The sequence below is a fragment of the Bos grunniens genome, chromosome 2, assembly GCF_055505025.1.
Source record: "Bos grunniens cultivar Pamir isolate PY7600 chromosome 2, Bosgru_T2T1.0, whole genome shotgun sequence".
Classification (NCBI taxonomy): domain Eukaryota; kingdom Metazoa; phylum Chordata; class Mammalia; order Artiodactyla; family Bovidae; genus Bos; species Bos grunniens.
The window spans coordinates 42,386,042-42,530,220 of record NC_141166.1 but is presented as its reverse complement, the minus strand read 5'-3'; the positions used below and the strand labels follow the sequence as shown (position 1 = coordinate 42,530,220).

The 144,179-nt window shown below is 41.4% G+C and overlaps 1 protein-coding gene across 15 annotated transcripts; it reads right to left on the bottom strand.

Moving 5' to 3' along the window:
- Positions 1–59,652: 59,652 nt before the first annotated feature.
- INO80D (INO80 complex subunit D) lies at positions 59,653–130,311 on the bottom strand. Of its 15 annotated transcripts, none has more exons than XM_086344032.1 (12): positions 129,104–129,268; positions 123,342–123,470; positions 111,337–111,429; positions 110,985–111,231; positions 105,536–106,278; positions 98,894–99,002; positions 86,702–86,926; positions 82,691–82,800; positions 81,085–81,218; positions 73,954–74,171; positions 73,080–73,237; positions 59,653–71,666 (listed from the first exon to the last, which is right to left on the bottom strand). In XM_086344032.1, exons 4-12 carry the CDS (start codon positions 111,200–111,202, stop codon positions 70,486–70,488), a joined length of 3,096 nt encoding a protein of 1,031 aa, XP_086200158.1. In that variant the 5' UTR covers positions 111,203–111,231; positions 111,337–111,429; positions 123,342–123,470; positions 129,104–129,268; the 3' UTR covers positions 59,653–70,485. The 15 variants fall into 15 exon arrangements, with proteins under 15 accessions (XP_086200158.1, XP_086200168.1, XP_086200242.1 ...); XM_086344042.1 differs by lacking the exon at positions 129,104–129,268 and adding an exon at positions 124,433–124,467; XM_086344116.1 differs by lacking the exon at positions 129,104–129,268 and adding an exon at positions 124,433–124,467 and having other exon boundaries at positions 59,653–71,651.
- Between the last annotated feature and the right edge of the window lie 13,868 nt (positions 130,312–144,179).

Below are 144,179 nucleotides of genomic sequence, written 5' to 3'. Positions count from 1 at the left end.
CAGGTGAAAAAGTGAAATGTTAGTCGCTCAGTCATGTCCAACTCAGTGTGACCCCATGGGCTGTAACCCGCCAGGCTCCTCTGTCCATGGGATTCTCCAGGCAAGAATACTGGAGTGTGTTGCCATTCCATTCTCTAGGGGATCTCCCAACCCAGGGATTGAACCTGGATCTCAACTCTGCCTGCACTGCAGGCAGATTCTTTATGGACTGAGCCACCAGGGAAGCCCCATCAAGCCAGTTAGGGACCTGCATAACACCCTGGGCTGGTCTGTGTGGAAACTGTGGGCACTGAGCTCCACTCTGGAGCCCTGGACAAGGACTGGCTGTGGATCCTGGGGTCAGGAAACCTCGGGGGTAGGGGGTGGGCAACGAATCCTGTTAGGCCATGTTGCCCCAAGAAAGCATGCAGGATAATTTAAACAACAAGCACAGCAAAAGATTCAAGGGTGTGGAACTGAACCTAGGAGACTTCAATATAGAAACTATAGAAAAGGGGAGATCCACAAACAAGGCTTTTTAAAAGCCTGGGGGTGGGGCTGGGGGAAAATCAGGAGAATGGTGCCATGAAAACAGTGAAGGAAGGGAAAGGGCCTCAAGTTCTTTGAGTCCTGATTTGTTCTCACTGCAGCATCATTGTTCCCATTTCACAGAGAAGAAAACTGAGGATCAGAGAGTCAAGGAAGTAAGCAATCTACCCAAGGCTCTTCATTTAGAGACAAGCCTCCAACCCTAGTCTTCAATGTCAGTCCAGCTTAGGTCTCATTCCTCAGGGCTGCCTCCCACAGAGCAGATCTCAGGTTCATTAGTTCACTTATTTAGTCTTGAAAACTGCAACTACATCTTATGGTCAGAATAAGTCACTGCGGAAGGAGGAAGCAATCCACACGAATGGGCCGGTGAACGAGCTGAGCTCCAGGCGTTCTGCAAGTGTGGCGGCCGGACCCACGTTTATTAAAACGCTTCCCACCTGCTCCGGCCCGTGGTCCTCCACTATCCCGGATGGTCCCTGCCAGGTCCATATGGGTTGAGTCTAAGCCCCAGGAGTGGCGACCCCTGAGTCTCGCAGACACGGAGAGCGAGGCTGGCTGCACAGTTGGCGGGGTTGGGACTGGGAGCCTGGCATGGACCCGGGTGCCGCGGCCGCCTCCCGGAGCCGCGGGGCGCCCTCCCTTTCGTGCGCGAGCCGACAGCGCCCCCTGGTGCTCGGCGCCGGCACCAACACATCCCGGTGAGCGCCGCTGGCGCCGAGAGGCCATGGGTTCCTGCCAGCCAGACACTGGAGCAATCTCAGACTCTTGTTTATCTCAAATCTTCAGCCCCTCGTGGCCAGTTCAAATGATCTGAAAGGTTTTCCAAAGGGGACTTCGTTGGCCTGAACACGTTCACCGGGAGTGAGGACGACAGGAGCAAAATGACTGCAAGAGTTATCAAAACCCTTAAGAGGCAGAGACAGATGGACAGCCCTCGGAGAGAAACACGATGTTTCAGAAGAGCCAAGCAAAGGAGATACAGAGAGAAAAACATGGAACTCAGCTGCCCCGAACACGTCATTAAGACCAGCCACTGCTGAGTGATAGATCAAATGAACAAAATCATTTTCCCATGGAAATAAAAAAAGAAGGAAGAGGAAAGAAAAAAAGATACATATGTGCCCAGGGAGAGATTTTTTCTAATGGTGGTAACAATACCAAGGGGCTTCCTCCGTGGCTCAGCGGTAAAAAATCTTCCTGCAGTGCAGGAGCCACAGGAGACAGGGGTTCGACCCCTGGGTCAGGAAAATCCCCTGGAGGCATCCCTCTTCAGCATTCTTGTTTGGAGAATCCCATGGACAGAGGAGCCTGGTGGGCTATAGTCCATAGGGTCTCAAAGAGTCGGACACGACTGAAATGCCCTGTCTCCTGTGGCACCTGCACTGCAGGAAGATTTTTTACCGCTGAGCCACGGAGGAAGCCCCTTGGTATTGTTATCACCATTAGAAAAAATCTCTCCCTGGGTACATATTTATCTTTTTTTCTTTCCTCTTCCTTCTTCCAGTATGCATGCAACAATACTGAAAAGAGGAAAATGCAGGGTCCTCTGAAGAAACAGGGAGGATGCCACTGATTTGGAATTCACTTGAGGTGGGGATGACAGACTTTCCCTCTGCACCCAGTTTAAGAGTCAATCAGTCTTGAAATGTACTAGAGAAACCAACAAACAAAATATTCCCTTCTCCCGCATCTCTCATGCAAAGTGTCCCAAAGAGGCTCCAGCAGAATGGAATTGAGCCCAACTCTGCAATGAGAAAGCATACACGCTATAAAGGAACATTCTATATAGAAGCAATCAATCCAAGGTGATTCGCGTGATCAGTCAGTCAGAGGTGTAAATCCCTCGGGATGCATGAGGTGTGTGGCTGGTCTGAATGCCTATTTTCTAGGGGCAATGAATGAATGGATCTCTCCCTCCTTCCCAGACTCCAATGCTTTTAGCAGTTGGCACTGTGGCAGGATTTATACAACAGTTCTTGTAAATTGTACCTTCCCTCTCTCCTCTCCAAAGGTTTCTTTCAATAAAATGCAGATGGAATTGTTCGAGAGCTGCTTTTCATGTGTTTATAGATTACTTCTGCTGGGCTGCTTATGCAGGTGCAGGTCTCTAGGCCTCTTTGTTTTTTATTTTCTCTGCTTATTAGGAAAATGGAAACATATGGATTCCTGGTCTGGGCCCAGCAGACCTTATAGAATCATATCCCTCTTGCCTTCCTCACACATCTTCCTGTAATCACATGACTCTGAATTAGCCTCTTAACTCCCTGGTGGAAAAGCCATAATATGGGAAAATTCAATAAAACATATATGCCGTCTGAATGCCAAAGCACTTACAAAAATAGATGGGAACATGGTCATTTATACAACTGTGAAAGGAGAGTCTTAGCTGACATTGGTGATAAGTCACAGTTGCATAAAGAAACAGACATTCAACACGGTAGACATGAGCCTAGTGTTCAGGCAGACTAAGATTGTAAAGTCTAAATGGGAAGAAAGTAGCACTCGAGTGTAAAGAAATCACAGGCTTGAATCTGGATCTGCACCACCAATACCAACATTTCCAGGTTACATGAGCAGTTTGATGTAGCGATTTCCTGACTGTTCTTTGCATGGAAGATGAAGGGTCTAGAGACATATGCGGAGTGTTCCCAGAAATGAACAGGAAAGCCCTGCTATAGGTTATATTCCCATGTCATAATTTTCTTTGAAAATAAATAACTCACCTACTGAAGGCTGCATATGTTTTACGAAAATAGCCCACTACATTCCTTTAGGAAGAGGAAATCAGTTAATGTTCACCCAGGAGGCTGTCCACCATTCCCAGCAGAGTGCTCAATAAGACTAATAGGAACATGTAGTGTCTACGTTGCTCTAATTTTCAGAAAAAGAACATCCCTCAGGTGAAGATTATCATTTTGCTGTCCTCCTTCCATGCCAGTCTACAGACAGCTTAGGAAGGAGGTGAAACACGCAGACATCCATCCCCAGTTGCCTCTGGATGAAAAGACAAATGCATCCTGCGAGGCTGCATTTGGGGGCCTCAAAGTGATTTGCACAAATTCAGACTAAAATATCATGGCGGGATTCCATGTGCTTCCCTGAGCCTTTCAGGAACACTGCCAAAGTTGCAGTCTAGAGGGAGTCACACTGTTGAACCTTGCCAATCAGAGTCTCTGACCATCTTCCTGACACAATGGGTGGGAAACCAGCTCTTCTGTCTGGATAGATTTCCCTTGGGTGGGGCACAGACTTTCAAACCTTCAGAAGCTCTTCCCTGGACCCACTCTGGGATATGGAGCTAAAGTACCCCAGAAAGGCAATGGCACCAGGTGCCCCCTGGTGGAGGATCAAAGAAGAAAGAAAGAAAGTGAAGTCGCTCAGTCGTGTCCGACTCTTTGTGACCCTGTGGACCATAGCCCACCAGGCTTCTCCGTCCATGGGATTCTCCAGGCAAGAATACAGGAGTGGGTTACCATTTCCCTCTCCAGGGGATCTTCCCAACCCAGGGATCGAACCCAGGTCTTCCACATTAGAGGCAGATGCTTTAACCTCTGAGCCACCAGGGAAGCCCTAGAGGATCAATGTATGCAATAAATATATTGTTGATGGAGATTTGCTTGGTGAACACAGTGAAAGCAAAAACAAAACAAAACAAAACAAATCACTGATAAGGATCTAGTGTAAAAAATCCCTAGTGTTATTCAACTCCAATTCTAGTTCAGTCACTCAATCCTGTCTGACTCTTTGCAACCCCATGAACCGCAGCACACCAGGCCTCCCTATCCATCACCAACTCCCGGAGTTCACCCAAACCCATGTCCATTGAGTCGGTGATACCATCCAACCATCTCATCCTCTGTCATCTCCTTCTCCTCCTGCCCTCAATCTTTCCCAGCATCAAGGTCTTTTCAAATGAGTCAGCTCTTCGCATCAGGTGGACAAAGTATTGGAGTTTCAGCTTCAACAGTTCTTCCAATGAACACCCAGGACTGATCTCCTTTAGGATGGACTGGTTGGATCTCCTAGCAGTCCAAGGGACTCTCCAGAGTCTTCTCCAACACCACAGTTCAAAAGCATCAATTCTTCAGTGCTCAGCTTTCTTTATAGTCCAACTCTCACATCCATACATGACTCACTCGGTCTTGTCCAATTCTTTGCAACCCCGTAGGCTGTAGCCTGCCAGGCTTCTCTGTCCATGGGATTCTCCAGGCAAGAATACTGGAGTGGGTTGCCATTCCCTTCTCCAGGGGATTTTCCTGACCTAGGGATTGAACCTGGGTCTCCTGCATTGCAGGCGGATTCTTTACCATCTGAACCAGCAGGAAAGACCCAACGAAGTTCTGCTTGGGAAACTCTTACAATGAGCCTCATGACTTGAACTTGGCTTTTCTCTTCCCAGATTCATGAGTCCGATTCCATACTAGGTGCTTCTCCAAAGAAAGCGAAACAAGGGAAGGGCAAGCAGTGGGATCCCTGACTTGGGACTGACCAGCCTCCACTGTGGTTCCAGTTTTGCTTTAAACATATAACCTCAGGCATATTGCATGACATCTAGCATCCCAATTTTCAAATCTGCAAAATAAGAAGTTTTGACAAGATAATTTCTTAAATGGCTTTCATCCTTAAATCTAAAACTCTACCTATTAAATGTTAAAAATAAACTATTAAGATGAGCTGCCCGTACCATGCAAATACAATGCTTGTGGCTCAGGTGAGCCCAGAAGAGGTTTCCCAAGGCGGCAAAATCGGTCCCTTCACCTTTGTGTGGATTCACCTTCTGACCATCAGCCCTCATCCAAGAGAAGTCTGGTCAGAAAAAAAAAGAATTGCCTGTGTTTTTTTACAGAAGCGTTTTCTCCTTTGGTTTCTTATCACAGGTAGGAAGATGTAATAAATACTAATTAAAATAACCTGATGCAGCATCTTTCATCTTGACAAATAGCCTCGTCCCCCATCTTTACATAAACAAATTAGAAAAACCAAATGAGAATATATGGATCTAGGGAGAGCAAAAGAACAGGAGTCACACCCTGAACGGAGGCAATGCTACCAGTTCTACTGTGAGCCCGTGATCGCAGCTATTTCAAATGTAATTACCTCAGTCACCCCCCACTGGGCAGGGACTCTTAAGGTCTGCTAAGCTTCTAGTGCATGGCTTGTGCTCAATAAATGACAAATGCAATTATAATAATTAATAATTCATATATTAATAATGCAATCCCTTTCCCCACGCTCAGTAATTGCCCGCGACATGCCGTGCATACACAGGAACGGGTACTGCCAGGCACCCAGGAATTTCTCTACGTTTCCATAAAGCTGCATCTGAAAGTCACCTTGAAGAGATCACAGCCGCCCGCTAGTCTCACAAAGATGGCTGGCTGGCATGCTGCATTTTCTAGCCATCTCCTTCCCATGTCAGATATTTAGAACTATCTTTGAGAACCAGCCCCGAGAAATAAATGCCATGAAGACACAGTTGACATCTGTCTAGAAGCCTCACAGTGCCTCCCAGAGGCTCAGCCATCATGATAGGTCTCACGTCCCTGGCACCTCCTTTCTTATCCAAAACTTGCAAAGAGCTCAAGCAACCACAGTGTCCATCTGGACCCTCCCCCGGCAAAGCCCACCCTGGCAGCAGAGAGCCTTTAAAGCTCGTGGAGCCACTTATCTGGGGGTGAATTGGGGAACTCGATTTGGCAAATCCTCATCCCACAGTGAACAGATTGTTCATTTCGGAGGCAGTCACGAAAATCAAAAGCTCAAGCAGGTTATTAATATCCTAGCAAGACTTCCCAGAAGAGGGTTAATGTTGATCTCTTTATCTCATCTGTGTTTTCTTTTTTTTCCCTGGCATTCTTTGATTTTTCACAATGCAGGTAATTCTACTCTGTTTGATCAGAACGCACTCAAGTTGTCTAATGAATTTCAATTGTCAGTTTATTTACTTTTCCAACTGGCCTCTCCTCCCCGGACATTCCAAGCAATTTCCAAACTGGGATTAAAGCTCAGTGTTTCAACCTCCCACTTCACCCCCTACTCCCCACCTCCTACCCACTGCGCCTGCCCTTCCCCCCTCCACCCTCTCTCCCACAAACCCGTTTGCTGTAATATTAAGGCCGTGGTCAGCAGGAAGCACGGAGGCTGATGTCATCATACAGCTCACTAATCCTTCTGGAGCCCAGAAATGACTGACCTTTTGTTACGCATAAAATCCACTCCTACACCCTAACTCTGAGGGACCGGAAGGCAAGAGTTCTTTAAACTGATCATCTCGCTTCTTACAAATTGCTTTCTCACATTGGTTTTTTTTTAGCATTACTTTTTTCCAGGCTCCAAGTAAAAGCCAACTAAAATAAAGCTTCTGGTTTCACCTTCAGAGAATGAAGTGTATACAGAACTAACTTTCAGAATTAATTTTCTATGTGTTCATTAGATCATATTCATCAAGACAATGCTTAATTCGAGAGCTCTGTCAAGCATACTATTTCCCAAATAGCGACTGGTGATAAGACCAGGATCCCAGTTTCCACACGTGCAGGAATCTGCTCCTTTCTGTCTTCCGTTCTCCTGGTGGAAGCTCTCTGTGTATATGTTTGGTGCACTTTATGCCTCATGTGTGTTACTCACTCAGTTGTGTCTGACTCTCTGTGACCCCATGGGCTGTAGCCCACCAGCCTCCTCTGTCCATGGGATTCTCCAGGCAAGAATACTGGAGTGAGTTGCCAGTTCCTTCTTCCTGACCCAGGGATCGAACCTGGGTCTCCTGCATTGCAGGCAGATTCTTTACCGTCTGAGCCACCAGGGAAGCCCCTTATGCCTCGTAGGGGACTGAGTATGAAAGCCTTGAAAGATCAGGTTTTCTCTCCCCCCATGCTTCTGGTTCAGAATCAGTGTCAAAAGCATCTGTAATCCATGTTAACAGTCTCCTTTGAGGCCATTAAAAAATTATCTGTACCTTCAGTTCAGTTCTTTATTTTACTGAATTCCAGATTTCTCATTAAATAAAAAATTGCTCATCTGTAGATATACCCATAAAAGAAGCCCAGTATCACAAACCCGTTGTCTTTCCTTATAAATCTCATCTTCCTCTCACAGTCTTTATACTAATTCAAAGACACTGCCATTACCTAGTCCAGGGGTTAGCAAACTCTATTATAAAGGGCCAGTTAATAAATTGTTTAGGCTTTGGGACCATATGGTCTCTGTCACAATTACTCAATTCTGTGGCTGCAGTGTAAAAGCTTAATGATATATCAGTGAATGGTGTGGCCGTGTTCCAATTAAACTTTATTTACAAAAACAAAGGATTGTCCAGTTGGGGCCCTAGGGTTGTAATTTGTCAATCCTTTAGACCAGAAATCTGAGAATCACCATCTTTTCTTCTCTAACTCCATACATCCAATCAACATATGAGCCTGCCAGTTATTACCTCTTAAACATTTCTGATATCTGCTCTTCTTCACCATTTTTAAGTTCTTAGTCTAAAGGGGCTTCCCTTGTGGCTCAGCTGGTAAAGAATCTGCCTGCAATTCGGGAGACCTGGGTTTGATCCCTAGGCTGGGAAGATCCCCTGAAGAAGGGAAAAGCTACCTACTCCAGTATTCTGGCCTGGAGAATTCCATTAACTGTATAGTCCATGGGGTTGCAAAGAGTTGGACACAACTGAACGACTTTCACTACTTTAAAGATACTGCAACTGAAAAATTATAGAAGGTGCAAGAAAATCAATATTCAAAGAAAACTTATCAGGCATCCAGATTGGACGATTAATTTATGTTTACTGTGTTTCATCAAATCTAAGATCCTATTGACTGTATTAATAAGATATATATTATTTTATGCATGCCACTAAGAAAGACAAAATACAGCCAAAGCCATAATCAAAACTTTCTTATCAGTTAGAACTTTATCTTACACTTCTTGAAAACATTATTTTAGACAAAGAAGACATAGTTTTTCATCAGTTTCGTGCATACACGAAATATACATATATATGTAAAATAAATCGGTTAATGCATTCCTAAAACTTGTCATCAAGAGTCTGATTTACACATCATTTTCCTTCTAGAGTCATGGAAGCCTGTATCTTTCAGCTCAATAGACCATCAGGGTGATGGTAAGGCGGTATTTCTTAGAATAGTGCTCTATGATTGTTTCCAGGAATTCTCCCCAGCCCCTGACACATATTCAACAAGTTTTCATGCTGGCCCTTTCTTGATCTTACTAGAATGTGTCAAAGCAATGCTTGCCAACAACAGCTAGGACTCATATTCACTCCTCAAGGAGTCCCTTAGATTGTGATTCAAAACATTGAGGATCTTGGGTGTCTAGTTGTGCCATCAAGAAGAGCAAACTAATATTCTCCTGCCAGCAACGACAGCTAAATCTTGAATTTTGCCTCACAGACAGTGATTGCAAAACAATCCCAATTTTGGACAAGTTAATGTAAAAATAATGTGCATCCTTGAAGTATGGCATACATTTTAAGTTAGAACAAATGATTATGGCATGTATGTAACATTTTTTATCACTCCCCCACTTCAACCAGTTTTTTATTAACTAGTTAACTACCCATCATAGTTATCTATAAAATAGTAAGTGCATTCCTGCTGTACACACCAAACAGGAATTTGACAAGCTCAGTTTTTGCTGAAGGTGAGATTTGGGCCTTAAATGACTCTCTTTCCATGAGTATATGTCACAAGCAGCTACACTGTCTCACTGCCATTACCTTTGACAATTAGAAAAAAAGGAGAAACTAGTTTTCCCTCAAAGCTTCTCCCAAAGGACTTGAATGGTTCTTGTTCCCCTACTGACTTGGCTTGAAAAGACTCAATCATAGTGGCAGAATGAGCACTAAGATTTTTTGCACGGGGTGGTTTAAATTCTTTTTTTTTTTTTTAATCGGAGTATAACTGCTTTACAATGTTATGTTAATTTCTGCTGTACAACAACATGAATCAGCTATATGTATACATACATCCCCCCCCTTGTGAGCCTCCCTCCCACCCCACCTCCATCCCACCCCTCTAGGTCACCACAGAGCACCGAGCTGAGCTCCCTATGCTACACAGCAGGTTCCCACTAGCTATCTATTTTACACATGGTAGTATATATATGTCAATACCACTCACAATTCAAAAAGACACATGTACCCCAATGTTCATTGTAGTACTATTTACAATAGCCAGAACACAGAAGCAGTATGACATGTCCATCAACAGATGAATGGATAAAGAAAATGTGGTACATATTTACAATGGAATATTGAGGGCATGCTGAGTCACTCAATCACGTCCAGCTCTTTGCAACTCCATGGACTGTAGCCTTCCAGTCTCCTATGTCCATGGAATTTTCCAGGCAAGAATACTGGCTTGGGTTTCCATTTCCTACTCCAGGGGAATCTTCCTGACCCAGGGGTCGAAACTGCATCTCCTGCACTGGCAGATGGATTCTTTACCACTGCGCCACCTGGTAAGCCCTTGCAATGGAATATTACTCAGCCATAAAAAGGAATAAAATTGGATCATCTCTAGTGATAATGGATGAACCTAGAGTCTGTCATACAGAATGAAGTAAGTCAGAAAGAGAAAAACTAATATCATATATTAACACATATATAAGATTTTTAAAGCCAGTGCTTCTAGTCCAAGGATTATACCATGACCTCAAATTAGAGGTCTTATGGGATCCACAAGGTATAAAAGAGTTAATTCCACAAGGAAAGTCTTCTGAACCTGAGAGGTGAGAACATTCATTCAGATTCATCCCAGGAGGGACATGCACCCACAGAGGAAAAGCTTCTGAGACCTTTAGTCTTCTATAGGCTAGCTCCCCATCAGACACTGGGGCTGGCCCCACCTTCCTCCTAGAATCAGTTGCTAGTTCAGGTATCGATTATGGAAAGAGCATCATTTACATAATGTTAGAGCCAGAAGAGACCTCAGAAAGCCAACCCCATAACGGTCAGGCTGGGAAGATTGGAGAAGGTGATTAAGCCTACGGGACCACTCCAAACCAAGGACCGAGTGTCTAGATCCTTAAACCAGTGTTCTGTCCCCCACACCTTGAGACCTTTGCTAGCAAAACCCCTAAATTCTCCAGACAGGAGCTACCCTGCGAGACAACTTTTTAGTCAGTAAAGTAAAATGCCACTCACCTCAAATTCTAGAAATGGAAATCATCTTCCCCTCACCACCCTCATCACCCCACCCCAGCCTTGAAAAGTGGATGAGAATGGTGCTGAGGAAAGTTCCAGCTTCTTTTAAGCTTTATATGGAATTCATTAACGCGCATGGGGAAAAAGACTACTGTCTGATTTTTGTGTCTTTCTAAAAGACAGCATTGTTGGGAAAAGGAGGCCAGGGGATGGCTGGATAAAGCCACCAAGCTTCCAGCTCCAGCCCTCAAGAGTCAGACTGCTTCTGAGAAAACAGCAGAGTGAAGCCCTTTCCCTACGCACCTGTGCCACCCTGAGCTGACCCACTGCTGTGTGCCCAGGAGAGCATGGAGGTAGGAAGCAATGGGGGAGCCACAGGCTAGAGGAAGGCAGACCACTGCGCTCTGTTTTACTTCAGCTGTAAATTTTCTGGGCTATACGAGCATGATAATTGATTTATTTTTCATTTAATACAGATTTATCCTGTGACGCTTTGAACACTCACTGACTCAGAATGGAGAATTTTCAGTTTAGCAAAGTAAACGCTCAATAAATATTATTGGATATGAAATTTGTTAATCTGCACTTCCCCTGTTTGGAGATAATCAGATTTTCTGCTGCCCCATTTGACAGATCTCCAACCTCTAGCATTTCAATGTTAATCTGAAACAGTAAGTGATCAAGGCTCAGAAATTATTTTCTTTTCAGTCAAGACCGACATTAAAAAAAAAAAAATCAAATTCTTAAAATCGCCCCAAAGAACAAGTCAAGAATCCCTGGGGAATCTAATCAGATCTATTATGCTAACTAGGAAGACACTATTGCCTCAAGCCCTCAAGAAAAGATCTTAAGGATATAGAAATTAAATTGCCACATCTAATGGATTCCCTGTGTGACTAAATCATTGTATTATTTCTCATGTTTGAGGAGATACACAAATTTCACGGACATGCCCACTCTCGGCTTCCATACTCCTGCTCTAACAGCTGTCGCCTTGCCCCGGTGTCTAAGGTCAGGTTCATTGGTGATGGAGCCCAGTGGTTCTTACTCAAGTGGGCTGAATGCATGAAAGAGTTTTCTGTTGATATTATTCTGATGCTTTTAGGAGACCCCCTCCCCACTCCGTCCCAGGGAAGATTCCGCCTGGCCTCTTCGTGATGGGAGGTAGAGGCGATTAAAGCCACAGGCTAGATGAAAGCTCTTTCATCTGAGAGTCTGAATAGCATAGGATGGTTCGGGTCACCCAGCTGAACTCAAATAGGCTCTCCCCCTCCCACCCGACACCGCCCCCCACCCCTCCACCCCCCGCCATGGCTTCCAACCTTCACCTTTATTTCCATCAATTTGCTTCTTCTTGTTCCCCATTTCTCATGCAAACTCTAGAGAGAAAACGAAATCCTTTCTGGGGAAAGGGTGGCACAGATACATTCCACAAAGCATAGTAACGGAAAAACTGTGACCTTTGCCTTTTCTTTCCTGAGCTCTCCCGTTGATTGTCCTTGTCTTCCAACTGCAACCTCAGGAGCATAATCTAAAAGAGCCCCAAGGCTACAGGCATAACGTTCACTTCTTTACTCTCAATTCCACTTACTGCATTTCAATATGGTGCATCTGCGTATGTACGTATGTGTGTATATATATATATATTTCTATTTAGAAGTAATTATTTAAACTATATTGAAATATGAAACAAATGTTATCATCATACAGTTTCATAATTTGAGTATGCATAATCTGAATAGTATAGTGTGTGATTTCATTTTTTCTCAAGTGAATTATAAATAGGGTTGATATATTTTTTAGCTCCATAGGGGGCTTCTTTACCTGAACTCAGACAGGGACCATTTCCTCTCTTCTCTTGCTTTTTTGTTTTTTTCTTTCTTTTTTTTTTTTTTCTGACTGTGCCAGGCAGCATACAGGATCTTCCCTAGCCAAGGATGGAACCCACACTCCCTGCAGTGAAAGTGCCAAGTCTTACCCACTGGACCACCGGGGAAGTCCTCCTCTCATTTTATGAATTCTTCACCTAGTGAACACTGAAAGTCATGTGATGCCTAAAGTTTAAAGTTACGTCCTCAGGGAGTCCTTTGCTCTGATCATTTTTACCAGTTGCTAGGAAATTATTTCCATTTCCAACATCAGTTTCAGTTATGTTTTTTTGTTTGTTTGGGGTTTTTAAAGAACTTTTTAAGGATTCCCTTTTAAAAAAAGTTTTTACTGGAGTATAGTTGGTTTACAAAGTTTCAGGTATGCAGTAAAGTGAATCAGTTATGTGTATACATATATCCACTCTTTTAATGATTTTTTCCCACATAAGTGATTACAGTATTGACCAGAGTTCCCTGTGCTATACAGTAGGTCCTAATTAGTTATCTATTTTATATATAGTACTGTGTGTATGTCAATCACAATCTCCCAGTTTATCCCCCTTTTCTCCTCTGGTAACCATAGTTTGTTTTCTGTATCTACAACTCTATTTCTGCTTTGTAAATAAGTTCATTTGTACCATTTTTTTAGATTTCACATACAAGCAATATCATATGATATTCACCTTTCTCTGTCTGACTTACTTCACTCAGTATGACAATCTCTTGGTCCACCTGTGTGCTAAGTTGCTTCAGTCATGTCTGATTCTTTGTGACCCTTTGGACTGTAGCCAGCCAGGCTCCTCTGTCCATGGGATTCTCCAGGGAAGAATACTGGAGTGGGTTGCCATTTTCTCCTCCAGGGGACCTTCCCAACCTAGGGATCGAACCCGCATCTCTCTTGTCTCCTGCATTGGCAGGCAGGTTTTTTAACCACTAGCACCAGCTGTGCTTAAATAGGGGCTTCTCCTTAAAAGTGTATCTACCTGTTAGAGAAAAAAACCAGAAAACACTGTGACTACATCCCAAACTCTTTTTTTTTTTTTTTAAATCAAGCTACTATTTGAAATGGGCAACAGAAAAAAAAAGATGGTTCTGAGTAGAAAGTAAGGTGTACAGCAGTTCAAGAGGGGATGCTGGTTATACCTGGCCACAAGAGTGATGGTCAGAAGGCAAGAGGCACCGCCCTCGGCAGAACAGGGATACGGCCAGATGGCAGGCTGGTGTGCATGGGCCCTGACCTCAGCCCACAGCCCACAGACAAGGACGGGGCACCAAATGCAGAACTTGGAAGGAGCAGGTAAGAGAGAACGTCCAAACTCTCACCCAGGCTCACTCACTCATAAAAAGGAATCTAAAATAGGATACAAATGAACTTACTTACCAAACAGACTCACAGATGCAGGAAACAACAGGGCTACCAAAGGGGAAAGCGGGTGGGGGAGGGGTAAATCAGGAGATTGGGATCAGCAGATACAAATGACTACACAGAAAATGGGTAAACAGCAAGGGCCTGCTGTAGAGCACAGGGAATTATATTTAGTTTATTCAACTAAACCACAATGGAAAAGAATATGAAAAAGAATAGGTACAAACTGAATCACTTTGCTGTGCACCAGAAACTAATGCAATGCTGTAAATCAACTATATTTCGATTTTTTAAAAAAAAGATTAGGGAGTTCCCTGGTGGTCCAGTGGTTAAGAATCTGCCTTCCAATGTAGGGAACGGGGGTTCCGGGTTCAGTCCTGGTCGAGGAACTAGGATCCCACATGCTGCAGGGTAACTAAGCCCGCATACCGCAACTACTGAGTCCACACACCTCAACTCCTAAATCCACACACCACAACTAGAGAGAAGCCCGTGCACTACAACCAAGAGAATGCATGCCATAATAAGACCCAACACAACCATAAATGAATAACTAGATATACATAGGTAAAGAAATAAAACAATGCATGAGTGCTTGATTCCATATAAAGTGTGAAAATGCTAATCACTCAGTTGTATCCGACTCTTTGCGACCCTATAAACTGTAGCTCACCAGGCTCCTCTGGTGCATGGGGTTCCCCAGGCAAGAATACTGGAGTGGGTTGCCATTCCCTTCTTCAGGGGATCTTCCCAACTCAGGGATCAAACTCAGGATTCCTGCATTGCAGGCAGATTCTCTACCACCCGAGCCACCAGGGAAGCCCCAGTTCCCTATAGACTATTTTTTTAAGTGTGCTATATTTAGATCTTTAATATGTGTAATTAAATAAATACCATCATGTTGGGCTTGAACACATGAATTGGGATGTGGGACACAAATACGCAGTCCATTACACAACTATACACCATAAAACAATCCACTACAAGGCCTCAGTGCCATTCATCAACAGTTGATTTCTCAAAATCTATGAGTTCACTGATTTCATCCGGACTCATATATTTGGGATCCAGCCAGGGGGCAGCTGTTTCTGGACTGGATCCCTTGGGGCAGCTCGGTGGCCCATGTCTCTCTCCTCCAGTGGGCTAGCCTGGCCACGTGCTCAGGGTGGTGGCAGAGGAAGGAGAGAGAGAAGCCTTTTCCATCATCTGGTTGAGTCACATTTGTTACCATCCCATTGGCCAGAGCCCATTCCCAAGTCCGAGCCACAGAAGCTTGGAGCACACCATAAAGTTACATCCTCAGTGGGGAGGACAAGGGGGACCCCTGGGACCACCATTTAATTCCCACCACCACTCAACAGCTGCTCAGATATCTTACCTCTCTGCAGACATTCCCCTTTCCTCTCCTGAGGGGCATCAGAAAGGGTATGTAAGACCCTTTCCAGCACTATGATTCTGTGACAATTGCCTTAATGTTACATTTCATGTATAGCTTTATCCTACTGATGAAACAGTTAAGTAGTATTTTTACCCTAGTTAAATGGTATTTTAAGTGATATTTTGACATATTGTGGGGATGAGGTGATTTTAAGTTTATAGTGTTCAATTAAACCAAGACTTCTTGAAAGAGCTAGAAAGTAGGACTGCTCCAGTTTTCAGCAAATCCGCTCCTGGATATATATCCAAAAACACTAAAAGCACTGATTCGAAAAGATACACGCACCCCAATGTTCATAGCAGTACTATTTCCAATAGCCAAGGTATGGAGGGAAACTATCCATCAACAGACGAAAGGATAAAGAAGATATGGGCTATATATGTGTGTGTGTGTGTGTGTGTGTGTGTGTGTGTATCACACACACGTACACAATCGACTACTATTCAGTCATAAAAAAAGAACAAAGTTTTGCCCTTTGCAGCAATGTGGATCAACTTGGAGGGTATTATGCTAAGTGAAATAAGCCAGACAGAGAAAGACAAACACTTTCTTTTTTTCAGATTCTTTCCTTTTTTTTTAGATTTCACTTACATGTGGAATCTAAAAAACAGGACAAACCAGCGAATATTTTTTAAAAAGAAGCAGACTCACACATAGAACAAACTCGTAGTTACAAGTCGGGAGAGGGACGTGGGGAGGGCAATACAGGAGCAGAGCGGGGAAGGATTATTAAGGGATTGCAGGAAATCATGTGTGTGAAACTTTTGAAAACTGTAAGCACTATAGAATGTAAAGAAGCTTTCATTCAATTTACAAACAACAACAATAAAAAGACTGCTCAGGTTCTGTCTCTCCTCTGCCATCCCCGACTAGTCTTTTTCTCTGAAGAGAACTGGGGTTGGTTTATTTAGGTAGCGTCAAGTATCCAATGGGGCCTATTCTCAGCATATCCCAGTGTGGGTGAGAAGGATAACACCGCATCCTGAAAAGCTACAAGGTGCAGGGAAAGAAAAAGACAAAAGAGCTATTATACCGACATCCTGACAAATTAAAAAAAAAAAAAAAACCTAGATGGAGATTTAAGCAGAAAATCTAAGACTATGAGCTCGTGAGTTGTCAGGATAATTGAGAACATTATCCTAAGTGATAATGAACTAATGTAGAAGAAAGGTGTTTTTTCAGCACTGGAAACAGGTTGTACCAAAATATCAAATTTAGGGAGATCCCAGAGAGACAGTGTGACACGTGTGTTCTGGGGGTGAAAAGGGCTCCCCCATCCTACAAAGCTGAGCACATTCATGCCTTCACCAGGGCTGGGGTCCCCACTGCAGGGAGGCAAAAGCCTGCAGCAGATTCCGGTGTCTGTAACCGGCCCTCCCTTTCTGCAGGGGGCAGGGTCAGCCCACAAGGGGTTGCAATGGCACAAAGCAGGCAAACTCTTGCCTGAGAGCAGCCAAGAGTGTGGAACTTTGTCTCCGGGGAAGGTGCATTTCACTGCTCCTTCCTGAGTCCCCCCTGTGGCGACCCGGCTGTGGCGCCCCAAGCTGAACTCAGGAGCTCAAGGAGAACCCTCACCTCCACTTTTTCATCTGTGGGACCAAGCCACTCAGTTCAGGCTGGCTGAGGGCAGGCTGTTTGGACCAGAGATCACTGTCTGGACAAGTCACCCAGCATCTCCCATGTCAGGGCCCATGCTAATCCCTCCACACACACCAACTCTCAGGCTCACGTTCTGTGAGTACCAGCTCCCTAAGTGCAGACAAACCAGCCTGGGAGGACTCACAGGGCAGGAGCCATGGGGAAGAAGACGAAATGTGGTCAGCCGGCGCAGCGCTGGGTGCCTGGTGGGAGGAGCTGGTGGCCTGCTGAGTCCTGGTTCCTCCATCTGCTGCCAACCCTCCTCTGTCAGGACACGGCACACGGCCTGCCATGGATGTGTGTGGATGTGGAACTCCACGCTCAGCCCACACAGTGACTCAGAGACGCCCGTGAGCTGACACTGTCCCACTAGTCACCAATGCTCTGGGTGCTGCTGGTGATCGAGGCTGTGCCAATGGAGCACCATGCTAAAAAAGAGGCCAGTGAGAGACTTGGGAACATCTGGAGCTAGCAGATAAAGCAACTGCTGGAAACTCTCTTTCCATTGAACTAAGATGCGAAAAATGTAGGTTATTAGTTGACACAGTTTGATTCCACACCTGGATTTCTGAGTAAACTCTCAGGAAACGATTTTATCCAAAAGAAACCTAACAAAGCTGTTTTGATGCTATGTCCCTTCTGTGTCTTTTATTTTCCCCCCATTTATTTGGTTAATAGACAGAGGTGAGTCAAAATTTTTTAAAAACAAAACAAATGCAGGAGACACAAGAGATGCAGATTTAGTCCCTGGGTCAGGAAGATTCCCTAGAGGAGGGCATGGCAACCCACTCCAGGATTCTTGCCTGGAGAATCTCATGGACAGAGGAGCCTGGCAGGCTATAGTCCATAGGGTTGCAAAGAGTCAGACACAACTGAAGCAACTTGGCATGCACGCAGAAGACACCCTTAAGCTGTATCAGAAAATCACCCAAGTAATGGTAGCTCAGTCGGTAAAGAATCTGCCTGCAATGCAGGAGACCCCAGTTCGATCTCTAGGTTGGGAAGATCCCTTGAAGAAGGAAATGGGAAACCTCTCCAGTATTCTTGCCTGGAAAAATCCCATAAACAGAGGAGCCTGGTGGGCTACAGTCCTTGGGATCGCAAGAGTCAGACACGACTTAGCGACTAAACCACCACCATAGAAAAACACAAACACGGAAAGGAAACCAAATGGTAGAGTGGCCCTGACCCAGAAGGCAGTGATGTCTCTACTTCCCCAGCCTGCACTTTCCCCCTTATCTGCCTTCCGTCTCTCACTCTCACTCAGGGCATTCTGTCTGCAGACAGACACGAGACTGAATACTGCAAAATAGGCTACTTTTATACTAACGGCAGTTCAATAAAAGTGAAATACATAAAAGCTGGGGCTTATATATTTTTATTATGATACTTTTCAGCGAAGCTTTCAAAAATTCTCTATGTTGGGAGAAGTATAAGCTGTGTATCTCGCAGGAGGAGACATAAGCAAACAAAGCCGGCGTGTGTACACAAAGACAACCCCTGCCCAAAGAAAAACCCCACCTTTCCTACATGAACCTAAATTCAGGCTCCACTCTCCTCATCCCCATGTGCTTTGGGGCAGTTGGCTTTTTTATGCTGGTCCTCTTGACGGTTTTAGGTGCCAAGGAGGTGGTCCCCACAAACTGCATCTTTCTATGAATCTTTCATAAAAGCACTTTTTCCCTCTTAAGCAGTGGTAATTTGATGTTCATAGAGATTGATGAGGAGCCCTGGGTGTCAGCAGAGAATCAGACAGATGGCAATTGTGACAATAAATAATCGTAATGCCTTTCACTCTCTTGACCTCAACAATTCAAGGGTCTCAAAACACAGCAGAAACTTAGAATTATAGGGCAGGAAGAGACCTTGGGAAAGGGCACCTCATTCATCCTTCCAGCTTCTCACCCAGAGCTCAGATTAAAATGAGGCGCTCTCATCGGCACTTGGCCTCTGACTGTAGTGGGGCGGCTGTGTTGCTGGCGAGAACACCGATGTAGCCCATGAGTTATGGGACACGCTTTCTCCCTGCCCCAGGGGAAATCGAAGCTTCCAGACTCAAGGGCAGAGAATACAATGAGCCTGAGCTCCAGAGCCCTCCCAGGGAGATAAGGCTGCAGTCCCTGCGGTCGCAGAGTCAGACACGCCCGAGCAGCTAAGCACACAGTTGGTTTACAGTGTTGTGTTAGTTTCTGCTGTACAGCACAGTGAACCAGTTCTACACAGATCCCCTTTTTCAGATTCTTTCCCCATGTATGTCATCACAGAGTGTGCAGTAGAGTTCCCTGGGCTCTGAGAGGGAACTTGGCATGAGCTGGTAAATAGCCACTCACCTCACCTCTCATCCCCCAGCCTCCATGATAGGGCACCCGGTGAAGGACAGTGTCAAGTATTTCCAGATGGGAGTCAGGACAGACAGAAGAGTGCAGTTCCCAAATCTCGGCTGGGCATAAACGATGGAGGACAAGTACAGAGAAGAATTGAAGCTTTGCTTTCAGTTACTCTTGTCTTCCCATTTCCCATCTTCAAGAACCAGTTCAAGGTGACTATCTGGCAAATTGGTTGTAAATATCCTTATGTTTAATTTTTCTTCATTTCAAGGCCTCTTGAGACATCCTTCCCCCTTCATGGATTCCATAATCATAAATATTCCAGCCAGACCACCCGGAGTTCTCCTGTTTTCTGCCCTGAGATCTCTCCTTTCCCCCTTCCCTCCTGAGTCTGGGCTGTGTTTTAATTCTCATCTCTCTTGAAAAGATGCAAATACAAGAAGTAGCAGTGTTTTTCGGAGAAGGCAATGGCACCCCACTCCAGTACTCTTGCCTGGAAAATCCCATGATCAGAGGAGCCTGGTAGGCTGCAGTCCATGGGGTCGCTAAGAGTCGGACACGACTGAGCAACTTCACTTTCACTTTTCACTTTCATGCATTGGAGAAGGAAATGGCAACCCACTCCAGTATTCCTGCCTGGAGAATCCCTGGGACGGGGGAGCCTGGTGGGCTGCCGTCTATGGGGTCGCACAGAGTCAGACACGACTGAAGCGACTTAGCAGTAGCAGCAGTGTTTTTAAGCCCTTTGGGTCTTTGCAGTTTTCAAAATTAGCAATCTGAATTGAAGGAGTTTTAAATCTTGACAAATTTCTCAACTTACTTTTTCCAATTAAAATATATATATAGTTGTATTGTCAGAAAACTGACCTTGAAGCAACAAATGCCCACAAGTAAATAGTGCAGTTGACAAATCATTAAGAAAAAATGAAATTCTTTTTATGAGTCCTATTTATGGCTCAATTATCCTATCCTAAGTACTGACATAGAAATAAATTCATGGGTGCGTGAGCATGCTAAGTCACTTCCGGTCATGTCCAACTTTTTGAGGCCCTATGGACTGTAGCTCTCTAAGCTCCTCTGTCCATCCAGGTATCACTAAAACAAGATAGATTCTAACATTTGAAGTGTTCTAGAAATAAACCATTCCTCAAAGTTACACATACAGCTCCTCCTCTGCCAGCCAAAGCACAGACCTTCCAGAGAAATTTCAAGCATCATAGTATGACTGTGCTCTGCCATCTGGTGGTCAAAAGTGGAATGACACTCAATCCTAAAGGAAATGGATCCTGACTATTCACTGGAAGGACTGATGCTGAAGCTGAAGCTCCAATACTTTGGCCACCTGATGCGAAGAGGTGACTCTCTGGAAAAGATCCTGATGCTGGGAAAGATTGAGGACAAGAGGAGAAGGGAGAGACAGGGGATGAGATGGTTGGATGGCATCACCAATTCCAACTCAATGAACATGAGTTTGAACAAACTCAGAGAGATAGTGAAGGATAGGGAAGCCTGGCATGCTGCAGTTCATGAGGTCACAGGGAGTTGGACATGACTTAGCGACTGAACAACAACGCAGCCAAAAGTCTGAATATAGTCATATCGGTTCAGTTCAGTCGCTCAGTCATGTCTGACTCTTTCAACCCCATGAATCGCAGTACACCAACTCCCGGAGTTCACTCAGACTCACATCCATCGAGTCAGTGATGCCATCCAGCCATCTCATCCTCTGTCGTCCCCTTCTCCTGCCCCCAATCCCTCCCAGCATCAGAGTCTTTTCCAATGAGTCAACTCTTTGCATGAGGTGGCCAAAGTACTGGAGTTTCAGCTTTAGCATCAGTCCTTCCAAAGAAATCCCAGGGCTGATCTCCTTCAGAATGGACTGGTTGGAGCTCCTTGCAGTCCAAGGGACTCTCAAGAGTCTTCTCCAACACCACAATTCAAAAGCATCAATTCTTTGGCACTCAGCTTTCTTCACAGTCCAACTCTCACATCCATACATGACCACAGGAAAAACCATAGCCTTGACTAGACAGACCTTTGTTGGCAAAGTAATGTCTCTGCTTTTGAATATGCTGTCTAGGTTGGTCATAACTTTCCTTCCAAGAAGTAAGCGTCTTTTAATTTCATGGCTGCAATCACCATCTGCAGTGATTTTGGAGCCCAAAAGAATAAAGTCTGACACTGTTTCCACTGTTTCTCCATTTATAGTCATATAACTTCATATAAATCATGAACAGTAAGATTTTCTCAAGTTCTTTATCAATGAGCAAAGGAAGTTGGGATTATGAAAGGAACAAACCAATTGTGAACAATCTTATCTAAGGCTTACAGGCTCTTACATTGCTTGGTTGGATGAGCCTGACTGGTAACCAAACAGGTTCAGAAAAACTGCCGTTAAAAATTGAAGTCTGCAAATCCCTTAGGTCAAATGTCTGCAACCGTCCATTGTGCCATGCACATGTCTATTGGTGGTCAAGTGGAGGAAACAAGTAGCTCATTTTGACAATACAGGTGATAATTGATATCAATGGATACTTGATAATAAAAGACAGGGACCTGGAACACTCTGAGAGCCACTCGTGGGTGTATTTACCCAGCTATGGTCTGCATGAGCACTTCCCAGGGTCTGGTCTATGAAAAAGACCCTGGTTTTTCATAGACCAGACTATGAAAAACCAGTTCCAGAGACAACTTAAAAAACTGGGCAGAGATGTTTGGAAAACCACCACCCCTTCTCTAGTCTGCCTTCCATTTATCCTTCCGAGGAGATCTACAGGTTCTTTAGCATATGAAAGCCTCAGAGAATTCTGGCAGTAAAGGTGCTTAGCTTTGCTTAGCTCAGAATATCTGAAGTTTCTTTTCTTTTTTTTTTTATATCTGAAGTTTCTTGAACCTCTGAATATATTTTCTGGCTTCCTTATTATACTTTTCTTCTTGGGTACTTTTTTTTAAGCTGTGTGATTCCGTTTTATTTTTTATTTTTTTGGCCACACCATGCAGCCTGTGGAATCTCAGCTCCCCAACCAAGGACTGAACCCACATCCCCTGCATTGAAAGCAAGAAGTCTAAACCACCAAGGAAGTCCTGGGTCTTTTTTTTTTAATTGTTATGATTTTTAATATTACCCAAACAAATTGAGGAATACAAGTCTAAATGCAGTCTCAGCTCTTACGCTAGTTGAGCAACATTTTTGAAAGTTCCCTAACCTCTGTGTGCCTTCCTTTTTTCAGATGTAAACCAAGAGAGAAAAAAAGAAGACAGAAAAATTATTTTATCTCAGCCATTCTTAAACTCTGCCCTTGTCTCCCCACACACAACTTTCAGCAGTCTCTGTGATGGGTTACCTGAAGCCATTATCCTGTGATAACACTTCCAACTAGCCAACTGAGAAGACATACTTGTTCCTTCTCCTCTCCATACTCAACTAGACTGTGAAGGAATAATAAAAGCATATTAACTTATAAGGAAAAACTAGAAGGGGAAACGACCAAGACATGTAATGTTGAAAAATAAAAGGTGGATGGGGAAAGAGCAACTGGTTTAACAGAATGGAGGAAGTTATAACATGTGGTAGGTTGTATTTTCCCAAAAATGGCACAACCTTTCCTCCTATTATATGTATTCTGCAATGTCACCGTGCCATTCTCCCTTTAAGAAGTGTGGTCTTACTCCCCTCTCCTGGAATCTGGACTGGCCTTAATGACTTTTCTATAACCAACAGCAGACTTGCAGCTCTGCCTGGGTGTCTGGGAAAGCTCACTCCAACAACTCCACGCTGTGAGGAAGCTCAGGCCACATGAAGTAGTTACTTGTAGGCTGTCGGGTTCACAGTTCCAGCTAAGCCCAGACTTGAAGTCATCCCAATCCAGGCGGCAGACAGGCGAATAGAGAAACCTCGGACAGAGAAGCACCTTTCCCTGTCTATTCTATCTACAACAATACCCTCATCCTGCTCCACTTTTATTCATAGCCATGATTTAATTCATTTGTTTATTATCATTCTCCCTTGCTAGGATATAATCTTCATAAGGTCAGAGGACCTTATCTCATCAACCACTATATTCCCAACACCCAGAACAACACCTGGCACATAAAAAATAGTCAATAAATATTTGATGAATAAGTAAATGAATAAATTATTTTAAAAGGAATGGGGATGCAATCAATGTAAGGAACAAAATAAAACTTCCAAGAGGCATTAGTTGATACCCTCAGAGAAGAGCATAGTGTCCACATGACAAGAATTGGAAGCTAATGGGATGGTGGATCGACAAAAATAAACAGGGAATAAAAAAGAGCTTTACAAAGTGAAATTCAACAGAAGGTTTACTAGATTAAGGTGACAAAATCTTCCAAGAAGCTAAAACAAAAGAAATGGAGATGGAAAATTACAAGGAGGTAGGGAACAGAGGAGGCAGGGAGAAACTTGGGGGATCAGTCAAGGCGGCCTCACTTCTAATACAAGTTCCAGAAAATAAGAACAGAGAGAATGGAAGCTAGCTGAGCAGTAGCAGGAAAGCACTGGAAGCCATGTGTGCACCAAGCCAGAGAACCACAACCAGTGGGAGCAGACCGCAGAGGACAGGGACTCAAGGAAGCACAGGACTGGAGGACTGCCATTTGTTTGAGCGTTTGGAGACACCATTATAAAGTATGTTGTTGGAAATTTCTGTTGAAGTGCTTAGGAAAAAAAAATGTGTATATAGTGGTAGTCCACAGAAAATTAAGACAATGATTAAAACCAGGAAAAGCAAAACATTATGTGATGGCAAGAAATTGATCAGTCGATCTAAGAAAGAAAGGGAAAATTTGATTTGAGCCAAGTTGAGGATTATGACACTGGAAGAGCGTCTCAGAAAGCATGGGGAGCATGGGGACTGCCCCACCCGTCAGGAGTCAAGGCACGGTCATGAGTGTCTTGAGACAGAGGGTTGTACATCAAATGACGGATTATTGACAGTTTACACAATCCAGATCTCAGAGTCACCATGGCCCCTTACAAGATCAAGAAGGAATGTTATCTTTTAAGGAGTTGTCTTGTTGATGCTGGAAGAATGTTGCTCTCTATGGTTGAGCAGGTATTTCTGCCCACGGAGGTTTGGCTGATGCATAGTGCAGATACACAATACACAGTGTGGGAGAGAGGGGGTTGAAGGACAAAGAAAAAAAATTTATGTTTAAATGTTTCCTGTTTTTGCCATAAAATATGAATTTTACTTCATGAGTGTAATCGAGCAGCAAAGAGGCGGGACATTAATTTACCCCTCAACTGTGATTTGGGGAGGATGGGGAACAGAAAAGCAGACAGAAGGGAGGAGCACGTAAGGAGCTAATTCTTCAACTGCAGGGAGCCAAGAGATGGTGTCTGAATGGACAAATACTACACAGTAACATAAGCATGCTATGAATCAGTATGAAGTAAATACAGAAGAAACAACCATTGAGTTCTCAATGCAGGGCTATGGAGAGCAGATACAAACAGAACAAGAAATGAGTGCTTTTCTTTATAAGCCTTTGATATGCACTGACTTTTCAGCTAAGTGCACACACGTCTTTGAATAAATACATTCTTATGTGTGTGATAAATTATTTCAGTCATGAACGACTCTGCCACCCTATGAACTGTAGCCTGCCAGGCTCCTCTGTCCACAAGATTCTCCAGGCAGGAATACTGGAGTGGGTTGCCATGCTCTCCTCTAGGGGATCGTCCCAAACCAGGGATCAAACCCATGGCTCCTGTGTCTCCTGAATTGCAGGCAGGTTCTTTATCACTGAGCCATCTAGAAACCCTACACATACCATACATACATTGTAAAAGAAAAGGAAATTGAATGAGATGCATGGGAAAGTATAGCAGATAGAGCGGTTCAAGGCCTGATTTTGCCTTCCTTCTCCTTTTTCACATTTTCCAAATTTTCTGTAGAAAAAAAAAATGTAATGCATTTGTAAACGAAGTGTTCCAACAAACATTTTTAAGAAACATAATTACAAACATTTATGACAAAGTCATAGTCCCAAAATGTTGATATGCATAGACATTACCTGGGGAGTTACTTAAATGCAGGAGCCCAGGCTTCACCCTTTGAGATCTTGGACCTAAGTGATGCTCCAAATAGACCAGAGGGCTTCCCTTGTGGCTCAGCTGGTAAAGAATCTGCCTGCAATGTGGGAGACGTGGGTTCAATCCCTGGGTTGGGAAGATCCCCTGGAGGAGGGAAAGGCTAACCACTCCAGTATTCTGGCCTGGAGAATTTCATGGACTACAGTCTATGGGGTTGCCAAGAGTTGGACACAACTAAGCAACCTTCACTAAATAGACCTGAAGTGTCACAAATGGTTCAAAATATAAAGCAATACCAAGCCAGGAAATTTTTTTTTAATTTTTAAATTACCCAATCCATAGTATATATTCAACAGATATGAAGTTTACATACTGCCTTTCTAGACTGGACAATTATCTAATCGTAAGTGTGTGTCCCTGCAAATGCCTCTGCTTTGCTCATGCTCTCAGCGGGTGCCAGCTGGGGTACAGAAATTTGCATTTGCAACATTTGGAAAAAAGCTATGACAAATATAGAAAGCATATTAAAAAGCAGAGACATCACTTTGCTGACAAAGGCCCACATAGTCAAAGCTATGTTTTTCCCAGTGGTCATATACAGATGTGAGTTGGACCATAAAGAAGGCTGAGCACTGAAAAATTTATGCTTTCAAACTGTGGTGCTGGAGAAGACTTTTGAGAGTCCCTAGGACAGCAAGGAGATCAAACCAGTCAATCCTAAAGAAAATCAACCCTGAATATTCACTGGAAGGACTCATGCTGAAGCTGAAGCTCTAATACTTTAACCACCTGATACAAAGAGCTGACTCATTGAAAAAGACCTTGATGCTGAGAAAGATTGAGGCAGGAGGAAAAGCGAGTGAAAGAGGATGAGATGGTTGGATAGCATCATCAACTCAATGAGATTGAGCAAACTCTGGGAGACAGTGAAGGACAGGGAAGCCTGGCTTTCTGCAGTCTATGGGGTAGCCAAGAGTTGGACATGACTGAACAACTGAACAACAACCCCAGGTGATGTCAGAAACATAGCTCTAGGACTTTATTCCACATGGTGGTGCTCTCCTAGTTTGGTCCCTGTAGCTCACAGTTCACGCAAGACCCAGTTCTTCATTGAGCTCACAACATCTGGGACCGCTCTGTAACTACAGGGGCAAGAGAGACACTTTGAACTTTCCTGGAAAGTACAATTTGGTGGAGAGCAGCAGTAGCAGCTTGTAAATTCAACTGAAAAAAAAAAATTAACATAGTGAAAAGCAAATTCCCTCAGGAAGTAAAAGTGTTCAAGCATCACTCACTCAGCTCTCTGCTCAACCCTCCATCAGGGGATGGCATAGAGAGCTTCCCACAGCCAGGAGGTGGCTTGATTTCAAGGTCCCTCATAACTTGAGAGCAGTGGTTGGTTACCTACAGCAACTTTTCCTTCCCCCCATACCACCCTTAGGTGGTTCTGGGGTAAAGAATTTGCCTGCCAGTGCCGGAAATCCAGGAGACATGGGTTTGATGCTTGAGTTGGGAAAAACCCCTGGAGAAGAGAAATGGCTACCCGCTTCAGTATTCTTGCCTGGACAGAGGAACCTGACGGGCTAACACTCTAACATACCACCCTCTAGCCCCCTACACTCACCCAACCCCGAGGACATTTAACAATGTTTGCTGCTGCTAAGTCGCTTCAGTCATGTCTGACTCTGTGCGACCGCAGAGAGCAGAGAGCCACCAGGCTCCCCCGTCCCTGGGATTCTCCAGGCAAGAACACTGAAGTGGGTTGCCATTTCCTTCTCCAATGCATGAAAGTGAAAAGTGAAAAGTGAAAGTGAAGTCGCTCAGTCATGTTCGACTCTTAGCGACCCCATGGACTGTAGCCCACCAGGCTTCTCCATCCATGGGATTATCCAGGCAAGAGTACTGGAGTGGGGTGCCACTGCCTTCTCTGAACAATGTTTAGAGACATTTTTGTTTTTTAGAACTGGGGCATAGAGGGTGAGGTGCCACTGGCACCTACTGAGTTGAAGCCAGGACTGCTGCTAAAAATCCTACAATGCACAGCACAGCTCCCCCCACCTACTCCAACAAAGTATGCTCTGACCCAAAATGTAAATAGAATCTAGATTGACAAGCCGTGTGCTAGAAATTGTGATACAATTATTCAAGTAAGATAAAAAGATTGGCTGTCCTCTTCTTTTATCACAATAAAGCTCTATTATCTACTAATACTTGTCTTGATAAAATGTGTTCCATGCGCAAAAGTTAGAACCATTTACAGACAGGTGCATCACTCAACCTTTCCCGAATAGGATCAAAACACACACTACTGCCACCTCTCCTTAGCAGGCCCAGCTGTAATCTCATAAAAGATGCTCTGCATGGTATGCTTTTTTTGAAGTCTTAATTCCCAACAGAACCTGGAGATGGTAAAAAAAAATAAAAATCTGTATAAAAAGTTAGCGAGAAAAAAAACAATTTGATGAGTGATGTCCAATGCTAAAAATAAAGTAAGAGGTGTTAGTTTCCTAATATTACGGAGACTATAAGATGCTATAAAACAAGTTTCAAGATAGCAGCATGGCATTTGTTGGAAAGAATGGTACATTGTTAGAACTGCGAAGAAATTCTAGAAATAAAAGATCTGGCAATGTGCTAGGATAAGGTGCTCCATTAGGTTTTATTACTGTGTAGATGAGGTGAGGCCAACAGATCAGGAGATGATAGCCATTGAAGAGGATGTTTGTGACTCATAAGTCTCAAGAGCAGAGAGAATGCCACGCCACACAGGGCCACACAAGGATGCACCAGGGTCAATTAGGAGGCAGAAGAGGGAAGCAGGGGCAAGAACCTTTTTTTTTTCTTTTTTGGCCACACTGAACAGTATGTGAGATCTTAGTTCACTGGCCAGGGATGGAACCCACACCTGCTGCAGTGGGAGCTCAGAGTCTTAACCACTGGACAAGGGAAGTCTTTATTGTGGTCTTCATGGGAAGGAATGGGTGAGATAGGGTAAGCAGGCTAATCTGAATACTTTGAGCAGGCTGGGCACAAAGGGTGTCTCTAGTTTCCTGGTGCCTGGCCCCAGGTGACTAGGGCAGGTGTTCATGGGCCCCGAGTGTGACAGCCCCAGTGAAGAAGGTGATTGGGGTTGTGGGCTCTGGATCAGTTGCTTTTGACAAGGGTACTGGACAGCAAGCTGTTTCCTGTCTCTAGGAACTGGCTAACCCTGGGAGGGGCAGTCATTCCAGGGTCATTCAGGCCACAAATAACAAAGCATCAGAATACGGAAAATAAAATACATGGTTAATACGCAAAGGGAGTGTCAGAATGAATAACGAAATATGCGAAACAGTAAACTTATTCTTGCTGAGTGTGCATAGCTCCATGGGAAGAAGATATATGTCCAAGAAAGGCGAATGGAACATGAGAGCGTGGTTTCTTTCTCCACTGCAGATCAAGTTTAATTCAAATAGCTGGGTCATATACTGGGTTAACAAAACCAGACATACACCCAAATGTCATTTACTGATGCGTGGATAACAAAATATGGCATAGTCATACAAAGGAATATTGTTTAGATGCTAAGTCACATCCGACTCTTTCGTGACCCCACAGACTGTAGCCTGCCAGGCTCCTTTGTCCATGGGCTTTTTCCAGGCAAGAATACTGGAATGGGTTACCATTTCCTTCTCCAGGGGATTTTCCTGACCCAGAGATTGAACCCACATCTCCTGCATTGTCAGGCTTTACAGCTGAGCCACAGTGGCTCAGCACAAAGGAATATTATTCACCAATAAAAAGGAATGAAGTAATGATACGTGCTACATCACAGATGAACCTTGGAAATGTAATGCTCCATGAAAGAAGGCAGACACGAAGGGTCATATATTGTACAACTCTACGTATATAAAACATCCATAATAGGCATTATAGACACAGATAGAATGCAGATTAGTGACTGCCAAGGCTGAGGGGAGGGGGAATGACAAATGATTGCTAACTGGTACAAAGTATCTTTGGCGGGTGAGGAAAATATTCTAAAATGAGATAGTGTGGAGGAGGAAATGGCAACCCACTCCAGTACTCTTGCCTGGAGAATCCCATGGACAGAAGAGCCTGGTGGGTTACATTCCATGGGGTCGCAAAGAGTCAGACACAACTGAGAGACTGATCTGATCTGATCTGAGTGAGCACAAATACACAAAATAAACTCATACCATCTGTCCTAAAAAAAAAAAAAAAAATGAGATAGTAGTGACTATATATATAAGACTATAAATATACTAAAAAATTTGAACTGTACACTTAAAAATGGTGAACTTTATGGTATATTAATTATATCCCAATAAAGCTGGTATAAAAAATGATAAATAAGTAAACAGACTGTGCAAGTTTCTTCCTAAGACATGATGAATGTATTGTGAGTAAGCAAGAAGGCAGGGCTCAGGGCTGGCTGTCAGCCCAGAGGAAGGACCAGCCCCCAAGTCCCTTCCCCACGGCCTCAGTGGGTAACTGTATTCCACCCTAAGCTATTTATGACTTTGAGACGTGAAGGCTTTTGATAGTTGAGAGCCTCCGATTAACATGCAAATACGACTGGGAGAGTTATAAAATAGCAATCACTCCCCAAGGTGGAAGGCAATCATGTCAAAGAAGAAACTGCTGGCCACCTGCATTCAAACATGTTAGTGTAGGTACAGCCAAAACGACTGAGGGCCTCACCTCAGCCCTCAGCCGTGTGTGTGTGTGTGTGTGTGTGTGTGCGTGCAGAGGCTGACAGCAGGTGAGAGCAGATGAAGGATGGAGCATGCCCAATCTGGAACAGGGAGTGAAGGACGTGGAGCCTGGGAACATCAGGGCTTCACAGGGAGTCAGAGCAACAGAGGCAAGCCCACACACCCAACGTCAACAGGATTCTTCATTCTCCCTGCGGAGACAGCGCAGCCGCCCGCATCAAGATGGGACTAGAGAACAGAGTGAAAAAGATCTCAAGCAGGCTTCGGTGAAAGCAGAGCAGGACAGATGTGAAAAAAAAAATCAGCAGGCACAGCATCTGAGGCCAAGAGCAGGGCGAGTGCTGCCTGGACATATATTTCCTTGAGCATATATGTCCTTCCCATGGACCCATGCACACTCAGTAAGAAGGTGAGTTTGAGTGGACCCAGCTGGCCTCAGCCAGGTAGGAGGGGATGCCAGGAACCAAGGGGCGGGACCCTGAAGCAGCAACACCAGGACAGGCATGATGAGCCCGAATTGCTCCCCACGTCAGGTTCTGACTGAGCTTCTGTTCTGTACAAACTGAACACAAATGATGGGAGAACCAGGCCGGCCCTCACCAGCCTCAGTAGGAGGAGGTGCACTAAGAAATCTGTTGCTGATCGATGGACTGCCAGGACTTCCCTGCACTAGCAAACAGGATCGAAGCAAACGTGTCTACCTGGCACAGGCCCAGCGGCACGTGGAGAGACCAACACTGGGTCCCAAAGCAGTGGGGAGCTAGTTACACTCAAGAGTCAGAAAGAAAGAAGATGCTCTTTCGGTGGTCCCTGGCAGAGAAAGGCATCCTCCTTTTAGACGTTGGGACAGCGTCCATTCAGAGAAGAAGGCTGAGGGCAGGAGCCTAAACCAGGTCACCACCTCCTATTTTGTGAGCAAATGCAACTGACCGTGTGAAGAAATGGTACTTAAGAAGGAGAAGAGGAAGGCACACCTGGAGACACTGCTGTATCCAGAGCAGGAAAGCATCCTGCATCTCAAACCTGAGCGAGCATCAGAATCACAGGTAACAGACCCCCTCTCTTCCTTAAGTCTGGGGTGGGGCCTAACAATCCCTGGATGAACTGATGCAGATGCTGCCCATCCTGCAGCCGGGTATTCAAAAGAAGACTCTTGAGAGTCCCTTGGACTGCAAGGAAATCCAACCAGTCCATTCTAAAGGAGATCAGCCCTGGGTGTTCTTTGGAAGGAATGATGCTAAAGCTGAAATTCCAGTACTTTGGCCACCTCATGCGAAGAGCTGACTCATTGGAAAAGACTCTGACACTGGGAGGGATTGGGGGCAGGAGGAGAAGGGGACGACAGAGGATGAGATGGCTGGATGGCATCACCGACTCGATGGACGTGAGTCTGAGTGAACTCTGGGAGTTTGTGATGGACGGGGAGGCCTGGCGTGCTGCGGTTCATGGGGTCGCAAAGAGTCGGACACGACTGAGCGACTGAACTGAAATGAAGTGAGATAAACTATCTCACCTGTTTTCTCAAGTCACCTGAGCAGATGGATCACAAGAGGAAACACACACAGCTCTACAAGGAAAGGTCCAGGGACAAACAAGCTGGCTAGAGAGAAACAAGGGGAGAGACTCCATTGGAAAACACAATTGGGACTTTTCTGGTGGTACATTGGATGAGAATCCACCTGCCAATTGCAGGGGACAGGGGTTCGATCCCTAGTCTAGGAAGATCCCACATGCCACGAAGCAACTAAGCCCGTGTACCACAGCTACTAACCTAAGCTCTAGCGCCCTCAAGCGGCAACTACTGAAGCCTGCGCGCCCAGAACCCGTGCTCCACAAGAAGAGAAGCCACCGCAACGAGAAGCCCAAACACTGCAATGAAGAGTAGCCCCCACCCGCTGCGCCTAGAGGAAAGCCTTCATACAGCAGTGAAGACCCAGCAAAGCCAAAATAATTAATTAATTAATTTAAAAAAAGGAAAACACAAGTAGTGGAACAATAGTAGCAGCTAACGTGGATTTATCGGAGAAGGCAATGGCAACCCACTCCAGTGCTCTTGCCTGGAGAATCCCAGGGACGGGGGAGCCTGGTGGGCTGCCGTCTATGGGGTCGCACAGAGTCGGACACGACTGAAGGAACTTAGCAGCAGTAGCAACATGGATTTATTGTGCCCTTAGCCTGTGCAGAGCATACCCTGAGTACTTAATGCTTTATCTCACTTAAACCACCAGACAAGCCGTGGTGCTATTCATATCTCCGGCTTACTTGGACTGGGAAACCCAAGCCGGAGGGAGATAAGCAACTGGTGGTGCCAAGATTCAGGTCCAGCTTTGGGGCCCACATCTTTAACCGCTGTGCCCTGCTGCTGGTATAGGAAGGAGAGGTGACACTGGTAACAGAGACGCTAGAATCTTCTTTCCCTCATGAATCCTCCTGCTAGACCTTCAGGAAGGCACCTCCACTTTGCAAGTCACTCTCTGGGGAGAAAGGAGGTAAAAAAGGGAAATGTATTGATCTAGTAGGGCTGCCCAGACTGAGTGCCTTAAACCACAGTATTGCATTATTTCCCGTTCTGGAGTCTGGCAATCCAAGAAAAAGGTACTGGCATGGTTCATGCCTTCTGCTGGCGTCAACTGGGGGTTTGCTGGCCATCTTGGGCGTCTGGTGAATGGACACATCACCCCATCTTTGCCTTCATGTTCACATGATATTCTTACAATGTGCATAGCTCTCCAAATTTCCCCTTTTTGTAAGGGCACATTCATGTTGGGTTAGGGGTCTGACCATATAACTAATTACTGGATTTGCCAAAAAGTTCATTCAGTTTTAAGTAAAGATGCATTTTTCATTTTTACCAAGAACTTTATTGAACAACATATTCACGAAGCAAATGAACTTTTTGGCCAACCCAATACATCTGCAATGACTTAAATTCCAAATAAAGCCTTGTTCTGAGATGCTAAGGACTTCCCTGATAGCTCAGTTGGTAAAGAATTCTCCTGCAATACAGGAGACTCTGGTTTGATTCCTGTGTTGGGAAGATCCACTGGATAAGGGACAGGCTACTCACTCCAGGATTCTTGGGCTTCCCTTGTGGCTCAGCTAGTAAAGAATCTGCCTGCAATGCGGGAGACCTGGGTGCAATCCCTGGGTTGGGAAGATCCCCTGGAGGAGGGAAAGGCTAAGAAGGGAGAGGCTAAGAGTTAGGGCTTCAACATTTGAATTTGAGGGGGGACATAATTCATTCCATAACAGGAAGCAAAAATCTTCCTGGTATGAACTAAGAATGCCTAGATCCTAAAGACATCAAAAATATTTGCAACCTGCACATGTACACACTAAATAAGAAGCCACCGTTTTATCCAAGACTTCAGAGTCGTCGCCTATGATACAGAATCAACTAGGAAAGAACGACGAGTCCACGAAGGGAATTTTATAATGAGAATTCTGTTTTCCTAACACTTTACTTCAACTTTAATGCTTCTCTTTCAGATGTATCTACCATCCAATTATAAGGTAGAAATGCAGCAAGTATGGTGAAAATGGTCCTCAGGCACTAACCCATGTGTGAACCTCTCCTTTTTGAACAGCATTTGAATAAAAACAGTGCTCATTTGGGAAAAGCAAGGTTGACTCAGGAAAGATGGATGTGGTGATTTCTCTAACAGAGGTCTAAGAAGTGAAGCAAAGAGAACTGATGTTCTGTATCAAATTACCTGGGAAAGACTTAGGAATATACTGATTTTATTATTTGAGATTCTCCCACTTCCTTCCAACACTTGGGGTGGGATGGGGCCAAAGGTAGAAAAACACAGAGTCTGAATCTTAAGAGAAGTCCCTATGACTAGGGATGGGCAGAACAACATTTCTCTGGGGACGGAATGCTGCCTCCTCATTAACTGGAGAGATGCCAGTTCACATCCAATGAGGAATTCAATTTGGCTTCACACATATCATGCTTGTTTAGAGAGGAGATGATGAAGGCACTTGGGTTCTCATTCACACTCTCCTATATTCACTGTTGGCGGGACTCTGATGACGTGTCAGGCGTTGTGGTCACGATGTTAGAAAGTCAGCTTGAACTGGCCCCCGTCTCATGGAGCTCTTCAGCCTTGAACAGTACTTCTCTTCATGTATTAGTTCCACAACCCAAAATCTGAAAATTGAATTTCCCTAAAGAATTCAACTAAATTCAAAAAAAAACATCTACCTAGCCCTTAACTTAGTGCCAGATCGTGTATTCAAGGCCAGAAGGCTAGAGAGCAAGGAAGGAAGATGGGGGGTCTGGGGTGAGTTAGATGGGACCATGCCCTAACAAAAAAGAAACAGGCCGGGCAAGGCAGCCACAGAAGGACAGACCAGTGCTCACCTGAGGTACAGGCACCAAGCCAAGGAGGGACTGACTCTGGGTGCTGAGGGAGCAGGAAATTCGTTGTTACCAATGTCCAGCTCTTCGCAACCCCATGGACTGTAGCCCCCAGGCGCCTCTGTCCACGAGATTTTCCAGGCAAGACTACTAGAGTGGGTTGCTATTTCCTTCTCCGGGGCATCTTCCTGACCCAGGGATGGAACGCAAGTCTCCCGATTGGCAGGAGAATTCTTTACCACTGAGCCACCTGGGAAGCCCCCAGTGGAGTGATGTGTCCTTTACTCTGGGTTTTAGAGGAGTAGATGCCTTCTCTGGTAAAGAACTGGGAAAGGACAGCCCAGGCCGAACATCCAATGAGCAAAGGTCCTTGGCATGGAAGCGCTACGCTGGCGAGAAAGGCACTTAACACACACAGTGCTCCTCGGTCACGTGGCTCCCATCCCATCTGCCACCCTTCCCTCCTGTTCCCAGGAATTCAAAAATGTAGTTCAGAAGGGAGTTCAGGAAACAGCCGGGCTCCAAGAACCATCAGAGCAATTCAGATAAGTCAATATTGGAAACTGAAATATTGACATGGGTCAGGGTGGTGACAGAGAGCTTGTCACCTAAGGGAGACTGCTACTGCTCAGTCTGGCCCAGTTGGAGGAAAATGAGAGCAGTCAGATTTGGGGACTTTTCAGAGAAGCTAGACAATATATGTGTGTGTGGGTATAAACATACATATATAGAAAAGTAAAAGTATATATATATACAATGTGTGTGTATACAGTCACGCATACATACACAGGATGTATACATATGTACACACGTTCTTTCAGATAAAACACATGTGTAAGTGTGGGCCAAATTCAGACCCACATTCCACCTTAGTATAAGTCAAGGGGAAACTCAAGTTCCGAGAAGATAAGAAACATGCATGGGCCGAGACTAGCAGGTTCGGTGGCTAGGGTTCAAATTTGGCTCTCTTGGACCCCAAAGCTGAGCACGTGGGAGCCTGGGAAAGGACAAGGCAATCATTCCCATTATGGAACCAAAAGTTCTGGAAGGAAGAGGAAAGGAAACTGTGAAGGTACAACCTGGGACGGGGTTGGCGATCTAGGAATGAGATGCTCACAGAAGAAATATTCTTTAGATAATTAGAAAAGTCAAAACACACATGTGCGCTCCCATGTGAAGAGTAGTGAGAGGAACTGGCCAAGGTGAAAATACTCAAGCTTGGTGCCAAAAAAAGACAGACCAAGGACCAGCAAGATGAGAAAACACTGGGAGTAACCACAACTGCCAATACTAAATTCTAATGAGTTAATTCTCAACAGTGGCTTCAAACAACACAGTGAAAATGTATGAATGAAAGGAAAACACCAAACTTAACCTGAAAAGAGAATCCTGGACTCGCCATCCCCAGCCTTTCCTTCAAGCCTCAATCTCTATCAATAATTGGAACAACATCCTCCAGGCATATTGAAGACCACAAGAAGTGAGCTCTGCCCTGCAGGGTGCCACAGGTGAGCATTTGCGTATGTCAGAGTGAAGTGCATTTCCACCAGCCTCCCCTGTTCTCCAAAGACAACCCAGAGCCTTACAAACATCATCAGAATTTCAGCAGAAAGTGAAATGATGCATACATGTACCCTCCCACTGAATGTGTGTGTGTATGTGTACATGTGCATGCAGATGTCTGTGATCTGTGACACTGGCAGGGAAGCAAGGTAGGGAGGAGAGAGGAAAAAAATAAAGTGCTGAGAGACAGGAGAAGGGAGAGAGATTTAAACTAAATGTAACCTTTCAGTAACATTTCTTTCTGCAGCAGCCATACAACTACTGAATGACACAGCTCTTCTACATCTTAGGGAAATTTTTTGATTGAAAATAGGGATTCTTTTCAGGAAAACGGGGAAAGCTGCCTATTAAGATGCATGGTATCAAGCCATTCAGGCTGAAGACATGGCCAGATATGCCTTATTGGGTATGACTGTGCAATGAGAGCATTGTCCTGTCAAGCCTTTGCTGTAATTAATTACACACACCTTTTGAGATTTCAGCATACATGAAGCTCTGAGGGCTTCCTGGGGAAGATCCACAAGTCACGAAGCAGATCTCTTTGACCCAGACTGAAACACCAGGTAGTAAGACATTCCCTTAGCTTGATTCATGGGAAATAAAAGGAAAAATAACCTAATTTTGGTATTTGTGACAGGCAGGGCCTGGTAATCTACAAAGGCTCCATAGGCCACAATCTAATTTCTCTTTGCAAGTTTCCTCCTCTTCCAAGAAGGCCAAACTGGAGGAAATAAAAAAGCAACAATGTTTCATTCTAAGCAGTTCCCTGGAGGAGGGAGGTTAGAGGGCAAGAAGGACAGGACCCCAAGGACACACAAAAGCCAGGGCGGGCTGGGGTAGGGGGGGCAGTGGGGGGAGGATGGCATTGCCCCAGCCCCTCCATCCCAGCCCTAGGCCACGCACACAGTGTCAAGTTCTCCCCTAAGAACTCCTTTCGCTCTCAAGAAAACTATTTTTCTACTTGACATCTGTTATTAAAGCTTTTTCCCGCTATACTCTCTATGCTCTGGTCAAAACGCTAACAGCCCACTTTGATAATCCTTTCGAGATGCCCCTGTCCAAGCAGCTGACACAGGTGCTGAGAGGCGGGCTGCACACCTGCCCAAACTCACTTTGCAAAAGTACAGAGTAAGAAAGCGTCCAGTGAGGGATGAAGTACTGACCCTGGACAGAGGGGTGGGAATGTCCAAGGCCAGGCAGCTGCTTCCTCACCGCACCTCAGTACCAAGCTGATCTGGCTGGAGTCATGGGGGTTCCATGTAACTAACCTGCCTTTTTTTCTTTTCTTTCTGCCTAATGGCATGTGGTGTGTGGAGAGAAAGAGAGAGACCAACTCAAAGAAAGACCTACCGCAGGGGACACAGGTTAACTGTGGTGTAGTGAATAAGAATCTGCATGCCAGTGCAGGGGACACAGGTTCAATCCCTGGTCCAGGAAGATCCCACTTGCCCATGTGCCACAACTATCGAGAGCCCACGAGCCTCAACTATTAAGCCCATGCATCCCAGCTACTGAAGCCTGTGAGCCTAGAGCCCGTCCACAACGAGAAGCCACGGTAATGAGAAGCCCACACGCCGCAACTAGAGCAGCCCCTGCCCACCACTAGAGAAAGCCTGCGTGCAGTGATGAAGACCCAGCACAACCAAAAATAAAACTAATTTCAAAAATTAAATTTTTAATTAAAAAACTAAGGCATGAAACAAGATATTTTCTAACCAAGAAGAGACTACACTAGATGTGTGTGTGTATATATATATATATGTATGTATTTGTATCCCTCAAACATATATTTCTCAATTATGTTAAGAAGAGATTGAGAGGAGATAAAATAGCGTTAATATTCACATCTCGTTTTCAGCCCAAAGAGCTCACTGCACCCAAGCAAGCCTGGATCTGCTACTTACCTTGAGCTTGCTATTCATTTCTGCATTTATATCTCTGGGCTTTATTGCATGTACATTTATTTTCTTTATGAAAATCATCATTTCCATGCACAGCAGAAGATACATGTTTAGTTCTCCCTCAGGTCTCCCCATTCTTTTCTCTGAATATTGAAAAATCTCCTTTTCAGAAAAAAAAATTGATTAGACTTGTTTATTGGATGAAAAAATCCATTTTTCAAGTGTAAAATGAATTAATAGGAAAGTAGTTATTTGGGAAAACTAGAATTATTGAATCTAGATCTGTGTAGCATATCTTATACTGCAGTTGACTTTGAAAAAAGATATGAAATATAGATGATATCATTCTAACTGAAATCTCTCTGAAAAAATACTCCTTGGCTTTGAAAGAATTTTAACAAAGAGCATTTTAGAGGTAAAGGTTGAATCACATTGTAGGTCAAAAACAATTAAACATCCACAATTTCAATAACTGAATCAAATACAAGAGGACTGAGAAGAGTGTCATTACATTTTTACTTAAATACAATAAAAGTTATGTTTGAATTTAAAATAGGTGAATTTTACAGCATATAAACTACATCTCAATAAACTTCAACTTCACTCGCTCAGTCATGTCCGACTCTTTGCAACCCCGTGGACTGTAGCCCACCAGGCTTCTTTATCCATGGGATTCTCCAGGCAAGAATACTGGAGTGGGTTGCCATTTCCTTCTCCAGGGGATCTTCCGACCCAGGGATCGAACCCAGGTCTCCCATATTGCAGGCAGACGCTTTAACCTCTGAGCCACCAGGGAAGTCCCAATAAATATCTCAATAAAGTGTTATAAATTGAATGTTTGTGTCCTCCAGAAATTCATGTTGAAACCCTACCCTTTAATGTGGCCTTTTAGAAACAATTAGGATTAGAGGAGGCTATGAAGATGAAATCCTTATGGGTGGGATTAGAGAGTGAGGAGAGAGTTTGCTTCCCCTCTCTGCTCCCCACCACAGCAAAATACCAGAAGGCACCCATCACAACCCGGAAGAACTCAACCATGCGGGCACCCTGATCTTGGACTTCTAACCTGGGAGAAATAAATTTCCGTGGTTTATAAGCCATCCAGTTTATGGGACTTGGTTATAGCAGCCCAATGTATTAAGGCATTCAGTAAAGCTGTTACGAATACTACTAGAGTTATTTATTCGAAATTATTTGCAAAGACTAACCCATTATTTATAGGTAGGTCTACTGAGCATTCATGAAACTCCATGAGTTATCTCACTTATCCAGAGAAGAGGAGAAAACCAGGCCACAGCGAAAAGCTGACCTCACTCTTCTTGGCTCTGTCCCCTAGTTCACAAGACTTGGGTGTCAAAGGGTCCGGTCTATCCCAGCATTTGCTGTTCTGCAAGACAGGGGGATAATTAAACCAAGGCCACAGAAGTTTGTAGAGAAACAGCCAGAAACTAAAGTCCACCGTCTCAACTGCTTCTTTCTCCATAGTGGGTTAACCATTAACTTGAGACCAAACAAGGACTTTGTCTTCTTGTCTGAGGCTTCCCTCTTCTATGGTGACACACCTGCTTTTCCCCACCCCAGCTCCCAGCCCACCTTGGAAAATATTATCAGGCCATAGACTCCCTGTGGAAGTTCACCTCAACCCAAGGGTCCATGCTGGGAGGCAGGGAAGGAAGGAAAAAAAAAAAACAACAGAATCTGCAGCAACACTCTACAAGTCTCTTACTTGCTGTCCAGTATGTCACCGTGCAGTGGCCACACCAGCATGCCTTCCTGGAAGCAGACGGATCAGCTGAACCTACAGGAAGTCCTCTGAGGGCAGCTTCTCGCACTTGAATCCCCCAGGAATCTGACTAAAATGAAGATTCTGATTCTTTAGGTCTGGGCTGAGCTCTGAGAGTCTATTCCTCACGAGCTTTCTGGAAATGCTGATGCTGCTTGAGCAGGGACAACACTAAGTGGTGAGGTTCCAGAACAGCGCTCACTGTTCAAAAGAAATGTAAGGCAAGGCAAAAATGTGAGCCATGCACTTAATTTTCAATTTTCTGGTAGCTACATTAAAAAATGTAAAAAGAGGGACTTCTCTGACGGTCCAGTGGTTAAAACTTCATGCTTCCCTGATTGGGGAAGCTTCCCTGATAGCTGGACTTCCCTGATAGCTCAGTTGGTAAAGAATCCACCTGCAATGCAGGAGACCCTGGTTCAACTTCTGGGTCGGGAAGATCCGCTGGAGAAGGGTTAGGCTACCCACTCCAGTGTTCTTGGGCTTCCCTTGTGGCTCAGCTGGTAAAGAATCTGCCTGCAATGTGGGAGCCCTGGGTTTGATCCCTGGGTTGGGAAGATCCCCTGGAGAAGGGAAAGGCTACCCACTCTAGTATTCTGGCCTGGAGAATTCCATGGACTTGTATAGTCCATGGGGTCACAAACTGTCAGACACGACTGAATGACTTTCACTTTCTTTTCACTTTGGGTGGTGATAGTGGTAAAGAACCCAACTGCCAATGCAAGAGATGTAGGAGATGCTGGTTGGATTCCTAGGTGGGGAAGTTCCTCTGAAGGAGGAAATAGCAACCCACTCCAGTATTCTTGCTAGGAGAATCCCATGAACAGAGGACCCTGGCAGGCTATAGTCTGTGGGGTCACAAAAGAGTTAGACATGACTGAGCACACGCGTGCATGCCCACACATACAAACACACACACGTGCACACACATACACGGGGAAGTAAGATTCCTCATGCTGCGTGGTGCAGCCAAAAAAAGAAGAAACAAACAAAGGATAAAATACAGAGAAAAAGGAAAGTGAGACAAGCTGGAGATAAAAGAATCCCAAAAAAAAGAAAGATGCCTCTAAACACTTAACCTCTATTTGTTTTCTCACTTTCTCACCTTAGTTCCTTGGCTACACAGAAGAAGATAACTTTTGGAGACTTTTTTCCTGCCTTGGTCTAGAAACAGGAGGAGACTTGATGCTGCCACAGCACTGAGCCATATAAAACCAGCATAAGAGGATCCCTCCTGAGTCTTCTACAGAATTTGCTTCTATAAGCCATAGAACTGGAGGACCATTGACTTCATATTCCCTTCAAGGCATGAATTCTTTTAGAAACAAGAACAGTCAACCCTTCCTTGAATATTTCTGGAAAGAGTTCACCATCTTGATAAAACATCCTTTTCCATTTTTAAGAAATGCTACACAACTATTTCTATCATGTTGAAATTTACCTCCATTTAATGTTCATCTGCTCATCCAAGTCCCATTTTCCAGAACTATGCAAAATATATGTCATCGTTATCCTTTAAATAATTGGAGACAGATGTTCTGGCATGCTTGTCCTAGATCTCTTCCTGTTCAAGTCTGCCAACACCTATATATCAATTTGAGAGCAATATATATAGTATTATAATTGTTCAGAAAAAGGATTAGTTAAGTAAACTGTAATCAATCCATATAGTGGATTATTACGCAGCCATTAAAAAATGATGATGGAGATGCAGATTTATTGACCTTGAAAGATTTTTACCATATGTTAAATGATTAAAAAGCATGCTAGCAAACCATGCTAGCTTACTCCTTGGAAGAAAAGTTATGACCAACCTAGACAGCATATTTGGAGAAGGCAATGGCACCCCACTCCAGTACTCTTGCCTGGAAAATCCCATGGATGGAGGAGCCTCTGGGCTGCAGCCCATGGTGTCGCTAAGAGTTGGCACGACTGAGTGACTTCATTTTCACTTTTCACTTTCATGCATTGGAGAAGGAAATGGCAACCCACTCCAGTGTTCTTGCCTGGAGAACCCCAGGGACGGGGGAGCCTGGTGGGCTGCCGTCTATGGGGTCGCACAGAGTCAGACACGACTGAAGTGACTTAGCAGCAGCAGCAACAGACAGCATATTAAAAAGCAAAGACATTACTTTAGCAACAAAGGTCCATCTAGTCAAGGCTATGGCTTTTCCAGTAGTCATGTATGGACGTGAGAGTTGGACTATAAAGAAAGCTGAGTGCCGAAGAATTGATGCTTTTGAACTGTGGTGTTGGAGAAAACTCTTGAGAGTCCCTTGGACTGCAAGGAGATCCAACCAGTCCATCCTAAAGGAAATCAGTCCTGAATATTCATTGGAAGGACTGATGCTGAAGCTGAAACTCCAATACTTTGGCCAAATGATGCAAAGAAATGATTCATTGGAAAAGACCCTGATGCTGGGAAAGATTAAAGATGGGAGGAGCAGGGGATGACAGAGGATGAGGTGGTTGGATGGCATCACCGACTCAATGGACATGGGTTTGGAGTTTGGATGGACTCTGGGAGTTGGTAATGGACAGGGAAGCCTGGCGTGCTGCAGTCCATGGGGTCATGAAGAGTCAGCCATGACTGAGCGCCTGAAGTGAACTGAACTGAACTGAGACATGTTGTAGGAGCATGTGTTGTAGGAGTGTGCTTAATTATCCTTAGGAAGCAAGAATTTCTGCTCAAGGTGAAGATGAGGCGTGAGGTCAGGTTTGAGGAAAAAGGAGAAAGTGTGAACATGTCATTTAGAAGAGGGAGAAGAGCAAAGGGATTGCTTATTTGCTGCTGCAGCTAAGTCACTTCAGTCGTGTCCGACTCTGTGCGACCCCATAGATGGCAGCCCACCAGGCTCCGCCGTCCCTGGGATTCTCCAGGCAAGAAGACTAGAGTGGGTTGCCATTTCCTTCTCCAGTGCATAAAAGTGAAAAGTGAAAGTGAAGTTGCTCAGTTGTGTCCGACTCCTAGCGACCTCATGGACTGCAGCTTACCAGACTCCTCCGTCCATGGGATTTTCCAGGCAAGAGTACTGGAGTAGGGTGCCATTGCCTTCTCCAAAATCATGCTTAAGTCCTCCTTATTTATAAACCCTTTTTAAAGAATATGAATTGATCAATGGAAATATTAACTTCACTACTAAAATCATAGAACTCTAGACTTTTTGAATTAGAAGATACTTTAAATACTATCATTCAACTTCTTGCTTTCATAGGGAAAAAAATAGGAGATCAGGGAATTTAAGATGTGTGCTAAACAAAGTCCCTAGGCAAATTAGTGGCAGAACTCATATCTGTTTGGTGGGGAAAAGAATAAATAATTGAATGGTGTCTCCCCCAAACATAGACTACACATCAATAGCTGGAATGTACAGATTCCAGATTAATATAACACTTTCTTGCTAGAGATATACAATAACAGGATGGGAGTTTTAAATGTTGTGAAGGATGGTTCTTGCATTACAGTGGAGTTAGTCTAAATTACCCTTCTAATTCTTTTTTATTTAAATTTTTATGTATTTATTTTGGGTTACACTGGGTTTTACTGCTGTGCATGAGCTTTCTCTAGTTTCGGGGAGCGGGCTTCTCACTGCAGTGGCATCTCTCGTTGCAGAGCACAGGCTCTGGGCGTGCAGGCCTCAGTAGCTGCAGCACATGGGCTCAGGAGTTGCCGCTTGCAAGCCCTAGAGCTCAGGCTCAGAGGTTGTGGTGCACAGGATGTGGGATCTACCCAGACCAGGGATCGAACCTGTGTCCCTTGGATTGGCAAATGGATTCTTATCTACTGCTCTACCAGGGAAGTCCTACTGTCTAATTCTGATGTTCTACATTTCAGATGAAGTGTTCAAGAATACAGTGCACTAAAAAGCACACCACTGGCAGCGTCAGGACTACTAGGATAACTAAGGCCAACAGCTCACGTAAAACCTCCTCCCCTAAAGTCTTCAATTACAACTTTTGAAATAACAGAACTGACTGAAGCCCCTTATTTCCTGTACCCATGCTACAATACCTGTGTTTATCCAGCAGGAAATGTCCATAAAACAAGCAGCCAGAAGAAGAGGTAGGAGACATAAGATGCTTGAACAATAAACAGGACAGATAATTTGTCTTGAATAATTGATGCACTGAGGCTCCAAGGCTATTAATCTGACAAGCATTTCTAATGGTGCTAAAACTAACCCAAACGTTTCCCAGCACCCACCAATGAATGGACCACAGTTTGCTCCTAAGTTTACACTGTAAAGAAAGGACAATTACATTGCTATTCCAATAAACAGGAATGGCCACCGCAGAGAAAATGTCTGTAGACACAATTTGGGAACGTTTTCTCCAATCCAGTTTGCTCCATAGAATGATTGTACTTTTAAAATTTTTTTACAGGATATTGGAGAGGAACTGGGGGAATGATAACGACAGATATACCATGTCCACTGATAACCGCCATGTGTCAAGGCTGGTAGATTCCACGGGAGCCCTGTTAGATTCAGTTTATTATATATGTAGACAGCAAAAAAAGCAAGAAGTGAAGGTGCCAGCTCCTTGCATCTTCTGTCTCACAGAGGGATCAGGTGACTACAGCATGCATCACAGGAAGCTCTGTCGCCGAGAAGTCATCGCCAAGCGGAGCTAATCAGTTTAAAGCCTGCAGCTGTGCCCTCACAGTGGGGACAAGGTCTCAGACCTCATCAGAGGCTGGAAATGAGGAGGAAGATTGGGAGGCAAGTGAGAAATGGCCTGATAGCCTCTTCTCACAAACCTCTCCTGTTCTGAGACAATCCCAGGGCCCACGTGGAGACATGCACAGATCGCCAGGGCAGAGCCGCCCCCCTACACCATGGTGGGCTTAGAGTCTCTGGGGCAAAATGATGAACAAGAGGGAGGAGTCTGACGTGAGAAGTCAGTCAAAATAGTCAACAAGGCTCTGATTAGAGAGCTGAGTCACTGACTGGTTAGCAAAGGAAAGAGGATAAACAGGCAGCTCCGGCTCATGGAGGTGGGACCCACAAGGAACAAGGAACTGACAAACAGCCCATTGGACACAATGGTGGAAACAAGTAGGAAAAACTTTGGTTTAAAAGAGATCCAAACAGTTGTTTGCTTAGCACTCTATACTCCACAGTAAAGACACTGTGTTCAAAACAAAAACATTGTTAAAATTTTAGATTTGGAAGGAATCTTAGACGTGATATAATGTGAAGATTTCCAAACATTGAAAGTTTTTAGCTCCAGAACTCACGTTCAAACAAAAACCCATGAGAAGCGAAGTGTGTGCGTGCTAAGTCGCTTCAATCGTGTCTGACTTTGCAATCCTACGGACTATAGCCCACTAGGCTCCTCTGTTCATGGGATTCTATGGACAAGAATACTGGAGTGAGTTGCCGTGCCCTCCTCCAGGGGATCTTCCCAACCCAGGGATCGAACCTGTGTCTCCTGCAGCTCCTGCATTGCAGGTGAATTCTTTACCCCTGAGCCACTAGGGGAAGGAAAGGGGGACAGTCTATCCCACTCCACCATTTTCTAATCCTATCCACCGCTCTGGGGGGCCTTGAGGACATGCCCAGAGCCAAGTAGAGAAACCCACTAATTTAGCTGAATTCTTGCAGTTTACGGATAAGAAAACTAAGGTCCAGAAAGGTGAGGCTGTTTTTCCAAGGTTAAACTTTTAGTTTAGAAAAACAGCTTGCACGTCTGAGCATTTCTTCATACTACAGTGCTGTTTCTAGTAAACTGTCATTTCTAAACTGCCACACAGCTTGATTTAGTAATACAAAATTGCACAAGTAAGGAATTGTTCCAAAGCAAAACTGACTTTTAGAATTCTATTGTTCTGAGACTGAAATTATACTTTTAAAATTCACTTTTTAGACATCTCTGGTGGTACAGTGGATAAGAATCCACCTGCCAGCGCCAGGGACAGGGGTTCGATCCCTGGTCTGGGAGGATTCCATGTGCTATGGAGCAACTAAGCATGTTTGCCACAACTACTGAGCCTTCGAGCCAAACGTACTGAAGCCCGCCCACCTAAAGCCTGTGCTCCACAACCAGAGAAAACACTGCAGTTGAGAAGCCCAGTCACCGCAAACCAAAGAGTAGCCCTTGCTCGCTGCAACTAGAGAAAGCCTGTGTGCAGCAGTGAAGACGCAGCACAGCCAAAATAAATAAATAGATCACTTATAAATAAATAAATAGGACTTCCCTGCTGGTCCAGTGCTTAAGAATCTGCCTGCTGATGCAGGGGACATAGGTTTGATCCCTGGTCCGGGAAGATTCCACATGCCTTGGGGCAACAAAATCTGTGTGCCACAGCTACTGAGCCCAGCTGCCTTAGAGCCCAGGAGCTGCAAGAAGAAAAGCCACTGCAGTGCTAAGCCCGTGCACCTCTACTAGAGAAAGACCACCTACAGCAATGAAGACCCAGCACAGCCAGAAATAAATAAATAAATAAAAATTACTTTTTTCCTCTACTGGACTAGTTCCATGGCATCAACAATACCTTCTACTTTTAGTAATTTAAGCATTATTTTATAAGACATTTAAGAATATGTGACTTTAATGTTTCACTGCATTTTCTACCAATATTTTAGTTTAGTCTCAGATGTAAAATACTTCCCAAAGGAGAGCATCTCCAATTTTGTAAGTTATGTCAACAAGAAAATATGATGAATTAATATAAATCAGATTTACTGCCAACTTTTCATGAATAAATGTATTTTGTTAATAGCTTGCTAATTAAATAGGAGTATGATAAGATAAATAAATGATCATAATACAAATAAGTTATAGCCCCATGTTTCTTGTTATTTTCAGAGAGAAATGTTGTAAGTAGCAGCCATGAACAGGAAAACATTATACTTTCAATACCAAAATTCAAATATAATTTTGGCACTGCTAATTCCATCATTATATGAAAATTAAATTAAAAAGACACTGGTACACATTCTTAATGATTAATATTCTGCACAGGTTTTGAGCAAGACATGGATAAATGAAATGCTGACAATCTAGCATATGCTGTGACAAATGAGTGTAATAGACAAGATCACCAACTTTGAATGTCAAGATATATTTGAAGATTCCTTGTCTTCTCCCTACCCAAAGAAACCAAATGTATTATCTGGCTTCTGCTTGCATCACAATGAGCAACAATTTATTGAGGTTCTGCAGCATGCGTTGGGCCACCATCCAAAACAATAAGGGTTTTTAGAAGACAGCTCTCCTAATGTAGCTTGTTCTTCTTGAGCATGCATAGGACATAGAAAGATAAATAAGTCAAGGAAACATATTTTGCATCAAATTATTACTACAGGCAATGGATCAGTTCAGTTCAGTTGCTCAGTCGTGTCTGACTCTTTGCGACCCCATGAATCGCAGCATGCCAGGCCTCCCTGTCCATCACCAACTCCTGGAGTTCACTCAGACTCACGTCCATTGAGTCAGTGATGCCATCCAGCCATCTCATCCTCTGTCGTCCCCTTCTCCTCCTGCCCACAATCCCTCCCAGTATCAGAGTCTTTTCCAATGAGTCAACTCTTCGCATGAGGTGGCCAAAGTACTGGAGTTTCAGCTTCAGCATCATTCCCTCCAAAGAAATCCCAGGGCTGATCTCCTTCAGAATGGACTGGTTGGATCTCCTTGCAGTCCAAGGGACTCTCAAGAGTCTTCTCCAACACCACAGTTCAAAAGCATCAATTCTTCAGTGCTCAGCCTTCTTCACAGTCCAACTCTCACATCCATACATGGCCACAGGAAAAACCATAGCCTTGACTAGACAGACCTTTGTTGGCAAAGTAATGTCTCTGCTTTTGAATATGCTATCTAGGTTGGTCATAACTTTCCTTCCAAGGAGTAAGCGTCTTTTAATTTCATGGCTGCAGTCACCATCTGCAGTGACTTTGGAGCCCCAAAAAATAAAGTCTTGACACTGTTTCCACTGTTTCCCCATCTATTTCCCATGAAGTGATGGGACTGTATGCCATGATCTTACTTTCCTGAATGTTGAGCTTTAAGCCAACTTTTTCACTCTCCACTTTCACTTTCATCAAGAGGCTTTTTAGTTCTTCTTCACTTCCTGCCATAAGAGTGGTGTCATCTGCATATCTGAGGTTATTGATATTTCTCCTGGCAATCTTGATTCCAGCTTGTGTTTCTTCCAGTCCAGTGTTTCTCATGATGTACTCTGCATATAAGTTACATAAGCAGGGTGACAATATACAGCCTTGACGTTCTCCTTTTCCTATTTGGAACCAGTCTGTTGTTCCATGTCCAGTTCTAACTGTTGCTTCCTGACCTGCATACAGATTTCTCAAGAGGCAGGTCAGGTGGTCTGGTTTCCCATCTCTTTCAGAATTTTCCACAGTTTATTGTGATCCACACAATAATATTGGCATAGTCAATAAAGCAGAAATAGATGTTTTTCTGGAACTCTCTTGCTTTTTCCATGATCCAGCAGATGTTGGCAATTTGACCTCTGGTTCCTCTGCCTTTTCTAAAACCAGCTTGAACATCAGGAAGTTCATGGTTCATGTATTGCTGAAGCCTGGCTTGGAGAATTTTGAGCATTACTTTACTAGCGTGTGAGATGAGTGCAATTGTGCGGTAGTTTGAGCATTCTTTGGCATTGCCTTTCTTTGGGATTCGAATGAAAACTGACCTTTTCCAGTCCTGTGGCCACTGCAGAGTTTTCCAAATTTGCTGGCATATTGAGTGCAGCACTTTCACAGCATCATCTTTCAGGATTTGAAATAGCTCCACTGGAATTCCATCACCTCCACTAGCTTTGTTCGTAGTGATGCCTTCTAAGGCCCACTTGACTTCACATTCCATGATGTCTGGCTCTAGGTCAGTGATCACACCATCGTGATTATCTGGGTCGTGAAGAAGTGGCAAAGGATTTCTCTAGAGGAGGAAGTCTTCTCGAGGGTAGGATGGCTTGAAGGAGAGGAGTTCTTAGATAAGCAAAGGGAAGGTCTTCACAGGATGCACTATCACAGGTCTAGACAGGACTATGGGTGTATGCACTGAGGTATGTATGGATGAGTTTGGCTGGAAGAGAGGAGCTGTGAAGGGAAGCATTTATTGTTGGTGACCACACAATGAAATGTGGTTCTTACAGGTTAGAAGAGACAAGATGAGGATCCTTGAAAACCAACCTATGGGACTTCCCTGGTGGTCCAGTGGTTGAGAACCTACCTGCCAATGCAGGGAACGTGGGTTCGATCCCTGGTCCATGAAGATCTCACATGCCAAGGAGAAACTAAGCCTGTGCGCCAGCACAAAAGAGGCCTCCACAATGAGTAGCCCACACACTGCAACAAGAGTAGCCATAGTTTGCTATAACTAGAGAAAGCCCAAGTGCAGCAACCAAGACCCCATGCAGCCAAAAATAAATAAATAATTAAATAAATTTTTTAAAGGGAAAAAAAAAAAAACAAGCTATGTGGGTACCTTCCAACGAGGGAATGCAAGGAGACTGAATGAAGGCAGTTTCCACTGGAAATCCTAAATTACTCTCAGCCAATCTGGGAGTATTTTGGGAAGGTCAGTCTGGCAAGAGCTATGTAAAGGGTTGGTAAGGGTTGGTTTGAGGAAGATTAGAAGCATGAATACCAGTTAGAAAACAAATGTTTTAGTTACTGGTCTAGTCACCCAGTGATGAAAAGCTGGGAAGCCTGGGAGAAATCAAGATGACTGAAGCTCCTAGTATGGGTGATTAGGAGTCTTTATACTTGCTGAATGAATGAGAGAACAAGAAAGCAAGGGACGAAATTCAGAGCAAACGCTGGTTTAAAAGGGAAAGATGGTAAGTTTGGGTTAGACAAACTAAATTTATAGTGGTGACTGAATAGAGAGGTGAAGGTCCTCAGGAGACAGTAGGAGCTGAGAGGCTAAAGTCTAACCACAATCAGAGCTGTAGACGTAAGTTTGGAGTTAATCTCCAGAGAGGTCAACATTTAAGCCAGGTCAAAATTTAAGGCAGAAGCATCCTACACTGGAAGCTCGTGTACAGAGAAGAATAAAAGAGGTTGAAGAATGAGTTTGAGACATATTCAAATTTAGGGAAAAGAAAGAGGAGGTGAATGAAACTAACAGAGAACCTAGAAATGACATAATCTGAGAATTAAGTGGAGACGCAGGACAATGAAACGTTGTCCATGCTGACTGGGTCAGAGAGGTTACGGAGAATAGCATCAAAGTTCATCAATAACTTTGGAAAGAATAGCTTCATGAAAATAAGGTGAAAGCTAAAGTGCAATGGTTAAAGAGTAATGGTGGAAAAAGCAGGTATAATGTTTAGCAGTAAATAGAAATGACAGCTATTGAAGGGAAAAGAAAGTAAGGGAAAGATGTTAGTCTTAAAAAAACATCTGTGACAGAGGCTGAGTGCCACAGAGCAGCATGTTGACCTCTCTGCATTGCAGGGGTGATACACAGTATGGCTTTGTAAATTTGATTTCTACTCTTTAGTTTAGCAGGTGACATGCACATCTTTTGATAAAGGACCCTGTACTAATTCCTTATATTCTATTTTCTTAAATGCTTTAAAAAAATAATTGTATGTATTTATTTTTGGCTGCGCTGGGTCTTCGTGCTACTCTGGCTTTTCTCTAGTTGCGGTGAGCGGGGGCTCTTCTCCAATTTCAGTGAGCAGGCCTCCCACTGCAGGGGCTTCTTGTGTTGCGGAGCACAGGCTTTAGGGCACGTGGACTTCAGTAGTTGCGGCACACAGGCTCAGTTGCTCTGCGGCCTGTGGGATCTTTCTGGATCAGGTATCTAATCTGTGTCTCCTGCACTGGGAGGCAGATTCTTTACCACTGAACCACCAGGGAGGCCCTCTTAAATGCTTTGTAATCCAATCTATATTCTACAAGTTAGGATACAGTGATACGTTTCGTTCCACTACATAATGCTTTGTACTGTGAAAGAGTAAATATAGGACTTCCCTGATGGTCCAGTGGTAAAGAATTTGCCTGTCAATGCAGGGACATGGGTTTGATCCCTGGTCCAGGAAGATCCCACATGCCTCAGGGCAACTAAACCTCCGTGCCACAACTCCTGAGCCCATGCACCCTAAATCCTGTGCTCACCAAGAGAAGCTACTGCAACGAGAAACCTGAGCACAACTAGAGAGCGGCCCCCGCTGGCTGCAACTAGAGAAAGCCCAAGCAAAGCAATGAAGACCCAGTACAGTCAAAAAAAAAAAAATTAAATGTAAAATCTATAAATATTAAAAAGCAAAAGACCAATAATAGTTAACAGGGCTTCGGTAACTGAATACATCGTAGAATATTTTGGAACTTGAGTAAAAGTAACCCTACCTGTTGGTGACCCATATCCTCTTGTGTTACAAGTATCAGCACTGCCTTTATCTTCAGAAACTTCTTGCCCAAGCTTCTTGCCTATATGCATCTTCCTTCTCCACAGCTAACTTCTGTTCGTTTTCCTATTTTCTTTCCACTTTCCCCCAGACACCTATGGTGTTTGTATCTTCCTCGAGTCATAAAATGAGCATAACTAAAATAAGCAAGTGTTTACTTAGTGTGTGCACTAAGGAACTAACCACTGCACCTGCTTTCCATAGGTTGTGTCACGTAATCCTCCCATTGCATTTAATGGTTGAGGAAAGCGAGGCAGGGAGAGGTTAAATGACTTACCGAAGATCACAAAGTTTGTAGATAGTGGAGCCAATATTAGAATAAAGAAAGTCTTACTCCAAACTCTGTAGCCATCACCAGTTGCCACACTGCCTCTCACCAGATCCTCTAAGTCTCACCAGATCCTCTAAGTCTCTTCAGATCTGCATTCTTTCCAGTCATGAACTTCTTCAGAGTACTGAATTCATTCAGTAATACTTTCCTGTGATTATGGGCAACCACACTGTGCTAGGAGCTGGGGCTTCAGGCGCTAATTGTATGGACACTGAGTGTCCTGTCCAGGTGGGATGAGCAAGTCATTGGAAAGGAGTGTGAGGGGTGAATGTCTACAGGCCCTCGTGAGGCCAGGGGTGGGGAGGGCCTTTCCTTAATACTATCGCCCCTAGGCAAGTCAGTCTGCTAGCCTCTGTAAGAGACTCTGGAAAAATTATTTAAGCTCTTTTAGGCCTGTAAGTAAAATATAATAGATTATGTAGAAGTGGTCTCCAAAATTTGTCCTTATCTTTATTCCTCATCATTTATAGCTGGCTTCAACAAGCAACTCTATGTCCATAACTTCTGATCTGTAACTTCAGTTTGATTCTCTCTTTTGAGCCCTAACTCTAACCAGGGGGCCGTGCCAACAGAGAGGATGCCCCTGTTTCTGACTCAACCTTTATGTATTTAAAACCATTGGAAAAAATAATTGACTCTGAAAACCATTATGTGTTGAGAGTGGTGCTGTCTGCTCTCACCATCAGTACCACTATTCTTCCAGAAATCCAGAGATGAAGTCTGGTTTTAGTTTCTCTTCCTCCTCCCTTGCTCCTGACATCTGAGTGTTCCCAAGCTTTTTTGAATTCCTCCTTCTTTCCACTTCTCACTGCCACCGTCTTGACTTTATTAGCAAGCCTAACCATTGCACTAGCAACATCCCAACTCACCTATCATGAACCTCTGAAATGATGATATCAGACTAGTCCCCATCCCTCCGTTGTCCCGCTGCCTGATCTAGCCTTCCATGCTCACTATTCTCTCATTCCTACTAACTTCTCCAGTCTGTTCCTCACCACCCTCCTTCACACATCTTATGCGTACATGTCAAGTTAAACCTCTCCCTATTCTCACACAAACCACGAGGCACCTGACTGAGTATGCAGCTTCCTCTATGTGGAATACTTCTCTGTTTTCGGATGTCCAAATACTGTTCATCCTTGAATGCCCTATTCAGATGCATGGTTCTCTACAAAACTTTCTCTCCCCTTTGGTTGGAAATGATCTCTTTTTTGACATGAACTTACATAGCATTTTGCTACTCTTCTAAGCACTCGACAATTTCTACCTTGTTTGTATAGTTATGCATCTTCTCTCTTCTATGTGGTAGTCTTGAGAGTGTAGAAACTAGTTGAGATTCAATCTTACATGTCCCATTGTCCTTAACAGGAAGTGCTCAAGCATATAAACAAGTGAATAGTAATAATAATTTAAAAAAATGAAGGCCAAAAAGACAGATCAACGGGAAGACAGAACAACAGAAGCAGCAATAGCATACCACCAGCAGCTTGAATGAAATTTCAGAATACTAAGCAGTAGGCATCTCTCTATTACAGAGATTTAGAGTAGGAAAAATAACTGACTACAGTCACACGTTAGAGAATTTTCCAGGACACCAGTTATGTGAAAGAAACAAACTAATACCTCCTTAATGTTCAGATCCACACATTTCTAAAAGCTACAACTTAATGTAAATGAGGTTTTTTAACAATACAAGTTTTTTTTTTTTTTTTAAAGAATTACTGTTAATGAGGCAGATGATAGGGTAAGGAGCTGGAGATATGCTAATAAAGGAATTAAATATATTATCTTCTAAATTTGAATTTTTGCTTGTACTCAGTAAACCACAGGTCCTCAGCACCGACCCTTTAAAGATGCTACCCCACATCCGAGGTCAGGGGCAGAAGCCCGGAGGACCCCATGTCCTAAGGGCCGCGGCCAAGAGGAGTTACCCCACGTCGGAAGTCAGGAGCAGCGGTTGAGAGTGCCAGGCTGCGACGGTGCAGGAACGGCGGAGAGGAGCTACCCTGCGTCCGAGGTCAGGGCGGCAGCCGGGAGGAGCTACCCCACGCCCCATGCCCGAGGCCAGGGGCGGCCGGGAGGACCAACCCCACGCCCAAGGAGCCGTGGCTGCGCGGGCGAAGGAGGGCCTAGAGGAGCTATCCCACGTTGACGGTCAGGAAGGGCAGCGGTGAGGAGATACCCCTCGTCCAAGGTAAGGAGTAGTGGCTGCGCTTTGCCGGAGCAGCCATGAAGAGATACCCCACGTCCAAGTTAGGTGTTGCAAGAGGGCATCAGAGGGCAGACACACTGAAACCATACTCACAGAAAACTAGTCAATCTAATCACACTAGGACCACAGCCTTGTCTAACTGGATGAAACTAAGCCACGCTGTGAAGTTGCTTCAGTCGTATCGGACTATGTGCGACCCCATAGACAGCAGTCCACCAGGCTCCCCCGTCCCTGGGATTCTCCAGGCAAGAACACTGGAGTGGGTTGCCATTTCCTTCTCCAATGCATGAAAGTGAAAAGTGAAAGTGAAGTCACTCAGTCGTGTCCAACTCTTAGCGACCTCATGGACTGCAGCCTACCAGGCACCTCCGTCCACGGGATTTTCCAGGCAAGAGTACTGGAGTGGGGTGCCATTGCCTTCTCCCAAACTAAGCCATGCCCTTAGGGCAACCCAAGATGGGCGGGTCATGGTGGAGAGATCTGATAGAATGTGGTCCACTAGAGAAGGGAATGGCAAACCACTTCAGTATTCTTGCCTTGAGAACCCATGAACAGTATGAAAAGGCAAAATGATAGGATACTGAAAGAGGAACTCCCCAGGTCGGTAGGTGCCCAATATGCTACTGGAGATCAGTGGAAAAACAACTCCAGAAAGAATGAAGGGATGGAGCCAAAGCAAAATCAATACCCAGTTGTGGATGTGACTGCTGATAGAAGCAAGGTCCGATGCTGTAAAGCGCAATATTGCATAGGAACCTGGAATGTCAGGTCCATGAATCAAGGCAAATTGGAAGTGGTCAAACAAGAGACGACAAGAGTGAATGTCAACATTCTAGGAATCAGCGAACTCAAATGGACTGGAATGGGTGAATTTAACTCAGATGACCATTATATCTACTACTGCGGGCAGGAATCCCTCAGAAGAAATGGAGTAGCCATCATGGTCAACAAAAGAGTCCGAAATGCAGTACTTGGGTGCAGTCTCAAAAACGACAGAATGATCTCTGTTCATTTCCAAGGCAAACCATTCAATATCACAGTAATCCAAGTCTATGCCCCAACCAGTAATGCTGAAGAAGCTGAAATTGAACAGTTCTATGAAGACCTACAAGACCTTTTAGAACTAACACCCAAAAAAGATGTCCTTTTCATTATAGGGGACTGGAATGCAAAGGTAGGAAGTCAAGAAACACCTGGAGTAACAGGCAAATTTGGCCTTGGAATATGGAATGAAGCAGAGCAAAGACTAATAGAGTTTTGCCAAGAAAATGCACTGGTCATAACAAACACCCTCTTCCAACAACACAAGAGAAGACTCTATACATGGACATCACCACATGGTCAACACCGAAATCAGATTGATTATATTCTTTGCAGCCAAAGATGGAGAAGCTCTATACAGTCAGCAAAAACAAGACCAGGAGCTGACTGTGGCTCAGATCATGAACTCCTTATTGCTAAATTCAGACTTAAATTGAAGAAAGTAGGGAAAACCACTAGGCCATTCAGGTATGACCTAAATCAAATCCCTTATGATTATACAGTGGAAGTGAGAAATAGATTTAAGGGCCTAGATCTGATAGATAGAGTGCCTGATGAACTATGGAATGAGGTTCATGACATTGTACAGGAGACAGGGATCAAGACTATGCCCATGGAAAAAAATTCAAAAAAGCAAAAAGTCTGTCTGGGGAGGCCTTACAAATAGCTGTGAAAAGAAAAGAGGCAAAAAGCAAAGGAGAAAAGAAAAGACATAAGCATCTGAATGCAGAGTTCCAAAGAATAGCAAGAAGAGATAAGAAAGCCTTCTTCAGCGATCAATGCAAAGAAATAGAGGAAAACAACAGAATGGGAAAGACTAGAGATCTCTTCAAGAAAATCAGAGATACTAAGGGAACATTTCATGCACAGATGGGCTCGATAAAGGACAGAAATGGTATGGACCTAACAGAAGCAGAAGATATTAAGAAGTGGCAAGAATACACAGAAGAACTGTACAAAAAAGATCTTCATGACCCAGATAATCATGATGGTGTGATCACTGACCTAGAGCCAGACATCCTGGAATGTGAAGTCAAGTGGGCCTTAGAAAGCATCACTACGAACAAAGCTAGTGGAGATGATGGAATCCAGTTGAGCTATTTCAAACCCTTAAAGATGATGCTGTGAAAGTGCTGCACTCAATACGCCAGCAAATTTGGAAAACTCAGCAGTGGCCACAGGACTGGAAAAGGTCAGTTTTCATTCCAATCCCAAAGAAAGGCAATGCCAAAGAATGCTCAAACTACCACACAATTGCACTCATCTCACACGCTAGTAAAGTAATGCTCAAAATTCTCCAAGCCAGGCTTCAGCAATACATGAACCATGAACTTCCTGATGTTCAAGCTGGTTTTAGAAAAGGCAGAGGAACCAGAGGTCAAATTGCCAACATCCACTGGATCATGGAAAAAGCAAGAGAGTTCCAGAAAAACATCTGTTTCTGCTTTATTGACTATGCCAAAGCCTTTGACTGTGTGGATCACAATAAACTGTGGAAAATTCTGAAAGAGATGGGAATACCAGACCCATCTGATCTGCCTCTTGAGAAATTTGTATGCAGGTCAGGAAGCAACAGTTAGAACTGGACATGGAACAACAGACTGGTTCCAAATAGGAAAAGGAGTACGTCAAGGCTGTATATTGTCACCCTGCTTATTTAACTTATATGCAGAGTACATCACGAGAAACGCTGAACTGGAAGAAGCACAAGCTGGAATCAAGATTGCCGGGAGAAATATCAATAACCTCAGATATGCAGATGACACCACCCTTATGGCAGAAAGTGAAGAGGAACTCAAAAGCCTCTTGATGAAAGTGAAAGTGGAGAGTGAAAAAGTTGGCTTAAAGCTCAACATTCAGAAAACGAAAATCATGGCATGCGGTCCCATCACTTCATGGGAAATAGATGGGGAAACAGTGTCAAACTTTATTCTTTTGGGCTCCAAAATCACTGCAGATGGTGACTGCAGCCATGAAATTAAAAGACGCTTACTCCTTGGAAGGAAAGTTATGACCAACCTAGATAGCATATTCAAAAGCAGAGACATTACTTTGCCAACAAAGGTCCGTCTAGTCAAGGCTATGGTTTTTCCTGTGGCCACCCATGTATGGATGTGAGAGTTGGACTGTGAAGAAGGCTGAGCGCCGAAGAATTGATGCTTTTGAACTGTGGTGTTGGAGAAGACTCTTGAGAGTCCCTTGGACTGCAAGGAGATCCAACCAGTCCATTCTGAAGGAGATCAGCCCTGAGATTTCTTTGGAAGGAATGATGCTAAAGCTGAAACTCCAGTACTTTGGCCACCTCATGCAAAGAGTTGACTCATTGGAAAAGACTGATGCTGGGAGGGATTGGGGGCAGGAGGAGAAGGGGACGACAGAGGATGAGATGGTTGGATGGCATCACCGACTCGATGGATGTGTGTCTCAGTGAACTCCAGGAGTTGGTGATGGACAGGGAGGCCTGGTGTGCTGCAATTCATGGGGTTGCAAAGAGTCGGACACAACTGAGCGACTGAACTGAACTCAAACATGTCATTTAAAAGCTTGTCTCCTTAAGGCTACTTTTTAAAAATCAAATAAAGTACTCAGCACAACCTCAAGTTTTTGCACTTAAGCTGATATTTAGAAAAGCATCCTTAACTTCTGCACAACAAAGGAAACTATAAGCAAGGTGAAAAGAAAGCCTTCAGAGTGGGAGAAAATAATAGCAAATGAAGCAACTAACAAAGAATTAATCTCAAAAATATACAAGCAACTCCTGCAGCTCAATTCCAGAAAAATAAACGACCCAATCAAAAAATGGGCCAAAGAACTAAACAGACATTTCTCCAAAGAAGACATACAGACGGCTAACAAACACATGAAAAGATGCTCAACATCACCCATTATCAGAGAAATGCAAATCAAAACCACAATGAAGTACGATCTCATGCCGGTCAGAATGGCTGCTATCCAAAAGTCACAAACAATAAATGCTGGAGAGGGTGTGGAGAAAAGGGAACCCTCTTACACTGTTGGTGGGAATGCAAACTAGTACAGCCACTATGGAGAACAGTGTGGAGATTCCTTAAGAAACTGGAAATAGAACTGCCATACGACCCAGCAATCCCACTGCTGGGCATACACACTGAGGAAACCAGAATTGAAAGAGACACGTGTACCCCAATGTTCATCGCAGCACTGTTTATAATAGCCAGGACGTACATGGAAGCAACCTAGATGTCCAACAGCAGACGAATGGATAAGAAAGCTGTGGTACATATACACAATGGAGTATTACTCAGCCATTAAAAAGAATACATTTGAATCAGTTCTAATGAGGTGGATGAAACTGCAGGCTATTATACAGAGTGAAGTAAGCCAGAAAGAAAAACACCAATACAGTATACTAACGCGTATATATAGAATTTAGAAAGATGGTAATAATAACCCTGTATGTGAGACACAAATGTATAGAATAGTCTTTTGGATTCTGTGGGAGAGAGCAAGGGTGGGATGATTTGGGACAATGGCATTGAAATGTATATATCATATGTGAAACAAAATGCCAGTCCAGGTTCAATGCATGATGCAGGGTGCTTCGGGCTGGGGCACTGGGATGACCCAGAGGGATGGTATGGGGAGGGAGGTAGGACGGGGGTTCAGGATGGGGAACACGTGTACACCCGTGGCAGATTCATGTCAATGTATGGCAAAACCAATACAATATTGTAAAGTAATTAGCTTCCAATTAAAATAAATTTATATTTTAAAAAAAGAACAACAACAAAAAAAGCATCCTTAAGTAGAAAAGAACAAGAGTTTAAAATCAACTACCATATAACCAAAAACATGGATAGATCAATGCCAAGCATTAGTCTTCATAACTTGCAGTTTCAAAGGCAGAGGTGGATGAATGAAGCTCTGTCAGTGTTAGCCGTTTCATTAGTGCTGTGGATATCTGCTTCTAGCTGCAGAATGGTAACTTCTTTAGAGAAGCAAAGTACAATTCTGGAACCTACATGCCTGGATTAGAGATCAAGAAAGAAAAAGTCCAAGGGGCTTCCCTGGAGGTTCAGTGGTAAAAAATCTGCCTGCCAATGCAGGAGAGACGGGTTTGATCCCTGATCTGGGAAGATCCTACATGCCATGGAGCAACTAAGCCCATGAGCCACAACTATTGAGCCTGTGCTCAAGAGCCCGGGAGCTGCAAAAAGAAGCCACCGCAATGAGAAGCTTCCACGCTGCAACCAGAGAGTAGTCCTCATTTGCCGCATCTAAAGAAAAGCCCATGCAGCAACAAAGACACAGCACAGCCAAAAATAAATAATAAAAAATAACCTTTTAAACAGTCTAATGTCCCACAAAAGTAAAAAATCATAAGTCTCTACAAGAGGAAAGTGTGATTAGAACATTACTAATTTTTCTTTGTGAATTTTGTCCTAGCCTCTATCAGTACCACACAATTCCTCAGCATAGAAAATGAAGAGTTCCAATCTACATATTAAAAAAAAAAATGTATTTCAATTCCAAGGAGATACAAGGCAGGCACTTGGCAACGCCTTAAAGGAAGAGTGTTAAAAGGTTTTTGTTTGTACTACTTTGGTTATACAGCATGAAGTTGTTCTTATACTTGTGAAACTATGAAAAAGAAGAGAAAAAGGTGCTCCTGATAAATTAAATAGAAACTGACTTGCAAGACCTCCATTATAGAATATAACAATTTCCTATGCAACTTCTGCTTGGATTTCAAGGTTGGATACCACCTTAAAGTCACTTTGAGGAGCACTTAATTGATCCACAGATATGACAGATATTAATCACTGTTAGTCTAAATATAAAGAACCATGAATAAAGCCCCCTGGAGTTCTTGCCAAAATATAAGATATAAAAAACATGTATAAATACTCTAGCTAACAAAGAGGGAAAAATCCTTACTCTGGATTAACAGCTTCCATCAACATCCAGGCAAAAGAAATTAAACCAAGAGCAAGGCTACTTCACAGCAAGATTTATTAATACATCCAAAAGAAAGAAAGAAAAATCATTTTGTCACACTATATACAGATAATACATACAGTGTTTTATACACATATTACATCAGTTTTTACACAAGAAAAATATACATAAAAATGTAAACTTTTGTATACAAAAACCCTTAAACAAATTAAACAAGGACCAGAAAACAAAAGGAGACCAATCCATTATTATTTCATCAAATTTTTAAAATGGTAATACAGTACATTCATTGAGATATACATGGAAAATGTGAGCCATCTCTTCTTGTTTAAAGGGAAATTACAAACCAAAGCCCATCATTTCCCCAAATGTGGTCTCCCCACCAGCAATAGCACACCCAATACCATGGATACGCCTTTCCTCAGAACTGGGGGCCCTGTCCCCAAACCTGCCAATCTCACCTTGCTCCTACAATCTGTGTAGAAACAAGTGGCTTCTAGCTTTTGTGCATATAACTAAGCTTCTAGCCACTATTAACATAGAGAAGAGTCTCAGTTTGTAAGTTCCCTTTAAGCAGCTTTGAATTTTTTTTTTTTTTGTATATATATTCTAATGTATGGCCTGTTGAACATACTTGTGTGCCAAGGTGAAGGAGAACACTGAAAAGAAAGGGCTTTGAGGACGGCTCGTCCTTGCTACCGTGCAGCTACTTTGTTAGAAGAGATTTCAAAACTGTGCAACCTGTTGTTTTACTGGTTTTGAATCTGTTACCTCACCTTTGATTTCCCACTGCAACTTGGTTTCAGCGTGCACTTCAGTACTCTGGTTAGTACCATACAACTGCCAAGAGGCTTCTGTTAAAGGCTGCTTCTGATATCAAGTTTTAGCTAAGTTACTCTGTGAAATTCCTCAAACCCCAACTTCTCTATTTGTGTCTTCAGGGGTATTCTTACTCCATCTGTTTTTTGTTAACATCTTACAATTTAGGATTGTCCATCTACACTCCTCTCTCTAGAAGGTCTTGAAATGGAATCTGCTACCAACTCATCATAAAATAAAATACTGAACAGTTTTTTCTTAGTATTCTTCCATTCAGCATGTCAAATTGATATACTAAGGAAAAATACCTGAAGCTGTGGGGAGTAAGAATTAAATCTAGGTCGGGTACATGCAGACTTGGAGTTCTTAAAAAAAAAAAAAAAAAATGTCTGGGAAGACCTTTGACTAAATAAATGTAAAACCTGCTTAAGATAGCTTCATGAGAGAGCTGTCTTTTCTCAAAGTTGAATTTTGAACAAGGCAGAATAACAAGTAGGTGATAAATTTCCCTGCAGCTAGAGAGTAGTTAACTTCCCCCAGGCAAAATGATCTCAATGATCATTAATTATTAACGAAAGGAAGAGGCAAATTGGTGAATTAAGTTGATCTGGGAGATGGTGGATGACATATGGTAATGGAAATGTTAGGGTTGCTTTATAACTGAAATAAACAGGCTGGTTTGTGGTGTATCTCCATTTCAGAGAGAGGAAGACACGTGAGGGGCCTCAAGTGAGTCTCCAGTTCTCTTCCTCTCCTGGGATAGGTGGCGTTTTTAAAATGACAGTCTCCCTTTCAGTTAAAAAAAAAATAATAACAATAAAAGGAAAAGGAGGAGAAATAAATAATGTGTGGACCTCTTTAGATGAGACTTCTAAATGTTCTTTAAATAACTTTTGATAATGTTATTTTAAATCATTACATACAACTGCTATCGCAGTGACAATATTCCAGTAGGGGTAGCATTTTGCTAAATGTAAAAGATTGCCATTTAAAACTCATACATATACATGTGTATATACAATATATCAACACTATTTATATACATATATATCTAGAGAGCAACATTGCATTGCCTTTGAATATCTATATATTCACTCACACAGTATATACTAGAGACATACTGTGTGAGTATATAGGAAAGTATATGTACACATACTCCAACATGTCTGTCTGTGTGTGCATAAAAGCTTTAAAGGCACAATATATAGGGATGCAAGTTTTCTAGAGAGCTGCAGCAAAGTTAAAACAGAATGTCACAAATGTGAGAGAAGTCCAAAGGAAATATAGCAGAATTCATTAAAGCAGTTTCATCATGAAGAAAATGAGTTATAGAATTCAAGAGGCTCTCCATTAAAATGAAAATGGTAAAAGTATGATCAATCACAAAGTAAAACAAAATTTTAAAATGACAAATTAGTGACAATAAATGAAAAAATAAATACTAATGTCAATCATAAAAGCACAATTATGTTTTTCCAATTTAAGTAAAACATCCCCAAATTAACTAGGTAAAACTTTCAAAGTACTTCTGTTTGAATGTTGATCTTTTGTTTATTGGTTGGTTGTTTTTGAGACAAATGATGCCCAATTTTCAAAATTACCATAGAAAGTATTGCCAAAATTTGTGTCTTCTGGGAAATTTCAGAGACAAGTGAAGTGTTAATGAAATATGGTTAGGCCAAATGATTCTGGCAAAAAGGACCTAATAAAGGAGAAAAAAACACAAAGTAGTGTGATTTTTAAGTGGTGAGAGATTGACTTAGAAGTCCATGAAAATGAAGAATAGTGGGAGTGGCAAGTAAGAAGAGTTCTAAGAGGAATTCATAAACAAGACTATAATCCTAAGGACTTCCATCTTTGTATGCTCTGATAATTACACTAGACTGTCCCTCTTCTTGCTTATAGAATAATCCACAATTCTCCAAAGATGTATAATCTTGCTTAACAAAGGCTGTTTATCTGTTACACACACACTTTTTTTCTTTTAGGGAAATATATGTATATAGATTTATCTATACACACACATATACATACGTGTATATATAGATTTATACAAATGTATAAATAAACATAATACTTCTCAATCTTTCCATCGACAAGGCAAGTTCACATTCAGCAAAGTGCCACCACATCCCATATACACATCTCTGTACAGATATACACAAAAGGGCTTACTTCACCCTTCAATCAGGGGAATTTATTCTAGCAAATCCCATTAACCAGTAACTGAAGGGAGAAATGGCACCAATACAACCTCCCTTCTTTCATTTGCATGCATATGTACAAGAAATACGCAGATTTTTAAAAAATCCATAAAGCAAGAGTGAATGAAACTGGGAGATGCTGCAAAAAATACAACTGTAAAAACAACATACAAAAAGCTTTCCTAGGTCTTGAGTATATCTAAAATGAATGAGGCTTCAAAGATAACGACAAATCCAGACGTCATTTATCAGAAGTTGTTTTAACATGTTTCAAAGTACGATTTTTTAATATTAAAAATAAATGTGACTGGAGCATTTAATAAAACTCTAGCTTTGACTATTTTAGACCACCAGACACTTCAGTAATGAATGTATAGCAAAATGACAAAACTCAAAATACAGGAATGCATTTTTTAAAAATTGCATATAAACCAGGTAAAAAGTCAAGGGTATCATAATTTTCCTATAGCCAAAATATGGTGGTTTGGGGGCATGCTAACTTCATAAATAACAACACAACTGAGTAATTAAAAAAAAAAAATTTGGAAATAACTGAAATCAACCCAGCTTTGAAATGTGCATGGTGAAATGATCCCACCAACTCTTTAAACAAAGGCGCCCCTTTAAAAATGGCATTCTTTACAAAAGGCCTCAACTTTATTTCACCAAGAAAAGGTGATCAATAATATTTTATAACTCAGAATATGAAGAAATCTATTATTAACGTAAAAAAGGTTCAACTGATCTCTGGTCCCACCACCCCAATAGATAAACACAGCTCATGTACAGGTCTGTTTTTCTCTTATTTTTCCACTCAAAAGCAAGAGGCTGGTCTTAGAACCTGCTGTTTTTTGTGTTGTTTTAAAAACATAACATAAGCTAATCAAAAGCTTGAAATAAAATGCACATGATATCAGAGCTAGCCTTTTAACATAACACAATCAAGAATTTGGTGTATTTATACAACAGAGACAATGAGAAAGGAACTCCAACGCCCTCAACTAAATAAATCATATTTCTACCATACATTCTGTTGCCTTTCTCTTTTTACGTAAGCACACATTCATCTCTCTCATACACGTGCCCCCAATGTATATTTTTGCATGTGTGTAAAAACACAGACAAATACATGCACACAAGTACTTTAATTCTATTTTTAAGTCACAGTGGGAATTCCTTAGTGAGGAGGGATAAAAAGTTCCTGAATAAGACACTGAGAACATCTAGATTTATTATTTTTCCTATTTGACTTCCCAACTTACAGAATAAACTGTAATTAAAAGAATAAATCCATAGGAAATAAAAGAGGTCTTAAAAACTTAATTTACAAATTCCAGCTACAGTAGTTGGGGAGTTTTTACTTGATCTATGTATTTCTATTTACCCTGTAACTAAGCTTCTAGCCATCTTAAGTGTAAACCACAGATCATTTACTAAGGAAACGTGATTTCTCAACGGTTCTATGAGCAGTAATAAATGGTCTAAAGGTGTTCTACATTTTGAGGCCCCAGGATATCCTTCTATTTTATATATCTGCAAGGTAGCAAAGGATAGCTATACACCTTGACACGGCAGAGATCCAGTGTAAAAAGGTGCTTCACTAGTTTGTTTTGTCAAAAAAAAAAAAAAAGCTCATATATAATTTTTTAGCTATTAAACACATAGGCAACATAATTCATTACACTCAATACAGCTTTAGTATAAAACTTATAATTTATGAGGTGATGTTAATAGCATAAATTAATATACCTTTTCTCTTAAAATCTACAATAAGTATTCTGAAAGCTCATTGGGGAAGGAAAGTTTTAAATAAAAGTTTTAAAGCTGTGCGTGGTGGGAAAGGATTCTGTATGCTGAGGCTGAGATGAGAGCCTGAAGGAGAAGGAGAAGCGTCCCAAGCAAGACACCATGGGCTACGAAACCAAACGTTTTCTCTTTCCTGCGCTCTCTCAATGATGAGTCACCTTTAGTTGCTTTTAAAACTAATTTCTTATTTTAAAAACTGCCCTAATTTCCACAAGGAATCCCTGAGACATACTCAACACTATACAGTGAAAAGAATTATCACTGTTGAGAGGAACTGATTCAACCCTTCCGAGCAGATGAAGACAACGTCCTAAGTACCAAACCTTCCCATCCCTTCCAGGCTCATCAGCTGGAGCCAACCGTACTTCAGTGACGCAGGGTGGAGCCAGGTCAGGGCAAATCAGTCTATTCTCCAAGTAAAAGCAAGGGTGGCGTTTAAACTGCATTGGAGCCTTCTGCACTGCATGTTGAAAAGTTTTCCACGGGGAACTTTGGGTGCATATAGAGCTTACTTAAGTGGCCCCCAGCTTAAAAAAAAAGAACCAAGTGAAAGAAAAGGTTCTCTTGGGCCAAGAGCAGTACAGATCATGCGTGTATGTGTGTACACACACTTCAGTGCTGGGGGTGGGCTGAGCAAGCAGGCAGAAGGGAAAAATGGAAGGAAAGCTGTGCTCCCCTACTTTGCTGAGAGTGAGACAGGTTTTCTCTTAGAAGACTGTTTTCCCAGACTGCACTTGAGACCGCCACAACGCTGCCATTCAAAGTAGCCAAACGTTCCCAAGCTTTGGGAACCTGGAGGGGGGGGGGGGGGGTGTCATCCCACATTTGCTCTTTCACTCTCTCTCAAATGCCACGTTTCCTTTTATTTGCTCTGTATCACAGTGCAGAGAGAGGGAAGCTAACAAAAAATCAGAGTAGGAGTAAAAAGAGAGAATTTTTGCTATTTAGAAATAAGGCTAAGTCTGACCCACAATTTTTGCATTAATGACACTGGTTATTAGAAGAGACATAATTACTCATTTATGTTTTATGTTTTCTTTCCTAACTCACTGATCAGAAAAAAACACTTGAGATATTCAAATATATTCTTCACTGATCTTTTATTACACATCTTTTGAAAGACAGTATTATAAAAAAAAAGTTGCTTTAATTAACTAAACATGGATTTTGTGTCCCTCCAATATATGATATTGGGCTTCCCAGGTGGCTCAGAAGGTAAAGCATCTGCCTGCAATGCGGGAGACCTGGGTTTGATCCCTGGGTCGGGAAGATCCCCTGGAGCTAAGGAAATGGCAACCCACTCCAGTATTCTTGCCTGGAGAATTCCATGGATGGAGCAGCCTGGTAGGCTACAGTCCACGGGGTGGCAAAGAGTTGGACACGACTGAGCAACTTCACTTCACTTCAATATATGATATTAGAAATCTTTATAAAGTTCAAGGTATTAAGCAGTCACTATATTGTTTTACTTTTCTATAGAAGGCCCATTAAAATTCAGTTGTTTTCAATGTATTGAGAGGGGGGGAAACAAAATCTATGTTCTGTCCAATATATATTCCCACACTCACCTTTCTCCAACAAATATAATTCTCGGCAGGACAAAAAGTCCTTGGAGCAATGTAGCTGTCTGCGATGAAACATTTGGACTGACTACACTTTCTTCCAGGGAATCCTTTAAATTGCCTCATTAAACTGCAGAATTCTGTTGACCATTTAAACAACCACTGCATTATTCTATATACACCAGATTAAAAACAGAATTTAATAAGAGTGTTAAAAGAAGGCTAAAAAGAAAGATGAAGAAACCAGAAACTAAATACCTAAACAAATTTTAAATGAATTTGAAACCTATTAGCTTGAAATGATAGTTTAGTGTTATTAACAGCCTCAGCTCTTTGCAATACCAAACCACAGCAACCTTTTGAACTAACTTGGAGAAAAAGCAACTTGCCTCCCACAAACACTGCGGATGAAGCTACCACCACCATTACCAGCCCCACAAGGCAGGGGCACAGGAAGGACTGCAGGCAAGTATCAGTGAACTTACAGGATGGGTGTGACCTACACAGGCTCAAATTCTAGTGCCAAATGATAAAAGCCCAGTAGTATGGATCAATAGAAATATTTTTTTCAGGTAAGAAGAAAATCACACAGGTAGGGCAGCTGTGTGTATCATGGACACTGTCTTTGCCTCTGTGGATTACAATCATGGACCGAACGACCTCTGATAAGGAAAAGCTTTAGTGTTAGTCACAGAAAATGATGCTGCTTAACTTGCAGTTGAGAGATTAGGCTTATTTAAGAAATAAATCTTATAAATAATTATTTGGCAAAGATAAAGTATTCGCTTTCTTTAGCCTTAAACCACTCAAGACAATAACTATGATTTTAAGGAAAAGAAAAAATTTTTTCCAACTTTATGTCCATACCTACTATTTGCTTCTCATTAAATTATACTCTTTTCATGGAGGGACTCTAGGCACATCACACTGCCTGCCAACATGAAATTGCTCAGGAAGTCATTTATGAGACAGTTCTAGTTCACATGGTAGGTTACTAGAGAAAAGAATCCTTTGTCATATAAGCTATGTGGTGATAATTAGAAAATTTTTCCATTGCATAGTCTGTCACTTGGTGGGTTAAATGTAATTGCTATTTACTACTGTGGATTGTTTACTAACTACATAATCTACCCAGATGTGCAAATTGCTAAGCCATTTTTACAGGGGAAAATCAATGTCTTAAGTACTTTAACTAAAATAATAGTTAACAGTTATGTAGAGAGTGTAAAGGAGAAAAACACATCTTTCCTTCGGATGCTATAGATCACAGCCAGTGAGCATTATACATTAGCATGGAATTCAGATTCTCAGAGCACAGAATGTATCCATTAACTGCAGCAACTTTGTAAACTGAATCACATTTAACACAATCTAACTGGCCTTTATAAATGGTCCCAAAGAACTGCAGAAACAGAGTGAACCTTCTTTGCCATTATTTCTCATGAGTTGAGTTTTAACACTAAAATGAAAGCTAGTATCCACGTAATTAGATAGAACCTTATATCAAATTTGTTTCTGATTCCAGTATTGCCTTATTGGAGCCTTAAGTGCTATTTTAAAAGACACTAATTTTCATATTTCTGGAGTAAAAGATACTTCGTTTCTTTCTTTCCATGTTAATAGCAAACCTGCTACTAAGAGAGTAAAATTGCTCCATTAGCTAAAACAGCAACCTAAGGGTTATCTCTGGGTTCACAGATGTTCTTCTCTTTCCAAAAAGGGACTCACAAGAAACAGCAAGAGTAAAGTGAATCGCAAGCATGGATATTTATTTTGAAGTAGACAAAGTGAGAAGAAAAATTTGTTTTTCCGCTACTTTCTTAAATCTACACAGGTACTTTCTACGGGTGCCCTTTCTTCAGCTATTTATCGTGGGCATCTACACAAAAACGAATTTACTCAAAAGTTTTTGGTGTGAAGCTGTAACTGGCAACATTCCTGATCATTTCATGCCTCCTTACCAGAAAGCAGGAAAGGGCTTAAAAATGCACAGAAAACAGAAAATTGCAAACAATAAAATGTGCAACTTACTGCAAACTCAGTTTCCATAACTGAAGAATTTTAAGCAGCTACCACAAGGGACAAATTGCCAGAAAAATTCAAATCGACATCCCATGACTTTCCCTTCACTGTCAAAGAAGGGCTGATAAGAAAGTCAATGTGTATGTACCACTTTTAGCTCAGTAAAAAAGAAAGTCAAGGGCTGCTCTGCTACAACCTGTGATTAGTACACAGTGGAGACGGAATCGAATCACTAAGAATGGACAATTAGCATGTGATGGTTATAATGGGATGTGAAGAGTTCAGTGAACTAAATGACACTTTTGAGCAGAGGTAACTACTCATAATCATTTCATTACAGTACATTAAAATTAAAAAGCTTACTAACATAGGTTCACAGGTGAGAAATACTCAGATTATCTGTTCTCACCATTCAGAATAAAAATTTATGGTGCTACCAAATATAATTTTGCTTTGTGACATAATTTTATAATTTAGAAATTTCTCAATCTGCAAAAAAGGCAAAGCTATTAAAAAATAAATCTTCCAATCAATTATCATGATTAAAAAAAACCTAAATATATTACAAACATATTTTTGGCCCACAAAAAGAAAACTTCAATAAATACAAAATAGGGCATATCATGATTTCATACAGTCATGTGACATTTCCCCTCCATAATCTCAGGCACGTGGTATCTGCATAATGCCTGCTGATCACCATCATTCCTTTAAAAAGCAGAGAAAGAAAAGCTTTCAAAAGAAGGGACTGGTTAGAATTAGCATGGCATAAAGAGAAATACATAGAGGAAGTAGGAAAATACATCCAAATCTTTACCTATTGAAAAGGAATTAAGATCAAATATTCCCTGACAAATGAATTATTATATCACATCATTAATAGATATGTTCTCTCATCTTTTAAAATATATATATGTAAATTAGACTAGATTCAGGTATAAATAGCCAATGGTATCTCAAGGGACAGTGAAACTTCTCAGCAAAAGCAGAGAACAGATGCCTTTAAAATCTAGTTCCACCCTTGGGCGGAGGGTGGGGGGTCAGGGAGAAGGCAGGTTAAAAAGAAACCTCACATATTCATTTCATAGTCACCAACTTACTAAACTATCCAATATGATTTTTAACCTTCAAGATCTGGTATTTCAAAAAAATTCCCCAAACTTAAACCTAAATACTTAAAATTATTTTAAAAGTACCAAAGGGTGAGTAAGATTTATGTCTAATTTCCATATTTTGCTTTGAAAGAAAATTTTAAAATGTGTATCCTTCAGATATTACATGTCACTTCACAACTGGTACATTGATTCTACAAGTGTCATCAACATTTTACAAACTTTACCAAAGAATCACTACTGTAAACATGAAAAATCCCAAAGCAAAAGATGGATCAAGGAGTTCACAGATCCCATCTCTCCAAACCAATCTTGAACTATCCTGCTTTTCACATCAAAATATTTTCTTTAATTACATCTTGTGAATATATTCCATGGAAGAGGGATTCAGAAACAAATGCTTGTCTAAAAAGGCAATACAACCAACCATCAGACCTCAGAATTGCAGCAACCCCTGCAGTCCTGGCCAAGCTCTTCACCACATCCGCCGGGCACTGATGTGAATTCAGCTTTTTGTGTTCTGGGCTAACTTAGCAGAAAAGGGTTGTGCTACTCACGCCGCCAGACTGCCACCCTTCTCCATTCACCAAGGTCGGCTAACTCAGCGGGAAAGAACGACCAACCTTATTAGGGCTCTGAGATGTGGGAAAGGAGAAGAGACTTCTACTTATTAGGAAATAAGAAAAAAAAAAAACCAACAATGGGACAGCTGCTTCCTGCCCTGCACAGAAATACACGCGTGGGTGCACACACACACACAGGCAGTCAAAAGACTAATTCTTTTTCTTTTTAATTAAACATGATCACAATTAGGAATGGAATCCTGGCCTCATGTGGTGTTTGCTGAGCAGTTGGTGCTAAGACAGAGGCTTGAATCTGCCTCTGCACACCATTTGCCATTTCTTACACAGAACTCGATGAACAGGCTCATTCTAGCTAGAACCACCTGTGTAAAGACCTGGTATTAGAATGGAAAGCATTGATCTACGATACTAAGAAATAGTAAAGGGCACTGGTAATCTGAGGTATCTTCCACTTCTAGGACTTGCTGCTGAAAGTCGATTCTATCCAGTCACTGTGCTGAGCCACTAAGGAAACCACTGGGGGGAGGGTGGACCCGCCAGGAGGGAACGAGCACCAGTGCCAAGGAGCACATGTGAACACTGAAGCGAGGTCCACCGCAGGGGGAACTTGTTTAACTGGAAAAGGGGAGTTCTCCTCTAGTCCCCGTCTGTTATTTTTAAAATCTTCTTTAGGAAAAGGGGGCGAGGGGGTGGGTGATAAAGAGGGAAAAGAAGATAGAAAACACCAGGTTCCCCACCTGCCTGCAAACACACAGACACGCTCAGTTAGGGGAGGTAAAGGGAGAAGATGCGTTATTGGTACTTGTAGCTGTGGCACCTGTTACTGTGAAGCCTGTGGGAGGCGCTATCGAGCTGTGGCTGGGCTGCAGGTCCTTGGGAATGCCACTGTGAGAACTCAGCTGGTGGCCGAAGGCTGCGCTGAACTGAGGGAGTTGCTGCTTGGGGGAGGTGGAGGCCAGCAGTTCAGCGGAAGGCCCCATGCCACTGAAGCTGGTCTGCGGTAACCCCGGGAGCACACTGGAGCTGCTGGGGGTCACGGTGGCGAAGGCAGGCTGTGTGGTCTCTGAGTTCGAAGTGGTGGGCGGCGTGGAGAGGGACGTGGAAAGAAGATGCCCATCGGCGACGAGAAGGTTGCTGAACGGAGAGGGGTCTCCGAGGTTGACGGGGAGATTGCCCCAGTGAGTTCTGGGGTTCACGACCCCTCCGAGTGGCACCTCAAGTGGCGTCGGGAGCAAGTGCTGCGCCATGACGGGCATCTCTGCTGAGAAGGTAGCTGCCATGTTATCACCAGAGTAAGATGTCGTGTGGGGAGAGGTGATGTGGTCACTGTAGGGAGACGGCACGTGCTCGCTGTCATAATGGCTTCCATGGGGCGAGGAGTGTGAGTGATCACTGCTGTATTGCTGTCGTGAGGTGATTAGGTCATCTGCCTTGCTCAGCAGCTGGGCAGGATGTGGCCTCTGGGAGGCATGGCTGCCATCATGAAGTCCATGAAACTGTCCTGGGAAGGCTCTCTCCCCAAGGGCACTCTGGCTCATCAGAGTGGCAGAAGTAAGGCTGACGCTGGCGGGGGCAGAGAACTGCCCCTGGATCTGCCCTGCCAGGGGTGTAGGTGGGTTAGACAAGGTAGCTGAACGGAGCAGGCTCTCATCCAGCTCTAGGCTAGAGAAGTTGTCATGGACTATACGCCCATTCAGCAGCTCCCCCAGGTCCGTGTTGACCTCTCGGCTCAAGGACGGGATCCCCGACGCTCCTGTCCCTGTGGAGAAAACCCCTATTCCTCTGTCTGACAGCTCCTGGACGGGCACACCATCTGACTGGGTGAGCACCCCAATGGTACTCAGGCACTCGAGAGAAGTCACGGCCTGCAAGGCCCGTTCAAGTTCCTCGGCCTCTTCGGTGGTGGGGAGGAGGTCTCCGTTCTTTCCTGGGTAAACAAGAGCTATCAACAAGTCAGCGGGGCTTCCACCATCCTGACCACAAAAACCACACATTAGAACTATCTGTCAAGACATTCTACTAAGGACTACTAAGGAGAGCAAGAGTGAAATATTCACGGCAGGACAGGTGAGCCTGAACCACATTTTCGGGTCACTGACAGCATTCTCACAGCCATCTCAACACAGTATTCAGTGCTCAGGAATCTATTTAAAACCTGGGGTGACTATCTGATTATAGGTATGTTTTTACCCAAAGTTAATATATTAAGACATTAAAACAGAAAACATATCTATCGGTTCACATTTGAGACAAAAGGCTGTGCAGGAGGAACCCTGTTAGCTCTTCTGCTCTTGGGCTCTTTCACCTGGAGGGACAGCCCCGTGAACCCAGAACACAGAACTCCACGTATATCTCAGCACAAAAGCAAGTGCTCAGCTCACTTTGTTGGTTACCTTTTCCCACGTTTCTGCATTACTCTCTGCTCTTCCCCTCTCACACGTCTCCCATTTCTAAGGAATTTTCATAAAATGGAAGCTACACTGATTTCCTTTCCAATATCAAAAAACCTACTGTTAGGAACTGGAGTAATCACTGCAAAAATATCCAGTTTTTAATGGTGAAGGAAACATTCTCAGAGTAGAAAAGATTTCCCTTGAAAGCACTAAACAATTGGTGGGGTTAAGCAAACTTTGTTGTGGAAAAGTGCACTTCAACTGAAGTACAGGGTGGGGTATCAAAATGAAGACAAGTTCTGAAAGTTCAATAAACTCAAGTTTAAAATGTCTTTATTCAAAAACAAACTAAAGTAGGGGCATTCCCTGGCAGTCCAGTGATTAGGACTCAGCGCTTTCACTGCCATGACCCCTGGTCAAGGAACTAAGATCCCACAAGCCATGCAACGTAGTCAAAAAGAAAAGGTTAGAAAATAAATAAACTAAAATTACTGATTTGGGGGCTTCCCTTGTGGCTCAGTCGCAATGCAGGAGACCTGGGTTCAATCCCTGGGTCGGAAAGATCCCTTGAAGAAGGGAATGGCAATACACTTCAGTATTCTTGCCTGGAGAATTCCATGGACAGAGAAGCCTGGTGGGCTACAGTCCAGGGGGTTGCAAGAGTCAGAGTCAATTTAGCGACTAAACCACCACCACCACAACCAACACCACCACTCATTTTAAAGGAATAAAGTTATAAACCTAGCTATCAAACCTACTGATTTACTAAACCTATATTATCATTTTTTAAAAAATGTACTCCTTCTAAAGAGAATAAAATAGCTTTAGCACTTTATATTTTCTGTCCATATTACATGTGAGGAGGAATACTTTGAACATATTAAAAAAAAAAACTATTTCCCTTTAAAAAAAAAAATTCATTTGAGAAACCGGTTTTCTTGAATCTATAATACTGACCGTACCTTCAAAAAAATCGAAATCTTGTAAGTCATCAGGTAGCCGCGGAAGGACGTCAGAGAAGTCCTCCTGGTTCAATTCCAAGTCGTGTGGAATGTCGGTGATCTCATTGGCAATGTCATCCGGCAACTCATCAGCGCTCAGCTCCGGTGTGGACGGGCTCCTGGGGAAGATGACACGGTTGGCCCACCACCCCCACTTTACCTTCCCACCAAGTCACCAGAAGCAGAAATGGAAAACCCTAACTCAAAATAATCTCCTTGCCTACTTTAAGATCTGAAACCAGAACGGCAGACCTCACCATATGCACTCACATATTTCTGCAAATTTTCACCCATGTATTAAGAGAAGGAAACCATTTTGAGATACTATTTTTACTGCAAATTAGTAGAATGAATTGCAATTTGGTGTACTAGTAGAACGAATTACAATCTGGTCTATCAAGTGTGTCTTACTACTTTCCGGTAGAGTTTTTAATCTGGCCAAAGTAATTTTTAAACAAAGATGAAAGAGGTAAAACTGAAATTTGCAGCTGAAACAGAAGCATCATTCATCGGGTCAAAATGCTTACCCCTGTCAAAATTAATAATGCATCACGTTTCTGTTGGAACATATATGCAATTTCTGTTGAAACAGAAAAATCTGAGAAGAGACAATTAAATTCCCAATATCAGCATCTGCTCCCTTGGATTTTAATCGAAAACTTTACTTTAGATCTAAACCCATCAGGTATCTGGTAAAAATCCTACTAGAAACTACAGAGTCTAAGCTGATACACCACAGGGTGCCTTTAGCCTACTTCCAACAGGAAAGGAAGCCGATGTTCTGAGAACAATCAGAGCAAGTAAAGGAGACGTGAGTCCTGGCACAGCCACTGACCGAATGCGGGAGGCTTCCACTGGCAGTGAGACGCTGGTGGGCATGCTGAGGTTCCCCTGGGGGACTGCAGGGGGGATGGGCTTCTGGGGTCGACGAGGTCCACGCCTTCTCTTCTTCTTGTGTTTTTTGGTAAGTGCAGGAGGCTTGGTTTTTTTCCTGGGTTTCCTCTGCTGCTGGTGCTGAACTTTACGGGAGCTATCTCCTCTCAAGAAATTATCCTTTGGAATGAATAAACGTGTATTTTTAAACTCAGATTATTTGGGAAAAAGCAAACTGCTATCTGAAAAAAATACTTATGTCTCTTATTATTTTATACAGTGCCACAAACTATGTATAACAATAATTACATGAATACGAAATTCATTTTAAAATTTAATTCACATCAATTCAACATATACATAAAGCTCATTCCACACTTAAAGGCATTGTCACAGGTGCTGTAGTGTAAAAGAACTGAATAAAACTTGATTTGAGCTCCAGAGGAACTTACTTGGTATCCCATGGGAAAAACATGAACATGAGTATACATAAATACTATAGGAAAAACTGGACGGTGATGATATAAATACTGTCTAAGGGTATGCAAATGGAAAATTCATTACTTGTAGTTATGTGGGATTAAAGCATCAACAGGACCTTCAGTTGCTGGGATAAGGGGGAAGACCACTCTAAGCTAAAGGAAATAGCACAAATGAGACAAAAAGGACAGCAAATAACTGGGTATGGCCTGTTGCTTGAGGATATGATGGAGGGTCAAATATAAAAGTCAGCTGTAAGGAAGTCTGGCACCAGATCCTGTATGACTCTGAATACTCTGTTCAGAATTTTAAACTTTATTTTATAGGCAATGGGGAATGATTTTTTATGACAGCAGATGTTTTAAAAGGATTAACTGGACTTCCCTGATGGTACAGTGGATAAAAACCCGCCTGCCAATTCTGGAGACGTTGGTTCGATCCCTGGTCTGGGAATATCCCACATGCTGAGGAGCACAGCTAAGCCTGTATGCCACAACTACCGACCCGCACTCTAGAACCTGCGAGCTGCAAACACTGAAGCCCATGTGTTAGAGCCCGTGCACCACAAGAGCGTACCCTGCTCTCTACAACAAAGACTGTGCGGCAACGAAGACCCAGCACAGCCAAAAAATAATGGGAATACTAGTAACAGGATTAACTAACCTGGTAGAAACAATGTAAATGAATAAAGAGAAGGGGCAAGTGAGTGAAGGCAAAAATTCCAATCACAGGGCGATTTCAACAGATATTAGAAGATAAACAGCTGAGGGCGAAGTGAGCAAGAACAGAAAAGCAAGGGCTTGCTGAGAGAGAATTCTCAAGATATGACAGCTGCGTGGCTGTGGTGCGGATGAGGGGAATATAAAACTCTCAAGTGTTTCTAGAGTTCCTAGTTGAGGTGATTGTTAGGTGAGGGTGCCGTTCGTGGGATACAGAGCACAGCAGAATAAACAGAATCAGAGTTAAGGAATTCAGCTGGGCTCACATACTGTTTGAGGTGTGAAGATGACCAGGGTGGGCAGGAGAAAATTGTATCTGGTGCACAGGATGCAAGAAAGGCATGGAGGCGTAGACTCGGAAGTTGAACACAGTGGAAGTCCTTCAAATAATTCACATGGACCACGGTGACAAGGTAAAGAGAGAAGACAGTGGGGACACAGCTTTATAAAACTGCTGCAGTTAAGTGAGGAGGGAAAGGAAGAACCAGCAAAAACAAGAAGCTTGCAATATAACTAGCTTTCTTCAGCTAGTACCCTTAAATCTGAATACGGTACTTCATCAATTCCCAGATGCACATTTTACTATCACTACAGTTGGGGAGCATTTTACAATAATGGCATATTATTATCTCTGTCAGCCAGGTCATTATAGTTGCTGCTGCCTACATGTTCAAAGTTGGTCATAGCTCTCTGTACTCTCTTTGTTTGAACTGAGGTTTGCACATTGTTGGTTCTACATGTAGAGGAAAAACATGGGTGTGCAGAAAGGCACAGAAAGAAGCAAGGCAGAAAATTGTTATTAGCGAAGCAAATATTCATTATTAAAGAACTGACCACAATCCCCACCTCTACCTTTTTTTTTGCAAAGCAACAACCAAATGAGAAAGGAAAATAATCACAAAGAGAACAAAGCTGTGGTATAGCAGATGTTATATACTGCCTTTCACACATCAAGAATTAGCTGAAATCAGGGGTGAAATAGAAGATAAAAATATTTATGTCTAAGTCTAAAAAAGCTATTTTGATAAGTATAAAATAAAAAATTTAAGTGATAAGAAATGCACTGTGCAACATTTTTTCCATCTGGATGGTATATAAAATAATTGTGGTTTCTATGATTGATGTCACCTTTGAGTTGATGAATTCAGTAATAACTTTTATAACCAAATACATTAAAAGATCTGAAGACTAATAAATATCAGTAGCAACAAACATACCAAGAAAGAATAAAATTAAGCATAAATCCAAGAAATCTAAAAGAAGGTTAATCCCAGCCAAACACCTGAATCCAAACACTATTACAAACTCAAAAGTCGCAAACAAATTTAGAAAACAACAGAAGACGGGGTGCTTTCCAGGCTCTGTAATTCCTTTTGGTTCAACACTTGATTCTACATTTTTTATGCCCACTATGCAGTGAATAAGCAGCTGCCAGTCCCCACCAGGAGCTGGCATGCACTCCAGGATCTCCCTCTAGGACCAGCGTGGGTCTTGAATATGAGGAAGTCAGAGAGCTCTAGTTAAAAATATGTAAGCCCTACTAGTTCTGGTCTAGGCTTCTTCCTTACTCTTCTAAGCTTATGCTGTGTATCCTGGCAACACTCCACATAGAACCGCCCGTGACCAAGGCCCCGTCTGGCTCTTGCTATCCCCTTAACTTGGCTCCTCCAGAAAGCCCAGAACCTGTGTCCTGGAGGTGTTCCTAAAGCCAACTGTTCCTTTACCTACGATATCTATGAACACTGTTCACTCCCAGCATTCTCAACTGTCCCCTTCTATTAATATTTCTCTGCAGGACAACAACCCATTTAATACCTTACCCTCTGTTCTACAAGTTCATTCCTGTTGAATACCATGTTCTGTCTGCCAGCCTGGACCTCGTACAGCTTGAGTCTCTTCTACCAATGGCTGTCCTATCCAGTGGCTGAGTCTAGTTCAGAATCTGCCCCTACCCCACAAGCCATGTACCTACCAATCAATTATTCAACAATTACTTATGGAGTATCTTTGCTCCAAGCACTGCAGATAGAGCAATGAACAAACAACGTTCCTGCCTTTGTGAAGTTTACATTCTAGTAGGGGGATTCAGAAAATAAACAAATAAACTAATAAATAACATTCGGTTCAGTTCAGTCGCTCAGTCATGTCTGACTCTTTGCAACCCCATGAATTGCAGCACGCCAGGCCTCCCTGTCCATCACCAACTCCTGGAGTTCACTCAAACTCACGTCCATAGAGTTGGTGATGCCATCCAGCCATCTCATCCTCTGTCATCCCCTTCTCCTCCTGCCCCCAATCCCTCCCAGCATCAGAGTTTTTTCCAATGAGTCAACTCTTTGCATGAGGTGGCCAAAGTATTGGAGTTTCAGCTTCAGCATCATTCCTTCCAAAGAAATCCCAGGGCTGATCTCCTTCAGAATGGACTGGTTGGATCTCCTTGCAGTCAAAAGGACTCTCAAGAGTCTTCTCCAACACCACAGTTCAAAAGCATCAATTCTTCAGCACTCAGCTTTCTTCACAGTCCAACTCTCACATCCATACATGACAACATTAGGTAAATACAAATGTTAGGAAGGAAAATAGGTAGAGTATGAAGATTCCCTGGTGGCCCAGTGGTAAAGGAACTGCCTGCCAATGCAGGAGACTTGGGTTTGATCCCTGGTTTGGTGAGATCCCCTGGTGAAGGAAATGGCAATCTATTCCAGTATTCTTGCCTGGACTTCCCTGATAGCTCAGTTGGTAAAGAATCTGCCTGCAATGCAGGAGACCCCGGTTCGATTCCTGGGTCGGGAAGATCCACTGGAGAAGGGATAGGCTACCCACTCTAGTATTCTTGGGCCTCCCCTATGACTCAGCTGGTAAAGAATCCACCTACAATGTGGGAGACCTGGGTTCAATCCCTGTGTTGGGAAGAATCCCTGGAGAAGGGAAAGGCTACCCACTCCAGTATTCTGGCCTGGAGAATTCCATGGACTGTATAGTCCACGGGGTCGCAAAGTGTCAGACATGACTAAGGGACTTTCACTTTCTTTCATTCATTCTTGCCTGAGACATCCCACGGACAGAGGAGCCTGGTGGGCTATATATATAGTCCATGAGGTCACAAAAGAGTCAGACACGATTTAGTGACTGAACAACAATAAATGAGCATAAAAAGTGGCAGGGTAGAGGGGAGGTGGAAATGAACTGACATTTGATCAGAAACCTGAATGATATGAAGAAGGAGTGAGACATGGAGAATTTGGGGAAAGAACATTCCAGGAAAAGACAAAAACAAGTACAAAGCCCCTGAGATGGGAGCATGCTGTGCTGTGCTGTGCTTAGTTGCCCAGTCATGTCCGACTCTTTGAGACCCCCACGGACTGTAGCCTGCCAGGCTCCTCTGCCATGGCAAGAGGAGGCATGAAGACTGGAGTGGGTTGCCACGCCCTTCTCGAGATGGAAGCATATGTAAAGTGTTTAAGAAAGAGCAAGAAGGCCAGTGTTGCTGGAGGGTGAGATGGTGTAAGATGAAGCTGGAGAGGTTTCTAGGGCCAGATGAGGAAGTGCCTCACAGGCACAATTAAGAATTTTGAACTGGATTCTAGATGTGATGTAAAGCCAATGGAAGGGTTTTGAGCAGGGAACTAAAACGATCAGATCTATATTCGGAAAGGCCTGCTCTAAAGACTACATACTCAACGATTCCATTTATAAGACACTGGAAAATGTAAACAGAGACAGAAGTAGATCAGTGGGGATAAAAAAAGGCTGACTACAAAGGGCAGCACTAGAGACTTTTGAGGGGGTGATGAACTATTGTGTATCTTGATTATGGTGGTGTTTATGCAACTGTATGCACTGTCAACATTCACAGAACTGTACAATGAAAAGAGAGAACTTTATTATACGTAATTCAAAGACAGTGGGACCCGTGCACACGGTCTACACTGGCTGATATGCAAGCACCTCATGTGGGTGCAGGAGGCATGGCACGAGGAAGGGAGCCTAATTAGGAGACTATTACAATAATGTAGGGAAGAATGAAATGGCAACCCACTCCAGTGTTCTTGCCTGGAGAATCCCAGGGATGGGGGAGCCCGGTGTGCTGCCGTCTATGGGGTCGCACAGAGTTGGACATGACTGAAGCGACTTAGCAGCAGCAGCAGCAGGGAAAAATGATGGCATATAGTTGGAAAGTAGAGCCATGAGATCAGCATAGTTTTTACCATCGAGTCTCTCACTGGTGCACTGATGGAATACATGTGTTGCTATACTCTCTTATGTAATTTTTCACCTAAAAATAGCTCAAACCCGTGTCAGATTCTACAACTGCCTCCAGAGAGAAAACCATTTGTATCATTTGTATCACTGTAAAAACTTTGCATTGAAAATACCTTTTAAAAACCTGATCAATATAAATTTATTTACACTACATTTTTTATTATACAATAAATATTATTTTATGACTAAGTTTATTATACTAATTCAACCTTATGTTTGCCCAGCTGAATTTGTCTAAGTAGAATATTTAACCAGCTGAAAAGAATAAACTGCTTTCAATTTCTTTAGAAGTACTCACATAATTGTTATACTGATCAACTCACTGAATCAATAAAGCAGATCCTGAAGTACAGACCCCCGCTATTTAACAATATTCTCCTAGTCTTATTAGAAGTATGCTAGAATGGTGATCATTTACGTCAGTGGTTTGAAAGCTACAGAGCCTATGTTACCAAGGGTCCATGAGAACACCAATGAAGGTCCTCAAAAGTGGTTCAAAAAACATATGGAAGTCATTCTTTAACCATGATAAAGCCTCAACGAGCTAACAAAAATGTCTTTATTTAAAATGTTACAATAATTACTCAACATTTGTATGTGTAGTTTTAATATACAACATTTCAAAATATATGGTCAATAATGGAAATCTAAAAACCAAAAGACGTTCAGGAAGCAGCAGCCATTAAACTTAATATACGACAACTGAGGTCTAAAAAGAATGAGATCCAAAAAATCCTCGATATGCACTTAGCTAGTGGCCATGCCAGGACCACGGTGTTACAATACTAAGTCCTGTCCAATGGCCCACACTGAAATATGCTCATAGCAAGTAAGAGCTGTCTTACTCAGTTTTTTAGCACACAGGTACCCAGCACAATACTTTGCAAACAGCAGAACTCAGGAGTGGTCTCATGGGGAACTGCCTTTATCTTAAGTGATTATATAATTCAGACAGTTCACTGATTCAGACTTGTCTCTCCTCTCAATTATTCTGCATTAATTAGGGCTTATGCTACCAGCACTAACTAAAGCAATAATTAAATTCAATGGGATTATAATAGGGTTTGGCTTTTGGCTGAAATTTCACCAGATAAGCAAGACATTCACAGAGTTATATACAAGTAAAGCAAAAACCTAGAGAAATGAGGCAAGAAAGATCTTGGAAAATCTGCCTAAGTATAAGAAAATGTATCTTAAGAAGAAGTATGGACTAGGTATAGATAATAAGCAAAATGACCATATCTAAGTAACTACTATTTTCTAGTTTCTTTTGTAATGAGAGTATAAAATTAATCAGTAGCTTATTATCAACATTTTTTTTTAGTGAAATAAAACAGACTACAAAATATGAAGAACTAAAAGAGCTTCACAAAACTTGTTTCAGTAACATATATACACACATAGTTTGTACCAAGTCACAAAACATTTCCTACTATGGATAGCTATCAAACCACTTAAAGCCTCAAAATGTTAGTATATACATGTATAACAGAGTCACTTTACTATAGAGAAAAATAAAATCAACACATCTTAAGTCAAATATATTTCAATAAAAATTTTAAAATACCAATATGAAAAAAAAAACCAAAACCTTGAAAGCCTCTGTTGCAGAAAATAAAATCTGAACTTACCATTTTTTTGGCATGTTCTTCACACAGAGGTGTCTGGTGTGTAATGTCAAAGACGGGCACAGAACACTGCTGTCCATCTGCGAACTTGGCTGTGCAACTTGAGAAGAGTTGCTGAGAGCGGTTTAAGAGGATATCTGGGTTTTTTTTAAGTTAAGAATAAAATACACTGAAACAATTAAAATTTTCAATTTCTATATAAAATTTATTTCTTCAGTTACTTGTGCTTAGTAATATAAATTTTGTTTTCTACAAAAGCTAAAGAACCAACCCAACTATTATAGAAAATGGTAACAGTTGAATTTATCATCTTCAATTATCAGAAGATACTTTTAAAGGAGTCTATTTTGCTAATGAGCTCCTAACATGAGTCTCTCTTATGGCTATTCTGATTTCTGTTATTTAGAGAAGCAGGGTCATTTCCTTCCTAACACACTAACTCCTACAAGTTACACTATGATGGTTTAAACAAAAACAAAACTTTCTTTTAAGGAAAATTTCTGCCTAAGATACTAATAAAGAATAAACAGTTAAAGATTTAATTACAAAAAAACTCATCTATCCATATTTGAATTTTTCATTTCACATTTCCAATACCAAACTCAAACTTCTAACTTATGAAATATTACTTTAAAGTTAAAACTATACTATTAAAAGTGGAACATCAGCTTTTTGTCATCATCATTTTTAAGCAGTGATACTTTTAGCCACTAACTACATTTCCATATAATAGATATAAAGTATATATCTTTTGTATTTATATCTATTTATACTTTATATCTATTAAGGGAATATCTTTCATTTATTCCTTTATGCTTTTACAATTAAGCATACAGGAAAAAAACCTTTACTGCATAGAAACTGTTGCTGAAAAAGCTGTGAAAATACAATACCAAGAGAAAGGAAGGAAAGAGTAAAGAAAAGTAATTGCTACTATATTAATTTTTAAAATCCCACTCAACTTTAAATGTTTAATAGAAGTGAAAGTAATAAGATTTCATGATCACCCTGAAGTTCCTTAACATAGGTTTTCCTCATGTATATGCTTTCTTAGGATATCTTCTTTCCTAGTTACTGATGTTTGTTATCTTTCATACATTTCAGATCAGCCATGTACTCAATAAAAAGAGCAAATTAATCCCACGGTGGGGAAAAAAAAAAAAAACTATAAAACTGTATAACTTTCTTGGAAGACTAAAGACAGTTTTTGAATAATGGGATTTTATTTTCCTGTCAATGGGTGTCATGGTTATCTCTTACAAACTACCTACAACTACTGGAAGGACCAGAATCTTATTTTAAAAAAATTTTATTTAAATGACAGCCATTGGAAGAACCTACTACTTGCTGTCCATTTTGCCCATTTCGATATAATTGTTGAATACAGAACTATAATGACATAAGCAGGAAAAAAAAGCTCTTCAGTTTTTGAGCAAAACAAATGCAAGAAACTTTAAGTAAACACCAAGAAAATCAGAAGTAATATAAAAACTATTTTAAATACTAAATAGCTATGATTTCAAGAATTATTCACTTGGCCTAAGAATGAAATATATCACCCAACGAGCCAGTACTTTTCAATGTGCACTCAGTTAAGTCAGGAGGATACGCTGGAAGCAATGTCTGGTGAATGGAAGGGCTTTGTTGGTGCACTGTTCGCCCTTCACAGTCCCACTGCATGCTGCCGCTTCCATCTCCTTCAACGTGGTCCGACTTACGCTAAGGAATGAAAACACAGTAAGAATTTTTTAAATGCTTTAAGAATCTAGCACAATTGTTCAAATAATGTTACTATTTTATAACATTCACACTTTTAACTACCTAGATTCATTAATTAATATGCAAGTATGAATTACAATGACCAGTTCTAATATTTCTCCAACTGACAAAACAAATAATTACATTATAATTTGGCCTCAGCTATGTCTATCTATTTTGGGTTTTTTTTTTTTTTTTTTAAGTGATATTTTGGTTTCTTTTACTTCACAAGGAAGCAGTAGAAAATAGTGAAGACCATGAGACTAGATCAGACAGACCTGGTTCTGAATTTCGGCTCTGCCTCTTACTAGCTCTGTGATCTTGGGCAAGTTACTTAGCCTTGGTTAAGTCTCAACTTCCTCACCTGTGGAGTGGAGATAAGAGTCCTCTAGCTGACAGGCAAGCATCAAAAGACGTAACACATCTAAAACACCACGTAGAGTATAGAGTATGGTACACAGTAAAGAATCAATGGTTGTCAGTCACCACTATTATCAACATTGTTAGATTTTGGCCTCAGAAAGCTTCTAAACATTAATACACCTGCAAAATAATGAACCTAATACATGAGGAATGGGATGCAGAACAGAAAGCTAAGCAATGAAGAATCTCCTTTCCACCCCTGTCTCAATTTGCCAGCTTCCACTCGCTCTATTAATTAATATGTGTTCATTTTAGTAGTTTGTAATCCTTCCATAGTTTTATACAAACATTAAATTTTTAAAAAAAATTTAATTCTTGGAAGTATAAAAACTATGCTACCTATGTAATTCTATCAAATGTCATAAACTATTAGGCCTTCACACGTGCCTGAGTATGGAAAAAGAATCTACTTGGTGCACTGAGTCACAAGTCAGGCATCAAAAATTGAAAAATCTTTTCAATTGTTTGTTTCTAGTATCATTCTAAGGATTTAAGTGAGATGATTTACATTAATTAGAAAAGGTCATATAGAATCTAAGTTACATCAAATATTTCTTTTACAATTGTAACTTTCATATACTGAATGCTAAAAGGTGCTGCCTTAGAAGCGGCTTTAATTAAGAGTTCTGCTAGGTTTGTCAGGATCACGAGTGAGGAAGTAGGTCATTAAGCTCACAATTTCCAAAAACTGAAGCTTTACTATTTTGGCAGCTAAGCCCAATTTCTCTTGGTTGAGATTTAAATAGAAGGTAGCTCTCCAATTTGAATGGGTAACTTTCCTTGAACTCTTTAGTAATTTACTCAACCATCTGCCAGGCCTCGTGTTACAACACAGCCCTCACTTACTTTATCCTAAACTTCAAAGTAAACCATTGGCTTCAATTTTAGAATCATCATTATGTTCTAACTCACCAATCTATCTCTTAAAATAAACCCAAAGTTAGGATTTCAATATCCCCATAGAGAATAATCCCAACGAAACAAAGGTTTTGATGCTGTTAACATGAAAATATTTACTGTGGGCTTCCAGTTTGTATGCTCTACTGGATCCTCTGTTAAAAAAGAAGATTCCATACAAACAATACTATCTCTCTGCAGAACTGTGGGCTATAAGATATTGAGACTCAGGTTTATAAATTTTAAGCTCTTTCAATGGTTTATTCTACATGCTCACCCATAAATGACAAAGTTACTAGATAAAGAATATTCCGGGAGTTTGTGATGGACAGGGAGGCCTGGCATGCTGCGATTCGGTCGCAAAGAGTCGGACACGACTGAGTGACTGAACTGAACTGAAATGAAGTTTATATCTAAACCATATTTTAAGAATACCTATTAGAAGGTAGCCATTATAGTTTCAATTTCTAAAATATTTAACAGCAACTTTTTAAATGTTTTCTGTGGAATTAGGCCTCTGATAACAAAAATATTACATACAGAGGAAGTTAGTTAACTGAGTTGATTTTTGAAGACCTTATATATAATGTAAAGGAGTAAGGAACTAATCACCAAGGAATGATTAGAGCACACTGGCATATAATTATCAGCAATGCAGTGAGCAATAAAGCATTTTATTAATCATGGGGGACATAAGCAAATGATATCACATAAATTTGAGATCTGTAATATGAGTTCATCTTGGTGTCTGTTTTGTAACACTTGGTTATCATGGAATTTTCTGAAAAACATCACTAAAGGTGGTTTGGGAGATGATAAAAAGGGGTTGATTCTGCCAGTTAAAAATCATAGGTAAGTACAGTTTCCATACAGATAGCAAATTGTCCCAAACTCACAGTATAGTCTCTTTATATGTCACATCTTTGACAGAGCTGTAACAATATATGAGACCCAATATAGACAGTGATCTATATCTAGATTGCTTCATGCTGGACAAAACTAAAATTTCTACTGAAATTATACACTTGAAAGCATTATATCATATAAACGTTAGATATCTTTATTTTAAAACGTATATCAAAAAAATAAAAAGTAAAAAAATAAAACGTATATCAAAATGAGTGAGTTCTTTTAACAAATAGAAAACAGACCCTCACTTGTTCAATTCTATTCATTCATGCATCAACACTGGAGATTAAAAACAAAATATACACTGTCCCTGCCCTCGTCTGGTATGACAGAGAGACATTAATGTAAGTATAGAATTCTACAATGAAGCAGAGTACAGAGCACAAAAGCGTATGTATTAGGAGACCAAACACAGTCAGGGGAATCTGGGAATGTTTCTCTCAGAAAGACAAGTCTCTGACCACGTAAGAAGTAAGTTAAGCCCTAAATACCTTCTCGGCAGACACTACTCCATGACAGGAGACTGAGAGTTCTGAAAGAAAGAGGAAATACTGCAGCCTGCAGTCACTACGGAGGTATATCAGATATACATACGTAGTTTCAAACCACTCCAAATATGCCAAGAAGCAGAAAATTCTTCAGGGCATATTATTTTTTGAGATACTCAACTGGAAAATAGGTTACTTTGTTAAAGCAAATATAATGAAAATCAAAATACACAAAATGAAAATGAAATTTCAAAAATTATAGTATAGTTATGTAAGGAATATGATCAACAGCTACAAAGCAAAGGTTAATTTTTAGTTTTCGGCTTGTTTTAAACCCTTTTTCCCTCAAATGACTTATGATCGTCCTTGAAAAATTAAAATACACAAACTACAAATTTTTTTAAACTTTATCAATAATCCCATCAACTTGAGATAATTCTGGTAATATTTAGGTATATATAAACCCCAAAATGTTTTACATATATAATGTTTATTTGCACACACACACACAGAAAAAGACTAGGAGGAAAAAGAATAAAAATATTCATAGTGCTCATTCTGTTTTGTGAATGGTGATATTATGGAGATTTTCTGCTATTTTCCATATTTTTCAAACTTTCACAATAAGCAAATATCTTCATTATAAACAGAAGGGACTTTTTCCCCCCAAAAAAATCCAGTGTAATAAAATATTCTGAATACAATATTTGGGATAATGTATATATTACCAGAAAATATAATGGAAATGCTTATATAAGAAAATGCTTATATAAGTCAAAAACATAAAACACCACTTTGGTAGTTAAAAAAAAAAACTGTAAGTATTACTTTTACAAGAAATTACTTAACAAGAAATTTTTTAAGCACTGTATTTTTTTAAAGACAGGTAGCATTCCCAAATTCTCTACTAAATAAATTCTAATTGAACTCCAGCAAAATTCTAGTAATACTTTTTTTTTTTGATGGTCAGCTTGTGGCAGGATAATTTTGCCATCGCTGAAGAACTTTGAGCAACAAAACCAAAATACAGGGCTTAAGTACTTCAGGATAATATGTCCACCACTCTCTGTGTCTTGACTATCCTCTCAAAAAATAGAGAAAACAGGGTGAGCTCTTAGAAACAGGTGGCTGTGTGGAGCTCTGACCTGGCTCGACTGCATGCAGCTCTCTGCAGCTCCTGGATCAGCTGGCCAGCACACTCTGGTTCTCTACTAGCCGCCTGCAGCAAGGCCTTCCTCAATGTGTGCCGGCATTTCTTTTGACGAGATTCTGCCCGCTCCAGGCGGCAGAGGTGCTTATATTTCTGCTGAAAGTAAGTGCAAAGTTGGGTCACCCTGGAGCTCCTACTCTCCGTGTCATCATCATCCGACCTAGAAAGTGCAGGGAGAGAAACACAGAACTTGATTACATGGGAGGTGCATTTTAGAAAAGGGAAAAGCAGGTTGAGGAAAGGGGGCTGGATGTACAGGGCTGAAACTGGTGGCTCATGAGCATACACAATGAAACGAGAGGAACAGAATTCAGTAGAGCAGCTGAAAACGAGTACAGTGTTCTAACACCAAGCGGGCAGCAGAGACAATCCAATGCTCTACGAGGTTTAAACTTCTTAGTCCGTCATAATTAAGACATTCCATGTATCAGTGTCTTCTAAATTTTAAGTGAAGAGGTATCTGGGGGAAGAAAATAATTTCTTTACCTCGATTTACTAACAAGTCTGAATGAATGACATGAAGGTTATGATGAAAACACTCAGCATAATTTCATAAAAGATAGGTCATGCCAGAAATGGAGCAGTGAATACATCTAAGAGCTGCCCTTTCAGATGCCCTGGTTTTTAACTACCTTCTTTTGCTAAGCACTAAAAGAATTTTGATTGTAGGGATCACAATCATTCTACAGCATTTGTTCAAACCAAGGAAATATCCTAAACATTTCACATCCCAGGGAATTACACAGAGGCTTTTCTGTCTTTGGGTTCCCTAGGTGGTGCAGTGGTAAGGAATCCACTTGCAAATGCAGGAGACACCAGCAATGTGGGTTTGATCCCTGGGTCAGGAATATCCCCTGGAGGATATTCCAGGGGATATTCTTGTCTATGTGCCTGGAAAATCCCATGGACAGAGGAGTCTGGTGGGCTACAGTCCATGGGGTTGCAAAGAGTCAGACCCAACTGAGCACTTTTTGTCTTTATGCTAATATTGATTGACCGGTAGCCCTGGCTGGAGCACTATGTTGAAAAGGATGCTGAGAGTATATCAGGCTCAAAAAGAAACAGTACGGTGGTTAGTTAGCAATGTCTACCACCAGGGAAAAGGAAATGGCAACCCACTCTAGTACTCTTGCCTGGAAAATCCCATGGATGGAGGAGCATGGTAGGCTACAGTCTATGGGTCACAAAAAGATTGAGCGACTTCACTTCACTTCACCAACAGGGAAGTTAACAAAGTCATTTTCCTAGGGAACAAATGTGACCTCATTTTTTTTTTTCTATTAGGAATAATGCACATAAGACAGGAAAACCAACCTGTATTATATTATATATTACCTTCCTTCTCTTATATCCTAACATAAACAAAACACGTGTGACACTCCAAACGATATATAGTATCTTACTAATTTGCAGTAAATACTGCTCAGTTTCTCTTCTCTTCTTGAGTGGTATCACCCCTCTTTCCTTCAAAATAGCTCATAACCAGCTACTCTGTAAACTTCTGTTTAGTATATGTCCTAAGTCACGTTTTCTTCAGCACAGTTTTTACTACAGATATACCAACTAAAGGATCTCACTTCAGTCTTTTCCTCTACTTGACATCCAACATTTGCTCTGTGTCTGTCATACTTTGTGAAAAGCTAGGAGCTATTTAAAATTTCAATTTCCCACGACCTACCCTAGATATGCATGCATGTGTGCTAAGTCATTTCAGTCATGTCCAGTTCTTTGCATCCCTATGGACTGTAACCCGCCAGGTTACAGTCCTCTCTCCATCCATGGGGTTCTCTGGGCAAGAATACTGGAGTGGGTTGCTATGCCCTCCTCCAGGGGATCTTCTGGACCCAGAGATTAAACCCATGTCTCTTATGTCTCCTGCACTGGCAAGCAGATTCTTTATCACTAGCGCCACCTGGGAAACCCACCCTAGATCTACTGATCCAGAACTTCCATGGGATAGAACACAGCAATCTTTTAATTGCTCCCTAAGTCTCACGGCAGGTCTCCATTTGAGAGTTCTGGTAGGGCCAGTAAATGCTGTTAGTATGTTTAATGTGAGATAGAGAACAACAAGTAACATAGGAGAGGTACAGATAAAATGCTTTTAACGTCTACTGAAAAGACTCCAGGATGAAAGGCTTCGTAGAGAAGATGACAACAGAACAGAACCTTGAAGAAAAGGTGGAATCTGAAGATGAGAAAAAAAAGGGATCTCACAAGGATAAAGCAATACGCCAAGATACAGAGATGGACAGGATGGGGAACACCAAGGACTGCAGAGCTTAGGTGGGCTAGGGAGAGGGGTATGCAGAGTACTGATGGGCAAGGCCAAACATAAAGGCCAGATTACAGAATTTAACCCGTATTCCACAGGCAATGAAGAACTCTATAAATTATTAAGAATACAGCTAACAATAACTGAGCTGTGCATGAGAAAGATTACACATAGGCAGATATAAACGGAGAAAGAGATAGAAGAAAAGAGTAATGAAGAAGTTATTACAAAACCCCAGGGACGGGCTTCCCTGGTACCTCAGTGGTAAAGAATCCGCCTGCTAATGCAGGGGACATGGATGTGATCCCTGGTCCAGGAAGATCCCACCTGCCTCCGAGCAACTAAGCCTGTGCTCCAGACCACGAATTGCAGCTACTAAGCAAACGCGCCACGACCACTGAACCTGCTCACCGAGAACCTCCAAGAGAAGCCAGGGCAATGAAGAGTAGTGCCTGCTCGCCACAACTAGAGAAAAGCCCTAGCAGCAGCAATTGGCTGTGACTCGGCACAGCCAATAAACAAAGTTAAAAACAAAAAAATTCCAGGTAAGAAATAACAAAGACCCCACACCAAGATGGCAGCAGCAGGACTGGAGAACATGAGAGGTCATCTGCATGTATTAAAGATTTGTCACCTGGGCAAGGAAGAAGCCGAAGGGACAATTATCAGCCAGCAGTTCCACTGGCAAAGACCAGGAAACAGCAGCAAGAGAAAATGTGGGGTAGGAAATAAATTCCATTTTGCGTGCATACATGCACAGTCAAGTCCGTCTCTTTGCATCCCCACAGACTACAGCCCACCAGGCTCCTCTGCCCATGGCAAGAATACTGGAGGCCTTCCCAGGTAGAGCTAACTGTAATGAACCCTCCTGCCAATGCAGGAGATGTAAGAGACTCAGGTCCGATCCCTGGGTTGGGAAAATCCCTTGGAGGAGGGTGTGGCAACCAACAAGATTCTCCAGTATTCTTGCCTGGAGAATCCCATGGACAGAGAAGCCTGGTGGGCTATATAGTTCGCATAGGATCGCAAAGAGTTGGACACGACTGAAGTGACTTAGCACACACGCAATAATGGAGTGTGTTGCCATTTACTCCTCCAGGAGATCTTCCCGAATCTGGGAGTAAACCCCCATGTACTGTATCTCCTGCATTGGCAACAGGGTTCTTTACCACTGAGCCACCTAAGAAGCTCAAATTCCATTTAAAATGCAGAGGAGCCATCAAAGGGAGTGGTAGAAAAACCGTTGGAAATTATAAACTTGAGCACTTTTAGGGAAGAGATACAGATTTCAAAGTCAACAGCTAACAACTGGGAGTAACTAAAAGTAAAAGGCCACAGAGATAATAGAAAGAACAAGACACATAAGGGCCATTATCACAAAAGAATTCGGTGACTGGGCATGAAGGATAAGAAAGTCAATAATGACTTTGAATCTGCATAACTAAGAGAATGGAAGTGTCATAATAGAAAGAGAAGAGAAACAGTTAAGTCTTAAAGGGAAAATAAAGGTAGGGTAAATAATCAACTGCCAACACTGTTATTTACAAAGACTCTGCTGCTGCTGCTGCTAAGTTGACTCAGTCGTGTCCGACTCTGTGCGACCCCAGAGAGGGCAGCCCATAGGCTCCTCTGTCCCTGGGATTCTCCAGGCAAGAATACTGGAGTGGGTTGCCATTTCGTTCTCTAATGCATGAAAGTGAAAAGTGAAAGTGGAGTCGCTCAGTCATGCCCGACTCTTCGCGACCCCATGGACTGGAGCCTACCAGGCTCCTCCATCCATGGGATTTTCCAGGCAAGAGTACTGGAGTGGGGTGCCATTGCCTTCTCTGAAAAAGACTCTATTACTGCACAGAAAATGGACTGAATGAATGGTTCTCAAGTTAACCATGGGAAGCTGCACCTGGATGCAGAGACATGTTATGTCGTGATAAAAGTTTTCAGAGCTTATTCATAACTCTCTTATTTATCTTGCTGTGGCCCAATAACTGGCAGTTTGCAGACTAGCACAAGTTCACAGACCATCCTTGGTAAGGTCCTAAACTAGAAAGTCTTCAAGGTGCCTTCCACTCTAAGACAGCTTGAGAGTAATACTTCAAGGGGCTTCCCAGGTGGCTCGGTGATAAAGAATCCACCTGCCAATGCAGAAGACTTGGATTCGATCCCTGGGTTGGAAAGATCCCCTAGAATAGGAAATGGCAATCCACTCCAGTATTTTTGCCAGGATAATCCCTTGGACAGAGGAGCCTGGCAGGCTATAGTCCATGGGGTTGCATGAATCCAACAGGATGGAGCATGCAAGTACATTCTTCAAACCTAGTTGCTGAGGAAGATTACCCAACTAGGAAGAGAAAGGCCAGGTCCTATCATTTACCAGCAGTGACAAGAGCTTGTACCTACAGCATTCCTCAGTAAGTGTTAAGTCTCCTTCCTTCTTTAAATTTTCTCATTGGTGAAATGAGAGACATAGTTGGCTCTTCTATCTCCCATGGTTAAGAGGAATAATATGTGTGAAATCACAATATAAGTATAGGTATTAAGATGCTACTCATAGCCCCACGTACAGAACAGTAAAATTCCGAACTTGATTTCCTAAGACTTTAGGCTTGTCTGTAATCTCAGAGCAACAAGAAATTTTACAAATAAAATTAACGTTAATTTATTAAAACAAAAGAGCAAAAACTTTCCACAAAGAAAAAATTCAGGACCAGACGGATTCACTGGTGAATTATACAAAATGTCTGAAGAATTAGAGGGCTTTCCTGGTGTTCCAGTGGTTAAGATTCCATGCTCCCAATACAGGGGCATGGGTTTGATCCCTGGTTGGGGAATCAAGATCCCACATGCTGCAGGGCACAGCCAAAAAATGAAACAAAACAAAAATAAAAACTACAGTAAGATGTCACCTCCAACCTGTTGGAATACCTATTATCAAAAAGAAATAACAAGGAAAAAAAAAAAAGAAATAACAAGGGTTGGTGAGGCTGTAGAGAAAAGAGAACCCTTGTACACTGTTAGTGGGAATGTAAACTGGAGCAGACATGTGGGAAACAGTCTAAACAGTTCAAAAAATTAAAAATAGAACAGAATTACCACATGACCCAGCAGTCTCACCTCTGGGGACGTATAATCAATGGAAATAAAATCACTGTCTCAAAGAGATATCAGCATCACCAGATTCACTACATCATGACTCACAATAGCAAGATGTAGAAGCAACCTAAGGGCCCACACACGGATGAATGGATAAAGAAACTGCAGGAGATGTACATAATAGAATGTTATTCAGCCACAAAAACAAAAATCCTGTCATTCGTGACAACATGGAGGGACATCAAGGGCATTATGCTAAATGAAATAAGTCAGAGAAATAAATGCCATATGACCTCTCCTTGTACGTGGAATCTTTAACAAAACACTTGATGCCAGAGACAGAGGTATATGGGAGGAAAAATAGATAAGCTATGTTTTAGGGCATTTTGTTTTAGTTGTTTTTTAGTTTAAATAAATTGAATAATAAAAAAGGATTCTGCTTAGTCTCTCATGGTAGAAACAAGACTGCAAAAGAAACTCTCCGAACACTGATACCAACAGTCTTACTCAGGAGCTGGTGGTCCTGCGCTCCATCTATGTTGCCTAACCCCGTCTTTCACATTCAAGCATATATATGTTTTCTCTATTGGCAAATGTAGTAATATTAAGGATAATTTTATTTTATTTTATTTTTTTAAGGATAATTTTAAAATAAAGAAGATATGTAATTTTCCTTAAAACAAAGCCTTAAAACAAAAAAAAAGGTCAAATAGAGATTTCGACATCCCATTCTCAGTAATGGATAGAACAAAATGAAAGGAAATCACCAAAGACGAAAAGAAAGAAAATCAGAGAAAACCTCAACACTATTAACCAAGTTGACCTGACATTTACAGAACACTCTAATCTAAATGTGATCTCTGATCACAGTTAAACACACAATTACATGAGAAACCAATTCCTGATAAATCTCCAAATATGTGTAAACTAAATATCACTTCTAAATAACCCATAGACCAAACAAGGTATCAAAAGAGGTATTAGAGTTTCCTGGTAGACCAGTGGTTAGGACTTCTAGATCTTACTGCCAAGGGCCTGGGTTCAACCCCTGGTCAGGGAACTAAGATCCCACAGGCTGCACAGAGATTTAAAAAAAAAAAAAGGAGGTGGGGTGGGGTGGGTATTAGAAAGTATTTTGAATTTAATAAAATTTAATAAAAATGAAAACATGTCATAAAATTTTATAAAAATGAAAACATGTCATACCAGAATTTGTAGGATGCAGCTAAAAACAGTGTTTAGAGGAAAATGGTATAGCATCTATACCAGAAATATCTCAGATTTACATGACTTAAGCTATTATCTTAAAAACTTCAAAAAATTAAAGCCAAACAGAAAAAACAATAAAGAACAGAAAGCAACAAAATAGGACTTTCCTGGCGGTCCAGTGGTTAAGACTCCACACCCCAGTGCAGGAGGCAGGGGTTCAATCCCTGATCAGGGAAGATGCCGCATGGTGGACCCAAATAGAAAAGAAAGCAATGAAAAAATAAGAAATTAAAAAGGAAGAAAAAGCAATGAAACCAAAAGCTTTCTTTAAAAAGATTAAAATCTATTATGAAGCTACTATTCTAATTAAAACTTTAAGTTATTGGCACAAGGACAAACAGGCCAATGGAAGAGATTAGAAAATGCACAAACAGACAAACACATAATATGTCAAGGGTTCCAATGCAATGGAAAGCAAGTGTTCGATAGTGTTGCTTAAATAGAAGTCATATTGGAAAAAAAAATGATCCTTGGTCCTAACTCACATCACATATAATATATACAAAAATAAATTCCAGAAAGACTGCCAGTAAAACAATAAATCTTTTAAAAGATATTATGAGAAAATAGCTTCATAATCCTGGCATAAGCAATGATTTCTCAAGTGAGTCACAAATAAACTAACCAGAAAGGAAAAAAAAAAACAACACACTAGTAAATTGTACTCATTAAAATTAAGAACTTTATTCTATTGAAGGCATCATTAGGTATGTGAAAAGGTAAGTAGTTCCTGGCAGTAATTACTGTTCAATTGCAAAAAAGCAAAATGGCTGTCTGGGGAGGCCTTACAAATAGCTGTGAAAAGAAGAGAGGCAAAAAGCAAAGAAGAAAAGGAAAGATATAAGCATCTGAATGCAGAGTTCCAAAGAATAGCAAGAAGAGATAAGAAAGCCTTCCTCAGAGATCAATGCAAAGAAATAGAGGAAAACAACAGAATGGGAAAGACTAGAGATCTCTTCAAGAAAATTAGAGATACCAAGGGAACATTTCATGCAAAGATGAGCTCGATAAAGGACAGAAATGGTATGGACCGAACAGAAGCAGAAGAAATTAAGAAGAGGTGGCAAGAATACACAGAAGAACTGTACAAAAAAGATCTTCACGACCCAGATAATCACGATGGTGTGATCACTGACCTAGAGCCAGACATCCTGGAATGTGAAGTCAAGTGGGCCTTAGAAAGCATCACTACGAACAAACCCAGTGGAGGTGATGGAATTCCAGCTGAGCTATTTCAAATCCTGAAAGATGATGCTGTCAAAGTGCTGCACTCAATATGCCAGCAAATTTGGAAAACTCTGCAGTGGCCACAGGACTGGAAAAGGTCAGTTTTCATTCGAATCCCAAAGAAAGGCAATGCCAAAGAATGCTCAAACTACCGCACAATTGCACTCATCTCACACGGTAGTAAAGTAATGCTCAAAATTCTCCAAGCCAGGCTTCAGCAATACGTGAACCATGAACTTCGTGATGTTCAAGCTGGTTTTAGAAAAGGCAGAGGAACCAGAGATCAAATTGCCAACATCCGCTGGATGATGGAAAAAGCAAGAGAATTCCAGAAACACATCTATTTCTGCTTCACTGACTATGCCAAAGCCTTTGACTATGTGGATCACAATAAACTGTGGAAAATTCTGAAAGAGATGGGAATACCAGACCACCTGATCTGCCTCTTGAGAAATTTGTATGCAGGTCAGGAAGCTACAGTTAGAACTGGACATGGAACAACAGACTGGTTCTAAATAGGAAAAGGAGTATGTCAAGGCTGTATATTGTCACCCTGCTTATTTAACTTCTATGCAGAGTACATCATGAGAAATGCTGGACTGGAAGAAGCACAAGCTGGAATCAAGATTGCCGGGAGAAATATCAATAACCTCAGATATGCAGATGACACCACCCTTATGGCAGAAAGTGAAGAGGAACTCAAAAGCCTCCTGATGAAAGTGAAAGAGGAGAGTGAAAAAGTTGCCTTAAAGCTCAACATTCAGAAAACGAAGATCATGGCATCCGGTCCCATCACTTCATGGGAAATGGGGAAACAGTGGAAACAGTGTCAGACTTTATTCTTTTGGGCTCCAAAATCACTGCAGATGGTGACTGCAGCCATGAAATTAAAAGACGCTTACTCCTTGGAAGGAAAGTTATGACCAACCTAGATAGCATATTCAAAAGCAGAGACATTACTTTGCCAACAAAGGTCTGTCTAGTCAAGGCTATGGTTTTTCCTGTGGTCATGTATGGATGTGAGAGTTGGACTGTGAAGAAGGCTGAGCACCGAAGAATTGATGCTTTTGAACTGTGGTGTTGGAGAAGACTCTTGAGAGTCCCTTGGACTGCAAGGAGATCCAACCAGTCCATTCTGAAGGAGATCAGCCCTGGGATTTCTTTGGAAGGAACGATGCTAAAGCTGAAACTCTAGTACTTTGACCACCTCATGCTAAGAGTTGACTCATTGGAAAAGACTCTGATACTGGGAGGGATTGTGGGCAGGAGGAGAAGGGGATGACAGAGGATGAGATGGCTGGATGGCATCACTGACTCAATGGACATGAGTCTGGGTGAACTCCGGGAGTTGGTGATGGACAGGGAGGCCTGGCGTGCTGTGATTCATGGGGTCGCAAAGAGTCGGACACGACTGAGTGACTGAACTGAACTGAACTGAATAATACATTTAAGATACCAACTTACTTCTGCTACTGAGAGACCTCAGCAAAATCCTGCTACTGCTGCTGCTGCTACTAAGTTGCTTCAGTCGTGTCTGACTCTGTGCGACCCCATAGACAGCAGCCCACCAGGCTCCCCGGTCCCTGGGATTCTCCAGGCAAGAATACTGGAGTGGGTTGCCATTTCCTTCTTCAGTGTATGAAAGTGAAAAGTGAAAGTGAAGTCACTCAGTCGTGTCTAAGTCTTCGCGACCCCATGGACTGCAGCCCACCAGGCTCCTCCGTTCATGGGATTTTCCAGGCAAGAGTACTGGAGTGGGGTGCCATTGCCTTCTCCAAGTAAAATCCTGAGAGCTCTGCTTTGACATACGCATCTACAACTACACTAAGTAACCAAGGAACCTTTGCCAAAACAAGGCCAAACTGTCTCCCCAAATTTCTTTAAGTACCATTTTAATTTAGGAAGAAAGTTCATGAAAAGGTTCTTCAGAGGGGAATGCGGTGATCAAACCACTGTCTGTTTTTCTTCCCAAAACACAATGCACACATTGAGGGATTTTAAATGGCAAAACCTTTTCACAAATCTCACGTGGCAAAAATTTCTTGAAGATATAATGGACAGGCTAGGCAGGACCAGCTTCCTAGAGCTCTCCATTTGCTGTTACGGTGGAGTACAACTAGAAGCTGCAAGGAAATTGTTCTACAGGTCATCTGCAGTACAAGACAGAGTTCCTGAGAGAGCACAGCAGTAGATGCAGACGTGCAGCCGCAGGCATAGGAGGGGTGATAAACCAAAGCAACCCCAGTTTCACCCAAGGGAAAGAATGCGGTACCCTGTGCCTGAAGCAGAACACTGCCTGAAGCATAATACGAGTTCAACGAGAATATGCTGAGTGAGTGAACAAACAAATGAGTGAAGAGGAAAAGATTAAAGGGACAGCTGGAAAAAAAAATAAATAAATAAAGGGACAGCTGGGCAAGAACTAAAGACTACTGCTTGTAAAAAGGAGAAATACACACTGAAGGGAAAGAAGGGCCAGGAAAGCAGAGTATCATGGTGAGTCAAGGAAGAAGCATGTTAGCAAAACTGGCCAAGAAAGTAAAATTCTATAGAGATAAAGACGATGACAACTGGTCACAAGTCTAACACAAATTCTGAGAATTCGGCAATTAAGGAAGAATGGAATATAAACTGCTCCTGATCAAAGGCAAATACTGCCAATACTAATGTTCAGGTCACCTGCAGAATTAAAATAGGATTCTCGGCTACCATTTACCTGTCATTTCTCATGAATCAGGTATTATGCTGAGCATTTACATATGTTACCTCATTTAGAGCAATTTGTAAAATTAACTCAAAATATCCAAAATCAAGCTAAGCTGATATGAATATCAACCTTAGGAAACATGTTTGATATTATCTATAACTTGGAAAGAAAGCGTAAGCTCAATTGTACTTCCATCTGAAAGCAAGAAATGCTAATGATAAGGAAACAGTCTTGAATGACATATAAAACAGAACCTCAGAGAGAGAAAAAAACATACCGCATTTTCCAATACTAACTTGGAGACAGGAGAAACAGGGACAACTATATGGGATATAAGTCCCAAGAGTGGAAGCGGAAGCATTAGGCTATTAAAGGTTAAGGACAACAACCATTAATAAATACAGCTAACTCTCCTGCTCTAACTCCACATCCAAATAAGCTTCTGACCATAACTGGCTTCCCATATATTGTTGCTTAGTGAACATGTGTACCACTTAATGATTGTATTTCTGACTATAAACTGGCATTTTTGCTTATACATTAGTCTCTAGTGGATCAGTTTCTTAAGCCTAATCGTCTCTGCGTATACTAACAAATCACATTGTACACCTATAAATTCAGAAACCAGACCCTAGAATGTATATACATACAAGGATATTTTGAAATTCTAGGAGCTGGCCTGGGGCAGATAGTCTCCCCTCTATCTTGTTGAACATCTATTTAACAGAACTTAATGGGGAGGGAGGAGGGTTCAGGATGGGGAACACATGTATACCTGTGGCAGATTCATTTTGATATAAGGCAAAACCAATACAATATTGTAAAGTTAAATAAAATAAAATTAAAAAAAAAAAGAACTTAAAAAAAAAAATTAGCTGAATCTGTAAGTCACCTTTTGGCCTCACAGAAAAGGATCTCAGTCCTCTCACACTGCACCCAGAGCACTGACCCATGATGCTGAGGCAGTCCTCCGAAAGAGAACTGAAGGGCCTGGGCATTAACCTACAGCTTTCCAATAAGGCAGGTACCAAGAACCTCTAATGAGACTATTTTGGAAACTACTTTAACACATTAGGAATATTCAGCACATTAGAAATATTAAAGAAAGGATCAATCTTGCATAAGATGGAGGTGAAGTAAAAAGAACTATTCCCAGCTACTGCGTGGATAGGGCCAAAGAAAACATGGAGAAATCAGACAGGGGCACTCCAAGTAGGCCAGGGACACTGGCAAGTTCCTTAACCCGTCAAGGCCTTGATTTCCTCTTCTATAAAATGAGGAAATGGGATCAGATAAACTCTCAGGTCCCCTTCAGTTCTAAAATCTATTACAACTGGTTCCTTCAGTCATAACTGAAAAAGGTACCGAAACAAATTTAGCAGGGAAACATAAACATCACTCTCCTCAAATAATATAGTACATCTCCTCTCAAGTGGAATCTGTTTTTACCTGCATTACAATAAGACTACATCCAGTAACATTTTAAAAATAAGCATATATAGGAACAACCCATTTACTACAGTGGAAATTGAAGACTAAAAAGGAAGAGGAGGACTCACGTGTGTCTTTCGTATCTGAGGGTCTCTCGGATGGACCAGGCCACCTGGTATGGCGAGGCCTGCTCTGAGTCCTCAAGTTCTTCTCCACTCTCTTCAGACCAGTCCAACCCTAGGACAGGGGAGAAGATGTGGCAAGTTAGAAAAAATTCATGTTCATTTAAAATTTAGATGAAAAGCTACCTGAAACACATAACCCAATACCTGTGGCAAACACTACCATAGTGTGAATAAATGCCTCCTGATGAGTTGCATCCCTGTTTCTAGCAAAGGTATTAACAATGAATGCATAACATGCACTCAAATTTAAAACAAAGACACTGTAACAAAAAGGCTCAGATGAACTTCTTCTATAGGATTCTTCACAAAGGGAAAAGAAACAACAGAGCGTTCAAGTCAGAAAAAAATAAACGGTAGAATTTCTTAAGTATCAAAACATATACACTAAAATAATGTCAGAAAAACATAAGAGATATTCAAGACAACGGGGAAAGAAGCCTAATGTATGTTCAGGCAAGAAAAAGGCAAAAGGTACCACTGGACTCATGCTATACCTCAACAAAGAAGGGCCCTTGAATAAATTGTTAAAAGGCAGGCACACTGCATCCCCCCTCTCCCAACAACATCTCTGGAGGAAAGGACTCCATCCACAAAGCAGGAGCGTGCCCAGTCTTTTGTTCCCCAGGGGAAGAGGGAAGAAGGGCAGGACTATTGTTCAGTCGCTCAGTTGTGTCCAACTCTTTGCGGGCCCATGGACTGCAGCATGCCAGGCTTCCCTGTCCTTCACTGTCTCCCAAAGTTTGTTCAAATGCACGTCCACTGAGTCAGTGATGCCATCCAACCATCTCATCCTCTGTCGCCCCACTCTCCTCCTGTCCTCAGGGGCAGGATAGAAACGTTCTATTTCTAATGTTACTGGGGTTTCTTTTAGTTAAATAAAAGCTGTCACATTTTGAGTTTCATTTTGAAAACAAGATTAGAAGGAAAAGCAGAGAAACAGAGTATGAATAATGCTTATGCATTTTGTTAAAAGCATTATTTTTAATGACTGGATAACGATTAGCTTCCAACATAAAGGTTCTGCCTTTTTAAAAGTTTGTATCTTAAAGAAAATAAAATAAAAAAAAATAAAAAATAAAAGTTTGTATCTTGAAGAGGTCTTGATAAATACTGATCCTGCATAGCCTAAAATACAACAGTGTGTGGACTACTTAACATATTCAAAACCACTATGAAACTTTAATTAGACACCCTGATGACTAGTATTCTGTCTTCCTTCTTGAGACCCTCAAAAATCAGAGACAGTCTTTATCACGCACAATTAGTTATAAAGGATCTCACAGATTTCTTCCATAATTCAAATAGGTTTAGTGTCCAATATAATTGCTTAGTCATGTCTGACTCTTTGCAACCCCATGGACTGTAGCCTATGAGGCCTCTCTGTCCACAGAATTCTCCAGGCAAGAACACTGGAATGGGTAGCCATTCCCTCCTCCAGGGGATCTTCGCCACCCAGGGACCAAACCTGGGTCTCCTGCACTGCAGGCAGATCTTTATCATCTAAGCCACTAGTTCACAGGTGCCACACCAGGAAATTAAGAAAAGGTTAATTGAAATGCAAATTAGAAATGCTTAAAATTAAATAACACCGACAACGGCATAAAGAAACTCTAAACCTAGTTCCAAGATGACTATTCAAACTATCAGGTCATCTTAAAAAGTTACTTTCTCTAACTAAAATAACTATTACTTTGTTAAAGAGTAAGTAAAAAAATAAAGTGATCACATCATTAGCTTCAGGATGTTGAAAGGTGAGATCTTTCAAACACAAACTGACACTTAAGGCACCTTTAAAAATTAGAAAAATTAGAACATGAACTGTTATTTTTTAAGTTTCCGTAAAAGTCAAAATAATGTCTACTAAGTCACCTATGCTTTTTCTGAAATAAGAACTGAGATTGAAGGGCTTCTCCTGTTGTAAAATTAACTGTCCAGTAAAGCAAACCTTTGATCTTGGCTTCATTATCACCAGTTTCAACATAACTAATTGAGATAACCAACCCAAACGGGACGGGAGGAGCCAATTAAATACTGCATTTTTCTTTAAGTATTCTTTGCTGACATGAATGCAGACTTAGTTGTAACAGTACATTACAATTTCTGGTTTCTCTGAAATAACCTGTTTTTAAAAACTTGGTGGCAGAGACCATACAACATTGTAAAGCAATTATCCTCCAATTAAAAAAACAAAAACTTGAGTTCCTCAAACATTTACATTTTCTAAAAATAAAAAGACAACACTTTTCCATGAGTTTTATTTCTGTTCAAAATGACTGAAAGTCAGCCCTCAACATAACATAAAATTTCAAAAGCTAAAATATTATCAGTATCTAGAAATAAATAGAAATACAAATAAATATTTAGCAGATGATGTGGGTAAATGCTGGAATGAGAGGCAGATGTGCAAAGAAAACTTAGATCTCTGCCTCAAAACTAATGCCTAATGAGTTCCAAATAGATGACTGAAATAACAACAGGACTAAAGAAAATGTTGGCGAATACATACATACATATATGTTTTCTTGGAATGAAGACAGCCTAAACAAAGGGAGAGGAAAAAAAAACTGATTCAAAAAGAATTCTTAAAAAAAGAGAGAGAGAGAGAGAGAAAGAGAGTTTATATAAAAAATTTTAACCTATAAATTCCAAAACCTTTATGCTGCTGCTGCTGCTGCTAAGTCACATCAGTCGTGTCCGACTCTGTGTGACCCCATAGATGGCAGCCCAACAGGCTCCTCTGTCCCTGGGATTCTCCAGGCAAGAGTACTGGAGTGGGTTGCCATTTCCTTCTCCAATGCATGAAAGTGAAAAGTGAAAGTGAAGTCGCTCATTCGTGTCCGATTCTTCGCGACCCCATGGACTGTAGCCTACCAGGTTCCTCCATCCGTGGGATTCTCCAGGGAAGAGTACTGGAGTGGAAAACCTTTATAATGGGCACTAAAAGCGAATAACAAATAGGAGGGAGGAGAGGCTTTGCAACAAACATGAAATATGTGTAAAAAGCCCTTACCTATCAAGAAAAAAGAGAAATGCTTAAATAAAACTGGATGAAAAAATTGACAAAATAGGAAATACATATGTGCAAAAAAGGCAGTATGAACCAATAGTCAAAACTACATTATTAATCTAAAATAGCAGTTTTTACTCAAAGTTTGGCCTACAGATCCCCAGAGGTCCCTTAAACCCTTTTGGGGAGACCTCTAGGCCAATACTACCTTCAAAACAATATTAAGATATTATTTGCCTTTTTTACTGTGGTGACATTTGCACTGTTGGTAAAACAACAACCAACCATAGTGGGTCACACTGCTGATGCCTTAGCATGAATCAAGAGGGGCAAAAAACTGTACTAGTTGTCAATATACGTTCCACACAATGACTTACAATGGAATGAAAGAAAAAACAAACCAAAGCTCAATTCTGGAGTAAAACTTGAATTTATCACTGATGGTATGACAAATTCTTATGAGTCAGATTTTTCTGATACGATTAGTGTTAATATTAATGAATGCAACCTAAAATTTTAATATAACAAAATATGTCAACATTTGGAACATGTGTGTAATTGAGTAAGCCAGTATTTACCAAACGACCAACATACGATTTACAATATCATCCATGGGTAAGATATTCAAAGTACAAGGCAAATCAATGGATTTCAATGTAACTGTACGCAAAATTCCTTGATATGGTTTCAGATTTCACATTGAAACTAATCTTTAAAAATTACCACTTGTCAAGTTATGGTGAAGAACCAATTACAAATATCCACAATTTTTTGGAAAAATAACTATTAAAATACCTGCCCTCTTTTCCCTACAACAAATGTGTAAAGCCATCTTTTTATCTACTAACCAAAACCACATTGAATCAGGACACACTGAATGCAGGTATCTAGCCGTCTTCTACTTCCCCAGACATTGAGTTTTGCTAAACAGGGACTTGCCTCATGGTCCAGTGGTTAAGACCCCACGCTTCCATTGCAGGAGCACAGGTTCAAACCGTTGGTCGGGGAACTAAGATCCCACAGGCCACACAGTGGTGGCCAAAAAGATTTGCTAAACAAGGTCAAAAAATGCTTTCTTGCCATTATATTTGTTTTTGTTTTGGAAAGTTATTTTTCATAAGTTAACAAAAAGAACATGTTAACATGCAGTAAGTTTATTGTTATTTTTAAATGAATTAGTAATTTTTAAATTTCTCAGTTTTAACTTCTAATTAGTAACTAGCAACAGATATAACTCACATATATAAAATCTTGACAGTGACCTCAACAACCTTTGAGTGCAAATAAAGTGATTCTAAGGCCAAAAATTGGAGAAATACTGGTCTAAAGTATTAAAGCACACCTCAGAAGTTTTTTATATGTACTGCCAAATTTTCTATCAAATCTGTAAAGGCAAAATAAGAATAATAATAATATCTAATATCCAGGTCTATAAAGATGTAGAGAAACTCATTCTCATACACTGCTGAAAGAAAAGTAAACTGAAAAAATAATTCTGAAGGCCAATTTGGCAATACATATCAAAAACCTTTTTAAAAAGTGAAAAAGCTTGGAATCAGCAATTCTGCTTCCAGGAATCTATTTGAAGGAAAAATTAAAGATGTGACGGTAATTATTTTACAGCAAGGGCTATACAGCTGCAATACTTTATAATTAAATAAATTGGAAATGATTTAGAGAAAGAATTCAGCTGTGACAAATTATGTTGTGTATGAAAAATTACTAACTTAATACATTATAAAAATTTTTAAATAGGTTATAATACTGTACATATAGCAGGAATTTAAGTTTATATATCTGAAAGAATATGCCAAGGTATTAACAAATAAGTATTAATAAGGCTTGCTTTGTTATATTTGCTTATCTATATTTTTTTTCTTTAAGCTTCATTAGTTTCTTTAATTAACAAAGTCAAGTTTTGTTGTTGTTTAGTCGCTAAGTCGTGTCCAACTCTTTATGACCCCATAGCCTGTAGCTCACCAGGCTCCTCTGTCCATGGGATTCTCCAGGTAAGAATACTAGAGTGGTTGCCATTTTCTTCTCCAGGGGACCTTCCGACCCAGGAATGGAACCTACGTTTCCTGAATTGGCAGGTCTATTCTTTACCACTGAGTCACCTGGGAAGCCCACCAAACGTCATACATTGCTTAATAACAAGTGACACAATATAAAGCTATGTAAGAGTTATCACTCCCGTCTCCCTAAAAACACACCCTGTCCAGTTCCATCCCACATGGCAGCCAATGTTAACAGCCTAATAGTGTACATTCACTCACACTTTAACTATGCTTGTAACAAAGAGGCAAACATTTATTCACATGCTTGATCAACAGATATACTGGTGTCCCTTGTTTATTCACTTTGCTTATTTTTACAAAAATGGGACAGTACAATACCACAGTATTTTTCTGCTTGTTACAATATCATGGATACATCCAGGTAAAAGAGATTTCACTCATTCTTTTTATTTTTATTCTTTTTAAATAGCTGTGTAATACTTCATAAAATGTATACATATCAGAATTTACTCAAAATTTCCCACAGGTTATAAAGGTGGTTTGCAGATTTTTAGTAGTGCAAGTAATGCTGCAATCAACATCCTGGAACACATATCCTTATATTCTGGTATTTTTTTTTAATACACAGAGTTCCAAAAGTGAGCTTGCTGACTATACATATACTTTTAATTAGTAGATATTGTTGCATTACTCACCAGCCACATATGAGCTCCCATATTCTCATTAACAACAGATATAATTTTTGCTAATCTGATGGTAACTGATTGTTATTTTAATTTGCGTTTCCCCATCTGTTAGGAGGATTGAGGTTTTCATTTGTTTATTGACCATTTATATGTCTTCTTCTTCTATTCCCATCCTTTTCCCATTTTTCTATTGCTGCCATATTTCATGCAAATAATCTTTCCTAAAGTTAGAATCACAGCTCACAACACAAGAATAAATTCCAAATGTCTCAAAGGTTTAAATGAACAAAAATAAAACAATCAAACTATTAACAGAATATGTAGAATATCTGTATAAACTTGCTATCAGAGGATTTTCTTGATTAAGATAGAAAACTCAAAACAACAAAGGAAAGATAGATATCTGTCTCCATGACAGTTTTCTGTAACTTTTTGCTTTTAAATCATGAACAGGTATTACTTTAAGAATTTTTTTTAGAAAAGTGTCAGCAGATGCCAACAATACTATCTTTATTCCAAAGTTCTGTGATAAGACATGTCAAGAACTTCATTAGACACACAAGGACTGAGCTCACAGAAGTACAAAACCAAACACAACTGCTTTTATTGCTACTACTCTACTAGAAGCTGTAATGGAATTCTAAACTCCCAGCTCCTATTTTTCTGTATCCTGTTCACCAATTACTGTTCTCTCCAGTAGCATGTTTATGTTAAGGTGATTTATCTAAATACAGAGTCTTATTGGACACTCTGTCCAAGTATTCTTCTACCCCTATTACATATGAGAAGGCTATGAAAATAAAACCTTGTGCAAAAGGGCACATTTCGTTATATTACACACTTATATGACATGGTAAAAGAAACGGTAACTCACCTAAATGGGGAAACAGATCAGTGTCCAACTGATGTTTTTGGGTGCACAGTTTCACCAGTCTCTGCAGTCGACTTATACAAGAGAAGTGTGGAGAGAAGGCTGTGGCTTTCATAAGGACCCGGTCAGTCCTGGGCGGGTCCACGGCGGGAGCCCTACTGGATGGCAGGAGGGGCAGAGGCCTCTTGTGAGACAACTGCCTTGCTTGTGCTATAGTGTGTGTGGTGGGGGCCACTCCCTGCATTGGTAGGCTGGTGTTCTGAGGTTGAGGTGACTTGCAGACTACACCCTGCGGTGGCGCTGGAGGTTTTAAAGTGGGTAAAGGTGACAGGTGGGAGTGCTGCTGCGGAGGCTGCTGCTGAGAAGGGGCAGGAGGGGGACTAAAGTGCTCTTGTCGAACTTTTAAAATCTCTGTCTCTCTCTGGCGCTGCCGATTCTGGGCCAACTTGCTCTGCAACTTCTTTCTCACAGTTGCCCCTTTCTTTAGGTCATCATCTTCCTCGTTGAAAGCAAAGGGGTCTTCCAACTCGGTTTCCAGGTAGTGGACAGGGACCCTTGCCCCTGGTGGAGAGAGGGACATTCCATCCAGTCCATTGGGCATCTTCAAGGCCAGTGTGGGCACTGTCAGGCTAAAGGCCATGGTATCCATCTGGTGCCTGACCTTGACTTCATCTATAGGGTCATTCTTTTTCTTCCTCTCTTTTTTCGGGATAAAGCCAAGTACCTGCAAGTGGCTGTTGCAGTACCTATAAAAATACACACATATACAGGAGACTGTTCATAATACATCTTGAGAAAAGTAGAATACAAAGCTACATATCATAAAATGTGAATCCTTGTATGCTCAAAATGCATGACTATAATAACTCTGCATTCGTGGATGTAATTTATACAACTTCCATTACCCTCAAGCAATCCGCAAAGTCTGTGCAGTTTTGCTAAAGCAAATAAATGAATTGCACATGCAAAGAGGCTGCCAGACAGAAGCAAGTCATTCAAATAGTGAGTGGTCCTGGATAAACACCTAGCTATTGGTTCTCATATGGCTTTGTTATTCTCTATTCATAGCATACAAAGTAGCTCATCAAGAATCTAAAGGATCATTTAAAATTCTCTTCCAGAGGAAAAAAATCACATGTCCCAATGCCATTCAAGTATTGGAGATTCACAAAGATCTTATGACATAACACTTAAGAATGTCAAATGTCTCCTGTGTGTTCTACGCACACACAGACACACAGAACAGGAGAAAATAATAAAACTAGTTGGTGCGATTACAGATTAAATGAGTTTCTCAATAGCCATGTGTTGAGTACATGAATTATCTCTTCTAATTTCTACCTGCAGTAGGTACCAAAATAATGCCCTTTATACAGATGAGGAAGCTAAATTTTATATAAATTAACTTACCCAAAACCACCTATATAGAAAGTGACAGAGCTAAGACTTAATCTAAAAATCAAAGCTCATTTAGCACAGGGAACAATATTTACTATCCTGTGATAAACTATAGTGGAAAAGAATATAAAACAGAATGCATATATGTGTAACTGAATCACTGTGTTATACAGCAGAAATTAACACGTAAATCAACTACAATTAAAAAATAGAAGAAAAAAATCAAAGCTCTTGAAGACTCTTATTAAGAATGCATGTTATTTGAATAAAATTACACTGAAAACCTGTAAAGGTTTCTAACCAATAGAAAAGTCATTTGTCATTTAGTTGCTAAGTCATCCCAGCTTTTTGCAACTCCATAGACTGTAGCCCACCAGGCTTCTGCATCCATGATATTTTCCAGGCAACAATATTGGAGTGGGTTGCCATTTCCTTCTCTAGGAGATGGAAAAGTAGTATTTCCCAAACTGGTATACCTCATGCAGTTCTAAGGTATGCTGACAAGTATGCCATAAAGACAGTATGCCATGCTTAAATAAATTTGGGAAAATGCTGGCTTAAACAGAAAGAGATAATAATTATATCATCTGTTTCTGCCGAACAATCTCTCAAAGCATCTTGTATGACATGTGCATTATACTCCAAGGGTAGAAATGTACCCATGTGGCACTGTTTCCCAAACTTATTTAAAATGGCACCTACTTTTACTGCAGCATATCTCCATAGAACACAGTTTGGGAAAAAAGGCAATAAAGTAAATAATGTCAATTCCCAAACTTGCTGGGCTGCAACAGAAAAGTGTTTTAAAAACTGTTAAATACACAGATTCATCAAAAATGAGGACACATGGTTTTGCTGCTTTGTCTCACTCTTTCATTGTAAATACAACTATTAAGAAAAAGCTTTCTGGACTATAAAGAGACTCTGCACTGCACATGTATGTGTGTGTAATTAGTAGGTTTGAGCTAGGTCCTACCTACTCTAAATAGAAAAGATTCATAAAACTACAGCTAATAAGGAAAAGGGTTTCAGGTATAATTGTATTAAGCTTCCCAACAAAGTGTTGATGGTTTTTGTTGTTTTCTACTCATTTTCAAATTATCAAAAGGATTAGTAAATTTTTAGAGAGGAGTAATGAAGTGGGCTTTTTTAAATTTAGAAATCAAGCTGCTCTGCTCATTGACATGGGCCATCTAGACTGGTAAATGAGGCTACTATCCGTGCATCACCTAACCCAGCAGAGGCCAGTCCACAGGGACAGTCCTCCTTCAACCCCACCCTCAACCCACTTCAGCCACTGTCACACTGTGACCACATAATTAGAATTACCACAGCTTACTTAGTTATGAACAGCATTTAAAATAAGTATATATTTAAAGTAAGTATGTAAATATGAATTTCCAGTCAAAAAGAATACAGGGAAATGCCTGAAAATGTGTTCCTTTGCAGGGCTGAAAATGTGAAATTAGACTATGTTGATAGTTACACACTCCTGTAAAGACATTAGAGAATACTGAACTGTATACTTCAAATGGGTAACTTGATTCATATGTGAATTATATCTTAAGCTGTTTTAGAAAAGAATAAATATAGGAGACAAGAAAATTTCTTGGTAAATACATACTACTAAATAAACATATATAAAAAACTATACCAAACTTAAATTTACAATACTATATAAAATAACCAATTTAATATAACCATTTACCTCTGAAATATCAAGGCTACAGTACCAGGCCTTAGCTTCCCACTGTTAAAAGTATATTAGAAACTGGACATTACTTTTTAATTATACTAGTACTTCTAACTGAACTTAACACTATTCTATCCAAAAGATGGAATTTCATAAGTTAGCATTTATAATACACACCAGGTAAGTTATGCACTTTTTCTAGCTGACTATTGACCAGATATTTTTGTCAATTAAAGTCCTTGGGAATTTGTTTTCTAAAACTATACATAGTGAAGTGAAGTCGCTCAGTCGTGTCCGACTCTTTGCGACCCCATGGACTGTAGCCTACAACGCTCCTCCATCCATGGGATTCTCCAGGCAAGAGTACTGGAGTGAGGTGCCATATCCTTCTCCAGGGGATCTTCCCAACCCAGGGATTGAACCCGGGTCTCCCGCGTTGTAGGCAGACGCTTTACCATCTGAGCCACCAGGGAAGTCTTAAACTATACATAAAACCATTTCAAATCCGTAAGTGTCCAAGGAGTAACTGCCTTAACAATGATAAAAGCTTATTTTCAAAAGAATATTAATCTTTTCTACATTGTGTCATATAGTATAAGTTACAACTATTACATTTATACACAGGTTTAAACATATTATGACATGAATTTAACCTGGGTTTTGTGAGGTTAAGTAAGAATATTACTTCCTACTAACATCTACTTTAATCTGTTTTCAAACAGCCCTACAACAACAAAAACACAAAAATATTAATAGCATTTGTATTCATATGGTCTTGGACCAATTTTGAAAAAATATATAACTCAGTACTTTTTAAGCCCAGATTCTCCTGACAGAGCAACACAAAAATTTTTTCCTTTCTTGCTTAAAAAAAAAAAAAAAACTACTTCGAATATAAAGGTGAAGACATATTAAATTAATTCAGAGAATTAATATTTTGGAGAAATTCAGAGTGACTCTCAATTTACTTCTTGCTATTTGCTGTTAAGATAATACTTGCTTCAGCTGAATTGAAAAAAAATTCAAGGTTGACAAAAATTGCACTTCTGATAAACTGAATTTAAGACAAAATTATAGAAATGTGATTATAATGGATCTTGATGTGAAAAAAATAATCCAAGTCCATTCACTCTTCAAATTAAAAAGGGGTAAGAGTAAGAAATTATTTTTAGTCAGCTAAAACCAACTGGACAGACATGCTTAGCCTAATACACTGGTACCTTTCTCACCTGAGATTAAAATTTTATTCCTTTCCTCACTAAACAGCTGTTTCTAACTTTCAGGTATTGTAATTTGAAACCTGAAGTGCTCATTAGATATTCTAAGAGAGTATTTCCAAATCACCACATTATGCTGTACTCATTTTGGTGGGGTATTTATCAACACAAATTATTTATTTCACCCTAAAAGTGTGTAAGCTGCTCACCATGACATACAAAATACATGATTCCTTTTCAACCAATTTACACAGGTGACATTTGTTTACATATAGAAACAAAAAATAAAGGCTGTATATGTATTTTTTAAATATAGTAGTAAAAAGTTCAAATTTTCTACCTAAAGACAAGTATTTGAAACTTTCAGGAAAAGAAGCATGCATCTCTCTGTAATATCCTACAATGATCAACATGGTTGCTGGAGAACTGACAAAAAGAGACGTAAAAAAAGAGATTATATGTGAAATACAGTATAAATTTTTCTAAGGATATGAAAGATGAATAATCAGCATAAAACTCCTTTAAAAACATCTCATTATTTTCTTTAACTCAAAAAAGTATAAATTCATAATCCCAGTCATAAAGCCTACTTTACTATGAAAATACAGGTTCTAAATTATAGTAAACATAGTTTATATGGAACTCTTTTTAACCAAAAGAAGCCTGAGAGAAAATAAATTTTCTGAATGATTCAAGTAATCATTCTTTTGAATAATGCTTTTTCAATAAGTATATATCATTTGCTACCTTTCAAGTGCAGATTTAAAAATTCCAAAATTATTATCATTAACTATAACACCAAAGTAGTTCCTCTCATTTGTCTCACTTAGGCTGACGAAAGACTAAGTAGAAAAATCAGAAAATACTTTCTAAGGCTGTAAACCAAGCATATCTGTACCAAGACTTCAAGCAAAAAAAAAAAAATTTTTTACACACTTAAACATACTTCACAAAGAATTCTCCAAAGTTACTACTCCATTTCCTAAAAATTGCTATCTCTCATCTTTAGAACCATTCTATAGTTTACTTAGATTAACCCCTGAACTCAACATTTAAATTCATCATATCATACATCAAACAAAACAGAACCAACTTCCAAGCTTGCTGATTCAATCAAAGGCTGCTCCCCACTGTCAGAGCTTACCTGCGGTCCTCCGATTTAGGAATGGGGTTGGTGCAGCGCTGGCTGTTATACTTGGCCACATATTCACATTGCTTGAAGGGGGCAGTCTTGTCCTCCAGAACGTGTCTGATACAGAAAGCGTAGCCGTTGAGTCGCCGCTGCTTGCACAGTTTGGGGCTATATGAGCACAAGGGCTTATTGTCAACCTCAGAGAAGTGTATATGTTTCCCTTCATACATCACGTGACTCTATTCCTTGTGAACATCAGCTAAAAGACCATCACAAAAAAAGAAACCCAAATGATAAATCAGAGAGTATAAAGCAGGTTTAAGTTGAGAATTTCACTGAGGGACTTCGGGCCCCACAGCCATACCTGATTTTAAATCTTCTGCACCATAGCAATGTTAAGAGAACCCCAAGGATACCACAGTTTGGAATGCTGCAGAATCAAGATGAAGCAGATTGTCTACAAAAATATCAAAAGGCCTAGTTAACAAATAGAAATAAGCAAAGCTTGCTCACCTGGGAAGTAAAATTCTAGGGTATCACCCTTCCTAACAGGATGGATTCTTCACTATAACCCAACATCCCAGTATTGAATTCAAATAATAAGACATAAAACATTAAGTTAACCTACCACTCCAAATTGAACTAAATAATTTTTGCTTTAAGTCTTGTAAATACCTCAAAATAGCAGGGTTCTTCCACCAAACTCATGTTATAAGGTGGCGGGTCCTTTTTTTTTTTTTTCCTTTACTGATGGTTTTACCTTATGCCGATTTTCAGAACTCAAATCTCTTTAAAATGGCAATGGAATGAGGTCTACAGACCCAAAACTTCCCCCAGAAAGTCTACATTTTCCGATGTGTTGGCAAAATATTTAGCAATTTGTAACAAACATTTCTATGAAATATTAAAAAAGAACAAATCCCTGTTTTTTAAAAGTTATTTTTCCCTCTAATACTCCCCCACACCGGTCCCACCCAGACGATAGCCTTGAGCCCAAAGACTAGTCACCACCACATTTTCACCATTCAGTTGAGTGCTCTGCAACATAGAATGTTCCCAATTATACCAGATAGTGTAATTACCATGGCTGATGAGTCTCTGGAAGCTTAATAAGAAGATGGAAGGAAGAAATCACACAGTAGTCACTACCTCTCAACACACAAAGGTCTAGGAGTAACATGTATGGTTAACACCATACCGCCTACAATGAAACTGCAACAACGGATCGGTCACATCAGGACACAGGGGGCTGCTGTGGTCCAACCTGCTTGCTCTACACTCTAAAAGTCACCAAGACAGATGATGAACAGCTTAGACATCAGCTACAGAAAACCTCGAGAAGCACTCTCCCCTTTACGAAACTAAATAAAAAACTCCTTATATCGGTGAATGACAAGATACACAAATCCTTCAAAAGTCAGAAGATATGTTGGCTTAAGTCAGAGATCTGCCAAGATAACGACAGTATTTACCTTGGACAAATCATTTAACCTTGGTTTTCTCATCTATAAAATAGAGATAGTATTAGTAGCTATGTTATGAGGTTGCTTCAGGGATCAAATCACACAAAGCATGCAACACACTAAGTACCATGCCTTGAACAAATCAGAGTTATTACTCATAAAGTTCTTATTATTACTACATTTTACCTGCTGATGATACAGGTAGAGAATTTACATTACCTTTAAGCAGCATTTCACTTACATCAGTAGAAAAAATTCTGAAATTACTTGGTAAATTTTTTATTACTTAGGTAATAAAAAAAAAAAATCACACATTACTGAGTAAACCTAATCATGCATCAATGAAAAACAAAAATAAGAACTTTGCCTTTTCACTTTATTAGGAGGCAAGGAAGAAAAGCTGGACTAAAAATCTAAATTCAGCTGCCCTGAAGGTCTGGATGTTCAGGACAGGAAATTATTTCAAAGCAAACCCATGAGGTTTCATTTTTACACTCTCTTTGGCCTGCTCATCCACCTGGCAAACATCAATCTTTCATGAATTAGTTAAGTAAATCTATATGAACTTCAGGAAATAAATAGGCTGGATATAACTGAAAAAAGGAATTTACATAATCAATTTGATTGCCATTATGAAAAAAATCAGCCTATATATCTAGATGGATGAGAATATTTTATAAATCACATGAAGGGTAACATTCACTTTTTATCTGACATATCCTAGGTAGCATCATGTCTATTAAGATTGATGATTCCCCCATGCTTGCCAATGTTCATGCATCCTTTTTCCCTATTTGAATTGGCTAGAACTATTGAAACAATGTTAATAACAGCAGCCACTGTTACTCCTAATTTTAAATGAGAATTGCTTCCAGTCAATGGCAGTAAAATGCTGACTTCCGTGTTATGTTAAGGAAGTATGAAGTAATTCCTACTTTATTAAGAAAAAAACAAACTCAGAATTGACAGCTAATTTTTACCAAATTCTTTTTCAGTTTCCAGGGAAATGATCATTTTTCTCTTGCACTTTAAAAAATATATACTAAAAATATTTAGTATTTAGTACTTCCTGATACTGTACTCCTTCTTACACTCTTGGGAAAGCAACCTGGTCATCACGCATTACTCTTCTACTGTATGACTGGGCTATATTTGCTAATAGTGAGGATTTTTTTATTTTGAGAACATCTAGAGTTTTTTCTATGTGTGTGCCTTGGCAGAATTAGGTATTAGTATTTTAAAAAACAATTTATAAAATCTATGTTCCTGAACAAGTTAAAAAGCACTGCAGTCGTAACGTTCCTTAGAAGGTTGCCTGGGCAGTGTTTTTTGCAGATCAGGTTTTCAAATTTACCTGTATACAATTTAGCAATGTGACCTCTTATACTTAATTTACTAAATATCTGTGACTCATTCTTGTATTCTACGTATGTCCATACACATTTGTGATATTTGTGCTTTCCCCTTTTGTTCATGATTGGGTTGAACAGGCATTTATCTGCTTAACATTTTTACCAATATACTTCCCCCCACAAAAAGAAGGAAAAAAAAACCTCTTGGAATTATCAGTGAAGTTGCTCAGTCATGTACAACTCTTTGCGACCCCATGCACAGTAGCCTACCAGGCTCTGCCGTCCATGGGATTTTCCAGGCAAGAATACTGGAGTGGGCTGCCATTTCCTTCTCAGGGAATCTTCCCAACCCAGGGATCAAACCTGGGTCTCCTACATTGCAGACCTTGTATTTTTTAACTTCTTGGGCTTAATTCTTTTATTTTCATTCTTTTCTTGCTTAGTAATTTGTTTACAACCATGAATTTTTCTGAGTAGTGTTTTAATCATATCCCACATGTTGATTTGGATTTTATTTTTTAATTTCTTCTTTGACCCAAGAGTTACCTAACATTTTCGGATGGCAGAGTCTTAGGCTTCCCTTTGTTTTAGTTCTAGTTAAGAGTAAGGACCACTGGGAATTCCCTGGAAGTCCAGTGGTTAGGACTCCATGCTTCTACTGCAAGGGACCCAGGTTCAATCCTTAGTCAGGGAACTAAGATTCCACACACACACACACATATAAAAGAAAAAGGAGCATACTGGTCTGACTGATTCCCTGGGCCCAGCAAAGGACCAAGCTTCCAGAGCCCTGAAGACAAGGGGTAGACTCCAGAACAGACTTATTTTCCATCCTGCCTTCACTGACCAAGCAATTGCCAAGAACAAAGGCTGCCTCTCCAGACCCCTAGCAAACAAATGAGGTACTTCCTCACAAATGGATAGCTTCTCTGAGGGTTGCACAAGTGTATTTGGGGAGAACTTGAACAAGTTGAGGAACGCTTGTCCTAGGAGACTGAAGAGATACCACAGAAGAAATCTGGATGTCGTGAAGGAGGTAAACGATTCAGGCAGAGAGAGCAGCTGCTGAGATTACTAGGAAGCTGGAGAAACAGGAGAGAACACTTGAAACAGCTGGCTGCAACTGCCCTCCTATCATCAGAAAACAGCAGCTGTGTGGAGAAGGAATATAAGGAAAGAGAGGTGCTGGGACCTTGCAGAGAGCCCAGGGAGCTGGCTGGAACACACTCTGGTTCCCCGGGCTCAGCTGCCTCCCAGGAGGCTAGGACCCCAATGAAGAAAAAGCCCCAGGAGACTCCTCAGGAGCATGGAATGAAAGACTTATCTCTTTTTCCAAACCCAAGAAAAAGAAATCTTTTTCCAAGGAGAAGCTGGTTAGCAGCGATCTTGAAGACACAGCTAGCATGGAAGTCTTCCCAAGAGGAAGAAATCTTTCCCCAAAGAGGAACCAGTTAGTGACCCTGAACTGTCAGAAACAGGAGTGTCCCCAAGAAAAAGAGGAAATTTCTCTTCCATGGAGGAGCCACTCAAGCAGGGGGGCCTTCAGAGTCTGCTGGCAGCAAGAAAAGCAGCTTTAAGAAGTTCCAACAGCTATCCCAGGAAGATCGGAATGGATACCTCCCTGGTGGGGCATAACCCACGGAGATATTTCTCAAATCATCCCCTGTATTCTAATAAAAACAAATTTCACAAGGAAAAAAGAAAGAGCACAACCTGCATATATCTCTGATTTTGGATTTGACTGCATTTTTATTTGGGGACTAATAGGTGCTCCTGGAAAAAAGCATTTGTTGTTTCTAGGGTATCTTCCTAGTTACACCATATATCATGCTATTAACATCCACTGTTATTTAGTTTGCTTTTTCTGTTTACCAAGGGATAAAACAAAATCTCCAACTATAATTTATTTTCCCTTGTATTTATTTTATAAATTTTATTTGATAGAGATTTCATGATCATTAGACTGTCACTCTTTATTATTAGAAAAGGCAATTGATGTTATTTGTCTTAAATTCAACCTTGTCTGATATTAGTATCTGGACTTCATTTTTTGGAGCTGAATTCGCTGGTTAAGTCTTTGCCTATTCTTTTACTCTCAGGTTTTCTGAAGCACTATTTAAGATTATAGGTCAACAAACTCTGGCTTATAAGACAAATTTGACCCATTGCCTGCTTTTGTAAATAAAGTCCTGGGGACGGCGGAGCCTGGTGGGCTGCCGTCTGTGGGGTCGCACAGAGCCGGACGAGACTGAAGTGACTTAGCAGCAGCAGTCCCTTTTTCAGTGCATCTCTTAACAGGTTTCCCTCCCCCCCAATCTGAGTCATTTTCTTTTAATTAGTTCATCCAATTTATAATTTAATATTTACTTACGTGACAAATGTTTCATCTTAATTTTACTACCTTATTTTTTGTATTGTTATAGTTTTCAATTCTATCTTTTTATTACATATTTCATTTTATAGCCTGTTTTCTTGGAAGATTTATAGTCTGTGTCCTTTAAATCACATTTCTTTACTCCAAACTAAGAAAGTTAGTGTGCTTAGCATTCCTGTGATTGATCTTGCTATGAATGAGAAAAAATTACATTTTTGTTAACTATCTATCATCCCAACTCAGTATTTCTTCCTTATATTATTTCTACATTGTTACAGCTTATGACATTTTAATGTTTGTCCTATATTCAAAATTATTCGATGCTAATCACTAACCTTTTAACTTAGCTTTCAATCCATCTCTGGATTCAATAGTTTATAATTTACTTACCTCCATTCTCCATCTTTCCCATCAAGGGCTGACTTACTGAAAATAAGCCATGGTTTTTCTATTTAAAAATATGTCAATTGATATTACACTTAAACTAAAGCTTGCCTGGACATAAAGTCTTAGGTTATATTTTCCCCATATTTTAACCTAACAATAAAAGTCTTCATAGGAATTCTCTGGTGATCCAGTGGCCGCTTTCACAGCCAGGACCTGGGCCCAACTCCTGGTTGGGGAACTAAGATCTGCAAGCTGCATGATGTGGCCAAAAATTTTTTTTTTTTAATTTTTAAATTTATAAAGTCTAGAGATCATTTTAGAATTTAAACTCATTTTTTTATTGTGGGAAATGCTTTAATGTCTTGAAACTGTTTTTCTATTTCATTTATTCTATTTTTTAGAGGTATCAATTATAGGCATGCTAAATTTACTGTCTTCTGTATCTGTCTCTAGGCTTTATTTTTACTTTTTCCATTTTGAATTGCTCAAATTTCTCAAGTTTACCTCCATTATCCTCAGCTATCAGATATATGTGCTGCTTTGAAAGTAACCTTCATTTCTATAATAACTATACATTTCTCTTTTATTTCATACTTTGGTTCCATTAGCTCCACTCTTATATTTTATCATTTATTTCTTGAGCTTTTGTATCTATCTATAAACTTCTGTTTCAGAGGAGCCATGTCTTACCCCAACTCTCCAGACCGCCTCCCACCATAAGGAACTATTTATTCATAATTTTTACTTTCTCAGTTCTGAAAATGATCACCTTCAATATTTCTCCCTTAAGGCTTGACTCAATGCTGGACTAGTCTCCCCTACTCAAAAGGGTCCACATGGCATAGATTTGGGGGGATGGTCATTTAGGCTTTATTTTTCTTCAGCTGACCAGATACACAGCTATATAGCTGAATGCTGCCAGTTTCTCCTCTACGCTTAACTTCCTGCAAAAATAGTTCAACTGTACAGCTTGTTTGGAGAAGGGTATGGCAACCCACTCCAACAGTCTTGTCTGAAGAACCCCATGGACAGAGAGCCTGGTGGGCCACAGTCAACAAGAGTCGGACACGACTGAAGCGACTTAGCACGCATACAGTTTGTTACTCAATCCCACCTCTCTCGCCACTCAGGGAGCACAATGTACATACCAACCTTGCCATTCCTAGTGAGGGGGTCACTAGTTTTGTCCTCACGATGTTTCCCAGCACTCTGCTTGAGTTATATAGAGGAAATCACCTCTCCTTGCAGAGAAGGAAATGGCAACCCACTCCAGTGTTCTTGCCTAGAGAATCCCAGGGATGGGGGAGCCTGGTGGGCAGCCGCCTATGGGGCCGCACAGAGTCGGACACGACTGAAGCAATTTAGCAGCAGCAGCAGCATCTCTCCTTGCATCCTTTCTTGCCCTGGTTCAATTCCCACTGCACTTAAAACTAATTCATACGTTCAAATTATAAGGTTTTGTTATCAAAGATTGAGTTTCTCTTCTGTTTCTCATTCTCCTCATTCTTTTTAGTTGGTTTAGAGAGGAGAGAACAGAGATGTCAGTATTCTGCCATCATTAACCAGAAGTATCTTTAAAAATTCTGTATAGTAAAATATACCAAAATATAAAATCATAAAACAAACTTGTCTAATTTTTGCAAACATATTCTTTTGTGATCATTTTGAATTTATTTTAATGAATAAACATGCTATTAAAGAAAGTACTAAATTTGATTTATAATCACTATGTCAAATCCACGTGATTCTAGCTTTAATGACAAGTATTCATTTATTTATTAAACACTATGACAAGTCCATTATTTTCTGAGAAGCTACAGAGTATATTAATAGTAAAAGACAACTTTTTTTCCCTTAGAAGATTACAATCTATGCAGTGCACATGTGCTCAATTGCTTAGTCTTGTCCGACTCTTTGCAACCCCATGGACTGTAGCCCGCCAGACTCTGTCCATGGAATTTTCCAGGCAAGAATACTGGAGTGTTTGCCATTTCCTCCTCCAGGAGATTTTCCTGACCAAGGAATTGAACCTGCATCTCCTGTGTCTCCTGCACTGGCAGGTGGATTCTTTACCACTGAGCCACCTGGGAAGCTCCATAATCTATGCAGTGAAATGCACTCAAAAGAAAGGAAGTGAGTAACTGGAGGATTTTACCCACAGCTCTGAGCACCCAGGCTCCTCCAGCTTCACCATAACCAAAGACAGGCCCTCTGTCCAGAACAACGGATGTCTTCTTCTTTGTGTCCCCTCCTCTGGCCAGTCCTAGCCTTCAGAGCACAGCTTAGTGGTCACCATATGCAGATTCCCAAAGGCAGAGTTAGTTCCATGCTCTTTTGAGGTATTCTGTGCATTTACCTGTTTTAACCCTCAGTAGAGTCTATTTTGCTTGATCTGCTCTCTTCCCTCTTAGGAAATGAGCTTCTAAAGGGACAGTTTCCTGTTCTTCATTATACCCAGAGCCTAGCACAGGTGCCCAGAAGTAAATAGCTGCTCAGTAAGTACACACTGCCTACATAAATGGCTTCTGTGATAGCAACTCAATTCTAGGTTGTCTACCCAAAACAGGTTACTAGATTCACCCACCAATAATTAATTCTTAAAAATCACTAAATTGGTACTTAAGTCTACACAGTGATTTCTAATAGCCATAGCCATTTGCCAAGAGAAAGTATAATTCAGAAGCTTTAAAATGTTTGAATATCGCCGTATATCTCATGAACATCAAACGTTTCAGGGGCTTCCCATGAGGTTCAGTGGTTAAGAAACCACTTTGCAATTCAGAGGACAGTTCAAATCCTTAGTTCTAGAAGATCCCACATGCTGTGGGGCAACTAAACCTGTAAGCCTTGAAGCCGGTGCACCTAGAGCCCAAGCTCCATAACAAGCCACTGCAATGAGAAGCCCATGCGCAACAAAAATCTGGCACAGCCAAAAATAAATACATATTTTAAAAAAAAAGTTTCATCAAACAGATTCATATAATTTTCCACCCAAGGTCTATCTAGCAAATAACTTTTTTAAAAAAACATTAAAATATTGTTTTTTAATAAATGTAAGAACACATTAAAATGTGCCTATTCAACATCTTTCTAACTCTAAGAATTCAGTAATCTATCCATTAGTCTATCTTTCAGCATTTGCCACAAGATGCCAAAGCTCTTGCTAACGATCTCTATGCCATTACAAAATGTCTAGCTGCAACACCTTAAAAACAACTTCTCTCCAAACTTCATGTTTTTTACATCAACCTGTGATTATTTTTTCTATTTCTTTGAATTGTAACATTTTAAAAATCCTACTAAAAGCCAACTTTCCATCTTCTTTTTAAATAATCACCTCCCTGTTCTCCATTTTCAAATCCCTTTTAATAAGCCCAATTTAATCTTTATAGCTATATTTTCAATTCCCTGATGTGTTCAGACTTACTTTATACACTATAAAAGGAAAGAATGTTCAGGGAAAATGGCTTTCAGCTTTGAATCTAACTTCTTTCTTAAGAAGTATTGTTTAATCAAATAATATTTGATATTAATATCAAAATCACTTGTCTATAAACTGGAAACGACCATTAATATGGTCTTCTCTATCTTAAAAAAAGTAATCGTGACAAAAGCACTAAAATAGATTTCAGGGGAAAAAAAAAAACCCTACATTTTAAAAATTTTGTATATCTAGCCTCCCAACACTGAAGTTCTTTACTGCTACTCCACCAAAGACGCAGTTCACATAGCCTTCATTCATTGACATTCACTGTAAGATAAAATTTGAGGAAACATATAATGTATAAAGGCCACATGATCTTAATCAAATGTCTTATAGACCCTTGTATTTAAATATGATGCCACTGAAATACTATCCCACTGTCTAATCCATTTAGAGCTACACCTTTTAATATACGATGAATAACACTTAAAAAAGAGTCTTAACCAGACCAAATTTATCACTACACTAGATACTATCTTCATCTGTGGAAATAGCTTGCTTAGAAAAAGAACACAAACAAGTTTATGTGAAAGAGAATTAAGGTAATTAAGCACTCTCAGCAGCACTAGAATATACCCTTTAATATACATTTGTTATTACCAAAAAAGCAAAAAATACCTGAGAAGAGAGTCACACAAAAAAATTTTTCATGGCAAACATATCCATGTACCAGAATTGAAGAGGAGGAAATATGGGTAGCTGTAAAATCTTCCTAAAAAATCCTCCTTGTTATTATGTGCAAGTCGCTCAGTCATGTCCAGCTCTTTGCAACCCCATGGACTGTACAGTCCATGGAATTCTCCAGGCCAGAATACTGGAATGGGTAGCCTTTCCCTTTCTCCAGAGGATCTTCCCAACCAAGGGATCAAACTCAGGTCTCCAGCGTTGTAGGCAGATTCTTTACCAGCTGAACAAGGAAATCACTTGATATTATATGCTGAGTTTAATGAAAAATAAAACAATTCCCTTCCATAGTCTCTTTCTTCTTGCAAATACAGAGGAATAAGACATTAGTAGGGGAAAAGGTAAGAAAGATAAGCTTTTAACAAAAGCAACCTACAGCCCTTTCGGTCTTCCAACAGCAACCAGAAACCAATTTGCAAAATGTGAACATTAGTCTCTTTGGGACTGCCACTCTATCACCTCCACGTGGAATCTGTGTGTGTCATTACTGCTCTTTTGAGTCTCCTGTTTCAGAAGCATGTTCATTTCACTGCCACACTATTTTCTCCTAATTGCCATCTGTAATTTTATATAGTCTACTCCCTTTTAAGGGCTTAGACCTACAACATACAATTTTTTTCTAATCCAACGTGAACCTAAATTCTCAGAATGCTAGCTAATATAATTAATACAAATGAAAAGAATTTTTGTTTATCCCAGATCATATAAAGTCTGAAAAAGCTTAAAAAGTCTGAAAAATCTTAAAAACTTAAAAAGTGTCCCATTTTAGGTTTTTTTTGAAATGTTTTGACTCAACTTCATGCAGCATAGAAATGTGAAACTAAACAGATGAATATATTGATTAAAAAAAAAAAGCAATATCCCACACATCAGTGTTAGACTCAGAAATTATAAAAATCTATCAACTGGTGTGATTCAAAGATCAGTGAGAAAATCTGCCTATCATCCCAAAATATAAACAATATTCAACACAAAGTGCAAAGGAGAGTATTTTAAGCTAAGTTAAATGCTTATCGAATGTCTACTATGTGCCAAATACTGTGCTCAAATAGCACTGTGCAAATAAGTCTGCATTATGAATTTCAATTAAAATGACCTTTATGCTAGTTGAGCTTCTTAGCTAATTTATTAGAAACGTAAGGAGAGCTCATGCAGCAGTGCAGAGCACTTACTGGCTTCAGTGGGTATCAGAGATGGGGCTTAAAAAGGCTCAGCTCATTACTAGGTGTTTGACCTTGGGCAAGTTATTTAGGTTTCAGTTCTCTCAGTTGTAAAGAGGATTATAATAGTATGTACCTCACTGAGTCACTTAGGAGAATTAAATTAGGTATTTCAATATGCATGGTATCCAGCACATAGTAATCACTTAATGTTAACTACTATTAGAAGCAGTTAAGTAGTGGTTTATTGGTATTATCATTTTAATCAAAGATCTGCAGGGCTGAAAGGCGGGCTGAAAGGCAGTCTCCAGCTGCTGGTGGTTCTCTGAATGATACAGTGTAATTCTCCAGTAAATCAGGCCCTCCCACCTTCTTGAGGCTAGAGTAACAGAATCAACTGAAAACTGTTTCCTATGATTATCCATATTAAAAATCTAATATTAAAAATGTTTTCAACATTCTACAGAACATCTAGACACTGGCGTTCTTGGGACAAAAATACTAGCAGAATGAGCAGTGTTTGATTGGGTTATGACATTTATTAGCTCCAATTAAGACTCCTTTACAGCAAATGCTGAGTTTCTATCCCTGCCATGGGGTCACTTTCAATTGTTACAGAAACCTTATATTGCATGACAAAAAGAAAACTTAGGTTGTAGCTACAGTTCTTTTGTTCTAAGAATCTGAAACTAACGGCCTCTTTGTTGCTCAATTCCAGGGACTCTTTTCCATCCTTATCTCACTTGACCTCTCTGTGGCATTTGACATGCTGACCACTTTCTCTTTCTTGAAAAATTTCTTTTTGGCTTCTCAGTCAGTGGCTTCCTTTCTCTTGGCGCCCACACTTAAATGTCAATGTTCCCGAAGATGCTTTTAATCTTGTTCTATAGGGATGCAAGATGAAATGCCTCTATGTGCCACAGGGGTGGGCAAAGACTGGCAAACTTTGCTCATCTAAAGGCAGCAGACTCAAACCAGTTTCAACAAGTTGTTGGAATTAAAACACACACACACACACACACACACACGGACCTATGGTTTCCAGATCTTCCAATTTTTCAAAAAATACAAATCCAAATTTTCTCACAAAAATCTTCCATGTCAGTAGCTCATTTGCACTGTTCAAACACAAGGTATGTGACCCTGAGCAAGTTATTTTACAAATCTGTTTCCTCATCTATAAAGTGTCAGTGCTAAAAGTGACACACAAACAGTGAATGTCAAACAAAAACTTTTACCAGCTTCCATTTTAAAGTCTGTTCTACATTACCCCAGGTTTCAAGCTGAATGTATAAAACTGTAAATATGTACAAATATATTTTACTGGAGCAGGATCCAGAAAGTTTATCAGATTCCCAAAAAAGACTAAGAACCACTAAGCCAAATTTTTCTACAACTTCAGCTGTTATCTATACAAGGATGGATCCCAAATCGGCATCCGATTACCAGAAGACGACCACTTTACCTCTGTAACCAGCCTCTCCACTGACTTCTCTCCAAGCCCATTGCCATCACGGTAGTCCAAACCTTCAATCTCTTCTCAGCAGCTGTCCACTTGCCCTCCTTTGTTCCACTTTTTTACGATCTGAATCCTCTAAAATCCAAATAATTTATTTGGTCAAAGGCCTACATAAATGTATGAGAAATCCAAACCTCTTAAGTACAAGACTCCTTAAGACCTAACCAAGCCAACCACTCCCTCTCCTATTATAGATTCCTACAATTTGCAATACAGAATAGGTCCCACCTCCTGGAATGCCTAACTCCTCCTATTTGCTCTGGGCAGAAACCCACCCCCCTGGAAAATCCTTACTTTTTGCCCCAGGCCAGAGTAAATAAGCTTTCCTTCCTCCAAGCTAAACTATCCCTCCTCCTTCAATGTTGTAAATGTCAACTTTATTTTTCTTCTCCACTAGACTAAAAACTCCTCAAGGGCAAACAAAGTATCTTTTTCTTACAAGGCCCAGTTGTTTTTCAGTTGCTCAGCTGTGTCCAACTCTTTGTGACCCCATGGACTGCAGCAGGCCAGGCTTCTCTGTCCTTCCCCATCTCCCAGAGTTTGCTCAAACTCATGTCCATTGAGTCGGTGATGCCATTCAACCATCTGGTCCTCTGTTGACCACTTGTCCTCCTGCCTTTGATCTTTCCCAAACCCTAGAGCTACCACTAAAGAAGCCGAGGTGATAAATGAACGAAGCGGCACAGGCTTCAGCAAACTCTACTATCACTCAGATAAGCATCCTACCTTCCCAAGGTGAGCCTACCAAATCAGCCAGACTATTCAGCTTTTCAAAGCCATTCAACACACACACCTGCACGCATATAGCTTCAAGTTTAAAAGGAGCTAGAAGAAAACCCACCTTCTTTGCCCACTGGTGTACTTACAAAGTACCACTTCTTTACATTTACCAACTCAAGAGCTCAATGGCAGAGACTAGACTAACATCAAGCTGCTGAAACTTTCTGTGAATATACTGCTAATTTTTTACTGGCACAAAAATATTTATTTGCCCCACGAAGGTAATTATTATATTGTATCTGTACTCAAATACTTACTAGTATTATTAATATATGCTGAGTCAAGCACTCATTCACACTGAAAAAAATTAACATCGAGAATATTAAAAATCTTAAAGGAAAATATTATACAAAGACCACATATGAGGCTTCATGTGCAGTTCCTCATTTAATCACAACAGCCCTATGAAGGTGTTATCATCACCCCCTTTCACAGATGAATAAACTGAGACTTAATGAGATTAATTTATCCAAGGCACATAGGTAGGATTCAAAGCCAATGTGACTCCACCGCCCAAGCTTTTAACCAATACGAGACTATCAGTTCAGTTCAGCCGCTCAGTCATGTCCGACTCTTTGCCACCCCACGGACTGTAGCACGCCAGGCTTCCTTGTCCCTCACCGACTCCCATGTATAAAAGTATACAACATTGTTAAATGGAAGATCCTGAGATCACGTGGTATGCACACACAATCACAAAACACACACGCAGATCACAAAATGTTAACAATGGTTATCTCTTGAATAGAATGAAAGTGTTAGACACAAAAAGTGTCCAACTCTTTGTCACCCCATTGACAGCAGCCCACCAGACTCCTTGTCCATAGGATTTCCTAGGCAAGAATACTGGAGTGGGTAGCCATTCCCTTCTCCAGGGGATCTTCCCCCACCCAGGGATGGAACCCTGGTATCCTGTATCGCAGGCAGACTGAATGGAATGAATATGAGTAAATATTACCTTGGGGTATCCCTGGTGGCTCAGATGGTAAAAGCATATGCCTACAATGTGGGAAACCAGGGTTCGATCCCTGGGTTGGGAAGATCCCCTGGAGAAGGAAATGGCAACCCACTCCAGTATTCTTGCCTGGAAAATCCCATGGACTGAGGAGCCTGGGAGGCTACAGCCCATGGGGTCGCAAAGAGTCAGACACTACTGAGCGACTTCACTTTCAAATATTACCTTTAATCAGAAAAAAAGTCAAACAAGAGAAACAGTATAGAAAATAGAAGAGTAAAGTGGCCTGAAAGTGAAAATTGCTCAGTCATGTCCAACTCTTTGCCACCCCATGGACCGACTACGCTATGCTATGCTAAGTCACTTCAGTCGTGTCCGACTCTTAGCGACCCCATGGACTGCGGCCCACCAGGGTCCTCCATCCATGGGATTTTCCAGGCAAGAGTACTGGAGTGGGGTGCCATTGCCTTCTCTGTGGACTGACTATACAGTCCATGTAATTCTCCAGGCCAGAATACTGGCATGGGTAATCTTTCCCTTCTCCAGGAGATCTTCCCAACCCAGGGATCGAACCCAGGTCTCCCGAACCGCAGGTGGATTCTTTACCAGCTGTTGAGCCACAAGGAAGCCCAAAGTGGCCAAGGGGAATAGTATAGAGCACAGAAGAGTAAAGTGGCCTAGGTGAGTTAAGAGTCAAGTACATGAGCTACCTTATCTAATCTTTATATCAAAAGAAAAAAGTTTTTTCCATTTTACAGATAAAGCTGAAGAACCTGCCCAGTGCAAGAACTGGCTGGGATCAGAACTCAAGACCCAGTTCAAATGTGGCTGACTGTAGGGTGAAAGTGAAAGTGAAAGTGAAGTCGCTCAGTCAAGTCCGACTCTTTGTGACCCCATGGACTGTGGCCCATCAGGCTCCTCCGTCCATGGGATTTTCCAGGCAAGAGTGCTGGAGTGGATTGCCATTTCCTTCTCCAGGGGATCTTTCCGACCCAGGAATCGAAGCCAGGTCTCCCGAATTGCAGGCAGACGCTTTTACCGTCTGAGCCTGCTACAAATAAAATGCGACCAAAAAGCTGTCTTAAAACCAAGTCACATTCAGGGAAAGAAACCGAACCAAGTAACCGAGCATCCTAAGTGCAATCAGGGAAAAAAAGAGAGGAGCGGGAAAAGACTATCTCTGCGACTGTCCCAAAAAAGCCAGGACGAGTCATTACAGTTGAGGTTCTGGGACAAAATCTACCTGATGGAAGTGAGAAGAAGACTCCACTGCTGTTTGTTTTGCAAAGGACAGAGCTGCATTAGCATAAATTAAATGGGCTTAGATGGAACACCATTGTATTTGCTGTGGAGTATCTCCTTTGGGGACAATTGGCTGCCTCCAACCCAGTATCATCCATTCATCCATTGTTTACAGGTTACGAGGTATGTGGGGGGAAGAGACTGGGTGCCACTAGTCTGAGAACATTGCCATCTAACTGTATTCAAATATAAATGACCTCTCCTTATCCATAACTATGGTTCCAAACCTGGATAGTGAGAGCTAACTCTGGGGGAACAATTCAGGTAAGACTGAATGGATCAGCCTTTTTCTTTTTTTGAAGTGACATGTTTAATTTTGGGTACTCTGACTTAGAAATTTTAAAATCCATCTAAACTGTAATTTCAATTCTCTACAATAGTATTAACATGATTTACTGAGAAAAATGGTTTGGAGTAGGGGATACAAATTTCCTTACACAATCTTTCAGAGGAAAGAAAACTTGATTACTTCAGACTTATAAATGAAAATAAACATCTACTTTTGAAACTAAATATTTAATAGTGAAAAAGTATACTACTTTCTTCCCCGGTGGCTCAGATGGTAAAGCGCCTGCCTGCAATGCAGGAGACCCAGGTTCAATCCCTGGGTTGGGAAGATCCCCTGGAGAAGGAAATGGCAACCCACTCCAGTACTCTTGCCTGGAAAATCCCATGGACCGAGGAGCCTGGTAAGCTACGGTCCTGGTAAGCTACGGTCCTGGTAAGCTATGGGGTCGCAAAGAGTCGGACACGACTGAGTGACTTCACTTCACTTATATTACCTTAGCCACTAAAATTTAATTCAATATTTGCCTTGAAAGCCTTTTTTTTTTAAGTTTCAAACACAATGTAACTTTTTAGATTATCAAACCCACTATTCCTTCAAAAATAAAGTAGCCCATGGAATGATTAGATCAGGAAAGACTGCAGGGGTGGTGGGATACAAAACTTTTGGGATTTGTACATATACACATTTTTAAAGTCTGGGAATACGAAGCCAACAATACACCTTAAAAATATCAAATTAGGAAGCAAAGAGATTTTTTTTAAAAACCTCAAAATGTCCTAAGAGATTCACAGACTGATTTCTTCCATACAGTGTGCTCTAAAAATAAGGACAAACTATAACAGAAGTAACAATTTTGGGTACACAAGTTTATGAAAACATCCAAATCAACAAGCAATTTCAATAAATCAATAAAGTTAAACAACCATTAAATGTAATTTACATTTTGGGTATGAAATCCACACAATTTCAAATATCAAGTGTTTCTTTCTTTAGCAAAATACTAAATGGCTGGATGGCTGTCCTTGTAGAGAAACAGGAGTTTTATTTCAGGCAAACAAAAAGAAAAGGAGACACACTTAGTAAGACTCCACAGAAGGAATCTCACTTCCACGCGGAACAGAAGTCAGCACTGACCCTGTGGTGGGTTACCCACTGCCCTGCAAGTGCCAGCATCTCCTGGATAATAGTACTCTGGGGGTGAGTGGTCAGTGTGGAACACCTCTGCCAGCCAGCTCCACAGCCTGCTACCAGGCGGGACACACATACCTACACACAGCCTCTGGCCCCAGGTCCAGGTCTACTTAAAAACAGCTGGGAACAAAAGAGCCAATAAAAGAGGAAAAACCACCTCCCCAGACAATCCCACGCTGGGGGCTGGTGGGGGGTGGGGGCGGGCAGGGCACATTAACATTTGACTTCCACACACTAAAGAACACCAGGAGGTTAAGTGGAGCCACAGGAAACATCCCATCCCCGAAAACCAGGAAATTTAGATTTGGAAATTTAAGTTTTATACATTAAAAAAAAAAAAAAAAAAAAAAAACTTTCAAAACTCACGGCACCAAAATATAGCTAAAATTAAATCCGTTTAAACATAGAGGAGGGGGGAAATAGCCAAACCACACTGTGTTCAGTTCCCTGAGGGCTCTTCCACAGACCCTTCTGAGTTGCGGCAATAACAAGTTTCCTTAAAAATCCCCCACTTTTCTATTTCTAGGGTCGAAGAGTATCACAAAAATCCAAATAGCTATTATCAGAAAAAAATAAACGGACGATCCTTAAACTGTAGACCTTGTTTCAGGAGCTGCCCTGCCCACCTCCACCTCCCTCCTCGTTCTTAGTGCTTCCCAGCGGGGTCCGTCCTGACAACCAGGGTCCCCGCCTTGGGTCCAGTCCCCGTGTTTGTTTCCCGGACAGTGACCAAACAGGACAGGAAAACTCCTCCATCTAGGGGCTGCTCCAGACATCCAGCCCCCCTCTCCCTCCCTGACAGTCTCCTCCCCCCTCCCTGCATCTTTCCCTCTGCAAGGCTGTCCAGAAAAGGGGGCTCGGGACTCGAAGAAGTCCGGGATGGGAGGAAGGGTGGGTGCTCGGTCTGAAAATAAACACTCTCGCTTCCTGGGGTAAGGGCTAAAAAAGCGATTAGAAAAGCCTGCCCAGTAGAAATACCACCTGAATGTACCTCCTCCCTTTCCCACTGCAACAAGCCCAGTCACTAACTAATCAGCTAAGACAAATCCCCTGGAAAACTTTTGCAAACGGGCAGAGAGGACCCTCTCCCCAGCCGGGGGGCTCCCGGGGACGGGGCTGGAGTTTGCAGCCCTGGAAGGGCTCACCGGGGAACGGGGTGGGGCGCGGGCGAGGGGTGCAGGGGCGGAGTACCTTCCACGGACAGGAACTGGCAAAGAGTTTCAAAATAGCCGAGTGCTCTCCCCCACGCCCTCGGGGGTCGCGAGCGCTAGGACCGGGGCTCCCCGAAAGGAGGCCAGCCCCCAATTCGGGCCTAAAAGGAAACTTTCCGGGCCGCGGCTGCACCTGACTCCTCCACCGCCCCTCCACCCCACCCCACGCCCGCAAGGCCGCCCGCCCCGCCCCGGCCTGGGCCGCCCGGAGCGCAGAGGAGGGGGAGAAATAAATCCAACTATTACCGGAATCGGGGGTGGGGGACGTCGTCGAGAGACTCGGGGGAGGGAGCGGCTGGACGCCCATTCCCCACTCTTAGGCCCTGACGCCCCTGTCCCGGCCACCCCGGGCCTGCCGCCCCGCCGGGGAACCTCCGGGGGGCCCGCGCAGGATTCGGCCCAGCAGCGCTGCCGTCCCGCCTGGAGGCCCCGAGGGACCCGAAGGGGCGCGAGGAGGCCCGGGGTGCGGGGGCAGGGGACAGGGCGCGGCCGCTACGGGGCCCGCCGGCCCGAGGCCTAACCGGCACCCCCAACCCCCCCCCGCTCCACACCCCTACCCCGGCCCGCGCAGGCCGCGCCGCTCGCCCCGCTTCGGCCCCGGCTGGACCCCTGGCCGGCGGCCCGCCGTCGTTGCCCGTGGGCGCCCCCCCAGGCCCCCGAGTCCCCAGCCCCCACCACCCCGGCGCCGGCCCTCTCACCCTTTCATTCTCTGCCCGGGGCCTGGCGCGGGCCGGCGAATCCCCGGCCTCACGTAAGCGTGCTCGCCGCCCGCCCTGCCTGCGCGGCCCAGCCCGCCGCCCTACGGGAGCCCGGGGATGTGGGCCGGGCCTGGGGCCGCTTCTGCTTACCTTTCAGCTGCTTTTTTTTTTTTTTCTCCTTCCCCCCTTTTCCCTCGGCTGGGCTGACAGATCAGAGTGAGAGGCGCTGGCAATGGACTAGGAAGCTCGGCTGCCGCTGCTACTGCTCCCCCCTGGGCTCCGGCGAGAGCCTTTCCCTGTCAAGCAAGAGGGGTGAGGATCATATTTTTATTTTGGAAACTAAAAAGTGCTCCCAGGGTCGGTGATTATTAAGGGGAAATCCCTGAATATACTCTCCAGCCAAGAAGGCAGGGCTGCCGGGGCTGCACAAGAAGAGGCAGCAGCCTCCTACAGCACCACTACAGGCACTGCGAGGACATAACACCAGAGAGCCGCTCCTCTGCCCTCCGAAACGACAACTTTCCTACCATCTTGGAGGCAGAGCAAAGGGGGGCCAGGGGGAAAAGTGCACCCGCTCCCGATAAAGTACAAATTTCTGCTTCTCATCTCTGGAAAAAAGTCCACACCGGCCGTCTCCACCGGCGCCTGGGGGAGAAAGCGGGGAAGAAACTGGGGGTGCCTCAGAAACGTTTGCGTTTACTCCAGGGGGGAAAATGTTTCTGCATCTTCTGATGGAAAGAAATCTTTACAAGACACAGGTTTTCCGGTGATTATTGTTTTCTGTTTTCTATTTAATTTTTTTTCCATGTTCGTGATAGCGGTATTTGAATTTTTTTTCAGCCTAATAATGATTTTTTTTTTTCCATTACAGATCTAAGTTCTGGGTTTGATGGTCACTTTATAAATTTGAACTTCAAGAGACTTCCTAGCCACTTTATTTGTCTGCTTATTTATACGTTTTTGTGTATAGAGATATTTCTTTCCTTATATATATAAATTTGTGCTATATATTCCCTTCCAAACTGAGATTGCTGGAAGACAATTTTAAAGGGATGTCTTTTGTCTCCTTTTCCCAAAGCAATGTAAATAAAACAATTGACTGTCCAGAAAGGAAAGATACAGCTGTTTATTTTTCACAGTGCAAATTAAGACAGAGATCACTGGGGGGTTAAATACAACTCAAGTATAACTGACCGTGTTTCTAGAAATAATCCTAACGCTCTTATGGTCTGCTTGTGAAGAAAGATTACTGGAAAACTCCAAATAGGCTATAAAGACAGCTTTAGATTTTCTTCAAGTTAAGTTGCTTACTTAGAATTATATCCAGGCATTTAATTTTTTTGTTGTTGTTTAGTTTATATCCTTTAAAATTTAGATTTTTGGTGCATTGCACATGTTGCTGACCACTTTCTGTGTCACAGAATTGAGAATCAGTGTGTCTGCTTTTGTTAGAGTTGAAACGTTCAGAACTTCCAATGTGTTGCCAAGCTATGAATTAGTTTTAATATATTACAATGGATGTCATGAATCAGCTTTTCTTCAATAAGCAAAAGGTTAGTAGATAGAGGGGATCAAAGTTACCCAGGATGGGGGGAATCAAAGCTGAGATAACAGAGAGATGAGGGACAGAAGGATGCTGCTCACTTGCAACAATGCCACAGAAATCTTACTGGAGGAAAACAAATCGCAGAGATTCTTTGCTAATTTTGTAAAGAAAGAGAAGAATACTAGAAAATGAACAAAAGATCTTTTTCTGTTTTTACAGGAAATGATGAATCTTGTACTAAAAGTTATTTTTCTGATGCAGATTGCCTGACATGGTGGAAATGAATTTGTAAAGCAGTGTCTTATATCAGTAGAATATTTAATTCCTTTAATTTAAAATTGACTAAAAAGCATGTAAAAATAACTGATGATTCACCTTAAAATGTTTATTTTTTGAGCTTCCAAATGTCAAAATTCCCATAATATTAAAGTGAGTTCAGATAATGCATATAACAGATACTAAGTATTTTCATTCTCACCCACATCTTTATTATCTGTTTGAATACGGTACCTGAATAGTCTTGGTTTTTTTCTAGATTTTTTATCTTACTATTTGCTAGAAAAATCTGAAGTAATTAAAAAATTAACTGATTCTTAATATCTCAGAAGCCTCAGTTTTAAAGTTGTGTTCTATTTACAATTTTGGGGTTTTTTTCAGTGTTTAGAAATCAAACACTTCGGTCATAACAAGGAAATCCGTTCCCTTAATGAAATCTAGTGGAGTTGAAAAATATGATTTTGAGCGACTTGTTCCTTACGCGTGACATGACTTTATAGAAATACTTTCAATTTTTCAAGACATTAAGATGTGTTTGATTTCAGCTGACCGTACCCTTTTATGCAGTCCCTCTTGTGACCAGCAAGCTTTTTTGAGTGATACCTGTATGGGGATAGGGGGATGTTCATAATATGGTGCAAATATGGTACCATTTCAGTGTCTTTCTCTTTGTAACGTTTGACTTGTACAGGGCTGTGATCCATCAAGTTTTTCCACCAGCTGAGCTAAATAGCCTAGTCTGAGGGAATTACAGCCCAAACAAAAAAGAAATCCTGCTACAGTTGCAACATGGGTGAATTTGATTCAGTTCAGTTCAGTCGCTCAGTCGTGTCCGACTCTTTGCGACCCCATGGATCGCAGCACGCCAGGCCTCCCTGTCCATCACCAGCTCCCGGAGTTCACTCAGACTCACGTCCATCGAATCAGTGATGCCATCCAGCCATCTCATCCTCTGTTGTCCCCTTCTTCTCTTGCCCCCAATCCCTCCCAGCATCAGAGTCTTTTCCAATGAGTCAACTCTTTGCATGAGGTGGCCAAAGTACTGGAGTTTCAGCTTTAGCATCATTCCTTCCAAAGAAATCCCAGGGCTGATCTTCAGAATGGAATGGTTAGATCTCCTTGCAGTCCAAGGGACTCTCGAGGCTTCTCCAACACCACAGGTCAAAAGCATCAATTCTTCGGCGCTCAGCCTTCTTCGCAGTCCAACTCTTACATCCATACATGACCACAGGAAAAACCATAGCCTTGATTAGACGGACCTTTGTTGGCAAAGTAATGTCTCTGCTTTTGAATATACTATCTAGGTTGGTCATAACTTTCCTTCCAAGGAGTAAGCGTCTTTTAATTTCGTGGCTGCAGTCACCATCTGTAGTGATTTTGGAGCCCAGAAAAATAAAGTCTGACACTGTTTCCACTGTTTCCCCATCTATTTCCTATAAAGTGATGGGACCAGATGCCATGATCTTCGTTTTCTGAATGTTGAGTTTTAAGCCAACTGTTGCACTCTCCTCTTTCACTTTCATCAAGAGGCTTTTTAGTTCTTCTTCACTTCCTGCCATAAGGGTGGTGTCATCTGCATATCTGAGGTTATTGATATTTCTCCTGGCAATCTTGATTCCAGCTTGTGTTTCTTCCAGTCCAGCGTTTCTCATGATGTACTCTGCATGTAAGTTAAATAAGCAGGGTGACAGTGTATAGCCTTGACATAATCCTTTTCCTATTTGGAACCAGTCTGTTGCTCCATGTCCAGTTCTAACTGTAGCTTCCTGATCTGCATACAGATTTCTCAAGAGGCAGGTCAGGTGGTCTGGTATTCCCATCTCTTTCAGAATTTTCCACAGTTTATTGTGATGCACACAGTCAAAGGCTTTGGCAATGTCAATAAAGCAGAAATAGATGTTTTTCTGGAACTCTCTTGCTTTTTCCATGATCCAGTGGATGTTGGTAATTTGATCTCTGGTTCCTCTGCCTTTTCTAAAACCAGCTTGAACATCTGGAAGTTCACGGTTCATATATTGCTGAAACCTGGCTTGGAGAATTTTGAGCATTACTTTACTAGCATGTGAGATGAGTGCAATTGTGCGATAGTTTGAGCATTCTTTGGCATTGCGTTTCTTTGGGATTGGAATGAAAACTGACCTTTTCCAGTCCTGTGGCCACTGCAGAGTTTTCCAAATTTGCTGGCGTATTGAGTCAGCACTTTCACAGCATCATCTTTCAGGATTTGAAATAGCTCAACTGGAATTCCATCACCTCCACTAGCTTTGTTCGTAGTGATGCTTTCTAAGGCCCACTTGACTTCACATTCCAGGATGTCTGGCTCTAGGTCAGTGATCACACCATCGTGATTATCTGGGTCGTGAAGATCTTTTTTGTACAGTTCTGTGTATTCTTGCCACTTCTTCTTAATATCTTCTGCTTCTGTTAGGTCCATACCATTTCTGTCCTTTATCGAGCTCATCTTTGCATGAAATGTTCCCTTGGTATCTCTAATTTTCTTGAGATCTCTAGTCTTTCCCATTCTGTTGTTTTCCTCTATTTCTTTGCATTAACCTCTGAGGAAGGCTTTCTTATCTCTTCTTGCTATTCTTTGGAACTCTGCATTCAGATGCTTATATCTTTCCTTTTCTCCTTTGCTTTTCGCTTCTCCTTTTCACAGCTATTTGTAAGGCCTCCCCAGACAGCCATTTTACTTTTTTGCATTTCTTTTCCATGGGGATGGTCTTGATCCCTGTCTCCTGTACACTGTCAGGAACCTCATTCCATAGTTCATCAGGCACTCTATCTATCAGCTCTAGGGCCTTAAATCTATTTCTCACTTCCACTGTATAATCATACGGGATTTGATTTAGGTCATACCTGAATGGCCTAGTGGTTTTCCCTACTTTCTTCAATTTAAGTCTGAATTTGGTAATAAGGAGTTCATGATCTGAGCCACAGTCAGCTCCCAGTCTTGTTTTTGCTGACTGTATAGAGCTTCTCCATCTTTGGCTGCAAAGAACATAATCAATCTGATTTTGGTGTTGACCATCTGGAGATGTCCATGTGTAGAGTCTTCTCTTGTGTTGTTGGAAGAGGGTGTTTGCTATGACCAGTGCATTTTCTTGGCAAAACTCTATTAGTCTTTGCCCTGCTTATATTTGCTTTGGCCTGTATTCCAAGGCCAAATTTTCCTGTTATCCAGGTGTTTCTTGACTTCCTACCTTTGCATTCCAGTCCCCTATAATGAAAAGGACATCTTTTTTGGGTGTTAGTTCTAAAAGGTCTTGTAGGTCTTCATAGAACCATTCAATTTCAGCTTCTTCAGCATTACTGGTTGGGGCATAGACTTGGAGTACTGTGATATTGAATGGTTTGCCTTGAAAATGAACAGAGATCATTCTGTCGTTTTTGAGATTGCATCCAGGTACTGCATTATGGACTCTTTTGTTGACCATGATGGCTACTCTATTTCTTCTGAGGGATTCCTGTCCGCAGTAGTAGATATAATGGTCATCTGAGTTAAATTCACCCATTCCAGTCCATTTGAGTTCGCTGATTCCTAGAATGTTGACATTAACTCTTGTCGTCTCTTGTTTGACCACTTCCAATTTGCCTTGATTCATGGACCTGACATTCTAGGTTGCTATGCAATATTGCGCTTTACAGCATCGGACGTTCCTTCTATCACCAGTCACATCCACAACTGGGTATTGTTTTTGCTTTGGCTCCATCCCTTCATTCTTTCTGAAGTTATTTCTCTGCTGTTCTCCAGTAGCATATTGGGCACCTACTGACCTGGGGAGTTCCTCTTTCAGTATCCTATCATTTTGCCTTTTCATACTGTTCATGGGGTTCTCAAGGCAAGAATACTGAAGTGGTTTGCCATTCCCTTCTCCAGTGGACCACATTCTGTCAGACCTCTCCACCATGACCCGTCCATCTTGGGTTGCCCCACTGGCATGGCTTAGTTTCATCGAGTTAGACAAGGCTGTGGTCCTAGTGTGATTAGATTGACTAGTTTCCTGTGAGTATGGTTTCAGTGTGTCTGCCCTCTGATGCACTCTTGCAACACCTACCATCTTACTTGGGTTTCTCTTCCCTTGGGCGTGGGGTATCTCTTCATTGGTCAGTGTTAATTTCTATTGGTAGCTGAACTCATTTCAGGTGTTATATCTCTTAATTCCTAGAAACTACAGGTGCTAACAAAACTACTGACATAGTTAACCTTAAATAACCCTATTTTGCCCAGTAAAATTCCTGGTACTCAAGTTTGGCTAACGTTGAGCACCTGCCTCTTGAGAAATCTGTATGCATGTCAGGAAGCAACGGTTAGAACTGAACACGGAACAACAGACTGGTTCCAAATCAGGAAAGGAGTACCTCAAGGCTGTATATTGTCACCCTGCTTATTTAACTTATATGCAGAGTACGTCATGAGAAATGCTGGGCTGGATGAAGCACAAGCTGGAATCAAGATTGCTTTGAGAAATATCAATAACCTCAGATATGCAGATGACACCACCCTTATGGCAGAAAGTGAAGAAGAACTAAAGAGCCTCTTGATGAAAGAGGAGAGTGAAAAAGTTCACTTAAAGCTCAACATTCAGAAAACGAAGATCATGGCATCTGGTCCCATCACTTCATAGCAAATAGATGGGGAAACAGTGGAAACAGAGACTTTATTTTGGGGGGGCTCAAAAATCACTGCAGATGGTGACTGCAGCCATGAAATTAAAAGATGCTTGCTCCTTGGAAGAAAAGTTATGACCAACCTATTAAAGACAGCATATTCAAAAGCAAAGACATTACTTTGCCAACAAAGTTCCGTCTAGTCAAAGGTATTGTTTTTCCAGTAGTCATGGATGTGAGATTTGGACCATAAAGAAAGCTGAGTGGCGAAGAACTGATGCTTTTGAACTGTGGTGTCAGAGAAGACTCTTGAGTCCCTTGGACTGCAAGGAGATCCAACTAGTCCATCCTAAAGGAAATCAGTCCTGAATATTCATTGGAAGGACTGATGCTGAAGCTGAAGCTCCAATACTTTGGCCACCTGATGTGAAGAACTGACTAATTGGAAAAGACCTTGATGCTGGGAAATATTGAAGGTGGCAGGAGAAGGGGATGACAGAGAATGAGATGGTTGGATGGCATCACAGACTCAATGAACATGAGTTTGAGTAAACTCCGGGAGTTGGCGATGGACAGGGAGGCCTGGCGTGCTGCAGTCCATGGGGTCACAAAGAGTCTGACGTGACTGAGCGACTGAACTAAACTGAGCACCTAATATATCTTGGTAACTTTGCTGGACACTTTTTTTAATTTAAATGTATATTTTAGTTAGAGGCTACTTAGTTTACAATATTGTAGTGGTTTTGCCATACACTGACATTCATGTCAGTGTGTGCTGTACACTTCTTTCTATGGGCTCTGGTTTAATTCCCCGAACAGCTCCAAAAAAATACTATTTTTCTTTCCTTCCTCCCCTCCTCCTACTCCTTTCCCCTTATGTTTTAAATACTGTTGGGATAATTACCTTCACTTTCAAGGAGTGTAGATCTTCTTGGGCTTTCCAAAGATTCCAAATCCTTTTGCTGTATAGTTGCTGAGGTACCTACCACTGCTCTATACTCTATATCTGGAAATGCTGTTTCTGCCATTTTTTTGTAATTTAGTCACTAAGTTGTGTCTAACTCTTTTGGGATGCCATGGACTGTAGCCTTCCAGGCTTCTCTGTCTGTAGGGTTTCCCAGGCAAGAATACTAGACTGGGATGCCATTTCCTTCTCTAGCGGCTCTTCCCAACCCAGGGATCGAACCTGCGGCTCCTGCATTGACAGGCATATTCTTTACCACTGAGCCACCTGGGAAGCCCTTCTGCCATTTACTCTTTGCCAAAAACAGAGTAGCCAGCAATTAGATCTCCCTTTCATTCACTAGTGGCAGCCAGTGGCTTATTTCACCCTTGTGAAGGTCTAGTTCCTATGTCTATCCATTGTTTTGAGGAGTGCATATATATATTGATATGTATATGTGTCAGCTGAAACACTGTGGTTAAGAGAGATTTCCTTCCTGATCCTAAAAGTGGACAATATATGTGGAGCACTAGTGTAATTAGAAATGTTACCTATGGTTGTAAAATTGTACTTTCTAAAAAATCTAATCAATGGATGAAGTGACCTGGAACCATGAATGCCAAAGTTTACCTATGTGATCTTTAAAGCAGTGTCTTTTATTTATTCTGTTATGCCTTAATTTCACAAGTAGCTTGTTTAGCCTTTAGCTGAAATAAGAAATGCTTGCCTTAATATTTTTACTATTATTAGAAATTTTAATTGATCTGCCTTTTGGTATTAGTGAATTTAATTTTTCAAAAATTAACCACCTTATTGTGGACACTAGTGAAGTTATGAAAATACTACCTAGGGACTTCCCTGGCAGTCCAATGGTTAGTACTCCCGTACTTTTCACTGCAAAGGGCTCAGGTTCAAGCCCTTGTCTGGAATCTAAGATCCCAAAAGCCACAGGGTGTGGCCACAAAAAACAAAATACCACCTAGATTCACAGATTGTGTGGATTTAAAGTGAAGGATTTATGCATGTTTAATATATTAGATGTCTTTAAGCAATAAAGCCCTACCTTTATTAGCAAATGTGTGCTGACAGAATCACCAGTGACATCAGACATTATTATACAAATTCAGTGGGTTTCGGGAGAAGTAGGGGTATGATTATAAACCTTCCCTAATCACAGAAATGTTTCTCTTAACATTTCTAAAGGCAAACTCTGAAGTCATATCAAAAGGTCCCTAGTGTGAAGCCTTCCAAGGAGGTAAAAAGAAGTGGAGTGCGTTCAGAGCCTAAAAGTTTTCAAAAATCATACTGTTGATTTCAGAGAAAGAGCAGTGAGCAGTCCTGAGGAGAGATCTTAGTTCCCTGCCCAGGAATTAAATCTGGGTCACCTGGATGAAAACCAAGAATCCTAGCCACTAGATCATTGGAGCTAGAAGCAAAGTGGCCCTGGCTTTTGCCCCTGTTTGAAAACAAGAATGTTTCAAGGAGGCAAAACTGTAAAAACAGGTACAAAGTTTATAATTAGAGAGACAGCACAATGTGTGGGAGATCTCACAGGAAAACAGTTTGTTTATCCAACTCAGAAGCAGGGCAGAGATGTACACCCGGAGAGAAAGGGTATGGGCATCTTCTCTAGAGAGTAGTACAGTAAGTCAGAAACTAGGCAGAGATGCACACCGGGAGAGGAGCACGGAAGTTCTGAGTGCAGAGCAGCGCAGTATGGAGGCGATGTAGATCACTTATATAGGACAGTCCTTCCAAGTCTTTGTTTACCGTTGGCCAGTTATCTTGTTTCTTTCTTCACACCTGACTGATCCGTGGGTCCTCCCCAAGATACGTGTGCAACCTTTTTGCTAAGCTGGATCCCACTCTAGAGGCCTAAGAGTGCATGTCCACACTTACTATGGGTAGGCCTCCCCACTCCATTTCTGCCTTCCAAGAAGCCCCCAAGAACCCTTCCTGCACATGTGCAGACAGGGAGGCTTTCCTTGACCTCAGGAGCAGGTACTTTATCTCTCTGTTCTAGCAGAGCTCAGCTTTTACCACTAGCTTTGTCCTTGGAGTGTCTGGGTGAGAATAAAGCTTGGATTTTATTCCACTTGACAAATACCAGATGTCCAGCCCAGAGGCCCACTGTCCCCTGCCTCACTATTATGGTGGTCATACATGTACAATTTTTTTTTTTTACTTTCTGTTTTGGAAACATTTGTTGGTAATGTTTCTATCTAAAACAAAGATTTTAGTTTTCTTATGGTTTTTATGCCCTGACGAAAACATTTTTGAGACAAGCATTATATTTGGGACATATTCTCATCGTAGCTTTAGGTTATTCAAATGTGAAATTTCTATATTAGAGATTGAACTACAGTCAAAGCACACACGATCAGGTAATCTCCAAGTTCTGACACCTACCCAAGGGCACTGAATCCTGGAAACAACTAATACCAAGCCAGAAAGGTCTTTTTTTTTCAAATCCCCATAAGGGATAGAAGATACTCTCCAGGAGGCAGATAGTCACCTGCAGCAGCAGGGACAGGACATGTCCCCAGTGCCATATCACTGCCTTCTTGTCACACTGCAGGCAAAGAATGTGACATCACTTCAGCCTTGGCAGTCTCTGGCTATTTCTTTTGACCCCAACCTTCATTTCAGTCGCTCAGCTGTGCCCGACTCTTTGTGACCCCATGGACTGCAGCATGTCAGGCTTGCCTGTCCCTCACCAACTCCTGGAGCTTGCTCAAACTCATGTCCATTGAGTCGGTGATGCCATCCAACCATCTTATCCTCTGTTGTCCCCTTCTCCCATCTTCAGTCTTTCCCAGCATCAAGGTCTTTTCCAATAAGTCAGTTCTTCACATCAGGTGGCCAAAGTACTGGAGCTTCAGCTTCAGCATCAGTCCTTCCAATGAATATTCAGGACTGATTTCCTTTAGGATGGACTGGTTGGATCTCCTTGCAGACCAAAGGACTCAAGAGTCTTCTCCAACACCACAGTTCAAAAGCCTCAATTCTTCACCACTCAGCTTTCTTTATGGTCCAACTCTCATATCCACACATGACTACTGGAAAAACAATACCTTTGACTAGACGGACCTTTGTTGGCAAAGTAATGTCTCTGCTTTTTAATATGCTATCTATGTTGGTCATAACTTTTCTTCCAAGGAGCAAGCATCTTTTAATTTCATGGCTGCAGTCACCATCTGCAGTGATTTTGGAGCTCCCCAAAATAAAGTCTCTCACTATTTCCATTGTTTCCCCATCTATTTGCCATGAAGTGATGGGACTGGATGCCATGATCTTCATTTTCTGAATGTTGAGTTTTAAGCCAACTTTTTAACTCTCCTCTTGCACTTTCATCAAGAGGCGCTTTAGTTCTTCTTCACTTTCTTCCATAAAGGTGGTGTCATCTGTATATTTTGATTCCAGCTTGTGCTTCATCCAGCCCAGCATTTCTCATAATGTACTCTGCATGTAAGTTAAATAAGCAGGGTGACAATATACAGCCTTGAGGTACTCCTTTCCTGATTTGGAACCAGTCTGTTGTTCCATGTCCAGTTCTAACTGTTGCTTCGTGACCTGCATACAGATTTCTCAGGAGGCAGGTCAGGTGGTCTGATATTCCCTTCTTAGACTGACCTTAGACTGAGGAAAACACCTCTCCAACTGAAGCTGTGTTTTAAGTAATGGTTAGTAGAAAGAAGGGGCTTCCCTGTGGCTCAGACAGTAAAGAATCTGCCTGCAGTGCAGAGGACCCAGGTTCTATCCCTGGGTTGGGAAGATCCCCTGGAGAAGGGAATGGCTTCCCACTCCAGTATTCTTGCCTGGATAACTCCATGGACAGAGGAGACTGAGCCTAAGCCTGGAGGGCTGCAGTCCATGGGGTCACAAAGAGTGGGACACAACTGAGCGACTAATACTTTTCACTTAGTAGAAACAAACACCCCCCAAAGCAGTATCAAAGGTTAGATTTGAGCAAAATTGTGATAGTCAACTTTTTCTAAAACTTGTAATGAGAAAACTGTGTCCCCAAGGTGACTGTTAGCTAAAACATTGTAATAAGAAAAGAAATCCATGGAGTCCTCAGAATAATAGGCAGAGATCAACACAAAGGTGACTGTTTTACTACGTTCCTGGTTAAGCAAGCTTTGTAGACCCACTAGGAACTTAACTACTATTTCCATGGGAAAATTAATCCCGGGTTCCAAATAGCTAATTTACAGTGATACTCTGCAACACAATCCATTAATAAGTTTGGGCTTCCTGTGCTGTAATATCTTTGACATAGATTTGTTACAGGGTGCCAGAATTCAAGTAAGGATGGGGAAGGGGGGTAGTGGGAAATCCTCTCATTCAATTAAAGTAAGGAATAACCATTAACACAATTTAAACAGCTTGATTTAAATTCAGGTAAAGGAGATTTTCGAAGCTATGAAATGATGAGGCCAGTTGTAGTACACCAGTAAGAAGAAATGACTTCAGTCAATAAAAATTGTACCGTTTATACACTGATGTTTCTGTTTTATGTCTGTTTGAGTGCTTTATGTCCTATAGTAGTTATTTGCATTTTGTTTTCTTCTTAAGGAAAACCAGAAAGAGAAATGAAGGCATAGACGTAGGTAAAATTTTACTAAAAACTACATAACCTAGTCTCCTGCTATTATCCTGATGCTGTTTTACCCCACAGAGCAAGCCCTGCCCATTCCTGTCATAATGCCTCTGTTCTCAGCTTTGCCAATTAAGTCCCACTCTGCCCTGATGCTATGCTCACAATCTTCTTTCTGAAGCCTTCTGGTGCCAATCTGAGTGTACCGTATTCTTACTCTGTGCCTTGAGTTGTTTTCCAGAACTTTCTTCCCCCCTGATATGTGTTCTTTTGTGCAGGAGGAGCTGAAGTAGTTTCAGAGGTTAGTCTCCAGTCCAGGCTATCTGGTTTAGAAACTTGGCTCCACCATTTTCCTTGGTACTATGACCCTAGGCAAGCTGCTTAGCCTCTCAGGGATAATAATAGTACCTACCTCATTGTATTGTTGTGAGATTACAGGGCATAATGCATAAGGCAGAGCCTTAGTGCCATGTGAAGGTCAGCTGCTCTCTGGTTACTTGCCAATAAACATCTTGCAGGCAGCACAGCCCAAGGTCAGGGAGTGCAGTTTTGTTTGTGTTTTGTTTTTAAACATTACCAAGACAGTGGACTTAGCAGCACTAGTCACAAGTTGAATTAACTCAGCACAGAAAAAGACAACAACTATGATTATGGCATACCAAATATCTACACCACAATACCTACAAAAACAATCAATTGACTCTTTTTTCTAAATACTCAGATAGTTGATAGTCTGCAGCAAAGAATTTTAAGATTAGCTGAGATCTGAGTGTCCTTCAGACTCATCCAAGGTCTTAAAAACTGTAAAATGAAATACGGAAGAGTCCATACAGAATACAGAAGAGAAATAATGTGACCAGTTTACACCTTTTCATTAGCTGTTCTAAAGAGAAAGTGTTAGTTTCTCAGTTGTGTCCGACTCTTTGCAACGCCATGGACCATTAGCTCACCAGGCTCCTCTGTCCATGGAATTCTCCAGGCAAGAATACTGGAGTGGGTAGCCATTCTCTTCTCTAGGAGATCTTCCCAACCCAGGGATCGAACCTGGGCCTCCAACATTGGATGCAGGTGCTTTACCATCTGAGCCACCAGGGAAGCCCGTTCTAAAGAGAGAGGGGGTGGGGGGGGCATTTAAATTTCAACATGAGATCTTGAAGAAGACTTCTGACAAGACATGGAAAGGTTTATGAAATATCTTCAAAACAAGTAACCCCACAAAAAAAAAAAACATAGGTGTTTGACACATATTTCCAGTGAAATGTTTAATAGGGCAGGTACTAGTTCATTGTTTAAAATGTACCTACAGTGTTAAATAGTAGACAAACTGGGGGGTTGAGATCAGAAAACCATTAGACTCCCAAAGCTAATATTTATTTACTAGCTGTACAAACTCGGAGAAGGCAATGGCACCCCACTCCAGTACTCTTGCCTGGAAAATCCCATGGATGGAGGAGCCTGGTAGGCTGCAGTCCATGGGGTCGCTAAGGGTCGGACACGACTGAGCAACTTCCCTTTCACTTTTTTTTTTTTCTTTCACTTTTCACTTTCATGCATTGGAGAAGGAAATGGCAACCCACTCCAGTGTTCTTGCCTGGAGAATCCCAGGGACGGGGGAGCCTGGTGGGCTGCCGTCTATGGGGTCGCACAGAATCGGACACGACTGAAGCGACTTAGCAGCAGCTGTACAAACTAAGTTTCCCCAGCCCCTCAAACCTCAGTGCGCTCATTCTCAACACGATTGATTGAATAAGGTGAGTGATAGACCGTATATAGTATACTGTATGACATGTAACAGCCACTCCACAACTGTCCATTCCCATTTTTGCCACTGAATTCATAGAAAGTGCCTGGAATTAAGGTAGGATTTTAATTAGAAAACTGTAAAAGAGGATCTTGCTCTAGAAGCAGTTCCTAAAGTATTGAAGAACAAATACCTAATTAGAACCCTACTTACATAATTTCCCCAGTAGCTCAGATGGTAAAGAATCTGCTTGCATGTGGGAGACCTTGGTTCGATCCCTGGGTTAGGAAGATCCCCTGGAGAAGTGAATGGCTACCCACTCTAGTATTCTTGCCTGGAAAATTCCATGGACAGGAGAGCCTAGTGGACTACAGTCCATGGGGTCACAAAGAGTCGGACAGGACTGAGCAACTTTCACTTTATTTTCACTTACATATTTACTATTTTCTTGCATGATTTGTGTGAGGTTTTTCTTTTTGACTAATTATTACTGCTTTTGACAAAATTATCTTTTAAAAATATGATCGAACTGTATATTTTCACAAGAGGCTCAATCAACACAAAACCACAAGTGTTTATTCACTTAGCCATGTTCCTTCCAGACAGCTATGCATTTCCCTGGCACTTGGCTTTAACAGAAA

Bases quoted from the DNA above. Each gene is read 5' to 3' on its own strand.
- INO80D (XM_086344063.1), bottom strand. From the start codon at position 111,202: ATGTATGAAGGGAAACATATACACTTCTCTGAGGTTGACAATAAGCCC. The intron at 106,279-110,984 runs GTAAGCTCTGAC...GTATTTTTATAG, and splicing joins CCTAAATCGGAGGACCGCAG to GTACTGCAACAGCCACTTGC. The intron at 81,219-82,690 runs GTATCCTCCTGA...AAAAAAACCCAG, and splicing joins CACCAGACATTGCTTCCAGC to ATATCCTCTTAAACCGCTCT.